We start from the raw sequence: 132,977 nt of genomic DNA, 5'->3' as shown, positions 1-132,977 counted from the left end.
TACAACATGTCAACCCTTAGATGAGACGGCCAAACTTCAACTCGATTATCCAGATCGATTGCATCAGGCACTCTATAGCCACATGAGCTTATCCGTCCCATACCCTTGACCTGCTGTGTACCGTACCCTGCACCGGCCTGCTATCAGTGTTGTTCTTCGAGCCAGACATGCACTTTGCATGCCTTTATCGGCATCCCATGGCCGTTGCAACTGCTTACTTTGTCGGTAAGATAGGGTTGGGTGACTGCCGTGAAACCTTTGAAAGCTATGCAAAATGCATTGCCTATGTGCATGGATACGAACATTAAATTCACAGCGATGTGTAGGATGTCGATTTTATACAGCATTCATTTGTCATTTATGTGCATGAAGCACCTGCACTCAAAAGTCCATACCCTATACGGGTGAATAAGATGTATCTCGGGAGTTTGTCCGTTATTGAGACAAATTCATTCGCCTAGACCCGTATGGTGGCCTTTGAATGCATGACATACCCTTTATCGAAATGAGCCGGTTATATCTTTACCCGTCAAGCAAACGATGACCAAGTTCTTTGACCGTTTCATTTAGAATGAAAGAGTGTCGGGGAATTAGTGACGTACTTACCTTTCTCAGCAGAAGACCTCCCTCAGTGAAGTCCTCCTATCTTCTCTCCGCTTGCACCCTCCGTAGCTCTGTAGTATCTCAGCCCGTCCACCCTGCACTCTCCCCACACGCGTCGCGACTGCCGGCCGGCCGTATATTGGACCGCTCGGCACCTCCTGGTCCCTCCGGCTGTGGCCGGCCCCCGCCGCCAGTCGATTTCTCTAACGCCGCCCCCGGCCGGCTCCACACAGCGGCCTAGTATTGGCAGGAGGCTGAGACGACCGGCCTGCGCTCTAGCGGCGAGATAAAGAAGCTTTAGTTTGGGCGGTATGATTGCAGATGACGCAGTGGGGAAGACGGAGCTAAGATTTGCCTCATTAGCAAATTCTTATTTATATTCGAGACGAACAGTAATCGCCACACGCCAGGCATGTGGATCGCTCTTAAATATACAATACAATACAATACAGTACAATACAATACAATGCAATGCAATGCAATACAATACGATAGTCTCTAGTGAGGATTGAGGAATGGAATGCAATGCATATCACCATCCATATAACCTGCATGAAGTAAACGTAACCACCCCCCCCCCTTCCCTCCCCCAGGTGGCCCGTCAGCTATCCGCCGAGTTCGGCGGTCTCTACAACACCAACAACATCCTGCTGTCGGCCACACACACCCACAGCGGACCGGCCGGCTTCCTCGAGTACGTCCTCTTCCAGATCAGCAACCTCGGCTGGGTGCAGGAGTCGTTTGACGCGCATGTGGCCGGAATTGTACAGGTGAGTGAGAGGGGAGGGGGAAAAGGTGGCCGAGGAGGGAATTTTGAACGGCCGTGAGGCAGGCATTGTGAGAGAGGGAGACGGCTACTGAGACAGGTGGATGACAGCTTTAATCAGCGCGCGTCCCAGCGCTGTTTGGCAGTCGCATAGGTTCGGAAGTTTTTTATATCTTCTCTGAAGTGTTAACTGTTAAGTTAGTGTACACGGAAAAAAGCTGAGAGGCGACGGCGAGTGCGTATGTGGATGCGGGAACCATGTCAAGAGGACTCAAGAGGAAGCGGTGTGCAATGTGCAAGTGCCGGAGATTTGTTTTTGGGTGTAATCAAGCTCTAACAAACAAGTGATGCCTGACAGCTTGTCCAGACGCGTGAAAAGCACTGCCACAACGTCGCAGTGTGGTATCGTCGATGATTTACGCCGTAAATCATCGCTATATGTACTTTTGAACTACGCTATAGACCGTGACCCCGACCCTGCACCCTGACCTTGACCCCAGCCCGAATCCCCGACCGTGGCCTTGACCCCCACCTTGACCCTGACCTGTTCTCTGTACCTCCCAGAGTATCCGCCGCGCACATGCCGACCTCTCCGTGGGCTACATGAGCTGGAGCAGCGGAGAGCTCCTTGACGCCAACATCAATCGGTCACCGACCGCCTATCTGAGGAACCCGCAGCAGGAGAGAGACAGGTGAGAGAGAGAGAGAGAGAGAGAGAGAGAGAGAGAGAGAGAGAGAGAGAGAGGGAGAGAGAGAGAGAGAGGGAGAGAGAGAGAGAGAGGTAGAGAGGGAGAGAGAGAGAGAGGGAGGGAGAGAGAGATAGAAAGAGAGAGGGAGAGAGAGAGGGGGGGAGGGAGGGACGGAGAGAGAGAGGGAGGGAGGTGGGCATGGAGGGAGAGAGAGAGGGAGGAAGGGAGAGAGATAGAAAGAGAGAGGGAGAGAGAGAGAGAGGGGGAGGGAGGGACGGAGAGAGAGAGAGGGAGGGAGGGAGGGAGGAAGGGAGGGAAGGGAGGGAGAGAGAGAAGGAGAGTTAGAGGGAGAGGAGGAGGAGAGAGATTCAACACAAGCTCCCGGATGGCAATGCTCATTTACTGGTTCACGTGTAATGTATATGCCGTATTGCGGTAATTATCAGTAAGTCAGATTCCTTCTAAACCAACGAATACAAAGAACCTGTTAACTTATTTCCAGCATTGAGTTACAAGCTTTTTCAGTTTGTTAACCAATGTCGGACTAGGGGAGAGTGGGGTAATTTGGCCGCTTTTTTTAGAAAACGATATAACTTAAAATTGACGACACATTTCTGCATTTTCTCAACGCTGGCAGGTGTCGCATTCATTTTACTTTACTGGACAGTGAGCTTGAAATGATAGAGTAATTACTTATATTGAAATTGTGACGTATTACAAAGGTCTGCAAGGCGGCCAAATTGCCCCACTAGCAGGGTTATTTGGCCGGGGGTGTGGGGCAATTTGGCCGGTGTTAGTTTGCGGTCGGGATTTTCTGTTATATTGCGAGTCAGCTTCAGATTCAGCAATGACGTGTGTCCTATGACGCATTTGCCGCATTTTGGAGATTGGCTCAGGGGTCACAGGGGTCAAAATAGCCAAATTAGCGGCTCTAGATGCGATCACAGTTTTTTTACGAATAACTTTTGAAGTAATCAAGCTAGGCCAAAACTTTGAGTACCATCGTAATTCTCTCGTCAGTCCGCATCGAAAGATATATGTGTTGACCTTGAGAAGTCAAGGTCAAAAGTTGACCTCAGGTCACGTTGCATCAGGTCGCTTAACCTCAAGGTCACGTGATTTCAAGGTCATCATGCATATCATTCGATGCGCCTTGGCGAGCTGAACAGAATGAGACCATTTGTGCGGCTGTACCATTTTTATGTAAGGATTTATTAGCAAAAAAACGTTTGGTAACCTTTGATGACGTCACATGCTCTTACAGTTGACCAATCGGAAGTAAGGCATCAAAGTAGTCAAAGTTGGTCATGAATCATGTCATTTATGGTACAATTGACCATGAAAACTCGGCCGTCCCAGCATAGTGACCATGAGCGCACCGGCCAAGTTGCCCCGCTAGTCCCGGCCAAATTACCCCATATTGCCATTCTGAAAATTTATGTCTATAAAGTCATCACGGCTTTACGGAATTAGATAAAATTGCTCTTGGAACCGCTGAACACTCCCAAGAATGGCGCTATAATGTCTGAATTCGTTTTTAGCCCAAATACTATATGTTATACAACTTTGTAAACAGAAGTAAAAGTTACCATTTTCTAATGAAATTAACGTTTTATTAATTTTGAATAAAATTACGAGGGGCAAAGTTTTGACATTTGTCCTCCAGTTATTTCTACCCATGACAAATGAATAGAGACTAGAGTTATTTCACTCACTTTTATAAGACATCGTACAGGTGGGGGCGGCCAATTTACACCACCGGCCAAATTACCCCACTCTCCCCTATTTCAGGTACCAATATGACACCGACAAGGAGATGGTTATGCTCAAGTTCTTCAACGAAGATACCTCACCGAAAGGTATTTTATGATCGTTCCATTGGTGCTGTTTGAATGGCATCGATGCTCTGTGTGCTATATGGTTCCCTGGATCTTGTGTCGCATTTTGCTTATACCCTAATCGTAAAGGACGGACGACTTCTGTTCGGAATGATGCCATTCAACGTCAACGGTGGCATTTTGATATTTTCACCATCGTCAGATCCCTATAGCTACATCATTCGATAATTGTTATTGCAACACATATTTTTATGGCAGTGCTTCTCCAAAGCAAAGTACGACGGCAACTCCATTTTCTGACAGTAACTCTTGAAATTGCACCTTTCAATTATCCACCGTTCACCAATGCTGCAACTGGCACAGCTCTGCAGTACTGTCGTTCTCGATATTCGTCAACAGGTATTAAATTGAACCACTTTGAACAATGTTTCGATTATTTTCTGCCGCAGGAATGGTGAACTGGTTCGCTGTGCACGGCACCAGCATGAACAACACCAACCAGTACATCTCCGGCGACAACAAGGGATACGCCGAACAGGTACGTATTTCAATTCAGCTCGGCTGTGACGTTTGTTTGTTTGTCTGCTTGTTTTCTAGGGTTAGGCCCTTTCGATTTACTGATACCTTTTCGGAGTCGGAAGGGTAAAGTATGTATGTGCAATATTTACGCTGCATGTACTTTTTCTGTAGATGTTTGAGTCGCCGCTAATTATTATTGTTACCCTGTCTGAAATTATACGAGCATGATGCTAATACCATGATGCCATGATGCTAATGGTAGGTACTGCGACTCTCCCGTTTTTACAGACGTTCAAGTCACTGATAACCATTGCTATAATCCGTGTTCATGCTTATGTTTTATGTTAATGCTTCTGCCGGTTCGCAGATGTTCGAGTCTCTGCTGAACGGCGGCTCGCTGCCCGGCTCCGGCCCGTTTGTGGCTGCGTTCGCCTCCACCAACCTGGGAGACGTGTCCCCCAACACTCGCGGACCCAAGTGTATCGACACAGGTAAAACTGAGAGGGAGCAATCGACTCATGGCCTTTGAGGCTGCTTGTTTTGACATGCAATTTCACAAGTAGTGTTTGTGTTCATGGACGTTGTTTGTGTTCATCGACTGTCGTTGTCTTCCCGGACACTCTTTGTGTTTATGGACTGTGAACTGATTGCGGACACGGAGACGGACCTTTTTTGTGTTTACGGACCTTTTCGTGTTCATGGACACTATTTGTGTTCATGGACGCGGGACCGTGTTCACGTTCACGACAATGCCCATGCAATGTTTGTGTTCACGGACTGTGTTCACAAACGATGCCTTTTTTAACGGACGATGTTCTTTATTCACGAACCCATTGAGCACTTCAGCAGTAAAGTGATAAAACACTACGCTTTGGGCAGTGATAGCCATAAGACAGTGATAACTGACAATGTAGGCGTCCGCGTGGCACGTCGTTTACGGTATGACGCCGTTCTAAGTGTGACTCATGTATGTAATTAGCTAAAAGGTTGGTGTTCACGGCGCTAGTTACATTGGAGTAGCCCGACAGGCGACAGACATCGCATTGATTTTAGACGGGTCAACTAAGACATCTGGTAATCACCAGGCACCGGGCTGCTGATAAAAAACTTCGTAGCTGAACAAAAATGTTCAGCCAATACACTTCGGCCCGTAGAATGGTTTGTCTGTCTTCAATGAATAATTAAATACTCCTTTCTGACCGCCCCAGCTTCCGTCGATTCTTCCCTTTCCGTTCAGACCGGACTGTGTCCCCTCCACCTCCTGACAGGTCTAAAATGTTACCCGATTTCACAGGTGTGGTCTGTGACGCTATCCCTCCCACAGGTCTGGACTGTGATGTGGACACGAGTACCTGTGACGCCCCCCTCTGTCAGGTCTGTGACTCCCTCTCTCCTCCCACAGGTTTGGACTGTGACGTGTACCTGTGACACCCAGGCCTGTGACGCCCTCCTCCCCACAGGTCTGGACTGTGACTCCCTCTCCCTCCCCACAGGTTTGGACTGTGACGTGGACACGGATAGGTACCTGCGACGCTCCCCTCTCTCCCCACAGGTTTGGACTGTGACGTGGACACGAGTACCTGTGACACCCAGGCCTGTGACGCCCTCCTCCCCACAGGTCTGGACTGTGACTCCCTCTCTCCTCCCACAGGTTTGGACTGTGACGTGGACACGAGTACCTGTGACGGCCGTGTGGAGACGTGTATCGCCTCGGGCCCCGGCCGGGACATGGTCGAGAGCACTCAGATCATCGGTCACAAGCAGTTCGCCAAAGCGCAGGTAAGGAAAAGAGAGAACCGGGGTTGTTTGGGTTGTCATGGCAACGGTGGTTGTTCTGTTTTCTAAAGGCGGCACGTTTTCGTTGACTTGTAATGAACATTGAACAATAACATTACTGACCAATGTATGTATATGTATGTGTGTATGTAGGTATTGACATCAGAAGCCTTACACATGCAGCGTGGCGATTGTGGCTTATATACTATAGTCTGGCAGGCAAACCTAAGAAAGAACGGAGTTAAAGCGCCTGAATCACTTTGCACGTGTTTTGATCACTTGAAATGTATCCTTCGGAGAAATTTGTGTGAAAAGTTGTGAGAGAAAATATGCTCTCACGGTATAAATGCACATGCATCAATGGCCGGTGCACTTTAAATCCATTCTTTCTTAGGTTTGCCAGACTATAGTATGTGATCCAACAGATATTGTAAAACGCTAACGCGTTACGTAATCTACCTTTGCGTTAAATACAATTTCCGAGAAAGCCCTAATTCGTCAGCCATTAGGTATGTTGGCTAATCTTATTCAAGACTGGTGATAAAAACACAATGTTTGCCGTATTTTAATGCGATGAAGTTCATTAGCTAAAACGCTGCTCTGTGTTGCCTTTAACGTTTCGTGAATATTAGATTAAGGCTCGCACACAAATCGTTCTCGGTAGATTGTTTCGTTCTTATGAACATTGCGATCACTGTGCAAAGGAAATAAAGCAAGAGCTAATAACCAGCCAACACGCGCCTCCTGAAATACTTCCTGGACGAGGTGTTATCTTAGGAGGAGTTCGACATTTGAACCTTCACGTGAATTCGTGGATAAGAACGTGACAATAACGAATGTGAAAAGGAAAGCAAACAAGCTATATGCTATAATCATCAGTATGTAAATGATCCGATGTGGTAGGTCGCATCAAGGATGCATGCCGATATTAGGGCCGTAGAGGGTTTTGCTGTGATATGGGTATTTGATAACGATTGAAAACTGTGGCCCTCAGCTTCATGCGAAATGGACGTTATAGCTTTTAAAAATATTGAATAACATTTATGAAACATGTTTTTCCTCTTACCTCTTACCAACTCTCACAAAATGTTCGGACACCAATCGTATGACGAATTCATTTTAATGTCAAAAGGGAACACGTGGACGAGCTTATGTACGATGTTATGCTCGTGCTCACATATTCACTATTTAACGATTACCGATGGGTAAATGCATGTTGGATTGGAACTAGGGCCCGTGCCAAACGGGAATACATCCATTGCCACGAGTGTGAATGGAAACATGAATGAAATTGCACAATGGCGTCACGAATGTCTTTTTACCGTCTCCGCCTTGTCAGCATGGCTATGTCCGTGGGACCAAAAGATACGTGACCACTAATTGTCAGGTCCGATGTAAATAGCTTCGCATGCAGGGGCTTGGGAACTTGGTGTCACAGTTTTGACGTTGTGCTGTCTGTAATGGCTGTTATGCTGTTATACAATTGGGCTGTCGAGCATGAACATTGAACAATGAACATTGAACATGCCATTTTTTCATGACATCACATGTACCTACATGAGACAAGGTTTGGTACGCATTTTATGAACAGACGCTTGGAAATATTTGATTCTAACATGATCAGTGGCATAGCCACTGTTGACATCCGACTGAAATATCACAAATAAGAATTTTCTTTCTTCCCCAGGATGTATTGAATTCCTTCATTTTTTCCGATCTCAATGATTTTATTTTACGTTCCGATGAACGTGCCGTTGTCGTGTTTCAGAGCCTGTTCTTTGAGGACGCGGGCCGGCCGGTGTCTGGACCGGTGGACTTTATTCACCAGCACTGGCGGATCCAGGGTGTCAGCGCGGGGGGGGCATACCAGGTCACGGAGCCAAACCTAGGGTACCCCCAAATCCTGTTTTCTCATCGGATTTAGGCCACTTATTTTTCGTCATAGCCCTGACACGAGTTTTTTTTTTCTAAAAAAAAAAAACAGAAATGGTAGGACACCTGACCCCCATTGGCAGATCCAGGAGGAGGAGGCTTTTGGGACAAACACCCGGGCAGCGCCAGAAATCGACGAAAATTGGTGGGGCCGGTGGGGCCCTCAGAATGACTGGTGTAGGTAAAGAGCCGACCCAGGGTCGCCGGTGTGGAACCTTAAGAGGTACTGGCGTGGGACCATCAAAGGTATCGGTGTGGGTTCCCCAGAGGCAGTGGTGTGGGGCCCTCAGAGGCACTGGTGCAGGAACCACAAAGGAGCCGGTGTGGGCCCTCTAAGGTGCTGGTGTGAGGCCCTCACATGGACGCCGTTGTGGTGCCTCAGACACTGGTGTGGCGCTAAGCCCACACCATTCACAGATGGCTGTGTGTGGGGCCCTTGGAGTGGTTGGTGCGAAATGCGAATGCTTAATAACCCAGTAGGACCTCTCAGAGACCGACAAAGGGCCCTCAGAGGCCGGTAACGGGCCGTATGATGCCAACAATGGGCCTTCACAGGCCGGCAAGTGAGGGCCGGCAGTATCTTCAGGAGCCCTGTGGAGTCCTTAGAGATCGGCATGGTACTCTCAGACGCCGGTGGGGCCCTCAGAGTCACCGGTGTTACCGGTGGCTGACTGCCAGAGGCATTGGTGTGGGGCCCCAGAGGCGCCAGTGTGGGACCCTCAGAGTCGCCTATGTGGGACCTCAGGAGACACTGGTGTGTCAGAGGTGGCGGTGTAGGGCCCTCAGACGTGTCTGTGTGGTGCCCTCTCAGTCGCCGGTGAAGACTTTCAAAGGCATCGTTGTGGGAGTCCTCACTCCTCAGAGACACATGCATGGGGGCAAGGGGTCTTCAAGAGACCAGCAAGGGCCAGCAGAGGCCTTCAGGAGCCCTGTGGGATCCAGGAGACCGGCGTGGTACTCTCAGGCGTGGGAGCCCTCAGAGTCACCAGTGTGGGGCCCACAGAGTTGCAGGTAGGTAGCCGTCAGATGCGCCTGTGTAAGACCTTCAGAGGCGCCAGTGTGGGGCCCTCAGAGCGGCCGCCGATGTAGGGCCTTAAGAAATATTGGTGTTAGTCCCTCAGATTGGCGGTGTTGGGCCCTCAAAGGCGCCAGTGTGAGACCCTCACAGGCGCCGTTATGGGCCCTCAGAGGCACTGGTGTGGAGCCGTTCCATGCGGGTATGGGTCAGGACCCTAATTAAAGCTGAGCTGACGCTTAATGGGTCAGCAAGGTCACTCAGAGGTCAGCACAGGGCCCTCAGAAGCCGGAGTGGGGCCCTTATGGAGATGTGTGATGTGTGGCGACTCAGGAGGCCGTGACTCCGTGAGGTGCTCTCACGAGTCCTGCGGGTCTTATCTCAGTCGAAATAAGGCATGCTTGGACCCTGAGCGGCCAATTGGCACTGCAGGGCCTCTCGGGCCCATAGGGCACCATGCATCTAATGAGGCGGCACGCGCCCCTTGTGCCCCCCCCCCCCCCGGTTACGCTGCACTGGCTGCGGCCATACTGATAAAGGTAAATCATATTCTAACCGTCCCTATTCTCAAGCATAGGCGGCGGCCGATACCTGGTTTGCGCAATATGAGTGCCATCGTTAGACAATACGGTCAAAAGTGTTGAAGCGGCATGACTCCCCTGTGGTAAGAACTAAGAAGCAACATACTTACAAAATAAAGCAATGACAACTAAATTGAGGCTACTAAAACGACTCTGATCACAAAAGTAGTTACTAGGAAGGATTTCTAATCCATTTTTATTTAGTTCCTCGTTATAGGCGTAAGAAGTGTAAGTCTGAACGGGGGGGGCATACTTGTACTGAATGCCCTCCCCAGGCTCCTGTCGGGGGGGGCATATGCCCCTAATGCCCCCCCCTGGATCCGCCAGTGTTCACCAGTACATCGACATGTCCAACCAGACAGTGGTGATCCAACAGCCCGACGGCAGCTGGGCTGAGGTAAGACGGCATAAAAACCAACTACAGCTGGGCGGAGGTAAAACGTCATGAAAACCTACTACAGCTGAGCCGAGGTAAGACGTCATGAAAACCTACTACAGCTGGGCCGAGGTAAGACGTCATAAAAACCAACTACTACAGCTGGGCTGAGAAAAGACGTTATTAACCCTCGCCCATGTAGGGGGGGGTTGGTGCAACCCCCCCCCCCCTGAGGCTTTTCGGAAATAGTGCAAAAACGGCGGCGCGCAGCGCCGCCAAATTTTGGGTACCTTATGGGGCAAACCTTGCGCATCTTTTGATAAAAAAATTTGACCGGGTCATGTCAGGTCACGGAGTTATGACGTCACAAAGGGAACAGCCTCCGGCCGGATTTTCACAAACTGAGTGCCAACGCCCGAGGTTTCCTGCCGGTGGTACGGACATCGGTTGATGGATCGTGATGAAACTTCCCATGCATGTTGGGACAAGTATTGGCTATCATATGGTATAAGAAACTTGACCGGGTCAGGTCAGGTCACGGAGCTATGACGTCACAAGGGGAACAGCGTCCGGTACTATTTTTGAAAAGCGCCCGAACCACTATTTTGCTAATTCTTGTCACCTCAATGGGAATATGCAGCAATATTAGCTTCTACAGGGAGCAAATGGACCTCCCAAATCCAAAAATACAATCAGATTTCAAAAATTTAAATTTTGATTTTTCGAATTTCTGCCGCCGACTGTGACCTTGCCGACTTCCGGCGCTCCCAACGCGCCATTTTTAGAGCTAGGGAAACGAAATACATACCAAACGATAGAGAATTGATCAAGGAACACGATAGTGAAGGTTTCAAGTCGATATCTCCCACCGTTTTGCCGCAATCGCCGCCGAAAGTTGAAAAAAGTCTATTTTTCCGAAAATTTGACCTTTGACCGGTCAAAAGTAGGTCAAATGTTGACCTAGGACCAAAAAATATACCACCAATCGCGAGATCTCGGCGAGAGCAATCCGTTGGTTTTTTCCGCTAAGCTCTACGACGCTCCGTTTTCAAACGCCAAGGGGGGTCGCACCAACCCCCCCCCCCTGCATGGGCGAAGGTGGCAGATCGCCGTTTACGGGCGAGGGTTAAAACCAACTACAGCTGGGCTTAGGTGAGACGGGCAGGCCAGTGACGTCACAAATATACAGGAAGGCAGCTGGACATAGGTGGTGACGTAATAAAACGTAACGGACGGGCAAAGGTGAGTCTGGACGGTGAAGTTAAAAATGGAAATAACTAGGCGACAGAGGACCTGAAGTGGGTCTATAAGGTCATAAAAAACGACACCGGGTGCCATCGTTAACGTACCGGACGGCAGCTTTGCACAGATGAGATGATTCATATAGAAATATGTCCTCTGGAAGAGTATTTGTTCGTTGAAATGATTCAATCAGCGAAAAAAAGTAGATCGTGTGACGATGCCTGTCAGTCTTGTGAAACAATGTGCAGCTTAGAAAACTGTGTAACCGTAATAAAAAAATATGCATATCGCCTGCCCATTCTGCCAGTCAATATGCTAAATGCTCACGCTGTTCGTCCATTCCTTCCGTTCCAACGCACAGTCACCCTCCCTTCATGTACTCGGGTCATTGTTCACATCCATGACATTTATCGCTGGCCAGTCAGCCTTTTCGCGCCGGTAATTACCCAGCCGACAAAGCATTCGGCATTACAATAAGACGGTGCACCGAATATGACTTATTCACACGTGACGTAACGGCAGGTGACATGGAGGAGGGGTCTAGAGAGACATGGGGAGGTGTGGCTGTGTCTATTGTCCATTCTATTTGTCCATCTTTATGACTGTAACTGTGTTTATGAGTTATGACTTATGAGGGTGTGGGTAGGTGCGATGCACTGGTGTGGTACCGTGGGTTGTTTTGTTTAGGTCATTTCTCGTGGGGAGTATCACGAGCACGACGGCAATGCATTAAGTGGGCGCTCAGTTGGCGCTGACAAGCAGACAGGCATGAGAAGTAAAACGTCTACAATCGTGTTCGAGTTATGAATAATGGTAACACCTTGCAGAAACTAACATTATTAATCAGGATTTAAACAGAAATGGCAGAACGATTCGTCTTTTTTGACGTCTTGTTATGAAAAATATATCGACTTTAAGCCTACGCAAAGGAACAGTGCTATAGCATCGCCGGACTGAAAGTCTGAAAAACGCGAAAAAGAAAAATTAGTGAACGAAAAAAACGCATCACGCGCCCGTCAATCTTCCGTTTTCAATTGCTACGAGCATGAAAAGCTCATCCTGGCTCAATGATGTGCACCAACACGTAATTTTCCCGTGGGGTTCTCATCAAACGACGCCAACCATGTTTTGCTCACAAAAGCCCATCGATTTCACATTTGCTCAGTCCAATTTGAATAGTGAACTTTGCGCGTGATCATTAAGTGTGTTTGTGTGAAAAGGCATTGTATGCTAAACGCAGTTTAGACACGCAGCCTAAACGATTGCACGGTATACTGGTAAAATAAATGAGCTAGCGTTTGGGGAAATTTAGGACAGCCCTCAAACAAGTTGGGCTACCGAGTCCTCAAATAAGGGGTCTGTCGATTGTTTGGATTAGTATTAGTATGTTCACATTACGGTAATTAGGACGTGATTTTTTTTTTACTGATTTACGAAGCTAGAGCAGGAGAAAATCTAAAATGTCCCTTTCTTTTGTTTCGTCTAATATTGCTGTAATAATTTGATAAAAATCCCATATTTTAGTGTCAATTATCGCACACTAAATTCATGACATATCACATACGTGAGAAAACAACTACCTAAGATATGATCTTCATTAAACGTCACCTATCCCAACACACTCATTGTATGTTATCTATGCGATACCTTCCGCGTTCACGCAAAGGAAATACAGAGTCTGTATTGCTAATCTGATATTTACCGGCATCACAGATGTTTCTACAATGCGTTTCGTAATAGCTAACATTGACAACCTTGGTACTTAGATCATGTTATATGTGGCCTTCTATACAAGCTGGTCTTGATGTGGCGATGTGCTCTTCTACGCATACCTACATGTATCTTCTACGCATACCTACATGTACATACCTACAGCAACATGATAATGAAATAAGCATGGTATGGGACATACAAAAGCAAGAGGAATATAAAAAACAACTTGCTGAAGAAAACACCAGCTATCCAATACACTTAAGAGAACAATTGGACATGGAAAGAGTCATTGAGCAAGAAATAAGTCCAATGGAAAAACCAGATGTGACAGGAGAGGAAGTTAAGACTCAGATTTTAAAAATGAAACCTAAAAAGGCAGCTGGATCTGATGGATTAAAAGCAGAACTATATAAGGCTCTGGTGAAAACACAAAGAGGTCTCGATACAATAACAAACTGCCTAAAAAATGAGCTGAATGCGAAAGAAAAGCCAGACAGTTGGAGAATATCAAACACTAGGATGATCCCAAAAAACACGAAACCAAGTGCTAAAGAACTAAGGCCACTAGCTCTTACCAACTGTTCATATAAGTTGTTCATGAGCATAATTAAGGAAAACATTGAAGAACACTTGAAAGAAAATGGACAGGTCCTAGAAAATCAAGCTGGTTTTACTAAAGGTGGAAAGATAGAAGACAATATTTTTCTTTTGAACTACTGCATAGAAGACAGCTTTAAAAAGAAAAAGCCACTGTATGTAACATCAATAGATTTACCACATGCCGAGATATCCCTTTAACATTAGCACGTGCATTTGGGAAATGACTTCGGCCCGCCTCGGCTAATGTTGAAGGTATTTGGGAAACGATTCGGCCCTAGGGCTTTTTGATTTTCCCAGACAAAATTTTACTGTATATTCTGAGCGGAAGAACCAAATCCAAAGAAGATATTTACCGATTGTGTGTTCACTAACAGCAACAGCAACAGTGGCTGCGTGTTTACTTACTTTTGCTGTCAACGTAATTCAACTAAACAGGGTTATCGTTTCAATGCTAATGTATTTATTGCTGCAGAACATGGTCAGAATAGTCATTATTACTACACAATGCACGCAAAAAAAAACGAACAACTTATATAAATGCGCGAAGCATCTTAACGTGCCGCAATGAACCATTTGATATTGTTCCAGCTGGGATCCAAGACGTGTTTGATTCAGAGTTTCACCCAATTTTCAGTTTTCCTCACGGTTTTCTCAATCCTTCTGGACTCCATATCCTTATTCTAACTTCTGGCTCTTCACTATCTTCATCCTCAGCTTTTTCAAACCCTAAATAAGGGGGAAGTAGGGAATTTCATCTTTCATACTAAACGCAGCCCAAAAATCAAAAACAAAAAATAATCACGGTGACAATTAATATGAACATAGTATTAATATAATATTAACACAATTTTAAGAATATAATATATGATATGATATCAAATGAATATGATATTAACTGTTGCGCCGGTACGGCATGTGGTAAATCTCTTCCCAACCTTGGGCTGTGAAAATGCAGTTTTATTCACCTCGGTTTTTGGCTACGGACCTCGTGCCTACCGGCACTCGGTCCTCCGCACAAAAACCTCGGTGAATAAAACGCATTTTCCCAGCCCCGGTCGGGAATATATATTCTCAAAGGCATTTGACTCGGTGAAAAGAATGGCACTAATCGAAGCCATGAAAAACTACAAGATACATCCAGATGTGATAAACAGTGTGGCAAATGTATACAAAGATGATGTAACATACATACGACTAAATAGCCAAACCGAACAGCGGATACCAGTCACAAGTGGCATTAGGCAGGGGTGTACTGGTTCCACCGTTCTTTTCAAAATTGTCACATATATAATCATACAAGAACTTTTGGAAACCAAACTGGGTTTTCGGAACAGGAAGATATACCTCCCATTGCTGTTCTTCGCAGATGATGGGCTAGTATTGACACAATCAAAAAATGAAATGGAAGAACTGATAAAAAAGTTGATAACAACAAGTAGCAAATATGGGCTGAAATTAAACAAGGACAAATCAAGAATACTAATATACAACATGCGAGAAGAACCAATGGAAAACAATATTCAAGGCATAAAGATAGAAAAAGAAATGAAGTACCTAGGTGTGAAAATTTGCAACGAAAGAGATATTTTCAAAGAACAAAGAAAAAACGCCATTTACAAGGCACAAAGACTTGCAAACATGACATTTAGCGTAATAAAGAAGAGCTGCAACAAGCTGCTAATAGGAAAAACTTTTTGGAAGTCGGTTGCGCTACCATCCATTTTGTATGCAGCAAAGGTAACAACAACACCCAAAAATGATGTACAAAAGTTGCAAAAAATTGAAAATTCAGTCTATAGACAGATTCTAGGGGCTCCTCTATATGCTCCGACATGTACATTACGGGGTGATGTTGGATCATCCCTCATGGAGACTAGTATAATTGAGGGACACTTACAATATATACGGAAATCATTACAAGGAAACAACAACTTGCTGAAAGAAATCATCAGACTGCAACTTGAAGAAAAAGTGACAAGATGGGCAAAGATAACAACGAAATATCTACAAGAAGCAGACTTGAATATAGCAAGACTTGAAGGAATGACGAAACAAGAACTGAAGGATAAACTAAAAAAATATGATAAAAAGAAGTGGGAGGACGAGAAAGAACAAAAGACAAGCATTTCATTATATCGAAAGTGTAAAACTGAGATAAGGGAAGAAAAAGTATATGATAACACAGCAGCCTCTGTATGCCTGTACAGGGCAAGATCGAACACATTACAAATAAAAAGCAGACAATTCCAATCAATCAACCAATCAAACAGCCTATGCGATCTCTGCAGACGAGAATCAGAAGATTTGGAACATTTTTTCTTAAGATGCGAAGCGCTCAATGATGTGAGATCTGTAATTGAGCCGTTGCAACGACCACATGTGGAAGATAGCACAGAAATATTGGCAAACCTTTTATTTAGTAATGATGAAAAGCAAATGGAGAAAAATAAACATAGTGTTTACAAGATGTGGGAAGCAAGAAGAAAAAGGATGAGGCAGTGAAGTGTCAGCAAATCAGTGCAACTATGAAAATTTAAAACTATGAAAATGATGACAAAGAATGAAAAGAAAAAGATTACGAAAACAATATTTTCAATTAAAGCCAACTAAATGGAAATAACATGAAACAAACCGAGAAAAACATCACTGAAAATGTCATATAGGTACTTGATACCTACTTTGTAGTATGTGTTCGTGTTCGTGTTGGTCGGGTTGGTCGTGTCATGTAAAACTGTTGTGTTTGTGGGGGCCGTTGCAAAGGCATTACCCAAATAAACGTCATGTCATGTCATGTATACTCAAGCAAGCTGCACTATTTTCACGCATAGCTCAGTACCTACCTTGGAAACAGCAATGTTAAGCACGCATTGTAGTAACTAGTAGCACAAATTGTGAAATCACTTGATGTACGAACCAATAATCGTACATTCTTCAGGTAAACTATACAATGCATACAGGGATTTTTTTTAGAGCATCAATACAACTTCTCAAGGTAGCTGAGGCATATAGTTAGCATGAGTGTATGCTTTATGAGATATACAAATATACACGTAATTCCCTAACAACAACATCCCCCGAATTGTTTCACCGGGATTCAATTTTACTGTCCTTAGTAACCGCATTCTTTTCAGACACTTTCTTTCCATTTCTTGGTGCATGAAAGCACTTTTGCAATGTCCTCGGCACTCTTTTAACCCATTGCCTTAGCTTACTTCCCAACCTTTGAAATCCTTTTAGCTGAAGCTCCAAAATAAACACGGCAATCGCTAGAAGATGTCCAAACACGAGGATTATCATCGGTCCTTGCAGGTGCTGCATGTTGATCGACTGTCTTTCTTCACCGTCATTTCGACAATCTTTGCGATTTCTTCGGCACGCCGCCACATTTGCTCGAAACGCCCGCAGATTGAGACTGAAGAGTGCATCGGCTAGCCATTTTTTGACGAGACCCGTGTCGATTAAACGAAGAATTACGTGATCCATGTGCCGTCGATACGGGGCGTTTTTCTGCACAGGAATTGCCAGCGGCGACGGCATGAAGGTATCCTTACTCACTACGATATCCCGTGGCCAGAGAGTACCATTTGAGTGAATCACCGTGTTACTCAGCGCGTACTCGAAGTATGCATCCTCAAAGACGTGCGCGAGCGAGTGATCCTTGGCATGCTGCTGGAAAGAAGTCGTGAGTTTGGGAACGGTGACCAGCTTTCGCCTCAGCGCCGCAAAAGTGGATCCTTGTCGTTCATCCAGCCACTCGAGGAACATCTTGTTGCTCTGAGACGCGACCAGTTGGAGGTTACTCTCCGCCAGCTGATCCATCGTTTCAATCGGTACTCCTGGAGCGCCGTTGATGAGGAATGAAGTCAGGTTGCTGGTGTACATGGTGGCAATAACAAAGGCCATGAGAAACCACACTCCAGTTAGAAGTCGGTCAGCCAGCGCCGTGATATCCCGTGATAAACTCTGCTCGACAATCACCGTGTATGCCTCCATCATGGCGAGATCCAGTCGACATCCACGCTGGAGAGCCGATACTGCACCAACCAGCACCACTGCCGTGATCACCACTGCCCAGCTGCGGGGAGACAGTGGTGCGATCACCGTCAAATAAGCAGCGAGTGGTGAGGGTCGGTGCGTGACAAAAACCGACGTCACCACCGTGAACTCTCGTAAAAAGTCGACGACGTTTGCACGTGAGTATGTTACAGACATGCCTCCCACGGCGAGGTCCGCTTTATCGTATACCACACTCGAGAGAAGACCATGCCAGCTTCCGTTCTGTAGCTGGCTTCCCCAAACGCGTTTAGGATGCTCCTGAAGCGTGGTGGTGAAATTGAGATGATCGGCAAGGACGGAGATGATGCTGGTTTCCGGTCGAAGAAGAGGGTCGACGCAGGTCCTGTTTGAGAGGACGTTCGGACAGAAGACGTAGGGATAGTAGTTGATGAACTCCACACGAAGATTTACACCGTTGAGGTTGTGGGACGCCGCCAACCCTGCAGCGGTGACGTCTAGCCGTCCGTCCTCGAATCGTGCTATCCTCCGGACCTCGATTCCTTCGGTAGAGAAAGTAATACGACGCCAAACTTCATATACATCTCCTCTTTTCTTTAAGCACAGTGGGAACGGAGCCTTAGTGAAGATCGCCTGAGACAGTGCTTCAACACAGGAGAGACCCTCGGGAGGAACTAGCACTACAGCAGAGCCAGCCCAGTAAGGAGGGACCAGACTCTCTGGCACTTGCAGACACTCTGAAGACCCAGCCCAGAGTAGCAGCGCCTCACCTGGTGGCTTGTAGAGGCTCTCCAGGAGTTGATGCTGACACGGATCACATCGCTCGGACACCGAGCAGCCCTTTTGGCAGGAGGTCTCTCGCAGGAGGGATGTCAGGGCGGTGTCTGAAATATTACCGCACGGTAGAACGTGTAGAGGAGATGATGGAAACTCGCCTGAAGTTGTCAGCTCAGTCAGAACGGCAGCGAGAGAGTTCATGTCTTGGGCTTCAAGAGAGCTTGTTAGATGTGCGGCTAGGATGAAAGTGATGAAGAATAGCAGATGAACTAGGTAGCTAGCTGCTCTTCCCGCTCTTGCTTTAGAATGTCTTGGAAGATTGGCGCCTTTCATTTCAAAGGAATAAGTAATAACTGTCTTTACACAAAACGCTTCCTTTTCTATCCAATAATCTTCCAGAGAGGGCTCTCTCCTCTTTCCACTCTATTCAACCTCCTTCCACAGCACGCTCCTTCTCTCTACCCGCTCTCTTTTCCCTCCTTCCACAACACTCTCCCCTCTATCCGTGCTCCCCCGCGCGTACCACGCAACTGAGCGTCCCCACGCTACCCCGCTCCGACCTGTACTTACAAACCGAGCTCACTGCGACGAAACCTCCTAACAAGGGCGGGGGAGGGGGAGGGGGGCAGGGAATTGATTCTGCTTACTATGTTGTTTTGGAGGGGCGAGGTAAGAGGATTTGCACCAGTGATAAACTGTTCACAGTCTGTGGCCGGTTGCACATTAGTGTATGTATTGGGGACATATATAACTCAGAAGCTGGCAGTCGATTGTATAGTGGTGGTCTAAAGTGATTGCTTTCCAATCAAAATTTCTCCTAATATGTCACCCGTAAGCTTAGTTCAGTTCATTTCAGTTTATCTTATGCGTGTGACAAACAAAACTGAAAATGCATTCAACAGTTGACCTTGGCGAGAAAGTTTAAATAACAACTCTCGAAATAATCTAAAAAGTTTTCGGGTGATTGGGTTTCAACCGAAAACGTGATGCATTTTATTGACGTATTTGTGTCTATCTGCTCTCAGGTAAAGACGTGTAAGGCAGCGATGGGTTTCAGTTTCGCTGCGGGCACCACGGACGGACCGGGAGCCTTCGACTTCACCCAGTCCGATACTACAGGTCAGTCGGACGGGTCAGAGTGGCAGGGCAGAGCTCTCTGCCGCTGGCTCAACTGAGTTTTACCGGTTTTACCAATGTTTTCAGATGTCTCGGGCTGTTTTTTTTTCTTTTAGTTTGCTTCCACCATGGCACTCCCCCATAAAAAGCTTTCGTACGTTTTCTCTACTGTGATCACAAGTGCTCTATAAGTATATGAATGCACTATCTATTACAATCTATCAGTCATGCCTTATGGATCATGTGAGGAAAGGAAAGCCACAACCGCAGTGCTTCAAAGGTAAAGCTGCCAAGTGATAAGAACCTCGCAAAATAGCTGAATGCGATTCATGATGCATATGCTTTTTAGAAGCATGCTTGCTATCCCTAGTAGCACACAACATTGATACAACATTGAGATATGTTGAAATCAGGTTGATTGTCAATATTGGTGCTTCAACACGAATTCAACATTGATTCAACGTTGATATCACGTTGATATTTGGTTGTGCTTTGTCGAATCTTGGTTGAAGTTCAACATTGTAGTTCAACATCGATACAACATTGTCCCAATGTTGAGTTCACAATATCGACAGAGGTAGAATTTCAACGTTCTGATTCAACATTGATACAACATTGTCACGATGTTGATTTCACAATATTGATAAAAGCAGAGTTCCAACATTGTGATTTAATTACTATATTGCCCCGCAGTTGTGTTGACACTTGACAGCATTAAAGGGGGCAAATGCCCCCTCGGGTGTAAGGGGTCCCATGGGCTGGCTCGACAGGTCCTAAGGCGTCAATCGGACTTTAAGGGTGGGATCACTGAGGTTCCAAATAGACGAATATGGTCGTATAGAAATAGTACCTATTGGTATCTTATATAGGCATATACGTCTTGAATATGATATATAGAGAGTTATAAAGTGAATCGATCCTTAAATAAAGATAGCTCCACTTCATAAAATCCTTTTATAACATCCTCAACCTACGTTGAATTAAGCAGCATTATTGTATCGGAATTATATTTTATTCGGGTGCCACCGGTGCCATTCAAGTATCACGGTAGTTAGTGCCTGCCTTGGTCCCCTCCCAACAGTCGTGCGCTGTGCTCTTTCAGAGACCGTACCGACTGGAATCTAGCGACCGCTGACCGTTTTGAATACTGTACGCGGCCGGCAGCGGGCGGTCCCATCCTCGCCTCCGGCTAAAGAAGGGGAGACCGCGACAGGGGATCGCGCGTCCCCCGTCCCGTTGTGCCGGCTCGCAGAGTGCGGACGGGTGTGTTGAGTGTGTTGTGTCCAGTGTCGTCTGGCGTCTCCTCTTTCGATCCGACCATGTAGGTTTCCGCCAGTTTCTGCTGTGTGACAATCAGTGCATTTATCCTAGTTATTGCAGTGATAAGTTAAAAAAAAAACTGGCGCTGAAACGTTCTCTTCAAAATGGTGGCGTTCACCGTCGTCACTCACTTGCCTGCGGCAAAGAGAAAAAGTGCTGCCGGTAGCGTCATGTAGCGTCATGACTTGAAACAGGGCCCGGTAAGTATAAAAGAATAGATTCATGGTAGTAGGACGTATTGGTACATGCGTGATGCTAAATGCACTTACATAAATATCTATTATCTGAGCTGAAAATGACTGAACTGAATTTACTCAAAGGCCCAATTTATTACCGTTGTTACATAGGAATCTCCGCTTTGTTACAGGAGTGCGAGGCTCGACAGGCGACTCAACCCCCACGGCCCTGACTCAACCGCTCAAGATGTGAAGATGGCGGAGACTGAGCGGCGGCCGAGGTTGTGTGACGTGATATGTGAAGTGTAACTGACTCGAAAAAAGTGAAGAGCTGTGCATATAGTTATCATAGAAATACATTTTTCCCCGAATATTGACTGTGACGGTGACGCTGGAATACTTTAGGTAATTACGGGATACGGGATTTCGTACACGTATAGGTCTGTCCACAACAACATCGAGACAATGTTGCATCAACATCGAGACAATGTTGAATCAACCAAGAATCAGCATCGAGACAATGTTGAATCAACCAAAAATCAACATCGAGACAATGTTGTATCAACATCGAAACAATGTTGTACAATGTTGTCCTGTCAATATTGATACGATGTCGAAATTCAACATCGTATCAATGTCGAAAGTGGCTAACAGAATTACATCGATACAACATTGTTGTCAATATTGATACAACATCGATACAATATTGATGTGCTACTAGGGATGGCGTTCTGTCAAGGTCAAAGAATGTTTTGTTGATATTTCCCAATGATAAATCGAATACCGATGCTTCAAGGTACACACACATTGACAAGCTTGCGTTACGCTTCCAGCGTATCAGCTGTACTTTTGTGCCACGTACCAAACTGTACTGGTAGCGGAAAAAACAGCATCATTGAAAGGAATACTGGGCCTTCGCTCATGCTCGAAAACATATGAGCCTCATATGCTCTCGTGCCATTATTCATTTCATCTTTTTTAACAGCAATCGTTCATTTTTACCTATACCAATGCAATATGACATTTGACTCGAATAGCGGCACTCTGTCTTTTAAAGGAAGACTGCCACCTTCAAAAAGTTTTCTCAGATCGGCCTATGATTTATTCCCTGGACAAAACAAAATTTTAGAATTCACCTGACAAAGTATCATCACGTGAATCGCGAAAAAACTATCGATTATCATACAATTATCAATCGGTTAATGTCTAGCGACAATGTTTACACATCACTAGACTTCAAGGTCATAAGATTATTACATTTTATTTGAAAAAGTAAGGTATTTTATGATTTACTAATATATGATTTCATAAGAAATTGGCCATGTTTAATTTATTTTGCATTTAACTTCGTAAAACATTTAAAAATCATGGCTTTATTTGGAATGGGTCTGGCCCATGTTAAACCCCATTTCCCACACTTTTTTGAAAAAAAATGAACTACTGAATATATAAGTTTAACTTTTATTTTGACACTCCAAAATTCTTCTCTGATCTCGAAACAATCAAAGTTTTGACATATATTTGCCAAAAGATAAGAAAATTCATGTTTCAAAGTTATCGATAAACAGTAGAGATGTCGGTTTTCTTGGACTAAAAAAATGGCATCAAACTGAACTTTGGTCTCCGATTTCTCGCAAACGGGTTCGAATTTCGGAAAACCGACTTCAGTCTGGGACATAGGTGGCTCAGCTCTAGTGAAAACCGTTTTGTGAAAAAAAGGTGGCAGTCTACCTTTAACACGCGCACCGAGGGGGGTCTGCGCCAACTTCGCACCGACGGGGGGGGGGGCGGATGACCGCCCCCCCCCCCTGAGATCTCGAGAACGAAGCAAGATAACGACAAGCGGTAAACTGCATCGGATACGCACGGACAAGGTCTACAATTTTTACCAAGGTCATTTTCAGGTCAGGTCAAAAATGACGTCACAGGGGTCGAAAAAGTCAAAATGGCGGCGCTAGATATGGAGAGAGTCTTTCTCGAATAACTTTCGAATTAGTCAAGATAGGAACAAACTAAGGGCATCATCGTGATCCTCTCGTCAATCCGCATCGAATGATATATATGTTGACCTCGAAAGGTCAAGGTCAAAGGTTGACCTCAGGTCACGTGACCTCGAGGTCATCATGTATATCATTCGATGCGTCTTGACGAGCTGAACGCAATGAGACCATCCGCGCGGCTGTATCTTGTTCCTGTACGGAGTTATTGGCAAAACACCTTTGGTGACCTTTGATGACGTCACATGACCTTACAGCTGCCCAACAGCAAAACAGACCTCAAGGTAGTGAAGGTTGATCATATATGAAGTCATGTATGGTATATGGGGCCATTCCGACCCGTTTTAGTGGTAAAAACAAGGAGTTGATTTTTCCCCCGTTGACTTATAATGGGGAGGTCGCGAAATTGACCTGACCTTAGGTCACCGATATCAAAATTCCGAGATAAACAAATTGTAGCTACTAATGACCTAATAACATCCTGCGACTTTCAAAGGCCTCCGACATCTATTGTAGCTCTGGCACGGTGACAAAGTTGCAAAAAAGTGACTTGAGGTTGGGTCATTCAAAGTGACCTGGTGACCTGACCTTAAAAGTTAGGAGGTTCAAACTTGCACACCATGTGTAAAATTGATGAGAGAATAGTCGTACCAAATTTCGCGGCGCTACGCGCCGCGGTTTTCCCGCTCTCCGCGAAAACCCTCAGGGGGGGGGGGGGGGGGCGGATATCCGCCCCCCGTCGGTGCGCGGGTTAAGGACATCTTTTTTGTTTTTTTTTGTCGTAGTTTCGGGCATTTCGGCCAAGCTCGACAATTTCCTACTGAAATCACTGACTGAAATATCTCATCATTGACAGGCAACGAGTTCTGGGACACGATCCGAGACATGATCAAGAAGCCCTCTCCGGAACTGGAGGCGTGCCACAAGCCCAAGCCGATTCTGCTGGCTACCGGAGAGGTAACAGAGACTGAGAGAGAAGAGAGACTGTAAGAGAGACTGGGTGCTTCTCTGAGGTGTAATCCAACGGTGTTCTATTTTTATATATGTAGATTAGTGTAGCTCATGTAGGGACAGAGTTCATAGTTTGTTGGCTCTTGGCAAGCCGGTTATGATCAGATGCCAAGATAAAGGCGAGATGAGTTTCCATGAAGCTGAAGTTGATAGTTCACTTCATAGATGGCGCTAGTGGTAACGCCTGCAGGTATGCTGTACCGCAAGGTTTCAGCCAACAATTCGGAACAAGCGTAGTTCGCATGCAAATTAAACGGATTTGCGGACATCGAGTTTCTTTTGGTGTGTATCTTTTTGATAACCAAATGGCAAAAGTATGGAATTGTTTTTTTTTGCGCTTGTCTCTCATAGTGTCCGGTACATTGCGACACATCGACGTGCTGAGGGCATATGCACGTATAGTAGGGCTCATGAATCTAATCAATACTAAACGCAGTCACTCACCCTTGCTGAAAAGCTTTCATCACCTTCAGTGAATACCGTCCTTACATTTTCCCCCGGCGTCTCATAAGCAATTGTGGTCGACTCTGCATAGGCTTCCGAGCGGCCACATTTAGCTAGGTAAAACAGTAATCAGTTATTAACTTCAAGTGCATGTCAGGTGCAGGCGAACTCTTCACTGATTCAGGCTTTTGCCTTCGGTCTTTTCGAGACGATATACCTATGCATTTACAAGGAAACTGCCGTGTTCTGTTGGGGAAGGAGGAAGAGGGTGGCACAATTGCTCATTTTCCACGGACTGATTGTCCAATGTCCATTGTTCAGATATAAGCGTCATGTTTGAAATGCTGGAAAAAAGTCTGTAGTGGATTCCCGCTTTTCTTCTCGTTTTTCTTCCCGCGTGGCTTCTATAGTGTATTGTAGTGTAGTGTGGCGTAATGTATATAGTGTAGTGTAGTATGTATAGTCAACTACAGAATGATGTTCCACTTTTCACAGGCAATTATTTGCCTCTAGTGGTAGGCTGTGCCGCATCACACGGGCTGAGTTTACAAATTATAGCTTTGTCCCAATGCTCACAATCGACACGCTTAATTGCGTGGTAAACGGCACAACTTAGCGCTCCGGTCATCTGATAGCTTCTGAGGAGTGGAACATCATTCTGTAGTCGACTATAGTGCGATGCCTGTAGTGGCTTACGTCGATCTGAGCAGTCTGTATCGGAAGTGTTGCCGTTTTCACAAAGAGGCCGGTAGCAATTACCTTCAATTACAGACACAAATAACGTGCAATGTGTGACAAGCGCCTGGACAGGAACCATTTCGCAGCCGGCTACCAGTCTGTTCAAAAGCTGCGGAAGATGTTAGCTGTAGATTTATGTGCACATTGCGCATTTCACATTGCATGTGCACAATGCACAATGCACAATGCATTTATTGCATAATGCACATTACACACGCTTCTGTATACTGTATAGGGTAACGACGTCTGGAGATAATATTGCGTGAAGTTAAGGTCGTTCCACAAATGCACTTGACTTCCGTATTAGGTCCATGTTTCATAGCTATGATTCATTTATTTATTTATTTATTTATTTATTTATTTATTTATCAGATCGCCAACAGGCCATGTATCCATTTACAGATGAAGTCAAAGAATTATGTGCATTACATATTTGGTATTTACATTTTATGTCTTATAAATTTGTATATTTTTCTTACACGTCGCTGCTGAACTTACAGTTTTCGATCAAATACATCATATAATAGATATTGACCCGACTGTTTATTATTTTTCTTTCCGGGCAGATCGAGTACCCGTACGCATGGCAGCCCCAAATCGTGCCCGTTCAGCTGTTGCGACTGGGTGACGTCATCATTATCGGCATGCCCGGCGAACTGACCACCATGGCCGGACGGCGGATCAGAGAGGCGGTAAATATGACGTCACTGGGTATCATAAGATCTAAGAGGCGGTAAATATGATTTACTGGTTACGACAGGATCTAAAAGGTGGTATTGTCGTCACTCGGTACAGTTAATCTGGATGACGATAATTATGACTAAATTGGCTACTGTAGGTTCACGAGACGGCTAATTTTGCATCACTGGGTACCCGCGATACATTGAGTTTAGGGTGTTTAGAGAGGCTGTAAATGTAAATTAGATCAATTTGCTATTTCACAATAACGGTGTAATGTCTCTCCTCACCGTCTTGGTCATTCCCCTCTTACCCACCCTGTCAGGTGACCTCTCATCTACCGTCTGCATGCTTATACACCCCACCCCTGAAATGGACTTTCCCCTTCCGCCGTACGTCTGCTGATTGGATCCCTCAACTGACCTTTTTCCCTGTCCATTTCACGAAGGTTCATGATTTTAAAGAATGCTTTGACGGAAAGTGTTCTCTAATAGTAAGCAACATTCGGTTACCATCTAATTATCATCCTCTCCCGGCAGGTGACGGCTAGGTACGCTGAGGCCGGTGAGACGGTGAAGGTGGTGATCTCGGGTCTGTCCAACACCTACTCCGACTACATCACTACCTACGAGGAGTACCAGGTGAGTAAATCCGACTATATCACTACCTACGAGGAGTACCAGGTGAGTAAATCCGACTACATCACTACCTACGAGGAGTACCAGGTGAGTAAATCCGACTACATCACTACCTACGAGGAGTACCAGGTGAGTAAATCCGACTACATCACTACCTACGAGGAGTACCAGGTGAGTAAATCCGACTACATCACTACCTACGAGGAGTACCAGGTGAGTAAATCCGACTACATCACTACCTACGAGGAGTACCAGGTGAGTAAATCCGACTACATCACTACCTACGAGGAGTACCAGGTGAGTAAATCCGACTATACCACAACCTGTAGGAGTACCAGGTGAGTAAATCCGACTACATCACTACCTACGAGGAGTACCAGGTGAGTAAATCCGACTATACCACAACCTGTAGGAGTACCAGGTGAGTAAATCCGACTACATCACTACCTACGAGGAGTACCAGGTGAGTAAATCCGACTATACCACAACCTGTAGGAGTACCAGGTGAGTAAATCCGACTACATCACTACCTACGAGGAGTACCAGGTGAGTAAATCCGACTACATCACTACCTACGAGGAGTACCAGGTGAGTAAATCCGACTACATCACTACCTACGAGGAGTATCAGGTGAGTAACTCCGACTATACCACAACCTGTAGGAGTACCAGGTGAGCCCTACTACAAAATACTACTACATCATAACATTCGAATAGTGTCAGGTAAATTCGACAAAACACTTCAAAATTTAATACAGAATTGAAACCAAACTGGAATAGTTTCAAGTCAGGTATTAAAATGACAATAAGAAGTGTCTTGTCGCTAACGGCGTGATCCCGTATCTTGAAAAGGCATTCTACGATGCAACAGTAGGCTCCCGTTTTTCACACTCATGTGTGTGGTGTTTTATATATCTAAAGAAGACACTCATTCTCTTTTAGAAACAATGCCCAGCTGCTATGTTACGGTTCAAAACGTTGATATATGTTTGGTGTTTTTGCGTCCACAGAAGCAGCGTTACGAGGGCGCTTCCACCGTGTACGGTCCCCACACCCACCAGGCGTATCTGCAGAAATTCCAGGAACTCGCCACCGCGATGATCCAGGTGGGGGACGTTTACCATCATTGCTCATACAACAGTTAAACCCTCGCCGGCACAGGCCATTTTGAGTCCTTCGACGGCACAAGGGGGGTTGGTAGTGGTACGATCCCCCTCGCGTTTGGCCCCTGATGGAGCAAGAGCTTCGCGGTAAAAACGATCGTGCTGCCTGTCACGAGAGGAAGCCAATGATACCTAACTTTAAGGTCCTAGGTCATCGGTTGACCTTCCAGGTCAGGTCAATGACCCAAAAATCGGGAATATCGGAACTTGTTAGAAAGTCGTAAAGTGTGGCTGCTAAGGGGTTTTCCGGAGTGCTGATCACGAATATCGTGTTTGTTTTGATCACAGATGATGTCGTTAAGCGTTTAGACCAGGTCGGGTCAGGTCAGGTCAGGTCAACCGGTAGGGGTCGTTACGGGTATTCGTAGTACCTGTCATCCGCCTCTGACAGCTTCGTAACAGGTTACGAAGGCACCAAAACTACTTCGTAAATGTTCAAATGGTTGCTAAATTCGAATTCAGCTCCAAAAACTAGCCTAGAAACATGTAAAACTCGAAAAAGTGAACCGAGGTCACCAAAGGTCAATGGCCTGACCTGACCTTCAGGTGACCTTGACACCCACCCTAATGCATGGGAGCAACATCATATCACATGTTTGAACGTTTGAAACCACGAAAAGCTTGCAAACGCGCGGCTAATGCGAGCCGACATGCGCCGAATCGCGATTCCGGCCAAACATGGTCTCGGAAAAGAGGTCACAGGTCAAAGGTAATTTGGGTCAGGGTCATGCAATTTTCAGGTAGGTGTAAAATTGATCAATGCGAAATTATATCTTAATGCGTCTTAGCACTATGAATGAATGACACTCATTGCCGTTTTTTATGAGCCCGTCTTTAGCTGCTCGTTCATAAAACGTCAACTACTGTTCTGAAATGAACAATCAAGTAGCTTCTAGCCTTCTACCATTTCTACCTAAATCTTCGCTGGACAATTCGATCCTATCTTCCTTTCTTCTCTGGACACTTACGAAGCTCTTATCACTAACAGAATCCCCAGCTAATTCCGTTCGTTAGGCGGCACGGGCGGACATCGATAGCAGCGCCTCTATCGGTCACTAGGGAAAGCTGGGCTCATAGGCGACGAAATACCGGCTGAGTTGTCACAAGTTAAATAGGTTTATAGACATCCGTCTTGTGAAAAAGTTGAATTTTTGCCTTCAATATTTCTACAGGCAATTTTAGAAGTGCCCTCACATAGATTACAAAACCGTTTAAATTATTTTATTCACTTCAAGCCTTCCCTATTGTTCTTGATGATGCGGGAACTATTTCTAATTAGTGTTTCTAGCTTAGTAAAAGAACATATTGTGCAAAAGATGAAAAAAGCATAAATGGAAGATTTTAAATGCAATTTTCTGTAAAAAAATTATGGTAAATTCTCTACACATCAAGGAAAAGGTGCATGCTAACTGATAATTTAAAGTTCTTGGGGCCAGTTGGTTTCTTCTTTTCTTACGTCGCCCCAATGGCCGCGAATACACTTGTGATAACGCCTATCGTTGTTTTTATTTGAACATCACTCTTAACACCCTATCGACTTTAATTTATGATCCCAATCGCTGACAGAGCCCCCTCCCCCCCCCCAGGGTACCCCGGTGGTGGACGAGGCCCAGCCCCCTAACCTGCTGGACGTTCAGATGAGCTTCGTTCCCGGTGTGTTGTTTGACGCCGCCCCGCTGGGACACCACTTCGGGGACGTCACGCAGCAGCCGACCGCCGGCGCCTTCTATCCCGGAGAGACGGTGGTCGTGAAATTCGTGAGTCGAAGGGGGGGGGGGGCTTGTGTGGTGGCTGTGGGGCTGGGTTTTAATGGCTTCTTGATTTATGTACCGCTAAGTTGCGTCAGGTTTTTTCCATGATACCTTTCAATGCACTCAGTCCGGTGTCTTTTGAAATACGATGATTGATTAACGGTGCCTTGAATCATTTATTTAACTTATTTTGGAGCTTACAATCCCTTACCTTCGTTGTCAGGTTATAACACTGAACGAAATAATGAAAGTACGATACCTCGGGCAATTTATAAAACCTCTCAAGAAAACTCAATTAACCCTATTCCTGGCGGGCTCCGCCGGGACAAGAAACTGGCGGGGGGGGGGGGGGCGATTCGGCCCCCCCCTGAGATCTCGAGAACGAAGCAAGATAGCGACAAGCGGTAAACGGCATCGGATACGCACGGCCAAGATCTACAATTTTTACTAAGGTCATTTTCAGGTCAGGTCAAAGATGACGTCACAGGGGTCGAAAAAGTCAAAATGGCGGCACTAGAAATGGAGAGAGTTTTTCTCGAATAACTTTCGAATTAGTCGAGATAGGAACAAACTAAGGGCATCATCGTGATCCTCTCGTCAATCCGCATCGAATGATATATATGTTGACCTCGAAAGGTCAAGGTCAAAGGTTGACCTCAGGTCACGTGACCTCGAGGTCATCATGTATATCATTCGATGCGTCTTGACGAGCTGAACACAATGAGACCATCCACGCGTCTGTATCTTGTTCCTGTACGGAGTTATTGGCCAAAAACCTTTGGTGACCTTTGATGACGTCACATGACCTCACAGCTGCCCAACAGCAAAACAGACCTCAAGGTAGTGAAGGTTGATCGTATATGAAGTCATGTATGGTATATGGGGCCATTCCGACCCGTTTTAGTGGTAAAAACAGGGAGTTGATTTTTCCCCCATTGACTTATAATGGGGAGGTCGCGAAATTGACCTGACCTTAGGTCACCGATATCAAAATTCCGAGATATACAAATTGCACATACTGGTACCCTAACTAAACCCTGAAGAGAAGAAATTGATCGGTCAAAAACTCTAGCTCTGGCGTGATTGCAAACTTTTCTGAGGTAGCGTCACCAAACCGCCTCTGGTGACCTGACCTGAGGTCAGATCAACTCAAAATTTTCAGACATGTTGCGTAGAAGCCTTTTAGGAAAAGTCAGAAAATTTGAGCTTCCTAGCTCAACGCGTTTGGGAGATATAACCAAAAAACCTCAGGGGGGGCTCCTGAGGCCCCCCCCCCCGCCAGGAATAGGGTTAAGTTCGATGAAAATAAGGACTAGCATTCCCGTTTGCTACGGTAATTTACACTAGCAAGTTTACTTACGTATTTTTCACCGTTTTCCGCAGGTCTCCGGCCATCCGCGCAATAATCCGATGACTGACAGGTCCTTCCTGGAGGTTCTCAAACTTCAGGAGGACGGCAGTTGGGCCGTGGTGGCCACAGACGCCTCCTGGGAAACATTGTGAGACACGGACGGGACTTGGCTAGTTACGTTGACTTATCAGTGTAGCAAATGACATCTATACCGAGGCCTAGGGCACAGCTTAACTCATCCGTAGTTTGGCGAATGTTATGGCAGAGGAACCCCAACTGTCGTTTAAGAAAAGTACCGTGTCTAATAGAGTTTATGCTTTGGAGTATCTTGCAAAGCTTTGTGTGTTTTGCAACAAATTTATTTCAACTTTGTTTGACGAGAATTCAGGCGCAACACATCTATTACAGTGGTCGTTTGTAACGTTTTATTTTTACTTAACCCTCGCGGGCCCGGGGGGGGGGGGGGCGTTTTTCGCCCTCCCTGGCGAATATTTGCGATAGCTCCCGAACGCTTAGGGATAGGAAAGCGAAACTTTCAGTACCTTTTCTCCCATCAATTTGAATTCTAAAGTAAAAAATTTGGACCTAGCCCCCTTGATGACGTCACAAGGTCCATTTTTTCTAGACCCCTGCACGGCAAACTTCGGCGTCACAGACGCAAACTTCAAATAGCTGCTAAAAATAGAGTTTTAGAGATAAAGACAAATTACGAGCACGGTTGTGTAGCGTTTGACATAGAGAAAAACAGAAAAATAGTTTTGGTGACCTGAGGTCAGAGGTCAGGTCAACGACCCCGAAATGTGGTTTTAGTTTTTCGCAAATAACTTCGACAACATGGTGTGTCAAAAGTGGAAATAGCCGGTGCGCCGTCTGGCAACCCGGCAGCCCGCCGCCATAGGGAAATTCATGCTTTTTGTCGCTTTTTCGCTCCTTATGAGTCACTTGATCTAATTAGAGCTTAACTAGGAACGAGGCGGGTCACTTGGACGTATTCCGGAGCCGAATACGGTGTTTTGGAGCCAATACCTGGGAAACCCTACCCGCCCAATGCGAGTATTTAAGAGTCTGCATGCCCAAATTAACGTTGAGCGCGGCCGTTTTCGGTCGGTTTTCCGCGACCTTGTGGCGAAATCGCCTTATTTATTCAACAAGGGTGGGCTAATTCGCTTAACTAGGAATGAGGCGTTGAAGAGAATTATTCAAGGAATAGAGCTGTGCAAAAATATTATTTGTATTGTTAAAACTGTATCCGCCCTCGAACGATAAATATTGTTGACCCATCAGAAACACAGCCCCTGGTATGCGTTTGGACTTGGCTGGATCTAATATTAGCGAGTATCTGCTAATGCAGTTTCTTGGCTTACACAGTACGCACACAAGCATACATACTTCCTGCCCTTGGTTATTCCTCACTTGAATGAAAATTTTGCTATAATAACTATTCCAAGCAGTTAACAGGTTTTAGTGCAGTGCCAAGTCGGAACCGTTCAGCGCCGCCAGTCTCCCAGGCGGCGCGTAGCGGCCGCCGCCGGCCGCCGCGCCGCCGCTCTGGCAGGGTGTTTGACTTCATATCTCTGTTGCTAGAAAAGTTGTGGACCGATTTACTTGATTCTTGCATGAAAAGATCCGCCATTCAATTCTTAGCAGATAACGAAAATTTGACGTCAATTGCACGATCCGCTGCCCATATTGTGGTACTGCCATCTATTGACAAGGCTGGCGAACTAAAGCCGGGCGGCTATTTCCACTTTTGACACACCATGAAATGGTCCTAGAGCTACGGCAGTGGTACCATCGCATTCGCCTTGTCAAGCCGCGTCGAATGATATATATTTTGTTCGGAAAAGGTCAAGTTTTATGTTGACCTTATGTGACCTCGAATGACCTCTGGTTGACCTTGACACATGAAAGGTCGTTTATGATGGATTTGTACCCGCTGATCACGAATCTGGCATTTATTTTCCTCTAAGCCTTCATTTAGAGCTTCCGGATGGCAAAATTGTCTTATTTATTATTAGGTACCTACTAACTTGAATTAGTGAAATAGCCTCTAGCAGGGATACTCTTCAGTGACCTTGACCTTTGAGCAGCCTTGTATCGTAAGATGAACCACAAATAGGGAACTGATAAGCCTCAAAACATTTCAAAACATCTTGGAAGTTAGCACGCAAGATGTGCGAAAAAATGCCAAGTTTGAGGTCAATTTTGAGCGTGACCTTGACCTTGACCTTTCACTCTGAGCACATTTTCAGAATCCTCAGATTCTCTTCTTTCGTTTGACACCCAATTTTCCGGTTTGATGCCGCCTGCCGTCTTCTAGAAGGCTTACTTTCAGATCACTACACATGTGCCGGTTTTTGCCTTTGACCTTGACCTCTGACCTTGAAAATTGACCTGAGGTCAAAAATTTTAGGTGCTTTAGAATCGTCTCGTAAGGACCTTTCGTTTGGTATCGCTTTTGTTTCCGTAGCTCCCTTATTTACGGAGTTAGACAGGGGGGGGGGGCGAAAAACGCCCCCCCCCCCGGGCTGCGGTGGTTGGGATTACCCCCCGGGCCCGGCCGGGTTAAGTTATTTCAGCGTTTCGGAGCTTGTCTGTTATTCTGGCACACCATGCCATCCATTTCACGTCCGATCGTTTTCTCCGTTCTGTTTCAGCTTCAAGTGGAGCCGCACGGACGTGCTGCTGGGACACTCGGAGGTCACCATCACCTGGAACATTCCTGTGGACGCCGCGGCGGGCACCTACAAAATCAGGGTACGGAACAGCCGGCGGTGTTTCACGGCACGCTACATCTCTTTCAATTGAATTCAATTCAACGGGCTACATCTCTTTCAACTGATGCATCGTGTTCCTACTTTACTTACCCACGGTTTATACCCTTCATGGGACGAATTATCCCTCCGGCCTGACTTTTGCCTCCATTTTCTTCAGCACATGGGCTACCACAAGCCGGCGGTGGGGATGTTCAGAAGAGCCGTCTACTACATGAGGAGCCTCTTCACCGGCCTGTTTGGTAGGATGCTGGGTCGCGCCGGCGCCCCGCCTCAGTCCACCTTCTACTACGAGGGGGAAACGGATACGTTCCAGGTGGGTGCCGGTGGAGGAATTTTGGTTTGGTTTATTCGCAAATCAATATAGTTTGATTTACCCAATGATAGATGAAGTCAGATTAAACAGACATATTGCACACTCGCCCAGCACGTAACAAATCGTATAAAGTTCTTCTTTCGAAATGCTAGCTTTTGTTTTGTGTTTTTTTTTATGTGGACGTTTTTGTCAATTAGAAATAGTAGCAGGTTTCGGAAGTACTAAACCATTGATTGAAACGTTTACCGCGTTTCACGTTCCATGCTTCCTGCCATATTTCTCTAGCTGTATGTTTGGATTTACATGCATCTCTCTAGTCAAAATTGTAACTGGCGATTTTTCCTTTTGTCACAGATTGCCCAGCCCTGGCTAACTCTTCGTTCGTTCGGCAAATAACATCCTTCAGGTAACTTCCGTACCGCAAACTAAGGGCATCTCTTCAGTGTCTCTTTGAACCAGGAAGGCACGGGCATTATGAATTGTTTGTGATGGTGTGTTGGGAGATTTTATGATGTAATTTAAGTTGTTTTAGGCGGTGGGATCGAGTGGTTTGGCCGATTTTACCCGTTTTAACACGCGCAGTGGAAGGGGGGGGGGGCGGATTTCGCCCACCCCTCCTGTTTTTCGCCAATAACTCGCGCCGCAAACATAATATTAATGTGAAATTTCGGCTACCTGTCCAGAATTGAATTGCGGATCTTCTCGTGCAAGAAATAAGAAAATCGGTTCACAACTTTTCTAGTAATAGCGGTGTAAAGTCAAACATCCTGCCGCCGCGGCGGCGCGGCGGCGCGGCGGCCGGCGTTAGCCGTTACGCGCCGCCTGAATTGTAGACTGTGCCGTAGGGTTGTTCAAAAAAACCGAATTTTGGAAAAGTATATGGGCTCATGGCTCATGTGGTGCGATATTCTTTTCTGAGACCAATGATGCCCTTTTTACTGAAAAGTATTAACTGTTAGGGGCTCCTCAAACGGCTTAAAGAGGACCATGTTACGCCCGCCGACCGGCCGGTGTCAATAAGGGCGAGAGTTCGACGCCGCACGGCGGCGGCAGCGCCTTATCGGCACCGCGCGCCACGACATCTGCCGGGCGGCCGGCCGGGCGGTGGGAAGTTATAAGTGCGTGGTCTTATTGCACACGATCGGGGTGAGCTATCCCATGTTTTCGGGGCGGAAAGTTTCAGTGCAGCATCGGTGCGTCTGCCACGGTGGTCTGTGTCGATGGTATAGAAAATAACTCAAGCAGAGCTCAGAAAAGAATGAATGATTCCGGGTAGTTGCCTCGAAATAATCCGTTTCAAGAATACGCTGCCTTCTTAACGTACCGTATCACTTGTTAATTCTTCAAAAAGCAAACTCTGAGCAATTACACACCTCTTTGCATTGCTGTTGACAATTTACGTTAGTTTTTGACGGTGGCTCGCACCCCCAATATGCTGCCGCGCAACTTTATTCCAACGGCGAAACGGCAACTTCGCGAGAATCGAAAATTCACGATATACGTACAGCAGGGGCTGGCAATGCAGTATGCACAAGGACAGAATATGGAGGAGACCCGACAGTCATCGGCCCAAGTTTGGGGGTGGCTTTGACGAGCATATGCGTCACCAATGTCATTATTCAGATACGTTGATGTCAGATGCTGGGGCAACAGAATCGACGCCAGGTGTAACTTAGATTAGCGGGTCGAAAGAAAACATAACATGTTTGGGGATGACAGAGTGGCCACCCTGACAGTGTGACGAAGTGAGACATGAGTAGAGACATTAGCCGGAGTACCTACTCATATAAATCAAGCGCCGTTTATCCAATCCTTCGAGCATAAGCGACGCCGGCAGTCCGGCCAGGGCGGCCGTGCCCACCGATGCCGATCAAGACCCGAATCCAGACCCGGCATAGAACACAGCTCTGCCCTGACGTGACACATTACCCCGGTGTGTCACTCATGACGGATAGACCAATGCAGGAGCCTTGCCAGCTCCTGTTGTACCTACTTCGTTAAATTTTCGATTCTCGCTAAGTTGCCGTTTCGTCGTTGGAATAGAGTTACGCGGCAGCATATTGGGGCTGCGAGCCACCGTCCAAAAGCAACTTAAATGGTCAACAGCAATGCAAAGAGGTCTGTTATTGCTCAGAGCTTGCTTTTTGAAGAATCAACAAGTGATACAGTACGTTAAGAGGGCAGCTGTATTCTTGAAACGGGTTATTTCGAGGCAACTACCCGGAATCATTCATTCTTTTCTGAGTTCTGCTTGAGTTATTTTCTATACCATCGACACAGACCACCGTAGCAGACGCACCGATGCTGCACTGAAACTTTCCGCCCCGAAAACATGGGATAGCTCACCCCGATCGTGTGCAATAAGACCACGCACTTATAACTTCCCACCGCCCAGCCGGCCGCCCGGCAGATGTCGTGGCGCGCGGTGCCGATAAGGCGCTGCCGCCGCCGTGCGGCGTCGAATTCTCGCCCTTATTGACACCGGCCGGTCGGCGGGCGTAACATGGTCCTCTTTAAGCCGTTTGAGCAGCGCCTAGCAGTAATACTTTTCGGAAAAAAGGGTATCATTGGACTCAGAAAAGAATACCGCACCACATGAGCCATGAGCCCATATACTTTTCCGAAATTCGGTTTTTTTGAACAACCCTACTGTGCCGGGGCGGGACGGCTCCGTCTTTACATCGCGCTCCTTACCGGTGATTATATTAGATTCGCGTCAAATTCGGTGAGAAGACTGAGAAATGTACAGGCAATCATATGGTCAAAGAATTTTGAAAATCGGCCGGTAACAATTTGAGTTATGAGTGTGTAAACACAAAATTGTGATTGCCGCGTTTCCCGCGTCGGCCGATGCCGCTTCAGCCGGCGACATCTTACCCTTAGCAGGCTTCTAACTGCCACATTTATTGTTGGATTATCTAGAAATTCACCATACATACTCACAAATGTTTGTTCTTTCGTATAGTGAAAGAAAAAAGAAAATCGGCCAGTAACTTTTTGAGTTATCGGCGTGTAAACGCAAAAAAGTCGCTCATATGGCAGATTTGACCACATTTGACCTCATTTGACCTTGAAGATATTGACCTAGGGTCATGAAATTCACACACAACAGAGTTCTCCATGGCCCCCACCTACCCTCCAAATTTCGTCTTTCTAGCTCCAGCGGGAGCTGAGATCTTAGGGGGGGGGGGCGACATCCGCCCCCCTTCCACTGGGCGTAGTACTCGCAACCCTTCCACTGCGCGTGTTAAGGCTTGAGAAAGATACGAACGAGTATCTTTATCAAGCATCTCGTAAACTTTTTCACAGGGCGATACATCGATAAAGTGCTGACTGAAAATATCTTTGCTATTTTTTTTGTGGCTGATAAAAGCGATACGACATTTAGGCCAACGCCTATTTGTTGTGACTATTACATTGTTCGTGTGTGAAGCTGAGTCACCTTTCTGTAAATGTGAAAAATAAATGGCAGCTATTGCAGTGATAATTTGTTTTTAGAATCGATTATGTGATGCTTAATAATATGCCCGAGGCGTGTGCAGAAAAACGAACTCACTGGAAGAGGCTCCTTGGGAACACGGGAAGTTTGCTTACGGACTTTTATCAAACTGACAGGTTTTTTAGTGCACTGTAGTTTTTGTTTCCTCTACATCTCATATTGAAAGATGGGTACTTTATATGTATATTTCATAATCTGTTATATTTACCGAATTTTCTATCACATATAGCATCGGTAACACTGACAACATTTTTCTTTGGTAGATGTTTGTTACGAATCATTAGGAACGATAAACGGCACTTATAGAATCTGCAGTCAGAAAAGCACGCTTATTATGCAGAGATTGTTTAGAAATTCTGATCAATATTTACGCTGCTAGTGCAGCTGCACTCTATACAGCCGTAGTTCTACAGTGCATTGGGACATCCCAGCTGCCAACAGACACCATAGTTTAGACGGGAGCAGCCCTAAATTTCAGTGCGATTAACATATTACGCAGTAACGATACTCTCCAGCGTAAATCCCCAGCATTCGGTGCCGTTTAGACTCACTCTCAGTCATGGCGTTCGACGAATAGGTTATCCCGGAGCTCGCCCAATGGCATGCCGCTCTGCAGCCATGCTGGTCTTGCTGCAAGGGACAGGGGCGGTTACAGGATGTCAACAAAGGGCTAGCATCATAAATTGAGTCAGTTAATTTGTAGGATAAAATATCTCATTAATATTTTAAGTATTTATTCATGGGCGGTGAGAACACGATTTTTATGAGAAACCGTCTAATTGATTTATTTTTACACAAGCACTTTTAATGAGCATCGTTGATCTGTGATTTGGCACTAACAGCATGTCATATCCACGCAGCTTATTGTCACCTGCCACCACCCCCTCTCGTCACCCCCTCCCCCCATTCCCGCTGACCTGAGTGCGCCTCTGTCCGGCCCGTACGGCATGGAAAACCGGCGCGGTGGCTGTAGTGACGCGCTCGGAACACCCCTAGAGTCCTGTTTACGTTACCGTCACCCGCCCCGCCGCGCCGGCCCGCGGGTGGACAGTCTAGTCTCACAACAGACGTGAGCAGGTGCGGCCGCGTGTGAGAACTCCACAGGTGTGAGATGTGGGTGAGAACGGTGCTGCTGCTCACCTCATCCTGGCTGGTATGGGCGTCACAAGGTGAGAGTATGGGGAGGTCAGGGGCTTTGTTGGGTTGCTGGGACGGTTTGTTTGTGAGTTCCGTGTTGTGGAATTACGGCGCAGTTGCATGGTGTGTTGAGTGTTGACGTTGGCTTTGTTGATGTGTTCAGTGCATGCATTGCACATAACGTAGTAATCACTAATCAGTATAGCCCACATGATCATGCAATATGCACTCATCCATAGCTTCACATTAAAACATTTTAAGTTTAAGGTCAATGCCTGACGCTGCGTGCGGTGACGTATACATTGCCGACTTGGACTACGGTCTACGACTGTAAAGCCGCGGATCACTTGTTTTACATCGAAACTAATAATTGAAAATGGTTTAACCCTCGCCGGCACAGGCCATTTTGAGTCCTTCGACGGCACAAGGGGGGGGGGTTGGTACGACCCCCCCCCTCGCGTTTGGCCCCTGATCGAGCTAGAGCTTCGCGGAAAAAACGAGCGTGTTGCCCGTCACGAGACGAAGCCGATGATACCCAATTTTAAGGTCCTAGGTCATCGGGTGACCTTCCAGGTCAGGTCAATGACCCGAAAACCGGGAAAATCGGGACCTGTTAGAAAGTCGTAAAGTGTGGCTGCTATGTGGTTTTCCGGGGTGTTGATCACGAATATCGTGTTAGTTTTGATCAGAGATGATGTCTTTAAGCATTTAGACCAGGTCGGGTCAGGTCAGGTCAGGTCAACCGGTAGGGGTTGTGACGGGTATTCGTAATACGTGTTAACCGCCTCGGACAGCTTCGTAACATGTTACAAAGGCACCAAAACTTCTTCGTAAATGTTCAATGGTTGCTAAATTCGAATTCAGCTCCAAAAACTAGCCTAGAAACATGTAAAACTCGAAAAAGTGAACCGAGGTCACCCAAGGTCACCAAAGGTCAATGACCTGACCTGACCCTCAGGTGACCTTGACCCCCACCCTAATGCATGGGAGCAACATCAAATCACATGTTTGAACGTTTGAAACCACGAAAAGCTTGCAAACGCGCGGCTAATGCGAGCCGACATGCGCCGAACCGCGATTTCGGCCAAACATGGTCACAGAAAAGAGGTCACAGGTCAAAGGACATTGGGGTCAGGGTCATGAAATTTTCAGGGTAGGTGTAAAATTGATCAATGCGAAGGTACTGAAAGTTTCGTCGCGATCGGCCGCTTTTTACGCGAGTTATTCGCGAAAAACCTTAGGGGGGTTGCATCAACCCCCCCCCCCCCCTGTGCCGGCGAGGGTTAAGGATTAATCGGTGTACGAAAATAGAAAGCAAACGCCGTGATTTACTGACTGCTGACTTCCCGAGATTATGGATGGATAAGTAATGCCTGCAAGGTATTTTATGCGAATGATGACCGTTTCAAGACGACATAATTGTACTCACCTACGTAGGGTACATAGTATGAAAGTATATGTGCAAGCCAAGCGCCACATGCGCATAACAAACAATAGCCATGCATGACCTTATACAAAATACACGATACGCAATTCACATTGTACTCAATATGCCGATTTAATCGCACATCAAAGACTAGCGGCTTACACCGATAATTCCTGACCCGCATCGATACCTTCACAGTGCTCATAATCTTCGCTGAGTCACTCATTGTAACTCGTCTGATATCGAAATAAACAATGACTCATAAATACCCATAGTCACGGGATATACGTGTTATGGACTAGACATGCGAGCAAATCATTCGACAGCTCTCTGCTCCACGATCCAAACAGAAGCTCAAGTTAGGTACTGGTGTGGGAAATCCCTCGATCCCCTCCCCCTCCCCCCACATACGCACATAACACAGTCACACATACAACAGACACAGAGCATGAGACGTACCCCGGAACAACTGTGTCTGTTTTTACCACTTGTTTCTAATTATAGATGCACCGGCATACGCTAAGCAGCAGCGACAAGATCTGACCTCGCATGCATATCAGGTTGGTAAGCAAGTCTTTGACCGTCGCCGAAACCGTTATGAATGTGTCTGGGGTCGTGGTAAGGGGTTGTATTTCATGGCGTCTACTTTATGCTGTATAGTGACGGCACAGTCGCGGTAACGTAACGGTCGGACTGAGGGTTAATCGGACCTAACTATATTTATATTTGGTGACCTCCTTTATGTTCGCAAGGCTTCGGTAAATAACTCGAGTAATCTAAGAATAAATGAATGTTCTGGTCACTTTTCGTTCAAGATTCCTCTCTAAATTTGTTTTGTTTGTGACTTGTTTGTAGTTTTTTTTAGATACAGCGACCCGTTAAAGTACTTGTGCAGGTACCAAGTAAAACGTGAATAAATCTTACGTTCAAAATAAATGGGCATTTATTTTGGCTTAAACGTATCCTGTCACGTAAAGTCTAACCATCCTTCAATATTGCCACTCCCCACGTGAGTCAACCACTTTTTTGCATCATTATTCCCATCAGAAGACCTTCGCACCTTCACGAACTGCCTTTTTCCTCAGAGAACTGTGCGGTCTCCCGAAGAGCGATGGGCCAGGTTTACGACCGGGATCAACACGAGGGAAGGTCAGCTGCTGTTACGAACTAAGCGAGGCATCAAGGATGGCGATGGGTGAGCTTAATGTTGAAAGCGTGCTGTATGTAAGATAAAAAGTAAATATGCTAGGATAATAATTCACTAAAGATACTTGATCAAGTAAATTATTACACATGAATTTTCTATTGCGTTCGGCGCGCGCAGTGTTCTAAAATTGGATTTTGGTTGGGTGTGCCGATGAAGAAACAAAAATCCTTGGATGAGAAAAAGGGAAGTAAATAACTGGAGTATTGCAAAATGGTGTGATGCCAATTTTTATGCCAACTGATAAACCAGGATTTCATGTTAGGATCTTGACATGGTGTGAAACAAAAGGATGAGGGTGCATCAACTCAAGTGATATGTAAACTGGCTGTTGGGAATACACGAAACATTTTTCAGAGATGAAGTAAGGTCGGTCATTCATATTTTAGGGATGAAAGTATTTTCCCCATTAGGTGTGACTTGCCACCAAAAAGTCTGAAAAATGGAACACTGGCTCGGCGTGTTAAAGGGACCCTCCCACCTTCAAAAAAGTTAATGAATTGGCATGAAAGTGATGTCGCTCGGTTCAGAAAGAGCAAAAACGAATATCTACCAAATTTCATCGAAAAATATTCACCGGTTTTCAAGATATTAGACTTTTACTTTTGTTTACTTTTTGGGATCTCCCCTGTTCCTAGCGACTTTATTTGAAAGTGCGGCATTTGTTGCGCGCAAAGCAGCATATACCACCGCGTGCTACAAAACGTTTTAGTCAAACATTTAAAAATCGTTAGATATCTGCGATGACGTCACACATTCAGAGGGGTATTCCTATGCATTAGCCCCTCTGAATCAAAATGCTGCAATTTTGAAATTCAATATTTCCGATTTAGGGCATTTCTCGATGTTGTGAGTGCCGAAACCGGTAATTGTGAGCCAGGGACCCCATTTTGGCTATCTCAACTCAAATCTAATGTTAAGGTGGGAGGGTCCCTTTAATTTGTAATCCGTTTGCACCTCACATTTACGCTGTTCATGTATATTCCCGATAATTTATTTCTGATGAAATTTATCACGATGCCTAATGAGTAATGCACTTGCGTAAATGGAACGATATTTCATATTGTAACTGCTTTATTTTGTCGTGTCTCGTTCACAATTTATAGTTACGAATCTTCGTTTTTATCGGCATTTTTTGATAAGTTTTGAATAGAAGCTCACGCCTCACTGTGCTGTTCCAAGCAGGCATATGTGCAAAATATCCATGAGGTCACGTGTGTTTCTTTTACGCCATTTAACTCGACTGCTGGTTTTCTCGTTGGCAGTCACGTGATCACATCGTTCCGGCATATTTCTGGAAAGGCGCTCAACGTGGCCACCAGGCTGGTCACTGACATTAGTATGAGGGTGAGTATAGTTACTGGAGGTGGCGGAGAAAGACAGAGCTGCCGTTTACTGTAAAATGATTCGGTAATATGATTGACGTTGCTATAGCGATCGTAAGACGGGACGATTTAAAGTTAGATCTGCTTATTCGCTACTGTTACTATACATGCTTGCCTTATTCATTCTTTAGTTTGTGAAGCTTTCGATTGAACTACTATATTCACCCCTGTATTGTTTCCATTGCAGGACTGCGCCGTGCATTGCATTCATGCCCAGTGTAAAGCCTGGAGCCACAATAATGCAACAAATGAGTGCCGCTTTCTCAAGGCTAAATCTGACTACGTGGCAGGTGTGTGATGACTATGATGATGATGATGATGATGATGATGATTGATGATGATGATGATGATGATGATGATGATGATGATGATGATGATGATGATGATGATGATGATGATGATGATGATGATGATGATGATGATGATGATTGATGATGATGATGTCCCTGAAAGTTGACCTGATCTTGACTTGACTTTGATCTGATTTTGACCTGACTTTTACCTGACCCAGACAGACACTGCCTGAACACTGTTGCGACGGCTGACCTGACCCCTATTTGACCTGGACTTAACTGGACTAACCATGTCTTTGCACTGACCTAACCCGACCCTGACTGTGAGCTTGATCTGAATAACATCTTCCAAGTAATATCTTCCCTGTTTCACATCTTCCCCACAGTGCCTGTTGTCCAGCCTCATTCGGACTTTTTCGAGATATCTCTGAAGAACCTGGGAGCGACCATCATCACCTTCCTGTTCCAGGGCGCCACTTCTCATAACATTGATGTTCGCCCGGAACAGATTCGGCTCATCAGCGGTGAGTTGATAGGGGTGCAGTTCGGCGGAATACTGGTGGGATTGAGGGGGATTTGAGGGTGGATTTCACGGAGATTGAAGGTGGATTTAGGGAGAGAGTAGGGCAAGGCCGAGTGGGGTTTGAAGGGTTCGTTTACCCGACTTTGTCTGAGCTGAAGCGGGACTTTGTGGTGGATTAGGCTGAACGGTTGATAAATGTAGATGTAAATAATGATCGTTATTCAGGGACAGGTTGTCGACGAAACGAAGTGTGCACACATTTTTATCTCAGTGGTTTTATCCACGATCTTGCCTGGGAGGCTGGGAGTGGGAGCTATGAGATTTCGCTAGTTGGCTTTCGCAGTTGTTCAGCGCCTACGCCCTACACACCCATTTGTTCGCCTACTGCAGCCTTCCACTGGCACCGCTCGTTCGTTCTGTGTTTTCAGATCCGCTGGCGCCGGAAAATGTCCTCACCGATCACCTAGAGCCCCTGCCTCCCCCTCCACCCACCACCCCCACCCCGGTCACCCAGCCCCCCTCCCACCCCGAACCCCCTGTGGAGGTCACCACCCCCGCGCCTCCCGACGCGCCCACCCCCGTACCCGACCTGTCATACCATTTCAACTTTCCGACACAATGTGGTGTGAGGCCCACGTTCGGTCTTAGCGACTTTGAGCGACTACTAGAGCCCTCTGGAAACCGGGAGAGAACTAGAGTTGTAGGGGGCACTCCGGTCGCTACTGGCACCTATCCCTGGCAGGTAAGTCTATCCGTGGCAGATATGTGGAGCGGCGATTGAACTGCGTTTTGTGTAAGGGATCTTACCCAACGGCCAATTTCCATCGATAATGAAACTACCTTGAATGAAGCTCACATAGCATATCTACCTTATTACTTTGTCAAATATTCAAATAAGATGGTCTCAGTTGGTGTTTACAATACTTGTTTGATATGCTTTCCGAATCCTGATAACCGATGTTAAAATGGAATATTTCAGCCATCGTACATTGTTTTCCTTCTTCTCTCAGGCGCAGATAGAGATATCCAACGAGCGCGGTTCCGGCTACGAGCACAGCTGTGGCGGTATAGTGATCTCGGACGACCTGATTCTCACGGCGGCGCACTGCCACACAAAGCACGAGAACAACTACCAGGTATTGCGGAATGCGGATAGGGGGAGACTTGGGCCACGGGCTGTTGGGACGAGCTCAGGGTTGTTCAAGTCCTAAGGCTTGGCTTGGGGAGTGTTTGGTGAAATAAATACCATGTCGGATGTATGGCACGCACTTGATGGGTCTTGCAGATGATCCTTGTCTGACCCTTTTCATCCGCTTATATTGCTAATTGCTCTCGCCTCTTTAGTTAACTTGAATTCTGAATAAGCGTTATTAATAATTCTAGCATCGTAAAATAGAAAGGATTTTAATACAGGCATTTATTAATACAGGCATTTTTAATTTCGGCACTACAGGCCATTTTTTCCTACGAAAAAGAACCCACGGGCAATTATGCCGTAAATGTTGCGTCTATCGAGTATCACTCATGTTTGTTTTCTTATAGTAGCCCGCCGTTGCCTGTACATTTTCCAGTACATTTTGTTTAACAACAACCAAAAGATCACCACAAAAATCATAACTTGTCGGCAGGTACGAGTGGCTCAGAATGACCTGCAGAACCCGGACGATCCCGATGAGCGTGTACTGGCGGTGGAGAGCGTGTACCGGAACCCCGGTCACCGCCCAGGTCAGTGACGGGGAGCGGTGGACGTGTGTTCGAATCCCAACCGATGCGAGAGCGATTTATCGCTCTAAAAATAGTTCCGCGTCGTTTAGAGATTAGTAGCCTCCTCAGAGAGTCCATGGCATTGCGCAGGTACTGAGCATATCACCCAGTAAAGAGGATCGATGTCGGAGTTTCATAGGCTGTATTCATGTATTGGTTTCAATAGTATGAATATTTATTAACTAGACTTTACATTCGCACTCGTGACTAAAAATTTTCAATGAAAAAGAAACTTGAATAAATGTCACGGAATGGCTGTAGCCTCGTACGGTCGTACCAGCCTTGTACCTTGCTTTCTACCATACATTCTATTCTGCAAGCTTTGCTAAGTGATGGTGTCCTTTGCAGGATTACCTCGTGTACCACTTCCCCCCCCCTATCTAACACCACATTCCCCTCCTCCCGGCAGACCTCCAGCAGGGGCAGCGGAACGACATCGCCATGATGCGTCTCAAGTTCCGCCGCGGGGAGCCCCACGGTCTGAGGTTTAGTGACTACATTCAACCTCTCTGCCTGCCCGCCCAGAACACCACGCTGGTGATAGGACAGCAGTGCCAGATCTCCGGCTGGGGTGAGCTGCTCGGATTGATGTACTAAACGTATTGCTTTGTTTGCTTTGTTTTGTGTGCTTTGTTGTGTTGTTTGTTGTGCTGTTTGTTGTTTGGACCTTTGTTACCCAGTACCCATGGTGTATTGAATATGGTTTGTTACCTTTGTTGTTTACGAATCGATAAAGTAAATCAGCCGGTGTTCGGTTAAAAAGGATATTTCATCATTTGTTTCGTCCACCCATTCATTGGATTGCTGTCGTTACCACTTCGCCTGTCAGTTACGTTTGTTGAAAAATATGTATTAATGCTTATCGATGTATCTTATTTTATAACTTGTCATCTGCTTGTTATCTGTCAACTGTCAACACTTAACCAGCTTGCAGGGCAGGCCTCAAAAAGCCGAAATCATGCGTTGAATGTTCCAAGCCCACCGCGCCATGCTCAGCCGACTGTTCTACTTTTGAACGACGCTGTAGCCTACATCCCTTGTCGTTCCGTTTGCCGGCAGGTCTTGTGGACGCCAACCATCCCAAGTCTGCCGACTACGCGTCTCGCTTCCTCAGAGGCGCTTTGATCGAGATTCTGGACCCTGCCATCTGCCGCAGGGCCTATGGAAACAGGTGGGCCAGGTCTTAGTTACCTCATTGTTACGCTACGTTATATAGCTACGATGATTACGTTATGTTATGTAATCACTAGTGTGGTTACGTGGCGTTATAGTTAGGTACTATGGTCATTGGTCAGCTACGTTTGTTATAGTTATTGTAGTTTCATTAGCTTATAGTTGCGTTATGTTACGTTATAGTTACGTTACAACTGTTACGCAACGTTGTAGTTATGCCACCTTATAGCTACGTTACGTTATAGCTGTAAGCTACGTTACGATAGAGCTCTAGTTGGGCCTGGGTCTGTCGAATAACTTTTTTGGAACTCCGTGTAGCCTGAACGAAAAAATACAACTCAATCATTTGACGTGAGAAGCGTAAACGATGACTCTTCTTCAACTGCGGCTATGGCTATGCTAATTGACGAATGGTCACTATCGTTGTCAGATTTGACGAGCGTCTGATGATCTGCGCCGGGAAAGAGGGAGGAGGAGTGGACACCTGCTCAGGAGACAGCGGTGGACCGCTCAGCTGCCGGGATAGCTTCGGTAAGAGAGAGGGGAGAGAGAAAGAGAGAGAGGGAGAGAGGGGAGACTGGAGAGAGAGGGAGAGAGAGAGTGAGAGAGAGAAAAAGGGAGAGAGCGGGAGAGAGAGAGAGGAGAGAGGAGGGGTGGGTATGCAGGGTGGGAAAGAGGGAGAGGAGAGCGACCAGGCAGAGGGATAGAGAAAGGGAGGGTGAGAGAAAGAGAATGAGAATGAGAGGAAAAACTCTTGGAACAATCATGAGGGCGCTGAACTGATAAGAGATATACCATCCCTCACAGTGACTACCAATCAACGCTCCGCTCCTGAACCGTGGACCAATCACCTCTTGTCCTGCCCTATCCCTGTCCTGCCCCTACCCTGACCTGACCTATCCTGCCCCGACCTACCCTGGCCTGACCTGACCCTCTGTCCCGTCTGACAGGTCTCTGGCTCCCTCGCCTTCCCCTGCCCTGTCCCGACCTGACCTGCCCCCCCCCCCACCTGCCCCGCCCCGCCCTGACCCTCTGCTCCCCCCTCCCCCCTCAGGTCGGTGGTTCGCCGCCGGTATCGTGTCGTTCGGCTGGGAGTGCGGTGCGGCCGGACACCCGGGAGTCTACACCCGAGTCAGCGCCTATCTGGAGTTTGTCCACCGCACGGCCGCCTTCCTCACCGACGTAGAGGTCGTGGTGTGACCTGGGTCAGGTCGCACGACCGTGCAGGTCATTGAGTCATGAGTCTCTGAGAGATTTGGCGCGGGGTTTTTATGGCATAATGGCGTCAAGTTTTTGAATGTGCTCAAACTATTGAAATGTATTCTTTTATGCGAACTTGACTTGTTTTTTTTTTCAATCGTAGCCTGTTATATGAAATGTGACGAAACACCTTGTTAGGCTGTGGGACGTTTGTACTTATTTCTTCTGGTCCTTTTAAGGAGATATTTAAATACACCTAACGAATTTGGACGAATTGGACCTAACGAATCACTCACCTAATTCACTTGGAATTGGCGAATATGAAAAAAGACGAACACTTTATCTACTCTCAATGGTAAAGGCTATGATGGTAAAGATATGACGCAACAGATGTATTTTGATTTGTTTTGTTTGCATTTTTATGAGGGCTTCCAACGAAACGCGACAGTGACTGCTGTATGCTCTGAGATTTGAGAGAGAAAAATGCATGCGAAATGTTTTAGCATATAAACGCATTGCGCGAAGCATAATGTTGTTTTAATAAATCGGACGGACGTGCTGAGATAACTTATTTCTTTACAAATCAGGAGAAGCCGGAACCACGGAGGGAACTTATTGACGACCTGCATTGTCGAAGAAACGGGCGACAGCACATCAGGTTTTGTTTCTTTGAATACCTAGAACCGAGGGCCAGGACCATTCGTCACCGCACTAGTTTTGGAGATTGATTGTAGATCTTATCACGAGAAGTACTCGTACACTGTTACCGAAAGGACACGGGTTCGGTCCTAGCCGGTTGCCAAACTTTCGATCGTTATAGGTAACTGCTGCCCGCGGATAATCGCCATATCGGGTCGTCCCCTGACAAAACGGGCCTCCGGCATTTCCACCTGACTCATGGCGGCGGTCGAAGAGGCGCGGTGAGGTCGAAATATGAATAGAAATAGATGTTAAACGGGAAAGTTTCGATGAAAAGCGTCCAATTTCATTACCTCGATTAACTTGTTACACGTTTCAATTAACAATTAACACGATTAACACGATAACACGATAACACGATAACGATTACACGATTAACAACTAACTACAAATTTCAACTAACATACCCAATTATACCTTACCCATTAAAAATAATCCTCGCAAAAAAATAAATTATCCCGTATAGCGTATTTGGAATATGTTCAGCACCTAGGAAAAACGCATCACAAAACACAAAGCAATGCTGAAGGAAAATGGTTGAGAGATATAGATCACTTTCAAAAAGGCACTGTAGCAGATGTCCGCAGTGCTACTAGGAATACCTACTTACAAATTTTTCATTTTCGGTTAGTTCATAGGATTATAGCATCAAATAGTTTTCTGTACAAAATAGGTAAATATGAGAACGATAAATGTTCATTCTGCTGTCGCGAACCGGAAACATTATATCATCTATTCTGGGATTGCGCTTTAGTTAAGGAGTATATAAGTGAAATTTGCAATGTTCTTAGAACACGTTTTGGAATTGATTATAAATTCAACAAGAAGCAATGGTTCTTTCCAAATCTCAATGACTGCGAAAGCACTGAAGTTATTGTTTATGTTTTAGCGAAAGTGGCCATTTACTCGGCAAAAAAGCAAGATACAAAACCCTCAGTGCAACACTTTTTTAATTAATTGAAATTAAAGTTCGAGAAAGAACGTCTTCTTGCGGGAAGACGTAATAAGTTGACTGAATTTGGAGAAAAGTGGGAAAGGCTCAGAATACTACCAACACTTGATAGTGGTCACCTTATCTCGATATAAATTAACGACTCCTTACATTCATGCTCGGTACAGACACACATATACATATAAGGGACACAGATACATATACGCAAAACACACACACACACACACACCGTTCAAACGGGCCGAACATTAGCCCCTCATCCTCGTCCCACCTTGTCCCTCTTTTTCTTCGCCCTCCGCTGCTACCGCGGCTGCTGCCTCTGCTGCTGCTGCCGCCGCTGCTGCTGCTGCTGCTGCTGCCGCCGCTGCTGCTGCTGCTGCTGCTGCTGCTGCTGCTGCTGCTGCTGCTGCTGCTGCTGCCGGTGCTTGGTCCGTCCGCTGCTGCGGCTGCGATGGCGATGTTGTGCCTTTTTGTGTGTTTTTTTTTTTTTTTACAATCTTTAGCTGCGTTGGCTCGTGCGAGATTGGCCGTTCTTTGTGTGTGGGGTTGAGAGGGTGAGGCGCATCCTGTGGCGACACGACGGGTGTGGTGGATGTGGAGAAGTTGATGACTTGACGTCAGCTGTGTCCGATGTGTTTGTGATTTGTGTTGTGGGTTAAATAAATTAAAAAAAAACTTGTTACACGTCTAAGCACACACAAGTTGACAAGATATCGGAATATCCATCCACTGTCATAATTGACTTTCAAATATATGAATCGATCTTATATTGAACGCTCACCCAGCCAGATTACGGGGGGGGGGGGGGGTGATGGGAGGGGCAGCTCCACCGGAACCGTCCTCTCGGGGTGACCGATCAGTGACTGGGTGGCCTGTCCCCCGGCCGGCCCCGGTGGCACTTCCGTCCTTACGGAACGGTCTCCGCCTTTGAGGCGGAGACCGTTCGAATTAGCAAGACGATCGAATTAGCCCATGTTTTATGCGGCTCAATATTATATCATCTAACAACCTGGAACCTGTCGCAATATTGCGACCGGTCATTTAGACCGGAAGGTCCAGCCCCACCCCCTCCCCAAAAAGACCGGGCTTTCTTGATTTAATCAGCATCCATAACAATGCTCATGCCTTCCGTAGAGGTACAATCGGTCCGTGAAGTGATGGAAAGATGGGCCACCGGCCAAGGATAGATCGTGACCTCAGATCGTGACAAGCCATTCGTGGTCGCCCGGAGCTCACTTGGCGCGCCCACCGCTATTCGCGCCACCCGCAATATTGGCGGGGTTTAAAACCCTCGCCGCCCCAGCTCGTCATAGGGACGCTTTGATTTATAAGGCAGTCAAATTGAACAAACTTTCCACTGAACACTGCAGCGACATGAAATTGCTATGTTGAGATGCTAAGGTGAAAGTTTAGCCCAATATTTGCCTCAAATACATTGTTGTTCTAGTCGCCAAATTAAGAGCTCGCCAAGTCATTCGCCGGCCGGTGTGAACCCGCGCGACGGCGGCCAGCAGAAGGAAACGGGGCGCGGTGCGCGGTGTCCGGTGTGCGTGAATTTTGTGTACATCCGTGTTCTTGCGAGCTGGAGCCCAAAGGATTTGGATTCACAATAGGTAAGTCCGTATTTTGTTTATCATCCAGCAGGATTCATATGTAGCTGCTTGGGCGTGGTGAACTACGGCTGGGTGCATGCCAATTCGCACCCTGGCCTTCGCCTTCGCCCGCTGCCAAGGCAAGCCAAACAAACTGAAAAGGCAAGGAGAAACGCGACTTGGGGAATAAACCGTGGATGTGGAGGTTTTTGTCGATTGTGCTACCTGCCTCTCACGCTTAGAAAGACGTATCTTGCTCTGCTTCTCATTTTTATAGCGCCAAATGGCTTTTGTTTCCTTCGCTGTCAATTTTCCCCACGAGTGGGCGGCGAAGGTCATATCGACACAGCTGCTAAGGTTGACTTTCCAATGTGCGTAGGCGAGCGAATAGCCCTTACGGTCGATATTCGCTCGGACTATCGGCGCTAGTTCAGTTGGGCAAACTAGACCTTTGGAATCAAAATATGGAGGCATCAAAAGATTGATTCCTTATGACCATATTTGGGCATAAATGCAGACCATTTCTAACTTACCAATCACATAAAAATAAGAGAGTGTTTCAAGAAGGAGCATGCCTGATCTTGAACAGAAATGCTGGAACTATCTCCTAAGCAAAATAATATTGCTCCTATCATAACAATTTGAATTCTATAGGTAGTGAAAGGCAATCAAGGAATTGATTCACTTTAAACAGATAATCATAATATTGATTCCCCATCAGCTGGCTAATCATTATTTTGATTCACAGGTAATGTAAAGAGATAGGCAACAATGACTTGCAGGAATACATCATTTATCTTGCTACTATTCTCATTTAGTGGTATCCTCAGCACCACAACAGATACCTATAGCAATGTTGTAGATAACCTTCACTACATTTGGTAACAATTCACAATTTTTAAATGTCAAGAATACAAAAACTGAAGCAACAGGTAAAAACCATATAATAAATATAAAAGCACTACAACAATGACAATAAGGGGTTTGAAAATTTCATTTTGCCATTTTACACAAATACTGATTGTTTAGTATGCGATTCATGATACAAAAATAACATACAGTGTGATTTCCTCAAAACAGCTTTTACGTGATGGACAGTGGCTCTGTCTTTTTCCCATTCACAAGGCCAAAGGGACAATTTCTTAGTTTTGAGGTAGCACTTTTTGGAAAGCTACCACATTTTTCTACCTTTTTAAAGAAAAATCTCACCGTCATGGGCCTTTTTTCAACCGTAACGATACATTTGAAGCCAAAAGTGTACCCAAATGAATCAAAAAATTGATTCCATGCCCATATTTGGTCATGGCTCCTCCCACCAGAATCAAATTATTGATGCCTCCATATTTTGATTCCAAAAGTCCAACTGAGTTTTGGATAAAGATGTGTATTTTGGGACCAGGTGCTAACCGGAACTCTCATGCCAACGCTGTTCCAAGCCAGAGTAGGTACTTGTTCCAAGTCACAAGGGGAACGGAACACATATGGCTGATTTATTGGGAAATGAATCTATCCCGGACCCAACTCTGCGAACCTTTCAAATAGCGGTCTTTCACTTGTCCGCCCAGGGCGCATTCATGCCTCTTCAGGTCAAGGTCACGGGAACATTTTGTGCTGGGGAGCGAGCGGTGGAGCGGTGGAGCATGGGCTTCGCATCATTGAAGACTTGCAGAAGCTGGTAGAAATGTTAACCAGAGAGCTCCGCCAGTACGGTTTCTTCGAATGTGGTTGATTTTCGTTTTGAATGAGTACATGCTGTGTGTTGAAAGTGAAGCATTGGTCAGTCTGTCAAATCGTATCTGCATGTGCAAGGAAATCTTACAATCCTACACTACACATCACATGCTACCGCATAGCCTTGGCTACCGCTTTAAATGTTCGGACTCTCCCTGGTAGATCTTGTTTACGATCTCGGCTGGGAATTTTACGACACTTTCTCTTCTGGCAGTTGGCACCTGTACTCTATGCGCGTTTTCAGGCAATAAACAAAGTGTGTGAACTTTCTCTCGAGGCGTCAGGTCTTACAAAGGACATTGGGAAGGACATTCGATTAATTGGCATGCTTGCCTGAAGCGATTAGCGAAACGTCCTCCATTTATCAGTCCCTATTTATTTTAGTAAGACATTTAGCTGTGGGCCATGCGTCTTCGAAATCATGCGCCCAATGGCCTATGTCCTATGCCTCCCTTGAATATCGAACTTGCGCGCGAGCTTATTTTGAAGATGCTGACCGATAGATTGTCAGTTTTGCCGTAATATTTGTTTTGTTATTTCCTATTACCAGTAACCAGGGGATCGAAGGTATGTAACTGTTGTGGTTGATAAGCTGTGTTCCTCACATATCGCAATGCTCGAGATCACATGGATTGTGTTCCACCCGGATTTGAGATATCCCGAATGGTTTTACGGCCCATTCCGGTTTGGTAACCTCTGAACGATCAGCTGGTGATCAGCTGATCTGACGTCATCACCGCGGGGGTGACGTCATACACCAGTGATGTCATGGTTCTGAGGCTGGACGGGAAAGGCAGGGGGGTGACTGGATAACATTTCCGCCCTGTGCCCCTTCTGTCACCGCCCGCAGCCCGTCGGGCGGGCGTCGTCTGCATCGTCCACCGTCCACCGTCCACCGTCCACCGTCCCACCGTCCCACCGTCCACCGTCCACTGTCCACCGTCCGTTTTTAGTTTTTACCGCCATGTGACGGTGGTGAGACGGATACACTTGCACTATATTCGTACTCTACAGTCTACATAGTTCATAATTCATTGGGTGAGGTCTTGCCATTCTGTAGCCTGGATTTGCCCTCGACACCCATGATACCTGCCACGCCAGCACAGTCAGAGACCTGTCCGGCCGCCGCCGCCGCCGCCGCCGCCCCGCCCGCCCCGCCCCCGCCGCCGCCGCCGCCGCCGCCCTCGCCGCCGCCTTCGCGCACATTCCCAAGTGGGCCGTGGGGGCGGCGCCCGGCGGTGCTGTCTGGGCCCAACCGTGGCACGCCTCTGACATTGTATGTCTAACGGTCTCCTTAGACCGGGCCTGTGAGCTTTGTGTTAAAAACCTGCGGGGCTGCACACACTGCAGTGTGGGCACTGCCGGGAAGGGTGTTAGTCTATCTAATGTGGGCAGACGATCGCCCTATTGCAGGCACTGAGATTCTGTTTTTCTTTGTCGCAAGTCCTTCCTTTGAGGATCTTACTGTGTCGACTCGGACACACTCGATGCCCAGAAACTGTATTAGGGCGTTTTGATCTTAGTTCCAAAGGCAGTTGCTATTTCGCATTATGCACTGGTGTCCTTGATACTTGATTCACAGTGATAACAAATATTTTTCATTTCATTTCGTTTTGATACCAATTGCCGTACATGGAACCGATTGCGAATCTTCCGCATAAGCGTTTTTTAGAGCATCTGTACCGCGAAGATTAACGACTTTGACGGTGAAAATTCTGAAGCTCTGGCATGCTTTGAAGCCTGCCCAGAAAACTGATAGTGGGATAAATGAGGAATTCAGTTATCTATCCGAACGCAAACACCATGATATGGCATGAGTATACCAGTAATCTGGGCTTGCTTGGCTAACTGGACTACAGTGTAGTTTTCTGCGAACACCCATTCCAACAGCCGTATTTTCAAGCACCAATATTCTCATTTTCGTATTTCCTATCCATAATCGGAATCGGCGGGTGCATTTTCTCCGCCTCACAGCTCCAACAATGAAGTTGAACAAGACTTGCATGCCGCCCGCGCTTTCCGAATCCACACCCGATTCCAAACATTTTGCTTTTGCGTCAAATATTTGCTTCCTGTTCACATATCCGGAGTAGCTCCGTGGAAGGCAGCTCAGTTCTGGAGGGTGTCGACTGACTCGCAGTCGCATGCCTAACCTTCTTATTGGTCTTCGTTGTGAAACAGTTGCATCCCATGCACTTAACTTGCTGGATCGAATGCCTCTTAATTCATAGAGGGTTCATGAGTGACGTTTTTTAGTCGGCTCGGCTCGGATTTATGCTCGGATAACATGCTTTTCCGTGCCGGACATTTTTCTCCCGGTATCCGGATATCTGTTTATCCGGATGACATGTATTTTATTTTCTGAATGCACGTGAATTATTTTCTGTAATACCACCACTGAAATGTCAATCGATCCTGCTCGCTTACTTTCTATGTTGATGCACTTGCTTGCATCGCTGAAGGCACTTGTCCATGGCAATATCTTATCTTCGCTATGCAATCAATGCAATCACTTCTTGAATTGATGTATCACCGTTACCTTAATCGGTTAATCCGGTCACTTCACACATTGTCACCACTTGTGAAGGAAATGTACGGTCAAGGAGACTTTTACAACCGCTCCAGCTATTCGCACAATTTTCCTGCAATTATTCGGAGTGGACATTTGAGTCGCTATGCGTGCTATTGTCCCTGAGGCCCAACACATGGGCCATGGTAACATATTCCAAGACTATGTGTAAAGCAGGGCTGCGGAGTCGATGAATTTTCGGCGACTCCGACTCCGACTCCGACTCCGGCTTTCAAAAACCAGCTCCGGCTCCGACTCCGACTCCGGGCAGAATTGTCGACTCCGACCGACTCCAACTCCCGACTCCGACTCCGCAGACCTAGCAGGGCTGCGGAGTCGACAGATTTTCGGTGATTCCGACTCCGACTCCGTCTCGGGTTTCTAAAATCGACTCCGACTCCGACTCCGACTCCGGTCACAACTGTCGACTCCGACCGACTCCGACTCCGACTCCGACTCCGCAGCCCTGGTGTAAAGCTTCGCTTAGCGGTGGCTCTGTCCTTGTGAATCCTTCCCATCAAAAGTTTCGGACTAAATTTATAAAAAAATATAAATATTTTTGTTTCGCCTTTTCTTAGTTTAGGTGTATGCTAGTACGACAACAGAACAGCGCGTATAAAAACACAATAAAAAATGATTAGAAATAAATCGTCACATGCTAAAGATGGCTGACTGCATGATCATCGACACAATGAAACAATCAAAGTAGAATCCAACAGTCACCTGTAACATAACCTTCCATCATGAAGTCGTATAATGTTATCATGAATCCATGGTCTAGTGCAGAAAACAGCTCACAAAGTCGCTATCTTCTCCCGTGAGCAAATACCATGTATGTTATCTACAGCTACTGTTCCGTTAACGTCTGGTCTAAATCTCCGCCAGGATATGGTGTAGATTTTTCTGTGATATCGGGCACTGTCTGAAGCTGTCTGGGTCATGCCACGGGAACTGATAAGCAGGCAGTGCAGGTGAACCATGAGATTCGTGGATTTGTTGGTCCGTTCTGGTGGGTATGGTGTTCACTGTTCAATAGGTGAAATTTCATAACGTTTCAATGTGTTACATGATCGCAGTTGACTAGGTATGCTCCATTTTGTTAGCTGGATGATGTTTTGATAATCCTTAAAATTGGCCTGCTTTGCTTACATATTTGGCTTGGGCGTGTGACCTGTGGCAGTAATTTCTAATGTGTCAAGATTCAGGTTCTGTTGTGCTGAATATACTGACCGCTTGGCAACGACCTGTTGCCAGATCCAACACGTGGCGTGGGCGTGGCAACACTGGTAGTTGTCAAACCTCTACCCTCTTCCTCTCCCCTCTCTCCCTCTTCTCTCCCCCTCTCTCCTTCTCTCCCTCTTCCTCTCCCGTCGCTCTTTCTTCCCCTCTCATCAGCTCCCTTCCCTTCACCCGACCCGTGCCTTGATCGATTTATCTGTTTGTACAAGTTGTGTGTATGTTTTAGACCTCACTTATATTAAAAGAAAAACGTTGCTCACCAATTTCTAGGCTTTGTTTGCGAAACCACCTCACCTTTAGCGCATTTGCTTCATATAATCCGTGCTCTATCTACTGTCCCGACGAATAATAGTCTGCAAAACTCTGTACCACTCGTCCGGTTCTCCACTCCCGCGGGTGACCTCTCGACCTTGACCCCTGGATAACTCCCACGACCCCGGCGGCTGCAGACCGCGCCGTCTGGACAGGTGGAGGGGGGGGGGGAGGAGGTGAACCGGCAGTCAGCTGGCTAAATCAGCTGAGCGCTGGCACTCGTCCAGCGCTCGGCGGAACTGGCCGGAGGGAGGGGTCGGGGTGGAGGCGGTACCGGTGTCGTATTGTTGGTTCAAAGATTCTACGGTCTACAACTGATCGTACGGCTTCAACTGATCGTACGGCTCTTTGATTCCACTGCACTAAATTAGGTGCTCAACTCCCTATTTGAAACGTGCGCAACATTCATAATAACCATTTTAATTTTGTTTACCCTCATTTAGCACCGCTTCGACCAATGCCACTCTCGCCTTAGCTATATCTAGACTCTGTAGTCTGAACGCAGCTCCAGGGTCTCGTCATGCCCTTTCGGTGACCTCGGGACATGGGGCTGCATCCGATGATTCACACGACCCGCCTACCTTATTTGCACGGCCACGGCCTTAGAACCATTGCGAGACAGGCTATTGTTTCAAAATGTTGCACCCGTTGCCTTGGTCATGTTTCGAGGCATCATAATACAAAGACGATGCTGAAATGCTGATATGCATTATGCAAGGTGTAGGCACAGACAGTCGATTTATAAGTTTGGTAAGGAAATGTCTTGAACCTGCAGAAAGTCTACGACAAAAACTTCAAAGGTCTTAAATGGCCATCTCTCTGCCATACGACATAGGCTGTTGAGCTGTTAGCACCAATGAGCTGATTGCGTGTCTCGGCTGCTGCGCATGCAGACACAAATACTCGTACACAAACACCCACACACACAGCATAAAGCAGTCAGCCTCATCAGTCACATATCAGTCAAAGGCACGTGACCGTGTGTCTGCGATGCTGTCAGCCGCCACAGATCGGAAATGACTCGCGCTGCCGAGAGGAGGGCGGTGGAGGGGGGTGGGGGGTATGAAATGACTGGGCGATGAATCAGGCTCTCCTGATAGTTTTGGGAGGATAATCCGGATGAATGTAATATGTGACTTCAAAAATATCACAGAAACCTGTCTAGATGACACTAATGCGATCACCATATGATGCGTCTGCTTTTGTAACACGCTTGATAGGTGAGGCTATCTTCTGAGGTAAATGGCTTTTCGTTGTATTTATCTTTGTTTACTCCCATTTAATCTCCGTTGCTCCCACTGCTCTCTCACTCACTCGCGCTCTCTCTCTCCCTCTCTCTCTCTCTCTCTCTCTCTCTCTCTCTCTCTCTCTCTCTCTCTCTCTCTCACTCACCTTCCTCTCCTTCCTCTCTTCCCACCTTCAATGTGGAGAAAGTAGCCCATGGTTTGCTCAGTAGACGCTCTGTTGGGCAGAGTATGAGAGCTCGCCGGGAAGAGTAGGGAGGAATGGGCGGACCGCCTTTACCGAGCTCTGTTCAGAGCACTTCCCATCGGTCTTTGAGACGGCTTCACATCGAGGGCCCAGCGGGGGACCTTCAGCGAAAGTTTGACGGTGGCACGGAATATAGCATCGCTGGCTTAAGCATATGGCGAGATTGTTTGCTGTCTTCCTAGAGATGCAAGGCTGGTTAAGGGGCTTTTTCGGATGTCAAGTGGATATTGGAACAATAAATGAAGACTGCAGCGATGATTTAGTCAGTGATATCTGAAAAATGCTTCCATCAGCACATCATAGTAAAACAAATGCGATCGGCTAAAAACGAGTACGTATTTTTGACGAAGAGTCAACCGATGAAAAAAGATGAAATGTTTGCTATGGATGTGCTCGATGCTCACTGCTTTGAGTATGCTTCATAGTTCACACCTTTGGTTTTTGATCTATTGATCTATAGCGCTGCTATAGCGTGCTGCAAAGCGCTGCAAGGTTTCTAAATTTTCTGTCGCCTTTTCGGCTGTACTGACTTTCCCACCTCTCAGTTTCTCTGCTCTGTCCACCTCTATAGCTGTGTTCTCAGTTATCACTTTCGGTACAGCCCTAGCGTGCGTTTATTTCGCCTCTATTGTTACATTCCTACAGACCAGTCGGTCTCCTATTTCCGCGAGGGTGACGTCATGCCTCAGACCAGTTTGTGGAATGACGTCATACATCCGCTCCGTGGACCGGTTCGTGACGCATGACGTCATACTTCCGTTTGTCCTGTAGCACGGAATGAATCAACACGTGATGAGGGGGGGGGGGTAGTTTGGTTAAGCTAGCGCTAGGGATCTGCTTTGGTTAGACGTGTGTTAAGTGTACCGGGATTTGGCTACCGCAGCATGCCAAACTTTCGCACGTGGTTTCTGTTGTTTGTCTGGGATTTTCCGGCAGATTTATACGTGACTTATGCTGTTTACCTGGAGTTTTCCGACTCTGTATGGTTTGGATTGGAACTTGTGTTCAGCGAAGGCTACCCGATATCGTTTTCAATTGTCAGAATCGCATATTGCCTGAGAAGCTTACTGGTGCAAATCCCTTTACAAATGCCTTCATAATTGCATGAAATAAACGGTTAGAGATAAAAGCTATACACGAAGCAGCATTTTTGATCCATTCACTATTGATGATCACTTATTTACTGAATGGAACGACTGGTTTGATCAGGTTTTTATTTCAGGCACGCTACCTGAATAGCAAGCAGCTCCATGGAACGAACGACACCCTAATCTTTTACATCACTATGTAATACCGAGTTGGGATGTCATATTAGTGTCATAACTGTTCTGTCGTGGACTGCCACAAATCCTGAACATTTCCGTTGTATCCCATCTTTCACGCTTTGCGTGGCAGCATTGGATGCATCTATTTGAATATGTTCACAAAAGTTTCTTACATTAATCGTTTGATATATTGAAAAATGTTGTTACACTGATAACTCTTAGGTGTGTATTTTTACTTTGCGTTTGTTCCATGCCTATTTCCATGGCATTTGACTGCCTAATAAGGCTGGTGGCTTGCTCAGCGGTGCTGAGGCGTATGTGATAAGCTTACGTCATAATTTGCACGCCTGGCCGTGCTTAGACATCATTTATAAATATGGTAGGTACTTGGCCATGCGCTCCCGCTTATTTTTCTTTTTCTGTAGCGCTAAATTCCAGCACTGAGTAAGTGGGCTGGCTGCTTGTTTTTATTGCAGTGTGCTTATTGCGTCCGGCCCTTGATAATAATTTGCATGCTCCATAATTCGTTGATTTTTCATATTTGCTAGTCACGATAGGATAAATTTTGCTGTTTAGTTAGTTTTTGCATTGATTAAGAACCCCGAGAAAGCAGTCGCACGGCTACAAATTTGCCGTCCATATTTGCCCATGTATTTTACATTTTATGCCTCCCTCACCATCTGACAGGATGTCTGGCTCAAACATCCTGGTCCATGCGAGGTCACGTCCCTCCCCTCCCACCAGCCCCAACCCAACCTCTCCCCCCCCCCAGCTTGACCTCCGTTCTATGCAGAAGTCGGAAGGGGGCGGGGTGGCTCGAGACGGAAGGGGGCGGGGAGGGAACAGCTCTAGATAGGTCCTTTTGGTCACACTGTGTAAATTTGATGCCCGGAGAGGTCCTGAGAGATTGGTGGCGATATCTGCAGTCGTTTAGGAGATATCTACGGAAAAGGAAAGGGGGCGGGGGCGTTTCGCCCCCCACCCTCCTACGGGGCGCGGGTTAACCCTCGCATGTGTAGGGGGGGGGGGGTCGGATGGACCCCCCCATGGTTTTTCGCGAATAACTCGCGTAAAAAGCGGCCGATCGCGACGAAACTTTCAGTACCCTCGCATTGATCAATTTTACACCTACCCTGAAAATTTCATGACCCTGACCCAAATGACCTTTGACCTGTGACCTCTTTTCCGAGACCATGTTTGGCCGGAATCGCGATTTCGCGTATGTCGGCTTGCATTAGCCGCGCGTTTGCAAGCTTTTTGTGGTTTCAAACGTTCAAACATGTGATTTGATATTGCTCCCATACATTAGGGTGGGTGTCAAGGTCACCTGAAGGTCAGGTCAGGTCATTGACCTTTGGTGACCTCGGGTGACCTCGGTTCACTTTTTCGAGTTTTACATGTTTCTAGGCTAGTTTTTGGAGCTGAATTCGAATTTAGCAACCATTTGAACATTTACGAAGTAGTTTTGGTGCCTTCGTAACATGTTACGAAGCTTTCAGAGGCGGTTGACACGTACTACGAATACCCGTCACGACGCCTACTGGTTGACCTGACCTGACCTGACCCGACCTGGTCTAAATGCTTAAAGACATCATCTGTGATCAAAACTAACACGATATTCGTGATCAGCACCCCGAAAAACCCCTTAGCAGCCACACTTTACGACTTCCTAACAGGTCCCGATTTTCCCGACTTTGGGTCATTGACCTGACCTGGAAGGTCAACCAATGACCTAGGACCTTAAAATTGGGTATCATCGGCTTCCTCTCGTCACGGGCAACACGCTCGTTTTTTCCGCGAAGCTCTAGCTCAATCAGGGGCCAAACGGCAAGGGGGGGGGGTCCAACCGACCCCCCCCCCCCTACACATTAGAAGCTGGCAAACGCCGCACACATGCGAGGGTTAAGATTCAGAGGGGCTAATGCATTTGAATGCCCCCTCTGAACTTTTGACGTCAGCCTAGCTCTAGCTATACCACCTTCGCTAAGCAGTGGTGGTTTATGTTACTTTGCGCGCAACATCTGCCGCACTTCTTTGATACCAAATTATTCTTTTCCAAATGACGTCGTAGGAACAGCGATGGCTCCGAAAAATAAACAAAAGTAAATGTCTTGTATCCCAAGACCGGTCAATATGTTTAAATGAAATTTGATGGATAAATATTTTGGTCATTCTGAACTATGTTACAGCACTGAAGTGCCAATTCATTAACTTTTTTTTGGAAGGTGGGAGCCGGGAGGTTCCCTTTAAAATAATCGAAAGTCTTCTAATGTATGAGTCTACTAATGTACTAATGTAACATTTTCACTTTGTGCTCCCTAGTGTGAAACTTCATGCCGAAGAGCAGCGCCTACTGCCAGCCCTCCTTGCCAAAATATGCCAGAATCATGAACCTCTTCAGGCAGTGGACACTGCCAGAATCAAAGTGAATCAGATTTGAAAGGCTTAGGACTTAGAGCGCTTAGGATGCAATTCACATACTTTCCTTTGGTAACAGCCCATTTCAGGACGCTAGCAACCCTTTTATCTTAATTGGTCACGTGTTTGGGCCAGTGTTCGCCATGGGCCGGGCCAGCCCAATGGGCCATGGGCTGGGCTGGGCTACGGGCTGGGCTGGGCCCTTAAATATGACGGATCGATGGGCTGTGGATGGGCTGGGCCAAGAACTGTAAAGTGGGGCCAGAAGTTTGCAACTGAGAGAAAACACACTTCACTAGCTTATTAGTGATTATTCTGCAAAGCTTAAAAATGAGTTAATACCTAAAGCATATATGTGCATTTTGCAATGTGCATTGAGAAGATTGATGTTCTCAAAAGATTTGTTTCTTGGGTAGCTTTGGATGACATAATACCTGTGTGGTGTCATGATATTCAATCCATTCATTTTTGACGGGCTGGACCGGGCTGGGCTTTGACATTTTTACCATGAATGGGCTCGGGCTGGGCCGGGCTGTGAACCCATGGGCCTGGGCTGGGCTGGACTGGGATTTTGCGGCCCGTGACGAACACTGGTTTGGGCCCCCTTAAACTGTGCCCCAGCTCTCAGTAAAAGGCTACGACTGCTTATTGAACTTTAAACGAAACATTGCATTCCTGTATCATGCAGGCCAAACATACGTGGTCGCACAGGCCTCCGTGCTACCGCATACATAAACCGGCACCGGCAACTGGCGGCACCATTGGTGTCGGGCGGGGCCGGGCGCGATGTTGCCGCCGCTGGTGCTGGTGTTGGTGCTGACGGTATTGACGACACCAGCAGCACCACGCTCTCTCTCTGCCTCCTCTCTGTGTGTGACCGGCGATGGCGGCGTACCGGACGGCTGCGGCGGCGGAGCTGTGCAGCAGAGCCGCCGCGGTCGTCTGCCGGACCTCAGCGGTCGTCTCACCGACTTCGGCGCCGTTCTGCTGGACAGCGAGGAAGAAGAAGATGATGAGCTGGGCCTGATGACGCTGGTGAGATTGAAACGCGCTCCAGAGCCGCATCGCAGGCACTCCCGCGAAAAGAAAGGCAAAAAGAAGAAGAGGAAGAAGAAGAAGAAGCCCTCTAGCAGAGGTCGATCTCGGGAACTATGTGAGGATGATGACGAGGAACCAGTGGACTCCAGAGAGAGACGCCACCGCGGCAGGGGACGCAAAAAGAAGAAGAAGAAGAAGCACTCGAAGGAGAAGGGCCGAAGATCTGGTGGCCGCTCGAGACGTCGCCACTGTCCGCCGACCGACGCAGAAATTACCACCGAATCGGGAACAACCGAATCGGGTACCACCGAACCGGGTACGACCGAACCGGGTACCACCGAAGCGGGAACAACCGAATCGGGTACCACCGAATCGGGTACCACCGAACCGGGTACCACTGAACCGGGAACCACTGAACCGGGAACCACCGAATCGGGTACCACCGAACCGGGTACCACCGAACCGGGTACCACTGAACCGGGAACCACTGAACCGGGAACCACCGAATCGGGTACCACCGAACCGGGTACCACTGTACCGGGAACGACCGAATCGGGGACTGCTGAATCGGGAGTCACTGAATCGGGAACTACCGAATCAGGAACCACGGAAGCAGGAACTAACGAACCGGGAACCTCAGAAGCAGCAACCACTGAATCGGAAACTACTGAAGGAGGAACCACCGAATCGGATACCACTGAATCGGGAACTACCGAATCAGGAACCACTGAATCGGGAGCTACCGAAGCTGGAACCACTGACTCGGGAACTACTGAACCGGAAACTACCGAACCAACCACAGCTGTAGCAAGTACTGCGGATGATATCCCAACTGAGCCCGGCACGACAGAGGCGATTGGCTCGACTGCCGACTCGCTGACGGGCCTGGCTGACGTCGAGGCCGTATAATTGCACGAAACACCATGCTGTGGTGTCGTGCGTTGGCTATATTTTGTTTAGTAGCGTGCGGTAAGGGCTACAAGATGTCATTAGCTGTAGTAAGAATTATAATGTCGCTATTCGTTGAATGAATTACTGAGGTAAATGTTTGTGACTTAAAGCGGCCATCCCACCTTAACATTAGTTTTGAGTTGAGATGCCATGTTGGGGTCCTTGGCTTGCAATTACCGACACTTAAAAAATCGAGAAGTGCTTTAAATCGAAATTGTTGAAGTTCAAAATTGCAGCACTTTGGATTCAGAGGGCCTTTCTTACACCTTTGTTACACGAATCATTTGTTTTCTGAATGGGACGACCGGTCTGACCATTGTTTTGATCATGGATGATACGCTTTCTGAATACCGAACAGGTTCAGTGAAGTAACGACACCGGCATCTTGTCCATCGCTTTGTGTCAACGATTCAAACTGTCACATTAGTGGTGTAGCTGTTCTGTCATTTTTTACGAGCCCTAAATATAGGTACGGTGTGCTCCATATCAAGCTTCGATTGGAGTTCATTCTGCATTTGACCTCAGCCCAGGCATCGCGCTTCGTGTAGCATTGGTCGAAGTTATTGGGGTTGTATTAGCAGAGGTTTATTTTGTTAACCATGGGCTTCATTTTCGTGGGAAATGCCAGTGGTCATTTGGTAGAAAATAAATGAGTCGGAAATGAGTTATGTTTTGTACGTGCTTATTTTCTGCCTCCTATATGCGTTTTTGAACATTACAAACCTAGTTGACCTTTGACAAGTATGATCAAGTTTGGAGGCTGCTGGGGTTTATAGAAAAGTTAATGTCATATAAAGGATGACCTGGCAATGGGTTGGCGTCCTTTTAAACACAGCAGTGCTTGCGTTTTTTGCGACTTGTTTCTTTCCTATTTACACGCCTATTCTGCACTACGTTATGAATAGCATTTCCATATTTTGCAGGCTTTGGTGACGAGAGAGAGAGAGAGAGAGAGAGAGAGAGAGAGAGAGAGAGAGAGAGAGAGAGGGAGAGAGGGAGAGAGAGAGAGAGAGAGAGAGAGGGAGAGAGAGAGAGAGAGAGAGAGAGCGAGAGAGAGCGAGAGAGAGCGAGAGAGAGCGAGAGAGAGCGAGAGAGAGCGAGAGAGAGCGAGAGAGAGCGAGAGAGAGCGAGAGAGAGCGAGAGAGCGAGAGAGAGCGAGAGAGAGCGAGAGAGAGCGAGAGAGAGCGAGAGAGAGCGAGAGAGAGCGAGAGAGAGCGAGAGAGAGAGAGAGGGAGAGGGAGAGGGAGAGGGAGAGGGAGAGGGAGAGGGAGAGAGGGAGAGAGGAGTCCCTGAATCATAAATTATATACCCGTAAATTCTACATTTCGCAGCCTCACCATACCATCTGGCAGGATGCCTGACTCAAACATCCTGGTCCATGCGAGGTCACGCCTCCTCTCCTCCCCTCCCTCCACCACGGCCTGACCTCCATTCCGTGCAGAACCTCTAGGGAGGGGCGGGGCGGCGGGCTGAGGGGGCGGGGCGGCTCGAGACGGGGGGAGTGGGAGGGAACAGCTGATTGTCTGGCCCGCCTCGGCTGCTGCCCCGTGCCAGTAGACGGACGGTGGCGCTTGGTGGGGAGTGTCGGGGCTGTGAGGGCTTCCCACAGAGGTCCGAACTGTGAGGATTCTTGTGTGGTGGCAGTGCTAGCTCTGTGAGAGTGTTGACTGTGATAAATACTGTGGCGCTCATTCTAATCCGCAGTAACACTGCACATTTGGGAGGTGAGAAAAGGATTTTTTTTTTTGTTACAATACATCCTGCCTGGTTTTCTCTGCCTGGTCTTCAAGCACAATGACTATTGACAGTCTCCATGACTTGCCGATGACCATTGACCACATAATGCAAAATACCTACATAAGACAGTGCCGATAGTGATTTTATTTTAACATTTTACCATCGCCGTCCGTAAAACACCTTGCCTCGCGCTGGCCGCTGGGCTGTAAGGAAGCAGGTCCAGTTCCGCGTGTCTCACGGCCACGATCAGCCAGGCATGCAGTCTTTTCCGCCACCCCATTAGCACAAAACATCGCTGCTATGCTTGGCTGCACAACAGCTCTGTAAATGTATCTGGGCTGGATAGGTAAATGTCTTGACGGCCATGCCTTGTAATGGCATCAGCGACCCTGAGTTATCACTGAACATTGGGTGTAACGGTGGGGCTGACACTGGGGCATTTGATCTCATTGCATAGTATTCGACTTGATGTCAAAATACATATTACATATTCAGCAGCGTTGTGTTGAGATTCATGTATTGTTGACAGAAAACAGGTACATATTCAAAGAAGTTTTTGCACCGTCCACAACAGTTAAAAAGTCTTATCCGTAGGACGGTCGATGTACAACTTTTTCTTCATGTTCACATAACACACCACCTTTTTCCATCATAGCTAATCGAGTCGCTTCCTATGTACAGAACCACTCCCGTTTTCTGCTCTAGCTCCTATGTGCAGTGTGAACAATGTGAATCTATTCAGAAATCGCACCGGTGCCACGAAGTACCCTCCCACATGGCACACACACACACACACTTAACTTCGGACTCTGTCGCTATCGTATCCCGGTATTTGCTGTCGACCCCTCCCCTCTCCTCTCCCCCCCCCCCCCCCCACCAACGCCGCCAACCGCCGCTGCCGCCGCCGGCGCCAGATCCGCGCCCGCTGAGATCACCGTGATGACGTCATCTGATGGTGACGTCATCTGAGGGTAGCTGGTGGGTGGTGGGGTCAGCAAGTGCGGACCGAGTGGGATGTGCAGTGTGGGTTGCTATGGAAGGGGAGGGGCGGTTAGTATAACTATTCTATTTGTGATAGCTATTCGAATCGTAGGTGGAACTTCGTGACCTGTCTTATACCTATATTTCAACCCGATTCACGGGACATATTTTGTCTGCGATACCTTCTAAGATTTCCTCATCGGCTAGCCCAAATCTTAGAGCTCTTCACTGGGGATGATCTCATCTTATCTGGCGATGAATATACAATTGTTTATGCTTATGTTGAGTGTGTGGGCAGGTGTTGAAGTGGACTCCTGGCATGCATGCGACATTAGATCTGTGTCTTGCAGAGCGCCAGGCGTTCTCTGGCACCATACTCGTGAGCGCTTTATTGGTTTTAATTTACATCCTGTCTTAGGCTAAGAAATACGGCTCATCCCATCCGGAGGGACGGGCCATGCCGAGTCGCGTTTGGAATAATGGGCCGAGATAAGGGTCACAGGCTTACCCATTTCCGGGGATTTCATTAGCATGAAACTCGGTAAGGAAGTGCTAAAAGTAGGGCCTGGCTGCGAATCATGAGAGTAAAAAAGACGTGTAGTATTTTAATATTAATTGACATGCATCCTTATTCATATGACACTTCCTGCTCACTAAAGACACTACCCGTTTGTTTTTCACTTTAGTCAGCGGAATTAATCAGACTCTCAGCAATGATCCGCTCAGTGACTAAGGACCATGACCTTGACATTCGTTCTCTATTCGTTACAGGAAATCCCGGGCACGGCTCTCAGGGCGTGACGTCACGGATCACGTGATCAACCTCGACCTTTGATGGCCTCGGGCGTCTGAATTATTCTCCGAGAGACTGCCCTTCCAGGTAAAGTCACATGATTGGAGTGCATTGCAATGGGTTTTAACGTCTTGCAGCAAGCATGAATGATCAGATGTCTGCTTCGAATAAACACGCTCTTTTTCACAATATACATACATTGCTATCAATGCATAGTTGTACTGCATGTTGTGGTGCAGCTGTTCATTTTATTCCTTTTGATGCCAACGTTACACGTCGCACCCTCTTGATACACATAGTGACACTGTTGTAGCTTGTAGGATATCAATGAATCGATAGCTTATCGGTTGGTTAAATCAACAAGAGTGTCGCCTCTTGATTAGTTCTTGTGTCAAGGGGTTTATCATTGAGCCCTTTGATAAACATGTTACATCGCTGTTCCTGTGATGCTTTTACGCAACCAGCTTTGGTGCATTCGACCTTCATGAGAAATGCAAGTACTATCGTAGATTAACACCTAACGGCTCCAAGCGACATCAGTTGATAGACATCTTCGTGCATTTCGAGAACGGTGTCGATCTTTTTCGAACACTTGCCTCGCAAACGGTTTCTTCAGTACAGTCAATTGTCCTTGATTAGCCGGGTAAAATCGTTTTGTTTAGCCTCAATTCTCAAACACCTTATGCTATGCTAAGTCACGTTAAAAAACGTGAAAGGCCACACCCCAACCCTTTTTTATTTTGCAAGCAATGAATATGAAGTTATTTGCCTTTGTTTTGATCCGATGGGATATTTGTATTTTATTTATCTCGATTTATTTGTATGATCTAAATAAATCGAGCCCGATGGGAACTCAGCGATCGCTTGGGTCGCAGCTCTCTCGTCCACAAAGTTGACCGCCAGAAACCATTTTCCCTGTCAAGTTTCCACAACCTTCAACCCTAACAAGATCAGCGCCCGTTTCTGTCTTCCTGTCCTCTGTCACTGCACATTTCTGTCGTAACCTTCAAAACCATACCTCACCTAACTTGGCTGCGGCTAGGTTTTCCTTCCAACTTTGCTATCTAAACTGAGCACATTTCCTGACATTGAGTGTTTTTTTTTTTTATCTGTGAGTGTCACGCGACGCCCATATCTGTGACATGGAGGTCACGAAGGCACTTTTGAACAGTGGCGGCGGAACACCTTCAATTAAGGGGAGGGGGGCACTGCCGACTTTTGGTCCCACTCCCATTCTTTCCATGCAACGCCCATAGGGCTAATGTTAAAATGCCAAAATGAAAGGGGAGCACGGTGCCCCGGTGCCCCCCCCCCCCTGTTCCGCCGCCTATGCTTGTAAATGTGAGATGAATGCCGGCCACGTTTGTTCACCGTGGCGTGTGTAAGGAGAACTATCTAATGATTTCGTCTTGCCGGTTGTGCTTCCTATATTGGCACGGAATCCGCATTGCTGCTGAACCCCTACTATACTTAGACATTATCTTGGCTTATCATTCATCTTGCGCCTGCATTTAGGACGTTTTGCCAGCATACAATTTTGACAAACAATCCTTTGCTGCTGAGTTGCGGCGTGGGATGTCTGGTGCAAAGTGTGCTTATACATGTTATTGCCGTTTCGTGGCCTTGGCTGGTGCTATGTGTATAGCACACATGTATATTTTGTTTGCCGTAAATCACCTTGAATGTGAGGCAACAGCGTGGGTCTGGAAGACGGTTGTAAGGTCTTTAAGGCGTCATCCACCCGCCCTAAATGCTCCCGTCGGTCTTGAATATGGTCACTCCATTCAGTCTTGTCATGTTATGCCAGTTTTGGCAGTGCACATATGCGATATGTTTTTTTTATGGAAGTCGTGTATTCACTTTCAACCAGGAATGCAGTCAGTCATGGAGCTTTTATGTGGGTTCGAACACGTGCCATTGTCACAGTTTTAGTTCGTGCAGGGTGCCGCTCCCAGATCTCGAGAACGGCTGGGCCGATTGTGCTCAAATGGCAAATAGTGCCATTGTCACTATTTGCTCAGTTCGGGCGCGGGTATTTGCTTGCTGAAATGCAAAACCTGTCTGTGAATCGCAAACCTGTAACGCCTATGAATCATGCTGCCACATTGCTGGAACGAATGCTATTATGTGACGGTATTTGCTTTTTTACAGGGCAAAGTGTAAGCCTTCAACATGTTGAGGGCCCATATCGTCAACGCTTCCAACCTACCCAACATCGAGAGTCTGGGCAAGAGTGACCCCTATGTTACCACAGTATTTCAAGGTGAGAGAATAACAGCAAGGTTGTTACAAATGCAAACGAGTGTCCGTATCCCACCACAGTTTTCCAAGGTGAGAGGATATCAATGAGCGTCAGCAGGGGCGGATCCAGAAAATCTCCAAGGGAGGGGCCATTAGAAACCAGGAGGCCCCCATAATCCCACCTGTTGGAGGCCCCATCTTCCCACTTGTTGGCCCCCCCCCCCAAAAAAAAACTGCGTCTATTGAGCTTATCTAGCTGTTCAGGCAACATCTCAACATGAATAAACGAATTATGAAATAAATGAACGAACGAGAAATAACTAAGTGGGTAGGTTATAAAAAAACTCATCGGATTTCGGCCACTTTATTTTCAGGAGGCCCCCTTTTCAGCTTTTTAACTTTTTATTTTATTTTTGAAAAAAATAAAAAAATCGGCCAAGGGGGGGCCATGGCCCCCATGGCCCCCCCCCCTTGTATCCGCGCCTGAGCGTCAGAAATGCAAATGAATGTCCATATGTCTAGCTATAATAGGTTAACGATATCGAAATAGAAAAATATCGTACCCAAGTGACTTCCTTATGATTCCTTATGATCACTGCGTTCCAGTTCATCTCAGGAGTCTTATGCTGATCTGCAATATTTAACAATGCCCTGGCCCCTGACCCTTCCTTTTGCAAAGCCGTCCTCAATCTGGCATATCACTTCTTACACTTCATTACCTCTTCAATTAACAGGTGTCAAGCAGAAGACCTCTGTGAAGAAGGGCGACCTCAACCCGGAGTGGGACGAGAAACTCGAATGGGAGCTCACCGGCAAACCGCCTTCACCGGACGAGAAACTCGAGCTGCTCGTCAAAGACCATGACACCGTCGGAAGGAACAGGTACGTAAAAAAGAACACGAACTGATGGGATGAATCAGGATTATAGTAGCAGTCAGAGGACGATAATGAAGCTTTAGGAGAGGCGTAAGAGATAGATGAAAGCAGACTTAGACGATAAATGCGTAGTTTAACAAGACATGCTGAATGGATGTATGCATTGTGTTTGCTCCTAGCTCTTGTGACGGTGTTCCATGCATAGCGCTAACCTTGCCGATAGATCAACTCCATCCATCACTTCAGCGTTACCACTCTTCTTTCTCTTATTTAACCCTCTACAACGCCCCTTCTACCCCCCCCCCCCGTTCCATTTCAGACTTCTCGGCAAGACCACCATCCTGCTCCGTAACCTGATGAGCAGCGGTCAGAACTCCCAGGAGCTGGAACTGCCTCTGGTGGACGGCAGTGATCAGCCCACCACGGGAGTTTTGCGCGTCAGGATGGAGTACACCGCGCCGCGAACGCCGCAGCCCGCGCCGGCCGGCAGCAAATCGGCCGCTAATGTGGCCGGGGGAGGCGGAACCAAAGGTGGGACGGGACGGGACGGGACGGGACGGGACGGGACGGGACGGGAGGAGGGGAGGGAGAGGGCTAGAAAGGCCAGGAGAGGAAAGGGAACCAGAGGGAGAAGGAAGAGTGTACCATAAGGCGGAGTGATAAAGGATAACGGGAAAAGGAAGGGAGACTAGGAAGGGGTCACGAAATTGCGGCAGAAGTGAAAGGAATATGATTTAAGAACTCGTAAGCTACAGCAATGTCTGAGTACAGAAACCGCGAGACCTAAATTCAGGTCGGGGCCTAGAAGGAATTTTGAGCTGGAGACGAAGTTTGTATATCATCGTGACCACCGTTATTATCATGTTTTTTTTTTTTTATTTGATGGGCAGCAGTGCGGGTCCCCTTACAGGCATAGTCCATGTATATGGCCTCAGCTATATTTTGGCCCTCCAATGACCTCCCCTCCCTCCCCGCAGCTCTCAACAGTTACGAGGCCGTTCAGACGACCTCCAGCGGTGACATTCTGCTTGGCCAGGGTGCTGAGTACAGCGCCGCCCTGGAGGGACTCGGGGTCGGGCCCCGCAGCCGGGACCTGCTGCCCAATAAGGAGACCAAGTTCCAGGTGAGACGGTAGAGGGGGCGGGAGATGACGTCACAGGGGGGCCAGGAAATTACGTCAAAAAGGGGACCTGGTTGACAACGAACAGGACCATTGAAATGTGAGGCAGAGTGGACTTTTAACAAAATTCACGCTGTGGTAATCATTCTGAGGGCTTTGTCATCCTATCACAGTTGTGTAATTACGCACAGCTGTATTCTTTTTCTTGCTATATTCATTTACCATGACTTCGTTGATGGTCCAAAACTTTAGCGCTTTGGTATGCATTCAATTTTAACTTGTGAAGTACCTGTATTTGATAAGCTCGTCTTATTTTAAGCGCCGTACATGTATAATTCTGTATCGCGTATTAAAATATCACGTTAATTTATTTTTCGTTATTATCTCGTCTAACAATGACGAGCTCGCATTTTGCTGTGCGGATTGTCCGCTTTCTCCAACCCCTCTTTCCGCCCTCTCATCTCATCTCTCTCCTCCCCCCCCCCCCAGATTCGCGTCAAGGTGGTGGAGGCTCGTGGTCTGATCGGGGGCGACCTGAACCCCACCTGTCGCGTCTCCCTGGGTAATGACGGCAAGTCGACCCGGGTACAGAAGGCCACCAGTAACCCGTGGTTCGACGAGATATTCTTCTACTACCTGAAGAAGCTGCCCAGTGAAGTGTGGGACACGACGCTGGAGTTCAGGGTGAGAGGGGGGGGGGGAGATGGATAGGGAGTGAACGGGAAAAGTTGAGATATGAGCGGAATAGGGATCAACTGCTGGAAAAGGTTATCAATTATCAGACCTGGGTACGTGATGTCATCGTATGATAAGTGTTTGTGATCATATGACTAAGTTTGGGGTAACAAGTACAGGAAATAAGGAGAACCGAACAGCATTAGGGCTGATGGCTTGAAACAAAGGGGGGGGGGGGGTGAAATGAGAGGAATTAATTGCAATTAATGTATCATGGGGGCGGGCTCTATGCATAGAAAGACTAGACTAGAGAGTTTCGTATTATAAACAGGCATTCAACTTTTCTGCATTTTCTACCTCGAACGTTATACGTCTATGTACGTTTTACTTTCATTCATTGAAAAAAATCTAGCCTCCAACTTCCCTCCCCCTCACTTCCCCCTCACAGCTATGACTTCTTCTTCTCACACTATCCCCCCATCCTTTCACAGGTATGCAACTCTCGGATGCTACGCTCCAAGGTGGTCCTCGGAGTGTTTAAACTGGATCTGGGAGCCGTGTACGATCAGCCGCTGCACGCCTTCGTCAACAAGTGGCTGGCACTGACCGCACTGGATGAGGACTCTAGTGGAGTCATGGGTGAGTTGAGAGGAGTTTGGTCACTCGGGGCGTGAGGTAATGGGGTATGGTAATTCAGGGGTTGTGTTAGTGAGTTTGGTAACTCATGGTAGTGAGATAGGTGAGTTAGTGAGGAGTGTGGTAACTCGGCTAACTCGACCTAGGTGGTGTTGTGGTGTGGTTTGTAACTTAGACTGGCGATATGGGTGAGATTGGTTACTCGGTTTTGTAGTCATGTCGCAATTCATCGCTCGTGGCTGTCAACATGTTCGATTGGTAATTTCTGTTAGTTTTGTTCTTATTCCCGCAAAATTTCACGAGCAAACGTCTGTCTACGGTCTACAAAAAATGATGTCAGCGTTCCTCTAATCCACAGCCAGATAACCCTTCACTCTTATTTCTCCTACACACCTGATAACCTACACACTGTTAACCTACCCCTCTCACTTCTCCCGGCAGGTTTTCTAAAGGTCAGCATCGCCATCATGGGCCCAAACGACGAGTGTCCGGACCTCAAGGTGACGGGCAACACTGGCGAAGAGGATGTGGAGAGTAACCTGCTGTTCCCGGCCGGTCTACGGCTCTCTCCGGCTGCCTTCGAGCTCAACGTCTTCCAGGCAGAGGACCTGCCGCGGAGTGAGTGATAGGGGTGGGGGAGTGAGTGAGTGAGTGAGTGAGTGAGTGAGTGAGTGAGTGAGTGAGTGAGTGAGTGAGTGAGTGAGTGAGTGAGTGAGTGAGTGAGTGAGTGAGTGAGTGAGTGAGTGAGTGAGTAAGTGAGTGAGTGAGTGAGTGAGTGAGTGAGTGAGGGAGTGAGGGAGGGAGGGAGGGAGGGAGGAGGAAGAGAAGAAAGAGGGAGGGAGCTGAAGAGAGGAGGGAAAGAGCCAAGAGAGGTGGCGATATATTTGTGTTCAGCTTTGCTTAGGCTTAGTTGCTTATTTAGTAACAATGCATTTGTATTTTTTCATTTTCGTTGAGTTTTTGCCGAACATCAGGGTTTCATCCCTTTTAGGATGAATGATAATCAATTATCGTAACAATTGATGAATGTTATGACCCTTTTGCCAAAATCCTGGCCAACAGTAGGTATCTTGAATATGTTAGGTTGACTGTTTCGTCCGTATAATTCTCGTTTCTGCCTTCCCCAGTGGACACGGGCGCCATGAGCACGGTGAAGCGGGTTCTCGGTTTCGGAGAGACCTCCAGCAAACAGCTGGTCGATCCGTTCCTCATCTTCAGTTTCGCCGGGAAGGAAGTCCAGACCACGGTGAGATTATAGTGCACGGATCTCGGAGTCGCCGCAATCATAAATTTTAGGTTTCCGGCGAGTTGGATTATTCTTTTTTCGATCCTGTACGGCTTTTCACACGTGTTTTCAGTAGTGGGATCTCTGTTACCTATTGCATTCGCTTCAGCTTTCGGACGTGTATGATACCGTTTGACTAAAGAACGCTGCAGCGATGACAGCGGCAATGTTGCGTTTTTCATATTTTACTTGACAAGATTACGCGGGAAGTTGCATCGAGATGATGCCTCCTTTTCAGAATCTTTGCCCTACAAAATTGCTCCCTCTAAAAATATTTCCCGTGTGCCGTGCCATTTTTGTAGAATAATTAAAAGTACAATAGTTTTTGTAGCAATTTTCTCCTGTACTTGTGTCGCTGCATATTTTTTCATCTGAAAATAAAGACACGGTAAGTGTTTAATTATCACTGAAACCTGACACCACCGGTGGGTGCGCTGTGTTTTATTTTGCCAGGTGGTGTACAAGTCGGACCACCCCGAGTTCAAGCAGCGACTCTACCTCGGCTTCCAGTTCCCCGCCTTCGCCAACCAGCTCAAACTGGTGCTCAAGGACTGGTGAGACATTTAGTGAGATATCACATGATCCATTGATGCTATATTCTTCTTAGATTATGTCATTGCCTTACTGCATCTGGGAAAGTCGCTGTAAATCGTCTCATCCATAGGCGGCGGAACGGGGAGGGCACCGGGGCACCGTGCCCCCTTTGATTTTGGCATTTTAACATTAGCCATATGGGCGTTGCATGGAAAGAATGGGATCAAAAGTCGTCAGCCCCCCCCCCCCTAAATTGAAAGTGTTCCGCCGCTACTGGTGTCATCCCATCCCCTCTCCTCCTCTGTTAGAGATGAGGCGCTGGATTTTAATGCCCCATATTCTCACAACGCTCATAGTGAATTCATTTCTGATGTCTCGTATAATAATGAATAAATGCCTCCATTATAACCAGGAGAACATAGGTAGCTCAGGTAAGTGACTCGCGCTGCCTCAATACTCCCTCTTTTCCGCTGGGACTCGCTCTAACCCCTCTTCCCTCAAGTGGGTGACTCGGACTCCCTCTAACCTCCCCCACTCTCTCCTCACAGGGACAGAGTGGGTGACTCGGACTCCATCGGCACGGCGTACCTCCCCCTCGCCTCCATCAGCGCGGCAGGGGAGGACGGATTTCTGCCCACCTTCGGCCCGTGCTTCGTCAACTTCTACGGCAGCACCCGAGAGTTCAGCGTGTTCGGGAAGGATGATCAGGACATGCTGGATGAAGGTAGGATACGGTGCTGCCGCACGTGGGGAAGTGTGTGTTGTATGTGTGGATGGGGGGGGGGGGGGGTAACGCAGTGAAGTGATCTCATTGGTTCGCTGGGGCCTGGGGGATGTGAAAGAGGAATATTTTTGCTACCATAATTTATGTGAGCTTAGATCTACAGTGTCATGACACCGGATCTGTTGTCATAGCCCCTTGGCCCTTTCATTAAAATCAATATTACTATTTGAGGACGATGCGGGTCATGCCCCACATGTCTCTTCCCTTACTATCAGCCAGTGAGTGCTACACCCCCCCCCCCACGATCCCCCACTGACCCGCTCCACCCCTCCTCCCCAGGCGAGGGCGAGGGGTGTGCGTACCGCGGCCGGTGCCTGGTGGCCCTGAGAACCTCGGTCGGCGAGTATCCCAACGTGGCCTCCGAGCCGCTCGACTTTGAGGAGGGACTCAAAATCGACGTACGTATTTCCGTGGTGTTTTTATATGATTGTCTATGTCTATAAAATCGCAGCTCCATATGGTTAATGCGACATGAAATCGACATCTGTATGTTCTGGGTTTGCGCTGTCTTAGCTGTGTTTCATGACTGCTGTTTGGCTGGTGAAGGGCGATGTCTGACGAATGTTTTCGTGTTTTTATTTCAGTCGTATCTCCGGCGAAGGAAGTACCTGGTGCACTGCGCATTCGAGGACGCCACCATGGTCTCAGAGGTAAGAACGAAGCAAAAATGTATCTGATGGCTTGAAGCTCAGCTTATTTAGTTCATCGTTTTCGTCTCACCGTCACTATATGATTTCAAACACGAGTCTGTTTTATTTTTCGTTGCTGAATCTTTCCCACGCGACTTGTTAGCACAGCTGAATTCGCTCTTGATTCACACATGACTCGACGAACGAAAGTTTAAGTGTTTCTGACGCACCTCACGTCATCTACGACGTCACATTTCATCACTCACATAACGGCACAATTTTCCTCTCCTGCCCTCAGGTGGACAAGCCGGTAGAGTTCGAGGTGTCGATGGGCAACTTCGGTAACAAGTTCGAGGACTCTGTGATGCCCAGTCCTTCCTTCACCCAGCCAACCAACGCTGTGTTCGACGGATGCCAGTGAGGACGGCGGCGACGGCGCTTAAACGGACGAAATTGAATAACGATAAAGAATAATCATTATACTCCTTAGCACGATGCTTGAATAACGTATATGTATTTAAAATTTATAGCGCTCTTTGCGTGGTCAATTCGTTAAACATGTTTATTAATGTATTTTCTATTTTTTTAATGTATTTTCTACCAAACCGGGCTGTAAAAAGTGGGGATTATCTTTTGATTGTGGACAAACAAGCTCGGCTTTATCATCAAATTTGTTTGTTTGTTTTGTTGGGTTAGGCTCTTTTGGTCCAATGAGACCATTTCAGAGCCGAGAGGATGATAGGATATAGGGGGAGACATTGGTCTGGGCAGGCACCCTAGTGAGTCGCCGGGGCTGAGCCCGTCCAGAGGACAGGCCACCCAGCCCCAAGGTAGGCACTCTTTGCACCCGGCTACGGGGTGCGCTCCCTCGGGAGCAGCGGTGCCGTTCCAAGAGAGTAGCTCTCATGAGATAAAGATGCCTGTCCGGCCCGGAATGGGGGTTGTGGCGTGGAGGAGCAGGATTTCAGTATCCTGAGGATAGAGGCACGGAACGGTGTATCATCAAATCGTTTTTTTTTTTCAGTTAAAGTTGAACCTTGGATGCTCCCAATGTTTACGAGCGAGCGAGCGCAGCGAGCGAAGCGAGTCTTTTCAATATAAGGGAAAAATCTCAGTATGAGCGGCCCGGCCCGGCCCGGCCCGGCCGCGTATTCGCCAATAGCATTACACGAATCGGCCCGACCAATAGCGTGCCTCTTGAGTGACGTCAGCGTGGCGTCATACGTTCGGTCTTCGCCCTTGGAGGAGTCTATTGAAGCTAAGTTTTAAGTTAAGGACATTTAAACTCCCGCATACGTGTTGCCGCCGTGGCGCAGTGGTTAGAGTATGGGAATGGTGATATAAAGGTAAGTGGTTCGAATCCACTCGGCGACATCAGTTTTCGTGTTATCTGTCATTGTGCGTTTTTTTTTTTTTGGATACATTTGCAACGGCGTGCACCTAAGAAATCAGAGGTAAGCATTCTTCAAATGAATATGTTGCATACCTAAGAGAAATATTTGCAGTCCAACCGATTGGTTCGGTTTCGGTATTTTCCAATGGTTTTTGTTTGAATTTGGTTTGGTATCGGTGTTCTGATTTTCTGTGATTGACAATTGACATCACTAATGCATAGTGCATACTATGCGAACGTAGCCAATGGAAAGACAAATGGTGCTGGGCGATGACCATTGATCAATATTTCTCACTGCCAATGGGTGATAGCACCGAGCACGCAGCTCCTGCTGGATATGACAGGGGTGGCGCTGACCTTTTGAAAGTAGGTGGCACTTGGCAAGGTAAAGTACCTAAAAGTAGCGAAAACTAAGCTAAAAATCGCACGCTGGTTAGCATGCAATTAGATAGTTTTCATGTAAGAATCACCATGCACAAAAAAGTTGGGCATAGCTGCTAGCGTAATCAGGGGACGAGATTATCAGCTTCCAGCCGTCAAAGGCGTCATCTATAGGAGCTATGCCCTAACTATAACTTTAACATTTCTGCCACCAGGGGATCGACAGTATCGACATTCGACAGTACCGTCAACACAATTGGTATTTCAGGTACAGACTGCAACTGCAGTTCTTTTGCAACTTATTCCTTAATCAGATGAATACTTGTCATAGATTTATTGGGCGTACGATATTGGCGTACGAACTTAGGGCCTAGGGGCCGAAAATGCGTGTCTAAAACCGACTTCTTAGAAAAGAACCGCTAAAGCAGGAATCGATCCATCGATCTTTCGCACTTCACACCGAGACTCTAACCACTCGGCTACGACGACACACTGTCAATTGAATTGCCATATACAATTAAAAAAAGTCTCAACTCAAATCTGGCCTCAATGCATGATTGTCACGTCGGATGGCTATGACGTCGCACTAGAGATGTCGCTAGTTGGTGGGCCGATTCGTGTAATACTATTGGCGAATACGCGGCCCGGCCCGGCCTGTAACGCTTTTGAGAGGCTTATATCTCAGCAACCGCTGGACCGATTGGCATGCGGTCTTTTTTGCTGGGTAGCCCCATCCCTTCTACCCCGTAATTGACTAGTTTTGATACACCTCAGTGACCGTCGTGGCACGTGCCACGTGAAAAGTCAAGGGTGTTCAAGCTGTCCTGCAAAAGTAGTGATTTTGAGAGGCTCATATCTCAGCAGCCGCTTGGGCGATTGACTTGCGGTGATTTTTGTAGGGTAGCAGCATCCCTTCTACCAAAAATAAGATACTCTCGATGCATGTGGGTCACCCCCAGCGCACGTGCAAAATACAACAATAAGAGGTGTCAAATTTGTTCCCATTTTAATAACTCGGTAATTACTGGGGCGATTTCGCTGAAACTTGGCATACAGGTAGGCACCCACCAGGCAATGCATTCCCACGTGTTGCGGTTAGGGTGCTACTGCACGTGCGCACGTGCAGGGGGCGCTTCCAGATCTCGAGAACGGCTGGGCCGATTGCACTCAAATTTGGTACACGGTTGGGGACCAGTTAGTAGGGTGCCGTGCAAAAGTCAGTTTGGACCCCGTTTGCACGTGCGCACGTGCAGAATGCCGCTTCCAGATCTCAGGAACGGCCGGGCTGATTGCGTTCAAATTCGGCACACCGCTAGCGACCGGTTAGAAAGGTGCTTTGCACAAGCCCGTTGGAAGTACCCTCTCGCCTTTCCGCACGTGCAGGGCTCACTATCTCGCTCGCTCGTTCTTCGCCCTAAAGGCGTTTTACTGGTTAGTACTTATGAGCCGCAGGTGTACGGTTTTATGTTGTATTGTTCGTTCCAAGCATTCGGATTACGTACTTCCATAATCGCAAATTTCATTTACCGCTCATCTCCCGGCTCTGCACACCTCTTTTTTGACTCGTCGTGTGTGATGCTCCATAACCGCTTTGAAGATTTCGCCCATGACCATTGGCTGACTAGTCTGTAGCTTTAACTCGCCGTGTGCGCCCCTCAGGTACTATTTCCTGCCGTGGAAGGGCGCCAAGCCGTGTGTGACGGTTCACTGCCAGTGGGAGGATATCTCTCACCGGCTGCATACGCTCAACATGCTGCTCATGGTTAGATAGGGACACGGGGAGGACTGTTGGATCGGGGGAGATGGACCTGAGGGAGGGGATATGGAATCTGTGAGCAAGAGCTCATCGTTACATCCAGCAGAGTTTGTTACCTGTTAACTAAGTACGTAACGTAAGCTGGCATTTACGTTTTGTGTGTCATAGCGCGAAGTATTATCTAACTCTCAGGTTTTACGCGCGATGTCAGTCCAGTAATCACCCGTTTGCCATCTACCTTTCTCCTTTTCTCGATCTTTCCAGACTGCCCGCACGCTGGAGAAGAGCCTCTCCTTCCTGAGAACCAGCATCCAGGCGGGAAAAACCCAGGAGCAGCTGGCCATCGAGTTTGTCGGAGTGTGCGACCAACTCCTCCGCAACTGCCGGTGAGTTAGAGTGGCAAACTCTCGTTCGCAGATTCTGCGACGCAGAATGGCTCAAAATGGGGATGAATCTCAGGATATGACCTCCATTCGTGCGGTTTTCCGTAGATTTCTAACTTGGTGGATTCTGCAGGAAATACGATTGCTCAATGCTCACCGAATGTTTTGTTGTGTTTTGTTTTGTTTCAAGAGCGAGGTCACGGAACAGTATTTACTAGAGCTCAGAGGGCTATAAGAAATACAACTTTTGGTACGTAGTTTTTTTTTTCGTGCGTTGTTAGAACAAGATCTTGGCTATTTGTTCATTTTACAGGAAACTTGCCTGTATCGATTCGGCTCTTGTCTTACCGAGACCCCCTCACCACCACTCGTCACCTCCCTCTCTCTCCACCCCCAGGATCCCTCTACCCACACCGGAGCTGCACGTGCAGTCGACAAACCTGCTGGATAACCTGCTGTTCGGCCAGCGGCGCGCGCGGCTGGACAGCATCATCAAGGGCGTGCTGGAGCTGAAGGAGACGGCCACTGATCTGGAGGAGGCCGCCGAACAACTGGACATGTACGCCGCCACGCTGAGGGACCTGGCCGTCGAGGTGAGTTGTTTTTTGCGGAGGGGCAAATTGCAACAGCTTTTTATTCGGATTTCTCTCTAACGGGCTCCCTTTTTATTATTTCTACATGCTCGTTAAGGTATCCTATTATTAGGTGGTAGACAGGTATTTTCAGCTTTGGGGGATGCGTAGATTTAACTAGTGATCCGGAATGGTAAACTGACATTTCTTGGTATTTGTGTTGCAAAGGTTAGACACCTTCGATCGTTTTGAAAATGACACCCCGTCCCTTTAGTCGACTAACTTTGTGGGCTCGTATTTATTAACTTTAAAATTCCGATTACGTTTAAATTGCTCCCCAGTAAGTTCCCTCATCCACAGTTTTATCCGTCACTAAATACCAATAATTAAAATGGCAGTTTCATTTATTCCTGGACCCTTCAGTCAAATATTTGCTTCTGGTCGTTTTATTACACTTGAATCTCAGATCTCAGATGAAACATCATTGGCCTGACCTTACGAACATCGTATGACTATATGACCCTCCTCCTATCCTCAGCCCCAAAACTCTATGCCGGACATCATCATCTGGATGCTCAGCGGCAAGAAGCGGCTGGCCTACTGCCGTATCCCGGCGCACACGATTCTGTTCGCTGGCGACGAGCGGCAGAGTGGCGCCGACTGCGGCCGCCTGCAGACCATACAGCTCAAATTCCCAGGTATGGCGGGCGGGGAGTGGACCTTATCGATGGGCGTGAGTCGTAAGGGCGATTTTTGCTTGCTTAGGTTACGAACGACACCAGTAGTAAGTAACTCGTAAAGGCACTGCTCGCAAAATTGCATTGCGATACATGCCATCATCTTTCCAGGAAGGGAAAAAGAACGCTAAAAAGACAATAAATTTACGTCAAGTTTCCATCAATAATTCAAGTTTTTCCCCGTAGTTTTTGATTCCTCTAAGCCCAACGAAACCAATTATGTATTTCTTTCCGAGACCTAGTGTATAATATGCCAGTGAATTTTTCATGCAGCCCCTTTATTGAGCCTCCTTTAATCAGTGTCATATCAGTCGCTGACACCCTTGCCCATCTATGATTTCCAGGCACCAAGAACAAGAGCTGCCGCATCCCGGCGCTGCTGCGCGTGCGGCTCTGGCTTGGCAAGGAGCAGGAGTCCAAAGCGTGGATCGAGGGCCACCGCGACGCCGAGACGGTCGTCTACGCCGAGACCTACGAAAATCAGGTACGGATATCGCCATGCGTGCGATTGTGCGAAGATCGTAAGACAAGTTACGGTAACGATAGTGGGGATCTGTTATTTGGAAATGCTGTTTCTACGGAAATAGCATTTTATCGAAAGGCGACATTTTATCGAAGCAATATTTTGCGAAAACGGTATTACACCAAATCGGTATTGTACAAAATAAATATACAGAGACACGTGCGCTGGCTGGGAATACGGGGAAAATATTACTACACTGATACGAATATGAAACACCTTAGGGCACGCGTTTTTGGAATCTTGCACGTCGTGCTTTCGGTAACGATAGATAAGATTTATCCTCTGGTGGCCTCCTCTGATCGCTAGCGACGCCTCGCATCTCTGGTGACCTTCTCTGACCTCTGCTGACCCCCAGGCGAGCGTGGCCGGCCACTGGGTCACCAAGGGTCCCACGATGACCCGACCCAAGTGGTCGGACGCGGGAGGAGACATGCTACTGCCGCGCGAGAATTTTGGCGCGCCCGACGGCTGGCGCTTCGCAGGGGACTGGTTCGTCGACCCCGAGCCAAGGTCAGTGACCTCTTGACGGGGGGAGGGGGCGGGCTGCTTTGATGTCTTTGAGATCAGTGTCTATATTCAGCTATCGGTAATCGATATCGACTGTCTAGTGTCTAGTGTCTGATGATTCGTTCGTAATGCGTATTTTGCTCTGCGTTGATCTCCGTTGATGTATTCCGAAATGTAAAATCGTTATACTTAGTGTCGGTGTCAGTCTTTCACAGTGTGTCGGGTAGCACGACACACCATCGGTGTTCACATCTCAATTTATGACAGATCCACAGACAATTTTTCAGAATAAGATGAAACGGTGTTTTGAAACTTTTTTTGCGCTCATAATCATAAGCAACGAAAAAACCAACGAATAAAACTGCTCTATGATGACCGCAGAAAGTGAACAGGCGACGTAAATGGGCGTATGTATTCATCATTCATTTCTGTTATCAGTTAATCACCACAGACAGCAATTATTCCTCCAATCCAATCTTTCAATTGCGCGCCGGCGTGCCCACATATCTCTATTCCGTCCGTGACTCGTTCTTCCAGCGCATGACCCGTCCATGACCCGTCCGCGACTCTCCCGTGACTCCCCACCTTCGTGACTCGCGCCGTTCCCCATCCGTTCGTGTTCTCACGCGCGGTCGCCGCCCGCCCCTGATTGATGTCGAGCACGCTGTCATTGGGCCGCCTTTCAGTAGACTCACATAACACACGCCCGCGACAGTGCTGCCCCTGGCGGCTGGACCGCGAACTACCACCGCGGTATGGGCAGCTAGTGGCAGCACCCGTTCTTATGAAGGCGAACGCCGCGCCGGGCCGGCCCGGTTCACACTGTCAATGGTCCGCCAATCAGTAGCTGCACATAACCCTGCAGTAGAGGCTACAGTGGCATTCAGTACCGATAGTCGACACTTTGCACCAGGCACCTTCATATCATTGGACCGATATTCCTCTAATGGAACTCGGACTTGCCGACCCCTTGGGTGGCTATGTTCTTTCTGGATAAAGCGCACATATCTATGCGAACAAACGGATAGAAACTGCGCACCATACTTTCCAGAATCTGTAAATCCGTATGCCCCTGCTACGACGCCATTGAATCCATGAGCTCTGTGCGATTTAGCGATCAAATTTCTGCAGCAAAATGGTCAAAAGTATTTAATACTTACTGATGTGTCATTAAAAAGGTGAGATTTCAACTACAATGACTAATACGCAAGGAAAATTATGAAATTCGACCGATGAGTCCTTTTTCGTAACATCAACCGTGCGCTCCATTCCAATAAATCCGGCAGCTCTATTCACCACACCTCCGACTAGTGCTGCCCCTGGCGGCCGGCGCGCGAAGCTCACGCCGAGTTATGTGCGTCTACTGCCGCAGCCTGTTTTACGAAGCGGACGCCGGCCGGTCGACGTTCCTGGAGGACGTGTTCGAAAACGAGAACCGCCTGCCGGCCGGAGGGTGGATGCCGGCCCTGACCCAGTGGAGTGACGTCAGAGGTGACCCCAGCCAGCCGAGGGACGAGATCGCGGCCCCGCGAGGATGGGAGTGGAACGACGCCTGGACGGTGAGAGGAGGAGAATGCAGAAAAATAAACATGAATGGAAATCAAGGAAAAATGAGCCTCTTTTTCTTTTTCTCCGTCTCTTTCCCTCCCGGCTCCTTGCCTCCTCTCTCCCTCCCTTTCGTCCAGTTTGTCAATTTTTGTCCGTTTTTATTTGTATGCAGTTTTTATGCGCTAGTTTTATTTCATCGCCTCTTGTCGGTGCTCCAAGTCTAACAAATACACAATACAAAAAGAAGGCATGCATGTTGCATTCTAATCTAACATAAAACTTTTTTTTACCCTCTCGCCTGTCAACTGACCTCGTTTCCTTCTTACCTCTCAAACCTCTGACCCCTCTGTGACCTCAGGTTGACCTGAACCGCGCCATGGACGAGGAGGGCTGGGAGTACTGCGTAGAGGCTACTGACCCCTCTGTGACCCCAGGTTGACCTGAACCGCGCCGTGGACGAGGAGGGGGTACTGCGTAGAGGCTACTGACCCCTGTGTTATCCCCAGGTTGACCTGAACCGCGCCGTGGACGAGGAGGGCTGGTAGTACTGCGTAGAGGCTACTGATCACTGTCTTATTTATCCCCAGGTGGACCTGAACCGCGCCGTGGACGAGGAGGGCTGGGAGTACTGCGTCGAGGCTACTCTGGGCGGGTACGGACCGGTGGACAAGCTGTACCACCTGTGCCGCCGCCGGCGCTGGGTCCGGCCCCGCACTCTCGTCCACAAGGTGGCCGCCGAGGTACGTAAATTGAGGATCGTAGGGGGGATGGGTGATTAAATGGTTGCTATTTTCGTTTGTTTTATCAGTGGTGATTTTACCTTGCAACGCTATTTTTAACAATTAAATCTTGTAATAACCGCGGCGCGCATCAACATTTTTATATGCTGTTTGTATAACAGAACGCTCGAAAATTTTGTTTGCAATTTGAAAAGAAGGAATGAAGAGGGAATATATAGACGTTATTGATTCTCCCATCAGGCTGATACGTGTCAGTGTGTGTATGCTGTGTTTCTAACGGATCTTTTCTCTTGGTTTTAGGACAACGTGGCGGACAAGGAGGGCTGGGAGTACGCTCCGCTGTTCGGCATGAAGTTCCACGCTAGGGAACGGAAGGTGAGGGGAGCAGTGTTCGCCACGGGCCCCAAAATCCCCAGCCCAGCCCGGCCCGGGCCCATGGGTTCAGAGCCCGGCCCAGCCCGTAGCCCGCTCTTGGCAAATATTCCAAGCCCAGCCCGGCCCGGCCCGTCAAAAATAGCAATCTAGTTATTGTCTTAGTCTATTGCTATAATAAGCATGATTGATTACACTATTTTGAGAACAATTCAAATTGCATGAATATTAACATGGCAATCATGACTCCCTTCTTTTCAATGAATATAATCATTTCAAGCACCTATGGCACAAATTTTAACAGTAACAGCAAGCACCTCAGTCAATTAGGTCATGATTACACACCTATAAAAAGTTTACATGATTATATTAACTACATTCTATGAGTAAAGTTATCTTGCAAGCTGATGTGTGTGAACATTATCATTAATAATTGGTGACTCTAATGCATACTTGAAGGAAGTATTTGCAACATACTCTATACTTCCCAGCACTTACCAGCAGAAAAAAAGCTTGACTTATGGGAATTGATGAATCTGTCTGGGATTGACCTTGCTGTTAAATTCACTCCATAGATGCTGCAATATCAAAAGCCTGAGAAAGCATACAAAATAGGTGACACTAACTTTAGCACTGTCTTCCAAAAAAAAGAGAAAATCCATCCATTTATCAGCAAAACTGATTTAATCTATTTTCAATTCATGCCCACGTGTCAACCGAATCTCTGTGGACAACTATCTGCTACTTTCCTTGCTATTTTATGTTAGGCTCTTTTCAAGATATGGATATCGCTAGCAGCGTAAGCAGAAAACATGGTAAGCTTGAAATGTCATTGGGTACTTTTGCGACTTGTACGCATCATCATCATCAATCGAAAATGAGCGAACACTTCTTAATTGTCGCAGCTGCGGCAGGTAGCGATTCTGACGAATTGTATAATAAAACATATATGATCAAGTTTTTGTTTTGTTTTTCGTTCGAGTTTTCAGACTTCGTGATTTTGGTTTTATTTTTTATTTGTTTAATTTTGTTTTCACCTTGATACACACTTAAAAAACGTATTTATTTGATATACTGTTGTGTATACTACCTAGATGCCGCCACATAAACATAGCGCCGCCGCCATGATTGCACATTTTGTTGAGAAGGGGCTGGTTTGTTGTGATTTATTTTGACAAATTTATGGACATTTAAAGAAGCTTTCATCGCGAAATACTCTGTAGAGTTCCTCGTTACTTACAGTGTGTTTTGTGAGTATCCTTTTAAGGTTCTGATCGTTAAAAAGCCGTCGGTGAAGGAAAAAAGACTGTGTTGGAATTGTCTCACTATCGCCATATATAAGTGTTAACTTAATGTAGCCCTGTAGCCCATCATTGTTGAGTGGCTTCTTAGTTTTTGGAGTTGTAGTGCTAAGTAAGTTATTCTGATGACTACATTTTAACTTTTATTAACAAACTAATGATGCTAGAGATTCTCTGATCTTTTTGGTTGCGGAATTTTTATGAAAACCCTCCTATGTGTGACATGATGTGATATTGGATAATTCTCAAGACTCCCAAAATTCAATATCAAGTAGGTTTTTTTTCACATTGCTTAAATTTGGTTTAGTTTTTGTATTTTCCCAGTGGGTTTTGTTTGCATCAGTTTCCAAATTTTCTTAAATTGACATTAGTCGCAAAACCCATAGTGCACAAAGCTCTTGGCCCGGCCCGTCCATAGCCCATTAACTAATGATATTTGGGGGCCCGGCCCAGCCCGTAGCCCAGCCCGGCCCGTGGCCCGTTGGGCTGGCCCGGCCCGTGGCGAACACTGGAGGGGAGACTGGCCAATTTGTCTGAGTGAGCTTAGGTTTAAAGCCCGCTTCACTCGGAAAAAATCTTCCGCTATCCCTTCTTGGTGCAATTATGGCAGGATTTTATACGGTAGCGCTTCAACTTGCGCACGCTGTGAGTAGCGTGAAACTTGAGATGCAACACTCGTTCCAAGACGAGCTCATTTTTATAAATATATGGATTTTTGTTATTTATCGACCTAATGCCACGTTTCAGGAGACTTTACGACAAACTACAACTCTTGAAAATGTGGGCTGATCTGATCGACACCTCGCTACATACTCCTGGATTTAAACCCACCTTCTTCCGGTCGCTCAACTCTCACTGACAGCTGACTGCGCCTCCCCGCCAGGTGGACATGGTGCGGCGGCGCCGCTGGCACCGCAAGCTCGTGCTGGCCACTGAGGGTGTTCCCAAGCTGCCCATCTTCCACCTGAAGGATCCTGACTCGGAAGGTGGTAACGGTTACGTATCTCAGCATGGAGTCGGCTGAATTGGGACCGAATGGCTTCGCTTCAGCTCACGACCGCGCAAAGGCACAACATTTCATGAAAGGAAACGGGTTAAATTAAGGAGAAAAAAGGAAGAAAATCAAGGCTGCATCAGACTAGGCAGCCGCACTGCTCTAATATTGACGTAAATAATACAGTTTACAAAAGTACGACGTAAAGACTGGGTTTCATGAATTTGCAAGGCAACTATCCCTACCTATTTTTAGCGATGTTATGTGAAAATTAGTGCTACAAAATTGAAATGCCAACCAGCAGTTTTCATAGATGTTGTGCCTTTGCACGGTTTAAGTGGTGAGTACTAACGCATCCAACCCTTGCACGCTGCTGTAATGTTTTGTATGGTAAATAGACACAGACCGCAGTACAATACTGTTGCACAGTATTACCGTCACTTTGCACTTCTTTATTTTCGCTAATAGGTCGTACTCCACTTCGCTTTTCCTCAAGCATGTTTTTGAAGGCATAGTATTTACCAATCAGGTATTTTGCCGGATTTGAAATGCTCTTGCTGTTGGCTTATAACGCCACCGAGTAGATAAGGTTGATGAGATTCACCATACTAGGCCATAGACTGCATGATATGCTAGCACCCTAAACAGTTCATGTCTGAGTTTGCGATTGTTGCGATGGTGTCTGAACGCACTAAATGAATGCTGTTCAATAACAATTAACCATTGCATGCTTCTAGAAAATAATCAATTACTTCGTAAGGCATGCTATTTTTGGTGTTGGGACTCACTTTCTTTAACAGACTGGCCACTGAACATCAAACCGGTGTTAGCTTGATAATTTCACGGTATGTATATTAGCGATAGCGATATAAAGATGCATAAAGTAAGTAGGCCAAATTAGTCCACCGATATATTCTGTTCAGTGTTCACCTTTGACATTTGAGCTGACCGTTGATCTATAACTGGTTGTCGGTGTCCATCTTATCCTTGCCCATGAGTTGCTCCACTGACTGACATGACCTGTTACCTTCTTACGGTACAGCGGTACACCTGAGCTGTCCGAAGATGTACCTGGTACACACCATGGACCAGGAGTACCAGCTGAGAGCGTACATCTACCAGGCGCGAGACCTGCTCGCCGGAGACAAGACAGGGTTCTCAGGTGAGACAGGATAGGGTTCTTCGGTGAGACTGCATAGCGTTCTCACCTGAGACAAGACAGGGTTCTCAGGTGAGACAACACAGGATGCTCACGTGAGACGATATAGGGTTCTCAGTTGAGACACCTCAGGGTTTTCAGATGAGACAAGACATGGTTCTCAGGTGAGACAACACAGGGTTCTCACGTGAGACGATACGGGGTTCTCAGGTGAGACAGGGTAGGGTTCTTCGGTGAGATATGACAGAGTGTTCAGGTTATGCAACCATCCTCAGAGTTTTTAGGTGAGACAACATTTTTTAAGGATTTAACAAGATTCTCAGTTTGTGACGGGAATGGAGCTGCCCGGGATGAAAATAGCTGAAGATTTTCCTGTCCGAATAAACTGCTAAGGTTCTCATGTGTGACGGGGCAGCGGGGAATGTCAGCTGATACGGTTCTCAGGCGAGATAAAACCAGGGGCTTGATTATAGTTAAAGTTAACTCGGGCGCCGCTGATGGAATGAAAGATATGCCATACTTTTCTAACTTCGCCCTCCTTTCGACTTTTCTAACTTCGAGGCCCCCCCCCCCGCAGACCCGTACGCGTGCGTGTCGTTCCTGAACGTGTCGCAGCGCACGGAGCAGGCCAAGGCGACGCTGTGCCCCACGTGGGACCAGACACTGCTGTACGACGACCTCACCATCCACGGAGACCCCATGTTCATCCTGGAGCAGCCGCCCCAGGTGGTCATCGAGGTGTTCGACCATGACGCCTATGTGAGTAGTGAGATGGGGGAGGGGAGAGAGAAGGAGAGGAAGGATGGGAGAAAGGACTCCTCTTTCCTCTCTGGAGAGTAGTCAGCTGATGAGACAAGTCATCATTCCAGTAAGGATGGAATAATGGTAATGGTTGAGGGATGGTAAAGATAGGGAGGGAAGAAAGAGATGGAGATGATGCAAAAAAGAAGAGGGGGGAAGGACAGTCAGTTGATTTGGAGAGAAAGCGTGAAAGATGATAGGTGTAGATAGTAAGGTATAAAGTAAGGATGAAGAGGAGAGAATGAATAATTGAATGGTTGAATGAATGAATGCTGAAGTTAAAAAGGAAGGTATTAATTAGTGAAAAAGGTCGAGGTGAAACAGATTCTGCGTTCATTTTTACTCCCCATCTCCCAACTACGACTAACCCTTCTCTCTCCCCTCTCTTTCTCCTCTGCAGGGCGAGCCGGAGTTCCTGGGCCGTGCCGTGGCCACGCCCACTGTACACCTGGACCCTAGCAAAGCCAAGCCGCCACCACTCAAATGGTACCCCTTCACCAAAGGAGACAGGGCGGACGCAGGTGGGTAGAGTATGGGGAGAGGGGGGAGGATACGGGGTGGGACGATTGAAGCGGGGACTTTGTTACGGAGCGAGCGAAGCGAGCGTAGTCTTTCCTTAATTAACGGAAATTTCTGAGTATGAGCGGCCGGGCCGGCCGTGGTCACGATTCTGCGACGCTTATATCTCAGCAACCACTTGACCGATTTACACGCGGTAATTTTTGTAGGGTAGCTTCATTCCTTCTACCAAGTATTGGACTATTCCCGATGCATGTGGGTGACCCCTTATGCACGTGCCACGTGCAAAACGAAGAGGTGTCACTTTTGTAATTGTTGCAATATTTCGGTAACTACTTGGCCGATTGCGCTGAAAGTTGGCATGTAGGTAGGCACCCACTAGGCAATGCATATCCATGTGCCAGAATTGGGGTGCTGCTGCACGTGCGCACGTGCAGGGGTCGATTCCAGATCTCGAGAACGGCTGGACCGATGGCGCTCAAATTTGGCACATGGTTAGGGACCGGTTAGTAGGGTGCCGTGCAAAAGTCAGTTGGAACCCATTTTGCACGTGCGCACGTGCAGGGTGCCGCTTCCAGATCTCGAGAACGGCTGGGCCGATTGTGCTCAAATTTGGCACATCGCTAGAGACCGGTTAGTAGGGTGCCGTGCACAAGTCAGCTGGAGGTACCCCGTCGAAATTTCGCACGTGCAAGGCTCACCCTCTCGCTCGCTCCGTTAGTCGCCCCAAAAGGCGTTATACTGGTATTTTATCGTCAGTGAAGGAGATACATGGAGTGATTACGGAGCGAGCGAAGCGAGCGTAGTCTTTCCTTAGATTAACGGAAATTTCTGAGTATGAGCGGCCGGCCGGCCGGCCGGCCGTGCGGACGCTTTTGCGAGGCTTATATCTCAGCAACCACTTTGTAGAGATCATCTATGCGATTTGTCATCTATGCGATTTGTCATCTATGCGATTTGTCATTTCATGTTGTCATTTTTATTTATATTGTCACCGCCTTATTAATCAATCTGTTACCTGTTGTCAATTGCGCGTCAAGTTTGTTTGTTATTTGTAAACCGGCCTGCCGCTGGCCTCAACCTTCCTAGTAACCGCTGTGCCATACGCTATAGAACGTGTCGTGCAAAGGTCACGGCGGCACCCCTGAGGCGGCCGCTGCCCGTACGTTTAGGAGCCCATTGTCGTGACGTCATGACTGTGGACAAAGGTCGCGGTAGGGGCTCTCCCGGCAGCCGGACGGTGACTCATACGTTGAGCTTGTCTCTCGCCGCGCCTGCGGGCATATTGGTAGTACTAGGGACGGCCAGCATATGACCGCGGTTTTCGGCGACATTGTCAATTCGTTTCTCGACTCTGCTGTTCGCTACAAGACAAATACACATAGAAAACGGCTCGGGCATTTGGAGAAGAGCGGCTACTCTGAGGCGAGGGAAGAACACGGAGATTCACACAAACGACCTGACTAGGTTGCACCGGCCACAGTCGACCGAGGTGGGCTTCCGCGCCCTTAAAGACGCCTCTGACTGGCCATTGCGCTGACACCCTGGTCGGACCACGGTCATTGATCGGACCCTGCCACTGGTTCGTGCTCAGGCTGCCTTAGCGGGTAGACCTGCTCGACCAGACGCCCCACTGGTGGGCGAGTGCTCGGTTCCGACTTTCACCGCCGGTCCAACAGCGTTCTGCTGGTTCCCGCCGATCCGGTTACGACACCGCAAGTGCCGTACCGACTCGGGCGTCCCAGGTGGGCGTAACGGTTACCACACCAGTTCGCGACCCCCAGGCTCTGTCAGCCGTCGTACGGCTCTCGGACGGACACTCTAATAGATCAGCCACAGATCAATAGGTTGTCACAGACCGTCCGTCCAGCCACGCGCTACCCACAGCGCAGTACGACAATTGGTGACCCCGACGTGATCTCCGTTGTTCGACCTTAGCCTCTCGTCATGCCCGCGGACAGCGCACAGTCCGGCGCCGCAGCTCAAGACTCGGCCAGCGTTCCAGCTTCAGCCTCCGAGTCAACTCATCGGCCCATGGCTAGCTTCCGGCTACCACCATACTCTCCGGAAGAGCCCGACCTGTGGCTACTGCAGGTGCAGTGCGCTTTCGACGTCAGCGGGGTCGACTCCGACGAGCTGAGGTTTAAGCTCCTCGTCGCAAACCTCCCCGCCAACATCGCCGTCCAGGTCAAGGACGTCATCCGGTCATCCCGGTCTTTTGACGTGCTGTGTGCAGCGCTCCAAGCCCGCCTGGCACAGTCACGCGCCGACCGACTACAAGCCCTGCTCGGCCGCCAGCAGCTCGGCGATCAGAAGCCGACGGCGCTGTTGCGCTCAATGCGCAACGAGCTAGCCGCAGCCGGGGACGCACCGGTTGATACGGAGCTCTTCCGTACCCTATTTCAACAACGGCTACCGCAGCCCGTCCGTGCTGCCCTCGCCCTCCTGCCAGCCGACAGCACGCTTGACGCACTGGCAGAAGCGGCCGACCGGTACCTGGAAGCTAGCGGACCCGACCCACGGCTATCAGCGATCGCGGCACAGCCGTACACACAGCCGGCACCGCCCATCGCTGCTGCAGTGACAGCCCCGGCGCCAGCTGCAACCCCTGCGCTGGACACCGTCATCGCCTCCCTGGTCGCTAAGATGGAGCGCCTGGAGGCCAGCAACCGACGACTCGAGGACGCCGTGCGGCGCGACCGCAGCCGTTCCCGGCCGCGCCAGGCGTCTCGCCAGTCACGCCGCCCGTCACCGGCTCGTCCTTCAACGCCGCCGCACGACGACACGCTGTGTTGGTACCACCAGCGATTCGGCGCCCAAGCGCGCCGATGCAAGTTGCCGTGCTCCTGGATCGCCTCGGAAAACTGAGGCGCCCCGTGCTGATGGCGCAAAGCACGGGCGCCCCTCCTGCCGCGCCACTCCTCTTCGTGAGGGACACGGAGACGGACCGGCAATTTCTAGTCGACACCGGGGCGCAGGTCAGCGTGCTGCCTCGCCGCTGCCTGCCCAACGGGTCCACACTGACCCCTGCTCCTGTCGGCCAGCAGCTCGTCGCGGCAAACGGCTCACCGATCGCGGTGCACGGCACCTGCCTGCTGGACGTCACCTTGAGTCAGCAGCACCGCCTGAAACATCGATTCTTCGTCACTGACGTCACCACACCCATCTTGGGCACCGACTTCCTGGCCGCACATCACCTCGTCGTGGACGTTGCCAACCAGCGTCTCCTGCGGGACGGCACCGTCTGCGCCAGCGCCGAGCGGTCACGGCTGTGCTCCATCGGAGTGCGTCTCGTCCGGGAGCAGGCTGCTGCTCGCTTCGCAGCTGTCCTCGCACGGTACCCGGATGTGACCTCACCAAAACCTGGACCAACACCGGTGAAGCACAACGTGACGCACCACATCGTCACCAAGGGTCCACCGGTGTACCAGCGGCCACGACGCCTCCCGCCGGAGCGCCTTCAAATCGCACGTGCCGAGTTCAACAAGATGCTCCAGCAAGGCATCATTCGACCGTCGAGCAGCAGCTGGACAACTCCACTCCACATGGTGCCAAAGAAGAGACCCGGCGAGTGGCGTCCTTGCGGCGACTACAGAGCGCTGAACGCCCGCACGGTACCAGACCGCTACCCACTGCCGTACCTGCGGGACTTTTCAGCCGACCTGCATGGGTGCACCGTCTTCAGCACCATCGACTTGGTGAAGGCGTACCACCAGATCCCGGTGGAACCTGCCGACGTCCCCAAGACAGCCATCACGACACCGTTCGGCCTCTACGAATGCGTTCGGATGCCGTTCGGCCTCAGAAACGCCGGACAGACCTTCCAGCGTTTCATGGATGAGGTCCTCCGCGGCATACCGGGCTGCTTCGTCTACCTGGACGACATTCTGCTGGCCAGCCCGACTGCCGAACACCACCTGCAGCTCCTGGACCAAGTGCTTCAGCGCCTCAACACCTACGGCGTCGTCGTCAACAGGCACAAGTGCGTCCTGGGACAGGAGCAGGTGGTGTTCCTCGGCCACTCGGTAGACGCCGACGGCGTCCGCCCGCTGCCTGGACGAGTCGAGGCCATCAAAGACTTCCCGGAACCGACCACTCAGTCCCAGCTACGGAGGTTCCTGGGGATGGTAGCCTACTACCACCGCTTCATCCCCCAGGCAGCCGAGCTCCTGCAGCCTCTGCACGCCTTAATCACCCACAAGGCAAAACGCTCGAGAGCGCCTGTCACGTGGACAGACTCGGCGCGGCAGCATTTCAAGAACGTCAAGGACGCCCTGGCCACGGCGACACATCTCGCACACCAAGTCCCGGACGCGCCGCTCGCCCTCTTCGTCGACGCCTCGGACTGCGGAGTGGGCGCCGTCCTCCAGCAGCACGTCGCCGGCGAGTGGCAGCCCCTCGCTTTCTTCTCAAAAACGCTCCAACCTGCGGAGAAGAAATACAGCACGTTCGGGCGCGAGCTGCTCGCTATCTACCTGGCCGTCCGGCACTTCAAGCACGCCATCGAAGGACGGTCAGCAATCATTTTCACAGACCACCGACCACTGGTAACGGCCATCGGCTCCTCGTCCGACCGCTACTCGCCACGAGAGGTCCGCCACCTGGACTACATCGGCCAGTTCGTGTCTGACATCCGCCATGTGCCTGGCAAGGACAACGTGGTCGCCGACACGCTGTCACGCACGGTCTCGATGGTGGCCCAGCCGCGACCCCCGCTCGCCGACTTCACTGCCATCGCCAAGGCCCAGTCCGAAGACAGCTCGCTGGAAGACCTCGAGGCCTCAGACACCTCACTGCGCCTGCGCCACATCCCGGTCGGCGATGGACTCTGTCTGCTCTGCGACGAGTCCACCGGATCGCCTCGGCCGGTCCTCCCGGAGGCGCTGCGCCGGCCCTTCGCCAAGGCTCTGCACGACCTGTCGCACCCTGGCGTCGAGGCCACCGTCAAGCTCGTCTCTAAGCGGTTCGTCTGGCCCGGTATGGATCGCGACGTGCGCCGCTGGACCCGAACCTGCCTCGCCTGTCAGCGCTGCAAAATCGGCCGGCACACCAAGTCTGACGTCGGCACCTTCCAGCCACCTCAGCAACGCTTCGACCACGTCCACGTGGACCTCGTCGGCCCGATGCCTCCGTCAAGAGGGCACTCGTACCTCCTGACGTGCGTCGACCGGTTCACTCGGTGGCCAGAAGCCATCCCTCTGCCGGACAGCCGCACCACCACGGTCGCCCGCGCCTTCCTCGAGCACTGGGTCGCCCGATTCGGCGTTCCGTCCATCATCACGACGGACCGAGGTGCCCAGTTCGAGTCGGCCCTCTGGTCGGAGCTACAGCGATTCCTGGGCTGCCAGCGAACTCGGACGACGTCCTACCACCCGGCCTGCAACGGTATGGTGGAACGCCTGCATCGCCAGCTGAAGGCCAGCCTCCGTGCACACCAGGCTACGTCATGGACGGACGTGCTGCCGCTGGTGCTCCTGGGCATACGCTCCACCATCAAGGCGGACCTGCAGGCGACGTCAGCCGAGCTGGTGTACGGCTCCTCACTGCGGCTTCCCGGCGAGTTCTTCATCAGCAGCCAAGCCTCAGCAGCATCACCAGCCGGCTTCGTACAGGACCTGAAGCGCGCCATGTCTCAGGTGCGGCCGACACTCCCACGTCCGGTCCAGCGCGCCACGTACGTCCCGACGGCACTCCAGACGGCGACACACGTCTTCGTGCGCAGGGACTGTCACCGCTACCCGCTGGACGCTCCATACGACGGACCGTTCCCGGTTACCGAAAGGACCACCAAAACCATCACCATCGACCGTCGACAGAAAAAGGAGGTCATCAGCATCGACCGGTGTAAGGCCGCCTTCCTGGAGACGCCAGACGAATCCGGTCATCGACAGTCTGACCTGCCGACTGTGCAGCCGCACGGTACTCAGTCCAGCGGCCCGCCGGCCGCGCCACCGCTCAGCAATGAGCCCAGCGGCCCGGAGCTTCTGATCTACGGTGACGCACCTAATCGCCCTGCAGCCGTCGCTCGGGCTGACGCTGCACCATTGCAGCCTCGGCCGATACTACGGACGACCCGCTCCGGCCGCGTCATACGACCTCCGGTAAGATATCGCCATGTCACTTTTGTCCGCGACATGTCTGGCGAGGGGGTACTGTAGAGATCATCTATGCGATTTGTCATCTATGCGATTTGTCATCTATGCGATTTGTCATTTCATGTTGTCATTTTTATTTATATTGTCACCGCCTTATTAATCAATCTGTTACCTGTTGTCAATTGCGCGTCAAGTTTGTTTGTTATTTGTAAACCGGCCTGCCGCTGGCCTCAACCTTCCTAGTAACCGCTGTGCCATACGCTATAGAACGTGTCGTGCAAAGGTCACGGCGGCACCCCTGAGGCGGCCGCTGCCCGTACGTTTAGGAGCCCATTGTCGTGACGTCATGACTGTGGACAAAGGTCGCGGTAGGGGCTCTCCCGGCAGCCGGACGGTGACTCATACGTTGAGCTTGTCTCTCGCCGCGCCTGCGGGCATATTGGTAGTACTAGGGACGGCCAGCATATGACCGCGGTTTTCGGCGACATTGTCAATTCGTTTCTCGACTCTGCTGTTCGCTACAAGACAAATACACATAGAAAACGGCTCGGGCATTTGGAGAAGAGCGGCTACTCTGAGGCGAGGGAAGAACACGGAGATTCACACAAACGACCTGACTAGGTTGCACCGGCCACAGTCGACCGAGGTGGGCTTCCGCGCCCTTAAAGACGCCTCTGACTGGCCATTGCGCTGACACCCTGGTCGGACCACGGTCATTGATCGGACCCTGCCACTGGTTCGTGCTCAGGCTGCCTTAGCGGGTAGACCTGCTCGACCAGACGCCCCACTGGTGGGCGAGTGCTCGGTTCCGACTTTCACCGCCGGTCCAACAGCGTTCTGCTGGTTCCCGTCGATCCGGTTACGACACCGCAAGTGCCGTACCGACTCGGGCGTCCCAGGTGGGCGTAACGGTTACCACACCAGTTCGCGACCCCCAGGCTCTGTCAGCCGTCGTACGGCTCTCGGACGGACACTCTAATAGATCAGCCACAGATCAATAGGTTGTCACAGACCGTCCGTCCAGCCACGCGCTACCCACAGCGCAGTACGACAACTTGACCGATTTACACGCGGTAATTTTTGTAGGGTAGCTTCATTCCTTCTACCAAGTATTGGACTATTCCCGATGCATGTGGGTGACCCCTTATGCACGTGCCACGTGCAAAACGAAGAGGTGTCAGTTTTGTAATTGTTGCAATATCTCGGTAACTACTTGGCCGATTGCGCTGAAAGTTGGCATGAAGGTAGGCACCCACTAGGCACTGCATATCCATGTGCCAGAGTTGGGGTGCTGCTGCACGTGCGCACGTGCAGGGGTCGTTTCCAGATCTCGAGAACGGCTGGACCGATTGTGCTCAAATTTGGCTTATCGCTAGAAACCGGTCAGTAGGGTGCCGTGCACAAGTCAGTTGGAGGTACCCCCTCGAAATTTCGCACGTGCAAGACTCACCCCTTCGCTCGCTCCGTTAGTCGCCCCAAAAGGCGCTATACTGGTTTTAGGAAACCATATAAAGTGTAGTCAAAATGTATATAGCGAACCAACTCCTCTAAATCGAAGACGTGCATTATATATAATTTCTATCCAGCAATTTCGTGACTAACCGGTGCCCTGCCGCCTGTGACCACCGGCCGGTGTAGGCTGGTCCCGCAGTCGCAGCGGTCTAAAACCCTCCGAGAGGGGTACTCAGCCCGCCGGCCCGTTCCGCGGTCAGTCAGCTGGTGATGACGTCAATATGACGTCACGGGAGTCCCGCGTCGCCGGTCGGTGGGCTGTCCGCCTCTGGGTGCTGTGACGTCAAATGACGTACTGTGTGGTGTGACGTTTGGGTGTTTGTTGTCCTCGGTATGTCTTCGTTTATAACTCCTTAGTAATTCCTTTGCCTAACCGTCTTCAGGAACTAATTGATTGTAGTTCCCTAATATGATCCGCATTCACCTCTTTCTTTCGGTACCTAATTCTGAAATATATCATAAACCAAATGTTACAAACATGCCAACATCATCAGAGAAGTATAATTCTAGCGGCGCCGGACGTGGTGCAAGCTGTTGCTGACTCAGTTATCCCGCATTCGGAACTTTTCGCTGATAGACCGTTCCCAGCATGTCGTAAGCTTTTCACCTTTGACGTTCTCATTTACAGCTTGCTGTGGTCGTTCTGGGTGCTTTTCTTGTGGCAGATAATTGACCAACTGCGATTTATGTGTTGCACGAATGTTTTGTGCCGTCCGTTTTTCATTTGTTTTAATCCTAACAAATTAAATAGGTAGAATAACTATAATTTTGGTGACCTAACACTCGATGTTAATTTAAAAAATCTGCACACGGCATGCGTTTAATATTTTGCTGTTCTCTGAACTACATTTAATGCATTTTTTTCAATTCACATTCAATTTATTTCTAGTTGTTTTGCAATACGGTACCCTGCCGTCTCTTATTTCTATGCTAGATAGCATCGTCGAACATTAGAATTTCCTCACACTTTCGCCCTTAAGTTTCGCCACATATCCGCACCACCTCGTCCCGCAAGATAAATCAATCACAACTACTGACTAGTTACCCCGTCAGTAAACCTCCTCCCACCTAACGATGGCTCATATCCCCCCCCCTTCTGCCCCCCTCAGGCGAGCTGCTGGCCTCGTTCGAGCTGTACTGCAAGACCACGGAGCTGCCGTTCCTCCCGCCCACCAAGAAGGGCGGCACGCTGTACTACGTGCCCAGCGGGATCCGACCCGTACTGCAGAGGACCGCCGTGGAGGTGGGAGGGCGCGGGAGGGAGGGGGTGAAAGGGGTCGGTTAGTTCTGGTAGAAAGTCTAACGCAACGGCGCTTTGGGCTGCAGCTGTTTGTTGATTAGCCCTTGTCCGACCGATAAACTAAGTCTGCTTTTGTCATGAGTCAATTCATGTGTAATGAACTCATGAGAATATAGAAAGGAATGCATGATAACTTATTATATAGACAGTTGAATTACCGTTGCTGTTTGCTTTAATCGTGTTTTTTATGTAATTGCGATTCTATACGACCTGGCTCAGCTTCACGGATAGTTATGCTCGCATTCTGTGCTTCTTCCTATTGTGTAATTCAATGCGTTTCCCGCGTCTCAGATCCTGTGCTGGGGAGTGCGCAACATGAAGAGTTTCGAGCTACGCTCGGTGCGTAACCCTGCCATCGAGTTTGAGTGTGCCGGGAAGATTGTTACCTCCGAGGTCATGAAGGACGTCAAGCAGCACCCCAACTTCGCCGAACCGTTCCTCTTTATGGAGATCGTAAGTGAAGGAATGTTTGTTCGATCGATTCGGTGATGCGGGTGAAGAAAACGGTGATGGTAATGATTGTATGAATTTGAACGGCAGCAGTTTGAACGCTGGCTTTGGAGGTTTTGTTTCGGATGACAGTTGGACTAACGGAAACTGGATTGTCAATAGGGCTGCGAATATATTTCACTAATTGCTGTAAAGATCTACAGTTTTTAGTTATTAGCTTCTGTATTTTTAGTTTACGTCATAAACATCGTTTCGACCTGTAAATTGCGTATCAAAATGTAGAAGTTCAGTTGTTGCTTAAAATATTGCTGACGTCGCTCTTTTTATCCCTTCACTCTACTCGCACAGTCTCGCAATTTCATCAAGTTAACAAATCGCCATTGAGTTTCTTTTTCTAACCACTTCTTTCCTTTGACCTCCAAGTGCCGCCAACTGTCTAACATAATCACCAACATCATCCTCACCCTGATCACCCTGTCGTTGCCGCAGATGCTGCCCAAGGAGCCGCTCTACATGCCCCCCCTGAACATCAAGGTGCGGGACCACCGCAGCTTCGGTTCCCGGCCTGTGGTCGGAACTCACGTGGTCAAATCGCTGCACGAGTACAGCATCGAGCCACTGATGGATGTCAAGTGAGGGAGAGAGAGAGGGAGGAGGGGAGGGAGGGAGGGAGGGAGGGAGGAGGAGGTAGGATGAAGCGATAGAAATAGTGATAGAGCTGGCCATAAATTAATTGTCTCTGCTTCATACTAAAGTCGGGTGAATTTAGGTCATGTCCAATGTGTCACATAATGTGTGAATTTCGTAACTCGCCATCAACAAGGCAATCGTCACGTGTAAAATTCTGCCGAATCTTTGGTGTTATTTGGTCACGAATATAACCCATCCAATGATCTAGATAATATTTCAATGGTGCTGAAATCAAAATACCTGCTCCAGCTCAGCATAGCGCACAAATTAACTACCAGCATCACAACCGCAATCTCACCCAACTCTGACAAGTCTTAAGCTAACTCACTCAGCTCTCACCCAACTGACCTCTAACTCCCCTCCCCCCTCCCTTCAGGTCAAAGCCGGTGCGTCGCCAGTCCACGGTCCACCGTCAGTCCACCGTACCGCGACAATCAACTGTGATCGACATGGAGCCTGCTGTACCCGAGGAACCGGCTGCAGCCGCCGCCGGAGACGCGCCCAACGCGCAGGTACTGTTACCGCTGGCGCCTGATAGTTTCGAGCTGGTACGGCCTGGCTTGATCTATCCTAGCCTAGCCTGTCAACTTGGCCTTTTTGTCCTTTTCCTGCCCAGTTCCAGCCTGTCCGTCCCAAACTGTGGCTCAGCAGCCTTGGCCAGCCTGTCTGAGCTAGCCTAGTTTCTGACCTGACATGTCAGGTCCGTTTTTGACCTGACTGATGACCTGACACGACCAAACCCAATCCCGGACACTTCAGTCCGATGCCCAATTCCAGTCCCATCCACTCCCGTCCCATCCAGTCCCCTTCCCATCCCAGCCAACGCCGATGACCACAGTCCGGGCGCCCAAAAAACCACATCCCAGCCAAGCCTATCCCTTACTCGGGTCGGGAACTGACCATGTATGTATGTGCCCCCGTTTGCTGTGTACTGACGTAGAAGCCAGTAACATAGAGCGTCCCTGTGAGTAATTTTCACGTGTCGTACGAGCCAGCACATACTACCATCTAATGTTTCACCAGTAATGACTCCTGCCAGGCGGTGGCACAGAGGAAAGATCACGTGACGCCCTGCTGGGATGTGACGACATCACATGGTGCTGTTTTAGCTAGGTCACGTGGACAGTTCTGCGGTGTAACGTGACTTATGCAACTGGTCTGGTTGGGGTTTTGTGGTATGAATATTCGGGAGGATATTTCTGTAAGCTGTATCAGCTTTTGAATGATACAGAGATGTGTGGCTCATGATATAAGCACAACATTTAATAGAGAAGATATTTAGGAAATTAGATAGCACACGGATAAATTCAGGGTCTTCAACCACGATCCCAAGAATTCTTCCCAGTTTCTAGCTCATCCGAGTTTTTTATTTTTGCGGAGCGTTTGCGGTGTCTGCGTCTTGCTTGTTTCGCTTGCGTGCCAGTTTGTATGCTTGTGTGCGTTTGATAGAGTACCTACCCCGCTTTCCCCGCCTGCTAGACGCTAGAGCTTATTTGCCAGTATCCTATCCGCCTTGCCAGTTTGCCTGTTGCCATTCGTTCATGCCAAATATATTTCCACATTGGTTTGTATCCCATACGCCTCATCCTGGAAAGAAATCATCCGACATTTCTGAAAGAAGCCTCGGTTAACTCTGAATTGAAAAAAATATTGACACGTTTGATCGACTTTTCTTCCATTCCCTTCCTCCGTAACCCAGATTGCCTCGAATGGCCATTACAGGGAAACATTCTAAAAATCGTAATAAATCCGATATTAGTTCGATCTTACAAGCCTCCCTAGCTTTAGGCATCGTTAGATTCTCCACTTCCCTCTAACCCCAGCGCTCGTTTACCTCCCCTCGAGCATCCTAACCTTCGAGCCTGGATCTGGACTCCCCTTATAACCTCTACTACGTCTCCTAGCTGGTCGCCCTCGCCGAGCCTGGCGACACCGAACTGGTGGCAGTCGCCGTCGAGTCTTCATCCGTCTCCGCCGGCGTCTCGGCCCCCGGCTCCAATGCGCGTCGAGGTCGATTCGCCGACCGCCGCTCGAAAAACTTCGACTACCAGCCGCTTTCCGACTTGGAGTCGCAGGTGACTGTCTCCCCCACGGCACCCCCGCGCCGCGGATCACCGCTGAGAAAAGGCCGAGCGCTGACATCAACTGAGCCGGAACCCCCGGTGGAGGCTGTATCGATACGTGGAAACTTCAGTGGAAGGGAAGGATTTGCACATAAGAAGGTGGAGAAGCGACTGCTGGCTGCTGAACCGAGTTTGGCGGCGCAGGAGAGGACTGAGTTTGCACAGAAGCTGGAGCGCCATGACCCTGAGGTAATCCTGAGGATGTTCAGGAGTGGCGCGGTGGAGGGATGGAGAGGACTGGAGCTGGGAGGAATGGCACGGTGCATCCGGAGGCTCTGACTTTGCTAGCGCACGAGCTTTGGTGGAATAACGCAAAAGCTGCAGGCTGTATATCTGTACAAACTTTGGATGGCTTATGCACATACGCTTTGTGCACTTATTTGAAAGAGTGCATAGCTACATTAGCTTTTTATTTTGGTGTGAATATCAAACCCTTTGTAAATTTGCATTTCTGTACATACGCTGATTTGCGCTATTTTACTGCAATAACGTCCAACTCTTTCCTTCTAGTTAATTTTCATTTTTCATTTCACAGGCGGTAAACGCCCAACATTTTTATGATTTTAATGTTCCTCATCCAACGATGAAGTACAGCTACAAATTTGACGACAGTCAGCTCTTTTGATGAATATTATTTGCGTGTTTACCAAGTCATGTTCGCTCCAAATTGCTTATTTTGACTATACACTAAGCTCATGTTTAGGAAATAGGATCGAGCCATGGTGCTAATGCTTTGCGGTTTCTGCTTTGTGGTTTAAAGGTGCTAAGTGCTAACTCCTGCATTTCGTCTTTAATCGGTCGTGACTTCTAAGTTTATAATCCAGCGGGTTTTGCTCACTCTTGATCAGGCTTGCTTCCTCTTCGGTCTTGAAACTTCGGTCAGTTCGCTTGCTTTCAGCATATCTGACTACTTCGCTCTCTTCAGAAGCTGAAGAGATCAGGGAGGCGGATGCTGAACTCATTGATGCATCTTGACAAACTGGTTTTCTTGGTTTTCGGTTCCATCGATCTGTTTTAATGACTCTGCCACGGATGTTTTTCTTTTTTTTGGCCGTGGCTGCATTCTATCACTATTGACTTTTTCCGCTCTGTGTCTTTGAATAACTCTTTCCATCGGTGTTTGCGTTTCATTCCAAGAAACTCTACTGAAACGGCATTTGCGTGCTGGACATTTGTTGTGCTTGTCAAGTCTTCCAGTTGAGTTCCCGTCAGGCCTTCGGGAAACGGATATCAAGTCAAATGCGTCGCAAAGACAATATCTGCGGCCTTCAAGACATATATGTAACTTCACAAATTGTAGCACGTTAGCGGGGTTATGTTTTTAGTTACCCCATTCCTACTAAAGCTTCAACGCGGCAAAGCCAAAGCGGCTCTATATGTTTGTTGCGCTCTTCCGTTTCCCGAAGGGGCGTTATCCCTGTCTTTGTGTCTGATGTGAGTCATTATTGCGCTGCTATTCTTGGTTGTATTTAGCTTTTGCCGTGCTGGAGCGTTTTGTCGGTACTGATATGCAATCCCGCAGTGTTCTTGAAAACACGGTATTGATAATACTGGGTTTGTTAAAAGCTTGTCATCGATGGTATAAACTTTTCACCTGTGATCTTGTATGCCGATTATATATTATGGGAGTTTACCGATTTATGCCTGCGTGTTTGTGGCTTGCTGTTGCCCGAATGATATCGAGCTTCTGGCTTTTTGTCGTCGCTGTGTCAGTTATGTGTTCTGTCTGCAGTAGCTATGTGTCTTTAATTCGAATTTGCATAATGGTATGTCTGTAGAAGTGTTTTGATCTTTCCTTTTCCTGAACTCAAAACCAAATACCACAGTGGAAAAGCAGACAAAGGAAGCCTGCAATGTAAGCCCTACATCCTTCTCAACTCATTAAGCGGTGTACTTTTCCCAGCCTTTTCTGGCAATAACTTACTGTCGCATCGGCAGGTTTTAAGAATTACATCTGAGACCACTCAATGTGCGTTTTCTATAGCAAACATCCTGTTCGGCGCTGTTCAAGAGCGACGTCAATTGCACTTATACCAAACTTTGACATCAAAAGCGTTCGTATATCTTGTGAACATCGAGACCGTAGTAATGAATGATCAATGTACTAGCCTACATACAATATAGCTGCCATATAGTCTCGTTGCTGTTGCGCCCAAAAATACCAAATCATCATCATCATCGCATACAATATAGCTGATAAATGCTCATCATTCGTTCGTAAGACTTAGCAGAAGGAAGGGGCTATGTGATCTTATCATAGAGATTTGTTGAAGTGGATTTCCAACTGTCTGGTCTCGGCTGTGAGGTTAACCATACATCACTGCTCTGTAGGAACCCGAGCAGGACGTAGACGGGACACGCGTAAGTATGAGCTTTGTTGGGCTGTCGGTGACGGAATATGCTATATTTATGACGTCATATGTTTCCGATTTTGTGTCATGTTGTATTTCGTTTGCTGCTTGTATGTATGTATAAAGGCGTTTTTAGGATTGAGTAATGACAATTGTATGTACTGCCTTCCAGTCACAAAACCTATTATCGATGTGTGTGCAACTTGAAGGCAGCATTGTTGATGTGGTGTCGATTCGATATGAAATGTTTCACCGTCTTTTGAAGGAGAAGTTATGCACCTGCACAGCACACTACGTACATGTACATATATCACAACTATCATGCTCATGCTCACACTACCCTCTCTATACACACTTAACATCCCATACTGAGCCCATGACGTCATTTGACGCGCTGCAGCGGGTGACGTCACGCGTAGCCCGACCCCGGCAGGGCTGGCGCACATTCCGTATGCTCTCTCGTGCTTTCCGCCGCTCCGAGCGAACCCGACGGAGCGGCTCCGCCACCGGGCAGGCCACGTCACCGGCCGGTGCTGACGTCACTGATGACGTCACTGGTGTGACGAGGGAGAGGAGACGCACGGTCACCCCGAGAGATGAGGAAGAAGAACAGGTGACCGATTTTGAGGGCTTTTACAACACGCAGAAATGCTCCACACACATGCAAGGATATTGAAAATGCTTGTGAGAATGCCAAAGCCTTTATGGACACGCGAACATATTTGGACCCATGGATTGAAGTTTCTGCTCGAGTGGAGCTTACACACTATCTATCTGAGTTATCGATATACGCACAGACATGAAAAGTCAGATGTGAGTCGGTTACACGCTTCCGCACGCACTACATTGGCATCACATTTTGTATCGCTTACAGTAGTCTGCATATTGTAACGCCATATCACTCCGGGTATTTCTTCAAAAGAAACGATGTGTGCCGTAGGGCTTAGCGTATTTCGCAGTCATGGGACACTGTTCGTATGGCAAGCTTGAAGCGCTTACAGAAACATGAAAAGATTACTTCACATGGTCAAATGCTCATTTCACACAACATATCACATGGTTGGCCGAGTCGTCGCTTCGTGTCATTGTTTTGTTCCGTCTAATGCTGGGAATTTCGATCTGCCATTTCATGCATCGGTCGGTTGATGTCGCATTTAGAAGCTATCTTGTCTCGGTAAGAAGCTCTTGTATTTGCGGGTATGTCTGCTTCTGCGCTTTGCGTGTTTTTGGAATTGTGCAATCGTGCCGTCAAAATGTTTTTTTATGTTTTGTCTGATCCGTGCAGCTTTTAGCACTCGAATGATTGTTCTGGCAAACACAAATGCTTCAGAACTCGGCAAATATGAAAGACTGCACACACACACACGTGGGACTCCGAAAGCATGCGATGACTTTTATATGCATATGTTGTGACTGTGGGAAAAATGTTTTGAAGTATGTGAATTCACGAGGCTTACATTAGAGCAAAGGTGAACATCTACGCTTGAACAACATCGTCAAAATAAGTGCTTATTTATTGGCTTTTTGGGTGACGAGTCATATGCCCATGACGATGAAAGCTTATTGACGTGTTCGTTAGACAAACAAGCCGCGTATGCTGCTTGCCTGTTATTTGCGGTTTGTTGTGTGCTCTGCTTACGTTGGCGAGTACGGTTTATATTGCTTGTTTATGCATCGGTTGACGGGAAAACCGCTTCAGCGTGGGTCGACTACTTGTCATCGCTCGAGGCTACATAGCAGTGGGATTGTTTTGGCATTTACATTCATGGACTTGAACGTTTTGGTGAACATGACAGTGTGTGCAACATTGTGTGGGGTTGTCGTTATGCTGGGAAACTCGTCATTTACTGAACATGGGGCTTGAGTGTCGTGCGTTCTTGTTCTGGCATGGCATGGGAAACGTTATGGATTGAGGCAATGATGTTATTGATGTTTTGTTTGTGCAAGAATTAAGCAAGATACATTTATGCTGGAAAATAATACGGTAATTTGCTCTGAAGTTGCAGCATAAAATTCGTTACTTTGTTTCTATCCAGTCTCAAAACTTGTTTGTTTTGTTTGATGTTGATGTTTTTGTTGCTAATCATCTCACATACAATCTTTAATTATAATCTAATCAACAATTAACACCATGTAAATACTCACTTCTCCCGCTGTACAATGCATTTCGCCATTAATTCGCTCGACTCTTTTCACTCACTTCGCTCTCCGCGCATGGCCAGCGGCGTCGTACCGCCTCTGCTAACACCCCCCCCCTGCCTGCCCCCCCCGCCACTGGTCAGCTGACTGCAGCAGGCCCAGACGCTGCGTCTGACCCCGACTCTGACCTCACCGAGGTCACTGACCCCGAGCTGTGGCGCGAAATGGTGAGTGCCAGGGGCGTATCCAGGAACTCTGTTTTAGGAGGTAGTGCTTTCATCCTACATCAATTCTGATTTTTCTCTCAAAAGAATGCTCATGAAAGGAAAAAGTTGAACTTTATCACTACAAGGCCTGTTACCCAAGAAAGTAAAAAGACATAGAGCCAGCGGAGTCATACTTAGAGACATCATGGTAACACAAGATGCTAAAAAGAGGGAGATAAGAGTCCTGGATACGCCCCTGCTTTTGCCTTGGTTTGTTATTGCGTGTCTTTTTTAACGTAACGCTGGCGAGTAGTCATCCCTTTTTGAAAGCAACACGCTTGGTCTTTACTTTCTTACCGAAGCTTCCAAAGTAAACCAATGCTATCTATTGCCATTTCATAGATTATTAATGTATTCTTTCGAGAACAGTCCCCATCTTTTTATGTGTAATTTTATTTTGTTTCTTTTGTCTGGTGTTTCACTTTCGCTGTTTATGACGTACGTTATATTTATTACATATTTTGTTGGGGTTTTCACTCGAACTTTATCTCACACGACCCCGATCCCTGACTTCAAACATCTGTGTGTGCGCATGTGCACGTGCGTTTTTTATACAGGCCAGCGACCGCGCCAAAAACATGGATTGGTGGAGCAAGTACTACGCGTCAGCGGGAGAGGTCAGAAAGTGCGGCGACTACCTCACGAAAGGGTGAGACGCTGGAGGTAGCATGCATAGACCGTAGTTTCCCTTAGCCAGATTTGTCTGGTGTCCCTGTGAGCAACTTTGTAGTGAAACAAAAATATGGACTGAGGTGCGTTGGACACCTCTCAACCAAATTTTTGTTGTCAACCAACTTGGTTGTATGCACGGTAAGCGCATGGCGCCGTTGGTAACGTTCAGGCGCATTGCGGCGCATAATCGTTTCAGGCGTTGACTGGTGCTGCCATCTAGCGGGCTGCATGTCGTCCCCGTGTAATGCGGTACAGTATAGGCTCAGGCGTTGACTCGTGCTGCCATCTAGCGACAGGAATATCGTCTTCGTGTAATGCGGTGCAGTATAGGCTCAGGCGTTGACTCGTGCTGCCATCTAGCGACAGGAATGTCGTCCCCGTGTGATGCGGTGTAGCATAGCGGTATAGGCGGGCGCTATGCCGCGCATTTTGTACGGTGTTGCTGTTCCTATAAACGATAGAGGCTGATGGTTTGCGATCTTGCTGGTGTGTGTTCTTTTGTTGAATCCATTCAACTACTAAATCTCATTTGCTATCGTTTTTATTGAATGCAATCGGTTGTTTAAACTTGAAGATACGCCTATAAATCACGTCTTTGAAGTTGTGATTACATGTTTCTGTTCTATGCTATTTGGAATTTACATGTATTTTCCTGTTTCTGATCATGTTTGCCATTGATTGAACTCACACGTACCTGCCAATTTTACTCTAGCTATTTTCAGCTCCTCGTTTTTTTTTCCATTTTTGCCGTCATTCTGCTATATGACACCAATTTCCCCCATTCTCTCCCTATTTCAGGTACGAGAAGCTGGAGATCTACCCGGTGGAGCTGGAGCGCGTGGCCTGCTTTGGCCATTTCCGGGACATTCTGAACACCCTGCCCATTCTTCGCGGAAAGTCGTCAGAGGATGAGGAGTCGGCGACTGTTGGAGAGTTCAAAGGCACCATGCGCGTACGTAACCGGGGGGGGGGGGGGGGGGAGGGAGGGGTACGTAATCGGGGATGAGGTCAAGCTGATGTCAATCGGATACCAACTTTATGCCGGTATACTGATACCAAACCGATACCAACTTGGTATTGGCGAACGCATTTGGTGTTTTGTTGGTATGATTAATTCTCTCTTATGCAAAAGGAGCGGAGAATTTGGTAAAAAGTTGGCATTTCCTTCATATTTTCAAGTCGGTTCGGTTTCGGTATTTTTCCATGGGTATTGTTGTATTTGGTTTGGTATCGGTATCACGATTTTCCGTAATTGACATCACTAGTTAGAAGAAACAACCATGGAACTGATATCAAGAGGGAAGAGAACCAGGGACGAGCAAATCGTTACTACGCGGATGTGTAACCAGGGACGTAATAAAGGGCCGAATAATAAGGCTCAGAACTAGAGCTGGAGCCAGGAAGTTGGGAATAAGGTGCGTGTCTATGGGGGTACGTATGTAATCTAGAGGCAGAGAACATTGAGGCTATATCTAACGTGATGCTACGCCCTTAATCGCTGTACGTCTGATTTTGTTGTACCTCTGTGCCGCTAACCTCCCTACCTCTGCTGTACGCCAGGTGTACAGTTACACTGCCGGACGACCCCTTCGTACCGCTGACCTATGTGTGACCTCTGTGTACCTCCTCTGTACCCCAGGTGTACACCCTGCCGGACGACCTGTCTGTACCGCTGACCTATGTGTGACCTCTGTGTACCTCTGCTGTACCCCAGGTGTACACCCTGCCGGACGACCTGTCTGTACCGCTGACCTATGTGTGACCTCTGTGTACCTCCTCTGTACCCCAGGTGTACACCCTGCCGGACGACCTGTCCGTACCGCTGACCTATGTGTGACCTCTGTGTACCTCCTCTGTACCCCAGGTGTACACCCTGCCAGACGACCTGTCTGTACCGCTGACCTATGTGTGTACCTCTGGTGCACCCCAGGTGTACCCTGACTGACTCCATGTACCTCCTCTGTACCCCAGGTGTACACCCTGCCGGACGACCTGTCTGTACCGCTGACCTATGTGTGACCTCTGTGTACCTCTGCTGTACCCCAGGTATACACCCTGCCAGACGACCCGTCGGTACCGCTGACCTATGTGTGACCTCTGTGTACCTCCTCTGTACCCCAGGTGTACACCCTGCCAGACGACCTGTCTGTACCGCTGACCTATGTGTGACCTCTGTGTACCTCCTCTGTACCCCAGGTGTACACCCTGCCAGACGACCTGTCTGTACCGCTGACCTATGTGTGTACCTCTGGTGCACCCCAGGTGTACCCTGACTGACTCCATGTACCTCCTCTGTACCCCAGGTGTACACCCTGCCGGACGACCTGTCTGTACCGCTGACCTATGTGTGACCTCTGTGTACCTCTGCTGTACCCCAGGTATACACCCTGCCAGACGACCCGTCGGTACCGCTGACCTATGTGTGACCTCTGTGTACCTCCTCTGTACCCCAGGTGTACACCCTGCCAGACGACCTGTCTGTACCGCTGACCTATGTGTGACCTCTGTGTACCTCCTCTGTACCCCAGGTGTACACCCTGCCGGACGACCTGTCTGTACCGCTGATCTATGTGTGACCTCTGTGTACCTCTGCTGTACCCCAGGTGTACACCCTGCCGGACGACCCGTCGGTACCGCTGACCTATGTGTGACCTCTGTGTACCTCTGCTGTACCCCAGGTGTACACCCTGCCGGACGACCCGTCGGTACCGCTGACCTATGTGTGACCTCTGTGTGACCTCTGCTGTACCCCAGGTGTACACCCTGCCGGACGACCCGTCGGTGCCGCTGCCGCCGCGTCAGATCCGCGGCATCCCGCCCTCGGCCTCCGAGGAGGTCATTGTGCGAGTCTACGTCATCAGGTGAGGGGGCGGGAAGGGGGGGGGGTCTGAAAATGAGGGGAAGGGATGCGTATTGGGTAGCAAAGGTTGTAGCTGGTGATCCAATCGGATAGGATTTGAATAGATAGATGATATATTCCGTTACTACCTCCTCGTCTGTTGTGTGCACTTTCCTCCCCATTTCACGACGTTAGTTATTTTGCTGATCTGCTAGCACTGTCCTTATGTCGTGACGCCACTGATGTTATACCGGGCTTCTCAAAAAAGTTGGACGATTTTATAACTAACGTATTGAAAAGCGTATCAGTGTAACAAAACATAATTGGGTATCACCTGAAAGCCTCATCAAATACATTTCGTTTGAGGGGATTTCGATCCTCGGCAGTCGCCTTTCTGAGCCGCGCCGAGATCATGTTCGAGATGATTCCATTTTTGCTCGATGCACAGTTTAGCCCGGCGCAGCGCGACCTCTGCTGCAGCACGACCCACGGAAAGCTGCAGACGGCACACCGCTGACTTCACTGCATCCTTATGATCTTCGGAACTTTTTGGGTGGTCTCGGTACACCTGGGACTTGAGGTGGTCCTATAGGAAAAAGTCCGGTGGGGTTACGTTCGGAGAATTCGCCGACCACGGGCGTGTCTCGAACCTCGAGATCACGCGCTGCCCGAAGCGCTCCCACAGCCCCTCCCGGTTTTCTTTAGCGGTATTGGCGTGGAACCGTCTTGCTGGTACCATTGGATCTTAAGCGTTTCCGGATCTCTGCTCATCCTGATATTGCAGAACCCTCCAAAACGTCGCCAGAGCCACCCGATATCGCTGACCATTGACAGTCTGATTAGCGCATCTCTCACACGAGTGGTGTTCGCCGTGAGCCTTTGATTGGGTTTATGGCCGCCGCTGTGTTCCTTGAATTGCGTGAACCTATTGTTGACACTTCCTCGAGCCAGAAACTTGTCAATAATGTGGAAATTTTTGTTTCAAGATGTTGCTCTCTTTGCCCTAAAGTGTTTGCGGATCTTCCGTGGTGTCGAACCGACCGACTTAGTCTGGGAAAGCATAATTTCACGATTTTTGCTTTTACTTCCTAAGAAGACGGCTTCATTTTTTAAGCTCAAACCATGGTGTCATATAATTGTACGAAAAATTCTCCGTTTTTCCACGTGCATTGATTTTGCTTAAATGTTGTAAGGGGTCCTCTAATCGCAAAAGAAATCCGTCTAACTTTTTTTAGAAGCCCGGTAGCAGTGTCCGTAGTGTCGGGGATGGGAGCATTACCTCGTTATTTTATGGTGTCCCTAATAAGTCATTGGTCTTGGCAGGACCCGCAGGACGAAGTGTTTCTTTGTTCCCCGTTTTATGAAATCTCCAAATTTTCCGCGGTGTCTGCAGGGCCTGGACAACCTTACATCTCTATTTTATGACGTCACTAACTTTGTTCTCCCGCAGGGCGTGGGACCTGTCTCCGCAGGACTCGAGCGGTTTCTCCGACCCGTACCTCCAGGTACAGCTGGGAAAACAGCGGCAGACCACCAAAGACAACTACCGGCCGGCCACCCTGAACCCCATCTTCGGCAGGTGAGAATGGTGTGCTCTAAGAACTCATTGTCCGCTGAGAACCCATGGGCCACTGAACCACGTCATTGAAAGGTGAGAACGATATTCACTGTGAACCTTTGGCAGGTGAGAACAGTGTCCACTGAGTACTTTTGACAGGTGAGAGCCGTCTCCACTGAGAACCCGTGGAGTCTAGTGAGAACCCAAGGTCCACTGAATTCCATCTTTGGAAGGTGAGAACGATATTCAGTGAGTACCCATGGTCCACTGATAACGCAATCTTGGAAGGTGAGAACCGTCTCCATTGAGAACTCATTGTCCGCTGATAACGGGTTACCCACGAATATCCACTAATCCCCATAATTTGCACTCAGAAACAGAAAAGCCCATTAGGTTGTCTCTGAGGCACCTGGCACGACTTTGCAAAGAGCCACCCTTTTTTAGACAATTTTGTTTTTTATTTGGGCTTCAGTGAAACCACCAACATTTTTATATCTTGGAGATAATGCGTTGGAGACCATACGCTGGTGTACATTGGTCTCTTTGGAGACCATGCGTTGGTGTACACGGGAAAAGTCGCGGCGCGCCCGGAATCGAACCGGCAATCTTTCCATTGATTAACCGCAACTCTATCCATTGAGCCTTGTCGTAGAGGCCACAAACGGCATTCTGTACCAGCGGCGGCGGCGGCTGACAGGCTGTCGTAACGACTTCGGTCGTGTTTTTTTTTTGTTTTTTTTTTTAGAGATTGGCAGCGTTTGTGGTGATGTTGGCCAAGTGTGGATGATGTGCAGCGATAGAGTGGATGTTTGTTCACCTTTGATAGCATTTTGCCGTTCAAATGCGTTCAAATGCGCAGTTGTTGGGAAATCTCCTGGACGGGGGATCGCTAGCAAGAATTTCTTTTGATGTGCAGCGCGCGGATCGAATCCGCGGACCGTCAAGACATTCGTTCTTGGAGACACCTGGGGGGTCTTCTGGACAACGGCACGGTCTTAAAAACTTCCAATGTTATCTCAAAGAAGGTCGCTGTATCGATGTTGATTGATTGAGATAGTCGGCGTACTAAACCTTGGCTTTCTGAAAGTTTCGGCATCTAATGTCTCCGTGTCAAGAGCATTTACCGGAAATTGAGACTGGCCGGATACCTCGGAGTAAACCAATCATCGAATGTTCTAAAAACTGTTTCTGAGTGTGGAAGGTGAGAACAATATTCGCTGAGAACCTTTGGCAGATGAGAATGGTGTCCACTGAGAACCCATGGTCCACGAGTATTTGTCGTGAGTCCTCTGAAAATACGTAGTCAACTAAAACCCAATCTTCGAAGGTGATAAAATGAAGCCATTTGAGAACTCGCCCATTGAAAACTGGTGGTCTTCTGTGGTAAACCTCTCCCAAGCATCCTCCCTTTGCTTTAACCCTCGCCCGCACATGGGGGGGGGGGGTGGTTGCCACCCCCCAGGTAGTCTTTCTGCTCTGCACTCAACATTTTTAGAGCTAGAAGGCTGATTTTTCGTATAGCTGCTCCTCTATCCTTTCTTGATGTCCACTGAAAATTTCAAGTTTCTGTGACCTTTGGTTTCGGAGATATGACCTTATTTTTCAGGTCATGTCATGACCCAAATGGCCAATTCTCGACATCTTGCGTTGGCTATGGGCCTTGTGAGCTTTTGACACCTTGATTTCGGCCTTTTTTACCAGTCTTACCTCCCACCCATCATGGAACATGTTGTTCGACGATGTACAGATGTCAAGGTCAAGGTCAAGGTCAACCTAGGTCATCTAAGATAATTGCGTTTTAGGCAAGCGGAATTTACTTTTTGTGAAGTTTTTTGACTGCATTTTTGGTAAAAGCTTCTCAGATCATGATTTCATGTAATATGGACACATAAACAATCGGTGCACACATTAGTATACACACAGACACACACAGACATACAAACACATATAACTGACCTTGACCTAACTTGACCTGAAATGACCTCAGCAGCAAAAACCTGGTCGGGTAGTGTGAGAAAGAGGTTCTAGCTGGCTTGGCACCAGAAAACAGCATCGTTATCGGTATATGATAAGCAGCGCACTTGATATCCAACGGTGACCCAAAACAGCAACATTTTTTAGTTTGACCTGACCTGGAAGGTCAATGACTGACCTGAGAAGGTAAAACTGGGTATCATTGGATTCGTCTCTTCCCAAAGAATCTTTTTGGTCTTTACCGCTAAGCTCTATCTCCAACAGGAACGAAATGGCGCGGGGGGGGGCAACCACCCCCCCCCCCCCATGTGCGTTCTAGGATGGGAAAATGGCATGTGCGGGCGAGGGTTAAATGTTTGGTGAAAAGGAAAGAATCACTGCTTAGAAGTTTAGCAGTGCCGGTCTAAATTCAATGCTATCATCAGAACACCTTATGAATTCAGGTAAAGCCGTCGCATTTTCACAGTAATTTATGTCGATGAAACCTGATGCGATAGCCTGTCCCGTCAGAAGTAAGGACCACTGAGCCCACGCCCTAGTTTGTTAAGGCGGTGTCTGACGAGATACACGCGTGGGCTTGGGTTGTGCGCTGTAACCACGGTCGGTCCTCCCCAGTGTCGGGTTTCCGCCGCTGTTCAGGCCAATTTGGGTTCGGTGACACGGGTTATTGGCTCGTAATGAGATAGCGCACAGTGGGCAGTTTAATATAATACCCGGCTCAAATGAAATGTATTTGTGAGCGGGAATATGGGGGCGGATTGTCGCGATGTTTTTGAGATTGGTTGCTACGGCATTTATCCTCCGATGCTTTGTGGATGCTGATAGATCATCTAAAAACCAGAATAATCTAGTTTCCGACTGAATGCTGATCGTGGATCAATTTCGTCGCCATAATTACAGTTATATAACGCAATTAAGGTGTCCCGGAAGAAAGGTCAAACTTAAAGAAAAAAAAAACTCATGCCGTTTATCGGATATATCGCAACATAGGAGCACTGACATGCGTAGCTCATCGTGATAAAAATAATTAAGCGGATTCTGTTCACCTACGACCGTTCAGCTAGTAGGAAACAGCTTATGGTTTTTGCCAGTTATTCGATGGGTGTTATCACAAGTGTATTTGCGGCCATTGGGGCGACGTAAGAAAAGAAGAAAACAACTGGCCCCAAGAACTTTAAAGGGAGATAATGACCTTTTTCCACAAAATCTGAGTTAGGATCATTTTCTGACAAAACACAACAAGTTATAATGTAAATTAAAACCATTTTGCTCAATGCGGTACCTTGCCGCAAATATCTCAACTTGAAGTCACGTTAGCGGGGAGCGCTGAAAATGACCGTTGAATAAGTACTTACATCACTTTTTGGTACTTGCATGTAATTTTGTAAAATGAGCGTATTCCTTACATTTGATCTTCATCACATCTAGTTAGTTAATGGTCGTCTATAGTGCCTTCAAAAGATATTCATGGTTTGGGGGTGGTTTATGTCTAAATTTACGCAACTATTTTTCCTGTTCATCATCTGAGGCCATATGCTGCTATTTTAGTAGCAACGACTCAATTTTGAATCGGTCCCGCCGACTGCACAATAAAAGAAGATAGATACAACCAGACTTGTGATCAGCTCAGTTGAGCCGGCTCAAAAATCAGCTCAGCTCATGAGCCGGCTCAACATTTTGCCAAATTGTTGAGCTGTGAGCTGAGCCGGCTCAGTAATGCATTGAGCTGAGCTGCTGTCTGAGCTGAGCTGAATGAGCTTGAGCTGAGCTGAGCTGAATGAGCTTGAGCTGAGCTGAGCTGAGCTGAGCTGAGCGAGCTGAGCTGAGCTGATTGAGCTGAGCGAGCTGAGCTGAGCTGAGCTGAGCTGAGCTGATTGAGCTGAGCTGAGCTGATTGAGCTGAGCTGAGCTGAGCTGATTGAGCTGAGCTGAGCTGAGCTGAGCTGAGCTGAGCTGAGCTGATTGAGCTGAGCTGATTTAGCTGAGCTGAGCTGATCCAGTTCTAATTCTTTTCAGTTCATGCTTGGAAATTAACTCAGGATTTGATGCTTCAGCTATGAGCTAGCTATGGAGTGAGCAATTACACTGCCTTCGTGATCGCACTTAAAAATATCAAAACTCTAAAGAAATCAATATTAATCACTAATCAAGCTTAATTTATTTCATCCATGTTGCATGGAAATTGGAAGACCAGGGTCTTGGCCAATTTACAGGCTAATACAGCCAGTCTCAAGTTTCAAGTCTGACTGCAAGATGAATACCTACTGTCAGGCTTTGATGCTTCGCCTTGACACTCTGCTCCGCAATGTACAATTCAGCATTCTTCACTTTGTTATTTAAGCAGTTATTTAAATTAATTTTATCGATAAGGGTTCTTACCTCTGCATAAAATATTTACAATTAGGAATTAGCAAATGTTCCTCTTCGTTGGTTGAATGTGGGCTAAGCAACCATATCCTATTGAAAGTGGGGTGGGGCAGAGGCGCTAACTGGAACTCTCACCTTCTGATGTCCATAATATGGGAAAAGCTCCCTTATTCACACGCCGACTATGAATTCTAATTGTGTTGACATTGCCTTGGTTGAGATCAGGGTGGTGTTTGGTTTCACTCAAGGTTTCACTGATAACAGCACGCTGCTATCACACGTGTCAAATGGGGTTTCCATGGAGATATAAACAAACTCTTATCTCCAAGTTCCAACACTACCCCAAAATGTAACGTCAGCTCCTGGCAGGGTGCCAAGAGCGGATGGCGGCGTGGGCGTGCTGCTCTCGGCCGTGAAACACCGCCTAGTTGAGATGATTCCATGGCGTTTTTTTCGTCTAGCAGATTTTCGTCCGACTTTTCTTCGTCTGGCATTTTTTCGTCTGTACATTTTTTTCGTCTGTAAACTTTTTCGTCCAGACTTTTTTCGTTCGTATATTTTGAACTTATATGTTATGTTAACATCGCGGGTGCACACTCTGATAACATGTGATAACACTGCCAAGAACAGTCCATTTCATGTAACTATAGTCTGAGTCCAAGTAAACGCACGACTCGCAAAGTCTCAAGGTCTTAATGAGCTTATCTCTTTTGCCCATTGTGTAAGTTGCCTCGCTCCTTGTTAGAGGAGACTTACTTATGCGCCAAGAGTTGGTCTGTTTTATAACCCTCGCCCGTATTGGTGTTTTTCCAGCCGCGAACGTATAAGGGGGCGGGGGTCCGTTGGACCCCCCCTTGCCGTTTCGTCCCTGATCGAGCTAGAGCTTCGCGGAAAAAACGAGCGTGCTGCCCGCGACGAGAGGAAGCCGATGATACCCAATTTTAAGGTCCTAGGTTATCGGTTGACCTTCCAGGTCAGGTCAATGACCCAAAAGTCGGGAAAATCGGGACCTGTTAGAACGTCGTAAAACGTGGCTGCTATGGGGTTTTTCGGGGTGCTGATCACGAATATCATGTTAGTTATGATCACTAATGATGTCTTTATGCATTGAGGCCAGGTCGGGTCAGGTCAGGTCAACCAGTAAGGATTTTGCCGGGTATTCGTAGTAGCCTCTGACAGCTTCGTAACATGTTACGAAGGCACCAAAACTGCTTCGTAAATGTTCAAATGGTTGCTAAATTCGAATTCAGCTCCAAAAACTAGCCTAGAAACATGTAAAACTCGAAAAAGTGAACCGAGGTCACCAAAGGTCAATGACCTGACCTGACCTTCCGGTGACCTTGACACCCACCCTAATGCATGGGAGCAACATCATATGCCATGTTTGAACACTTGAAACCACAAAAAGACTGCTAACGCGCGGCTAATGCGAGCCGACATACGCCGAATCGCGATTCCGGCCAAACATGGTCTCGAAAAGTAGGTCACAGGTCAAAGGTCATTAGGGTCAGGGTCATGAAATTTTCAGGATAGGTGTAAAATTGATTATCGCGAGGGTACTGAAAGTTTCGTCGCGATCGGCCGCTTTTTACGCGAGTTATTCGCGAAAAACAGGGGGGTCCGTTCGACCCCCCCCCCCCCCTATACGGGCGAGGGTTAAGCATGTCCGATTTAAAAAGAACGACTGAGCGATCTAAGCGTGAATTTAACTGAGCGGAAACTGAGCTAAGCTGAATTGAGCGGAAACTGAGCTGAGCTGAACGGGAACTGAGCTGAGCTGAGCTGAGCGGAAACTGAGCTGAGCTGAGCGGAAACTGAGCTGAGCTGAGCGGAAACTGAGCTGAGCGGAAACTGAGCTGAGCTGAGCTGAGCGGAAACTGAGCTGAGCTGAGCTGAGTGGAAGCTGAGCTGAGCTGAGCTGAGCGGAAACTGAGCTGAGCTGAGCTGAGCGGAAACTGAGCTGAGCTGAGCTGAGCGGAAACTGAGCTGAGCTGAGCTGAGCGTGAGCGGAGCACAGCCGGTTTGAGCGGAGCGTGAGCTGAGCTGAGCCGTGTTAAACTGAGCGGGAGCTGAGCGGGAGCGGATAAAACGGAGTTGAGCTGAGCGAGCTCACTTTTTTCTTGAGCTGTCACAAGTCTGGATACAACACTTTTGCGGCATCACTGAAAAACTTATGCAGTACTGTTATCAAAATTCTCATAACACCGTTCGACAAACCTGAATTCTTTTTGAAATAAATATGCTTGTATTTTTCGCTTCAGGCTCTGAGGCCAAAATAATGAATTTCGTAGTCGCAATCGCAAGCTTTGGCTGCGTTTCTGGCGCATGCCGTTCATTTGTGGCGCAAAATAATACTTGGAAACAAAGAAGAGTAGGCACTATGTACGAATCTAATTAATTCTAAACCGAATTAACTCTAATTCAAATTAGAATCCTTACAACCAAGCAACGACAAGGCGATAACATAAACAAAAACCCAAGCGTCGCTGTTTGAAACAAAAGCGCCATATACTGCGACTTTTTTATAGAGAAGGACAAGAAGGACAACGCATTTCGGTGGGTGTTACAAGTACTGCAAGTACTGCTTCTTTTTTGCAAAAATAAAAACCTTTTTCACATACGAAAATGTGCTAGGAAATTTTCATATTTTATAGAAACTACAGTAGAAATAGTATAGATGTCGAGTAATTTTTATTAAAGAAAAAAGAAAGCTCATTATCTCCCTTTAAATTATCAGTTAGCATGCACCTTTTCCTTGATGTGTAGAGAATTTACCATTAATTGTTAGAGAAAATTGCGTTTAAAATCTTCCATTTATGCTTTTATCATCGTTTGCACAATATGTTCTTTTACTAAGCTAGAAACACTCATTAGAAATAGTTCCCGCATCATCAAGAACAATAGGGAAGGCTTGAAGTTAATACAATAATCTAAACGGTTTTGTAATCAATGTGAAGACACTTCTAAAATTGCCTGTAGAAATATTGAAGGCAAAAGTTCAACTTTTTCACAAGACTGATGTCTATAAACCTATTCAACGTGTGACAACTCATCCGGTATTTCGTCGCCTACAGCCCAGCTTTCCCTAGTGACCGATAGAGGCGCTGCTATCGATGTCCGCCCGTGCCGCCTAACGTTACGTTCTAGACATTTGTGACGTGCCGACCGTCTCAGACTCGAACTTATGTGATCTTGTCCAGCAATCTGCTGTGGCCTTTATGTCGTTCGTCTCAATATTGAACTCAATTTAACGCGATTTCGTCCCAAGTCCATAGCTCATGACCTACGCTGTTGTACCGATTTGCTGTTTTATTTTTCGTTTACTTTTGTATTTTTCCACTGATTATCCCAGTTCTGTAAATATTGGACTCCATTTGACTCAATTTCTCGCACATAAACTTTTACCGACCAAGCTTTCTGTGAATGTATAACTTTATGATCCGTTTTCTTCCATCCCATCTTATTTCTCAGTTTTATGGTACTGAGAACAGTTGAGCTGAGCTAAGCTATTTCATTGATTCTTTTTGCCTAATCTATTTCACTATTTCATCCTAGTTTCTTTGTCACTGAATATACAACATTTTAACCCATTTTCTCTTCTTCTCCCTCAGTTTTATGGAGTTCACCTGCACCCTTCCCAAGGAGAAGGACCTCACCATCAGTGTCCTCGACTATGACGTCATCAGCAAGGACGACCTGATTGGTGAGACGGAGATCGACCTGGAGAATCGCTACATGACTAAATACCGGGCCACGTGCGGTATTCCGCGAGAGTACCACCTGTGAGTAACGGAGCGGGGGGGGGGGCTGAGCAGCGTATGAGTTAGCTTAGCGAGAGTTGGGGTAGATAGAAGAAGGGGGGGGGGGGTGACTAAATGCCCTGCATGGTTTTTAATAGGGCTACCGCATACGATTCGATGAATGCAGATGAAAAAACGTTGCTCAGTATCTGACTTCTGCTGTAATGTATTAGATGCGTGCCAGACTATTGGCATGGGAAAACATTGGCGACATGGAAGGGAAGATGTTTGACGGGCATCACATTTCACGGTGCATCAGCTCCCTGATCAATGTTTCTACCAGGAACGATTGCTTGACAAATCGCCCTCTACCGCTCCAATTACTGTTGACCTTTTCTGACCCCTGTCCCCTTCCGATAACCGCTTGCAGGTCTGGCCCCAACCAGTGGCGTGACTCCCAGACTCCGCGCGAGATCCTGGAGAACGTCTGTGAGACCAACAACCGCTCCCAGCCGCTGTGGCTCTCCAAGACGGAGGTGGTGATCGGCAACAAACACTACCGTCTCAGCGAGCTCGAGGGTAGGGAAGGGGGGGGGGGGCAGTCATAGAAGGGATCAGCCAGTTAGAGGGAAGCCGTGGGAGGGAGAACCATCTATTGAAGGGATACTGCAGGAAATGATGTTCTTTTTCTGCAGGGAATGACTGGAATCTCTCTGTTTCACTCGGTCGCTCATTTGATCTGTAAATCAGATCAAAGCCCATTTGGGTTGTTCTCTACTTTGATATCTCTCAAGTGATTTTCTCTCTGTCATGCTTATACTATACAGTCACACAGTGATCCGCAATACTACAGATGAAAAGAATTGGGTTACAGAGCTAGCCTTCCGCCTGCCTTTGATGTAATGAAATGTATCCCTGACATTCTACCCCTGACCCCTAACTGATCTAACCTATGACCCTCTGAGCCTGACCTCTGACCCCACAGACCGTTCGGCGGCCCGTCCGTCCTCGCTGGGTCCCGACGACGAGCGCCTGGCCCTGCTGGTGCTACACACCTTCGACCTGGTGCCGGAACACGTGGAAACACGCCGGCTCTTCAACCCGGCCATGCCCGACCTCGAGCAGGGAAAGGTGGGTCTCATGCGATTACTCTGATCTATCCTGAGGACGTATAAATCCTTTAATTATAAATGCATCAAACCTGCCTGATCATCCAGCTGTGGTTTTTACCATGCCATGAAGTACGTTTTTTCCTAATTGCGTCGTTGGAGATAAAATACAATTTTATGATGACAGATGACAGCAATGCATTTGTATCTTATTGTCCTACACAAGGTTCACATCGCTGACGTCATGACTCACTAGATGACATGACCTTAGTGAGGTCACATCACAAGTTCGATGACATTTTATGATTTGTGACTTCTGGACTCTGGTCATCGCTGTCAGGTATGCCGTCCTATGATAAAATAACTGACGTTTCATCACTGATGGCGCTCACATCACTGCCGTTGTGTTTTTTTTCAGCTGGAGATGATGGTGGACATTTTCCCCAAGACGGCAGGTCCGCCGGGGCCGCCCTTCGACGTCACTCCCAGGGAGCCCAGCAAGTAAGTCATCAGCTGCGGCTCCTGTCTGCTGTCTGTCTCCTCCTAGTCTGTGCTTATGTCCTGTCTGTCTCTGTGTCTGTCCCTATCATTCACTCCTAGGGAGCCCAGCAAGTAAGTCATCTGCTGCGGCTCCTGTCTGCTGTCTCCTCCTCTTATGTCCTGTCTGAGACAGACAGAGACAGGCAGTCTGTCTGACTGTCTGTCTCTGTGTCAGTCTGTTCCTGTCGTTCACACCCAGGGAGCCCAGCAAGTGGGTTATCACCTCCTTACTATCCGAGTGAATCACGTCTCATCGTAAAAGTTGTGTGTTCGAATCCCACCTTCGTCCTACTTTTGACTTTCTCCGCCTCTCAGGTACCAGCTGCGTGTGGTGCTGTACAACGTGATGGACGTGGTGATGCAGGAATACTCTGCCGTCTCCCAGAGCAACATGTCTGACGTCTACGTCAAGTGCTGGATCCAGGGGGATAAGAACGTGCAGAAGACCGATGTGCACTACAGGTACGGAGGTTGTTAGAAGCCTAGGGTCGAAGGGAAGGGGGGAGGAGCTTGACGGATGTGTGTTTGTTGATTGGTCATGAGTTGTGAACATGCACGTCGTTTATGGGAAGAGGCATCACGCCTGAAATTTTGACGTGTCTCCCCTTGGGCGTTTCATTTGAGGTTTTAAGGTGAGAAATGAATGAGTGTGTTTATAACGTGCAAAGTCGACTTTTTCATTTTCAAATCACTCTTTGTCGTCTTTCATATCACTTTTTTTCTGCGAGGCTGTCGGAGATGAAATAGGGTCCGACATAGCTGAGTCACATTGTTAAATTGGCCAAAACTGTTTGATGACAACTTTGCTAAAATATTTTGACGACGGCGTTCTTCCATCAAGCATTCAAAATTTTGCTAATATACCCAAAGAAAAATGTTGCTTTACTTGATCATTAACGTAAGCTGTAGTTCTTGCGTGCTGAAATAAAGAAGAAAATGGTAACATTTATTCCAATGAAAGATATATGACATATTCTCGCTATTACAAAATAATATCATCGCTGGCACTGCAGTACACTACAGTATGTAATCATATTCTCCACTCTTGTTACGCGATTTCATAGAACACTGAGCAATTTGCGCTACTTACATCATGGTACTTCGCGAGTACCGCCCAGCGTCCGTCTCATTAATGTTACTTGATAGTTCACTGACGCACATGAACATTAACTACGCCGTAAAAAACCCGCTTTATTCCCGTTGGCCCCTGAATGACATGAAGCGAGGTGTAAGCAGATACGATGTGATGAAAAAAGAAGCTAGGTCCGTGGCGTCATGAGTTTTGTGAATTAAAACGCATAATGGACGTAGAAATAATTCAAAAGACGTGGCATCGAGCTAAAATGGGTTTATACGGATTTATAAGACATGTACACAATGGCTCCCTGTCTAGCACATATTGATCATCTTACAACTTTATATGCTGTTTCACGCCGTCATGATTTGATGACGTCACGAGTTCCCATTGTCAGGTGTATGGACGGCGAAGCCATTTTTAACTGGTGGTTCGTATTGGATATTTGTTTTTATGACGTCACGAGTTCCCATTGTCAGGTGTATGGACGGTGAGGCCATGTTCAACTGGCGATTCGTGTTCGACATCAACTACCTGGAGGCAGAGAGGATGATCGTCATCAAGTCCAAGGTCAGTTCAAGGTCATTATTCGGTATCATGCGGTCATGTGTGGACATGTGACCTAGGCAGGGTTGTGCTTGACTCAAGAGTCGAGTCAGAAATTTGACTCAACTCTGACTCAAATGAGTCAGATTTGAGTCGAGTCGGATAAAATGTTGAGCTGTTGAGTTGAGTCAGAGTTGAGTCGGACAAAAATATTAAGGTGTTGAGTTGAGTCGGAGTTGAGTCATTAAAATAACTTTTGACATTGAGTTGAGTCAAGAACATTTAGGAACATGAGTCAGCTGACTCAACTTTTTAGAAACAATATATAGTATAAGTTTTTCATTTTCCCCCCGCTTAACAACTTAGGCCTGGCCCTGCTGCCGGATTTTTTCACCCCCCCCCCCGCTCAACAACTTTTTTATCTGAGTCAATTTTGAGTCAACACACTTGACTCAACAAAAAAATTTGAGTCAAGTTTGAGTCAACCCATATTTTCATTGATCCGCTTGAGTCATGAATCGAGTCAAGGGAAAAAATCAGCTCCTTGTTTGAGTCAGAGTTGAGTCAGGGCATTCTGAAGTTAAATGATGAGTCGAGTCGGCAATTTTTTTGAGTCGAGCACAACCCTGGACCTAGGAGGTGTAATGCTGCTGTTTAGAAGGGTCACTGAATATATAACAAAAGGTGAGGGACTCTGCCGGTTTTGTACCGAAGTCATGCCTTATTTTCCTCCCTTGTCAGTCTTAAAATGTGTTTTATCTGCCGATATGATTGATTTAGCATTTTGTGACATCTAGCGTTTAGCTGCTCCTGTTGCAAGTCAAAGTCGAACGCCTAGATTATGTTTCTCCCCTTACCTTTCCTGACCCTTGACCTGCCCTCCCCTCCCCCCCCCTCCCCTCGACAGGACCACTTCTGGAGTCTGGCGGAGCGGGAGGAGCACCGTCCTCCCAAACTGATGTTCCAGATCTGGGACAACGACCTCATCAGCAAGGACGACTACATCGGTATGGAGTTGACATAGACAGTCTCCACATTTTACAGTGACTTAAAAAAGGCACATAATGTCATGTATCGCATGAGTGCAGACATAATAGCCGTTTTCACGACGGGCTATCTGGCGAATGCACCTGATTTGACCAAATCTGCACCTAATTTCTTTTACAGCAAATATCTTCATTTTATGAATTTATTTCAGTGTTTCAATCGATGGTACTCTGATAATATGACAAAGCAGGCATATAAGCAATTAGTGCAGCCCTAGATGATAGCTGCTAAGAGACACCTGAACCTGATTTGACCAGATCTGCACCTAATCTGTACCAGATGTGCACCAAATGTGTACCAGATGGCTGTCGTGAAAACGGCTATTGTGCACTGTGCAGATTATGTCGTCTTAATCTGATATGCAGTAATTCATTTAATCGAGTGCTAAACTTTTTTTTTTTAATTGGCACTGCTAGTCTAGTTCATTTCGTTTTACGGTTTCACATGGTAACTTTTTCATTTATTTGATTTTTAGTGATATTTTTATCACTTGTCTTTTGCACATTGCTAATTATGTAACACTTTATTCTGAACAAAGATTTCGTTTCGCCTGTGTCACGAGCCTGAAAATATACGCCGTGGCCGTGGGGCTGTATCCACGTGGTTACCGAAATGTGGCGTAGGTACCTAATATTTTACGAGGAATCAAATAACCTCGGCAAATAGAGTGGCAGGTTTTTATCCTGTGTAGGTGGCGGATAGAGTTGCAGGTTTTGTGCATATGTGCAATATGATTACTGGAAGCTAGCCAGCGCAGTTACAGAGCCTCTTTGTCGCTGACCAATCTGAAACCTGCGAATATGATATCTATGTGAGCGTGGTATCACTGTGCTCAATGATGGTATGATATTGGATATGCTTCATGCTGTTTTTTTTACACAGGTCGTTGAAGCGCCGTCATAGCATAGTGCAGCATGGAATAATGAGCTCGTGGATAAATTTTGTCTCGCGAAATTTGATAGATTAATATCATGCGAATTGGGCAAATCAAATTCCAAATGGCAGATAAACTAAGGTCTTTGACCCCTCCCCCTCTCTCTCTCTCCTCTCTCTCTCTCTCTCTCTCCCTCTCTCTCTCTCCCTCTCTCTCTCTCTCTCTCTCTCTCTCTCTCTCTCTCTCTCTCTCTCTCCCCCGTCTCTCTCTCTCCCCCAGGTGAGATCGAGCTCGACCTGAACCGGCTGCTCTGCCCGGCGCGCACGGCGGCCGACTGCTCCCTCTCCCAGCTGGACGGAACTCAGCCGGACGATACGGCTAACAACAACAACGGAGCACTCACGGCACTCACCGACAGTCTGCGCAGGCGCAAAAAGGAGGAGTGAGTCGGCTGAGCGGTGGTGGGAAGGGTTGGGGGTTCGAAGCGGACTGGTGACTCTGGTGACCTTTTGACCTGTTGAATCGCCTTAGGGTATGGTACGATGACCTTGTGAGCTGTTTGATTGTTCCATGAGCCTCCATCAGATGCTAAGGTTAACCAGTGACCTTTTTAACCGCGTCAGTGCATGTAAGGAATATCAATTGAGCTTTTGACCTGTGTTGGACCTGTTATTACCTCACTGGATACCACGGTCACCAGTTGTGACTTTATTGATCCCCACAGAAAACTTGACATTTTTTACCCTCACAGGAAATGTCAAGCCGACCCACTGACCTTGTGACCTTTAGCTGTCTGATCCAAGGTCAGAGTTATGATCCACTGATCTTGTGACCTGTGTGATTGCCTCAGGGATACCAGGGTGACCCACTGACCTCGTGACCTGTGTTTGCCTCAGGGGCTGCCAGGATGAACCACTGACCTCGTGACCTTTCTAATTGCCTCAGGGGGTGTCAGGGCCCGGTGGACATCTGGACCAAGAAGCGGGTGATGGGTTTCTGGCCAACGGCCGGAGAGGTGGATGGAGAGCGTGTCTGTACGGTGAGGAGGGGGGAGGGGGGAGGAAAAGAGAGAGAGGGAGGGGAGAGAGAGGGAGGGAGAGAGAGAGAGGGAGAGAGAGAGAGAGAGGGGGGGGGCACGGAATAATGTTAGAGGATAGACTAGAATCTTAGCTTTATAACGTCCTTTTACAATTTTACGATCAGTATCGTGTCATGTTCTGTCCTAACCGTATAGTTGATTGCCACGTTCGATCCGACTAGTTTCATCGGCCACCGTGTTTCATCTGACACAAAACTCTTCATTGTCCCGTAGTCACTCTCGTATGACCCTGTATTCCCCATATAATCCCTTTGACCCCTCACTATGTTTCATCTGACCCGTGTGACCGGTCATCCGTTCCGCAGGGTAAGCTGGAGATGGAGATTGAGGTGCTGACCGCAGAGGAAGCCGAGCAGAGACCGGCCGGGGTGGCCCGAGAAGAGCCCAACACCAACCCCACACTGCCAGAGCCAAAGTAAGGAGACGTTTTAATAGACAGGGGCGGCCCGAGAAGAGCCCAACACCAACCCCACACTGCCAGAGCCAAAGTAAGGAGACGCGTTATAATAGCCAAACACCGACCCGACACTGCTTGATCCAAAGTAAGAAGCAAAACACTAACCCCGCACTGCCAGAGCCAAAGTAAGAAAACAGCGTAAATTGCGTACTTCAGCGCAATTTTGCGGCGTAGCTGCACTGGCGTAATTTGATGCGTTGTTCCCAATGACATTAGTCGACGTATCGTACCAACCCACACTGATGTAATTTGACGCGGCTCTAGTCTAGGCTCTACTCTTCAGGGCTCTAGTCATGTACCGCTCCCACCCCAATGACGTCATTTGTCGCGCTACTACCCAATGCCACAGTGCACCACTCTGCTCCAATGACGTCATTTGACGCGTCTCTCCCTTAGCCGGCCCGCCACATCGTTCCTGTGGTTCAGCTCTCCATGGAAATCGTTCAAGCACATCATCTGGAAGAAGTACAAGTGGTACATGATCACGCTGATTCTGATTCTGCTGTTGGCGCTCTTCCTGATACTGTTCCTCTACAATGTGCCGGTGGGTAGAGGGGGGAGGAGAAAGAGAGAGAGAGAGAGAGAGAGAGAGGGGGGAGGGAGGGCGTGGGAGGGGGGAAAGGGATGGAAGTGCAGAGCTTGGCAGCTGCTGAACTGAGCCAAGAGTGTGAAAAGTTGACAGGGTTATATGGATTCCTAATTGTGTTCTTGATGGAAAGGTATTTTACCACGCAAAGTAGTTGATTACAGTCACAATATCCTAACCTTGCTTAGTATTGGCCTTTCCATGATCCTACGGCCTACATTGATCCTCACCCTGACCTTGTCCCTGACCTGACCCTGAACTTCTCCTGACCCGCAGGAGGCGGTCGTGGACCAGACCGTGCGGAATTTGTTCGGCTAAAAACCTCACCTGTCCTGTGCTTCCTTCATCGGTGCGTCCTTAGCCCAACAATCATTGGCCATGTCCACTCCTTACGAGTCATAAGGTTGGGCTGCATGTAAGCTTCATAACCGAAGGTTTGTTGTCAATAGTTAAAACACTATTCTTTAGAATTGTGTTTTTCTATTGAAAAACAAATCTGAGTTCCCTGACAATTTGGCAAAAGCTGCCTGAGATCTAAGCCCTGTTGTGTGATGAAGTGTGAATGCTTGTTTTGCTTCGTTAAAAATAATATGGTCGTCGGTGAGACGAGCGCAGTATGTCGTTGTGTGCTAACTATTTTCACGTTAGATGGTGGCATGGTGTTATTCCGAAAATCAAAACCGTCCTTTTTCATCGCTAATATGAATGTAAAATATCATTCCTTTTCAAGTGTATAGACGTGTGTATGTTCATGGAACCTCATCTCACATAATTGTGTTTGTTTTTCGCCTAACAGGAGGCCACGATCGACAAGATATTCGGCCTGTGAGCTGGCACAACTGTCAGAAGGAGCCGAACAGACCATCAAGCTAAGATCAGCCACTGTAAACACAAGCTTCGAACAGGCCGGCAGTTGACGGGGACAGTGTCGATGAACAGACCGTCAACCTACATCAGCAGCTGCCAACGCGGCCTTCCAACAGACTATGTACTTACAATAGCAACTGTTGACACGGACATCGAACAATCTACTAACACCAGCAGCAGTTGAACTTTGAACAGACTTTCAACTTATAGCAGCAACTGTCTGACACAGGAAGATGCGAGTTGAACTGTGGATCCTATATGTGAAATGAATGTGTTTTTATGAACACCTTTCTACCACGGAGCGGGAGCGAAAAACGTGCGCCGCGATCCGCACGTGAGCAGAAAACAGCGCCTGCCTTCAGCGCGCAAAACTGGGAAAGTTTGCCATCGTTAGGTTGTTTGAACTGAAGCTGGTATATTTACCAGTAAAAGTCGGACTAGACTAGTCAAACTTTTCGTGGTGGTGGTACCGTATTTTCTAGATTGAATGCTGCCTTGGCCTTTCGCTTGAGAGGCGTCTTTTAGGGTTGCCAGGTGCTGAAAACTGTTGCGACCAGGGCCATGAAATTATTTATCAGTGTCTGTGACGAAGATTGGTTGTTGGAGAAGGGGAAGACCACAATATCTAGTGATTGTCCGGAAAATGTTCGTGATTTCGAGTTGCCTTCAAAGTGGATACGTATGAATGTTCCTCTGATAAATTGCGGTCTTTATGGGTCTAGGGAGCTTGCAGTTGCAACCATTATTCTCGCATTTTGTCAGTCGTGCTGAATGACCCATATTACTAGCAGCTGAAGCGATTTCTGTTTGGCAGCCAAACGCACTGACTCGTGTAGCCTGCTTCTGTTGTATTTTCTTCGAATCCTCCGATGTAACAATAGAATCACACTGTTTTTCTTCTCGGTAATGTGCTTGGTTATGCAGAAGATTTACGCAGAGAATTGTGGTGAGTGGCGTCTCCCATATATGTAGAGCTTTTGTGATCCATATTTCTGCTTCGCTCTTTTTGCGAAGTGTTTTACTGTGCCTTCCGCGTGTGAATGCCTTTGTCTGTACTCCTTTGTTTTCCCCTTCCACACACCTATTGATTTCGAAATAATTTCGAAGACGTCTTCATAACGAGGTTGTGGCCGTAGAAATGTGAACTATTGTTAGAAAATGCGTGTCCTATGCGCCACACCTACATGACTAATTATTTATTAGGCAATACTGAGCTTTGCTTACGCTTTGTGATTTACGTGTACCCGGACTTGACAATATACGATCGCAGTATCTTAACGAAACAATAGGAAGTGCTTGAGGCTATCAGCAATAATGTTTTGTCGGTGCCCTAGGCGCGTCTCCTCGCGTCTGTTGTTACATGTACCGCTAGTGTCCGAGATTACTGAACCGTTTTCACAATTTTTGTATGCTTGAATTCGTTAATAAAATACTTATACCTAGTGGTTGCCAAGTGCTTTTTTTCGAACGAACGTAGCGAGAGAGGTTATTTGTGGATTGAAGAAACAAAAAGTCAGTACGAGCGGCCAGACCCGGCCTCGCGACAGTACGCCGTGTGATACGAGCATGTAATAGCCGTTTGTTCTGACGGAATTGCTCACAATGTAGAAATATATAAATAAATTTTATTTCGGTAACCGCTCGACCGATCGAATATTGGTCTTCTGCGTCTGAAATAAGTTCATCCGGCGTCCCTCCAATCACGAATTCAACTGTTTTTGATGCTTATTGCTTATCAATATAAGTGTCTGACTGATACGCCACGTGCCACCTGTCAAATTAGGGGTGCAAAAATTGTTCAGATAACTCCGCATTTGACTAGACGGATGACGTTGAAACTTGGCGAAATGCTGGATATCGACCGGATGATGCACCCCCACATATCACGATTGGATTGGTACTGGACATGCCCACACAAAGACCACATGCAGGGAACGCTTCTACATCCCACAAGCAGCGAGGCCGATTGCGCTCAAATTTGGCACAGCGCTATAGATAGGCTAGAGCGGACGGGCGGCCCGTGCACCCGCACAAGCCTTTTTGTTTGTTGGGTTAGGCCTTTTCGGTCTGACAAGGCCTTTTCAGAGTCGGAAGGATGATACGGGAACAAGGGGGAGACATTAGCCTGGGCAGACACCCTAGTAAGTCACCGGGGCTGAGCCCGTCCCAAAAGACAGGCCGACGCACAAGTCGGTCTCTCGTCGCACTTACGTGTATGCGCGTGTCACTACTGCACTCCCTCGCTTGTCGCTGCCATAGGTCTAATAGTCAGATAATGGAATCGGTTGAATATCTCGTGGCATCTGTTCACTACAAAGTGATTTAATTACTGATCACGTCTGCATCATATCAGAAGCATAGTAGCCAACCCGGACAGAAAGACGAATAATAATAATGGTCTTGTAGTCTACTCTCATCTCCCGGATTGGTATTCTGAGCTGACCTAATAGTCATCGCATCGATTCCGGTAGTTACGGGGACGCCAATATTGCGCCGGCAGTGTTTTTGTGAAGATTGCATCACGAAGTCGCGCGAATAGTGATAGCCGATATGCTCGATCAGAGGCGTCTCCATGGAATTTTGAGAGCCGAGCGGGGGTACGGTACGGACCCCAGTGCCAAGATGGAATGGCAAGCGGACCAAACCAAGCTATCCATACCGGCCCGTCGACCACCGGTCATCCTCTGCAACCGGACCGAATGATATGTACGGGGACCCGCAGTTGCTACTGTACACGAACCCCAAGTCTAACCGTCTGTCCTGTCCAGTAACAACTGATAACATTGATATCGACTGCTGGTCCCTGTACAAGAGCAGCTGAGGTTTCCTGTGAGTACCTACCCTCTGACAGCTTATCGTTGTTCCCTGTGAGGGTGCTGGGACAATTTACTCAGGGTCGCTGTACAGTAGCAACTGCGGGTCCCTGTACCTAACCCTGTTGTTATCAGCTTATCAACTTATTATGTTCATAATCAATACCTATTTTAATGTCAATCTAAAGCAACCAACTTCACCCAGTGTATTCTTGGACTCTGGTTCAAAATGCCATTTATTTCTTGAGCACGCCCATAAATCCGAAATTACTTATCAGGGTTATCTTGAAGGTCAGATTTTTGTTTACCGTGCGTTCATGCGCTCGCTTCAGGGCGTCGCCGCGGCACCGGCCGAACCATCGCCTCGGGGTAAATCACGCGACCGTCTCTCGACCAATCAGAAGCCGGGAGACGACCCAGAGGGCAACAGATGGCCGCAAGGCATTCTGGGTAGAGTAGGGTGCCGCGGCCCGCGAGAGGGCGGGCGGCGGGTTGTTCCATTGCGCAGTTTTGGGTTTTTAGCGTTTTTAGTTTGTATTGCGGCGTTGAGTGAGTCTGTCTGGTGTAACGTGGTGTCTTGTAATCTTTGGTGATAGATCAATGAGCGACAAGGGCAGTGTCACGAGTGATAAATCAGTGAAAATCATCGAGCCCAGGCGGTGTAACGAAAGCACAAGGAACGAGCGAAGATGGCGGAAAGGCATAGACATAGACATAGACGTGTATTGAAGCCATCCACGATACACTCGTGGCTATTACGGCCGCTCGTACAGGGCTAAAACTCTGCATGGGAGACATAACATAAAATAACGTGATAAATACGCTCAAAGCCCGTACACATAAACAAACATACACATGCACTCATACAGACTCATGGCCGCTGTCTAAGTCACCTCGCCTCCCCGTAGGTGGGATTGGAGGTGCCGACCAAATAGGTGGGCCGGTAGACGCGTCAGTTCTGACGGGAGCTGGTTGTAGGCGAGGGGCGCCCGGCAGCAGAACCGGCGCTGCCCCATCGCTGACCGCGATCGTGGGACTGACAGATTGCGGTCCTGTCTGGTGGATCGCTGCCGCGTCTGCGATACCTGCACCAGCTGGGCAGCCAGGGTTTCTGGCTCGCCTGATCTCCGCACCTTGTGCAGCAGGCACAGAGAGTGATACTGAGCAAGCTGCTCAGCGCCGAGCCAGCCCAAGTTATCCAGCAGGTCCGATACATGGTCGTACTTTTTGCGGCCGAAAATCACCTTTGCAGCATAGTTAATTATTTTTTGGAGCCGAGAGAGGTTTGTCTGCGTGCAGTTGCCGTATACTGAGATGCAGTATCGGACCTGCGAGAGAACGAGGGCTTGGACGATGACGGTGACAGCCGAAGGGACAGGTTGTCAACAAAATCGTCAGCCATCGGTCGACTGCCGACTGGCTGACCCGGGACATCGCTTCGAAATGGTGACGTACCGAATGTGCAACCGTGGGTTGTGATGTTCACCACAAAACGTTTCGCGTCAATTTAGTGCACTGTGCGCGATTTGACCTAACGTTGACCTTGGCCTTGACCTCGTATTCCTGCCCCGCTGAACTATTCATATGACAGCGTCTAACGACTCCCTGCTCTGTTTGACGTTGATTTCCACCATACATTGGTGACATTTTTTATTTTCCAACGCTGAACTCCAGTTCGGATCTTGCCGGCGGTGTGTGTGTGTGGGGGGGGGGGGGCCGGGGGGGGGGGGAGTGACCTAGCTGTCAGGGCTTGCCATCTTCTGGCGTTTTCTGGGTCTACCAAGTAAACTGACTGAGCCGGGACTGACAGGGTTAGCCGAGGGTGCACTCATCAAAGCGGTGTGAATGGCGGTGCATGGTGGTGCTGGGGGGGTGGGGGGGGGGCATGGCTTTACTAATGACACTGATGTGTCCTACTCCTAGATGTGGTAAATCGGAATGACCTCAAGCTGTAAACGGAGGATGATTAGCAACTCATTCTTTCTCAACGGTCTCTTACTGCATCTCTCTCTCTCTCTCTCTCTCTCTCTCTCTCTCTCTCTCTCTCTCTCTCTCTCTCTCTCTCTCTCTCTCTCTTCATCTCTTTCCCAAACTCTCTCTCTCTCTCTTCATCTCTTTCCCAAACTCTCTTCTCTCTT

General features: G+C 47.9%; 5 protein-coding genes across 15 annotated transcripts; 4 read left to right on the top strand and 1 right to left on the bottom strand.

Annotated features, from left to right (window-relative positions):
* Positions 1 to 1,196: 1,196 nt before the first annotated feature.
* Positions 1,197 to 34,483, top strand: LOC122393502 (neutral ceramidase-like; the record flags this gene model as incomplete). The annotated part of the gene is made up of 18 exons (XM_043389561.1): positions 1,197 to 1,373; positions 1,934 to 2,061; positions 3,850 to 3,917; positions 4,346 to 4,434; positions 4,783 to 4,906; positions 6,067 to 6,194; positions 7,960 to 8,011; positions 10,049 to 10,116; positions 19,467 to 19,560; positions 23,907 to 24,007; positions 25,810 to 25,935; positions 26,461 to 26,562; positions 27,569 to 27,664; positions 29,308 to 29,478; positions 30,856 to 30,971; positions 33,481 to 33,580; positions 33,758 to 33,913; positions 34,268 to 34,483. Coding segments are annotated over 18 exons (1,938 nt in total), but the record flags the coding sequence as incomplete, so codon positions are not given.
* LOC122393506 (glutamate receptor ionotropic, delta-1-like) lies at positions 16,437 to 18,705 on the bottom strand. The gene has a single exon (XM_043389577.1). It carries the CDS (start codon positions 18,640 to 18,642, stop codon positions 16,735 to 16,737), a length of 1,908 nt encoding a protein of 635 aa, XP_043245512.1. The 5' UTR covers positions 18,643 to 18,705; the 3' UTR covers positions 16,437 to 16,734.
* A 3,763-nt stretch (positions 34,484 to 38,246) lies between the features above and the next one.
* Positions 38,247 to 48,079, top strand: LOC122393503 (transmembrane protease serine 9-like). Its single transcript, XM_043389562.1, has 13 exons — positions 38,247 to 38,581; positions 40,480 to 40,535; positions 41,061 to 41,170; positions 42,445 to 42,526; positions 42,752 to 42,854; positions 43,244 to 43,381; positions 43,809 to 44,122; positions 44,391 to 44,516; positions 45,009 to 45,105; positions 45,554 to 45,715; positions 46,204 to 46,315; positions 46,748 to 46,848; positions 47,372 to 48,079. The coding sequence occupies exons 1-13, from the start codon at positions 38,524 to 38,526 to the stop codon at positions 47,515 to 47,517; spliced, it is 1,605 nt and encodes a 534-aa protein (XP_043245497.1). The 5' UTR covers positions 38,247 to 38,523; the 3' UTR covers positions 47,518 to 48,079.
* Positions 48,080 to 50,680: 2,601 nt separating this feature from the next.
* Positions 50,681 to 129,468, top strand: LOC122393496 (myoferlin-like). 11 transcript variants are annotated; one of them, XM_043389545.1, is made up of 50 exons: positions 50,681 to 50,781; positions 67,264 to 67,372; positions 69,437 to 69,548; positions 70,261 to 70,408; positions 70,722 to 70,933; positions 71,380 to 71,525; positions 72,012 to 72,206; positions 72,689 to 72,836; positions 73,275 to 73,451; positions 73,961 to 74,079; positions 74,572 to 74,672; positions 75,201 to 75,376; positions 75,716 to 75,834; positions 76,021 to 76,086; positions 76,364 to 76,482; positions 79,499 to 79,601; positions 79,860 to 79,981; positions 80,376 to 80,571; positions 81,089 to 81,248; positions 81,632 to 81,771; positions 82,166 to 82,320; positions 83,690 to 83,876; positions 84,453 to 84,605; positions 84,906 to 84,980; positions 87,162 to 87,273; positions 88,315 to 88,434; positions 89,009 to 89,190; positions 89,633 to 89,753; positions 98,468 to 98,601; positions 98,950 to 99,111; positions 99,598 to 99,740; positions 100,175 to 100,310; positions 101,703 to 102,110; positions 107,235 to 107,326; positions 108,148 to 108,301; positions 110,104 to 110,210; positions 111,639 to 111,767; positions 119,698 to 119,868; positions 120,257 to 120,405; positions 120,812 to 120,957; positions 121,354 to 121,436; positions 121,791 to 121,937; positions 123,030 to 123,120; positions 124,004 to 124,103; positions 125,297 to 125,459; positions 125,963 to 126,056; positions 126,422 to 126,531; positions 126,970 to 127,117; positions 127,436 to 127,508; positions 127,956 to 129,468. In XM_043389545.1, the coding sequence occupies exons 3-49, from the start codon at positions 69,458 to 69,460 to the stop codon at positions 127,475 to 127,477; spliced, it is 6,552 nt and encodes a 2,183-aa protein (XP_043245480.1). In that variant the 5' UTR covers positions 50,681 to 50,781; positions 67,264 to 67,372; positions 69,437 to 69,457; the 3' UTR covers positions 127,478 to 127,508; positions 127,956 to 129,468. The 11 variants fall into 11 exon arrangements, with proteins under 11 accessions (XP_043245480.1, XP_043245488.1, XP_043245482.1 ...); XM_043389547.1 differs by lacking the exon at positions 50,681 to 50,781 and adding an exon at positions 65,329 to 65,498 and having other exon boundaries at positions 87,162 to 87,264; XM_043389550.1 differs by lacking the exons at positions 50,681 to 50,781; positions 101,703 to 102,110 and adding exons at positions 65,329 to 65,498; positions 106,555 to 106,638.
* On the top strand, positions 62,510 to 64,439 carry LOC122393497 (mucin-13-like). The gene has a single exon (XM_043389556.1). It carries the CDS (start codon positions 62,572 to 62,574, stop codon positions 63,730 to 63,732), a length of 1,161 nt encoding a protein of 386 aa, XP_043245491.1. The 5' UTR covers positions 62,510 to 62,571; the 3' UTR covers positions 63,733 to 64,439.
* Positions 129,469 to 132,977: the final 3,509 nt, after the last annotated feature.

This window comes from Amphibalanus amphitrite, unplaced genomic scaffold, assembly GCF_019059575.1.
Source record: "Amphibalanus amphitrite isolate SeventyFive unplaced genomic scaffold, NRLGWU_Aamphi_draft 000538F_arrow, whole genome shotgun sequence".
Taxonomy (NCBI): Eukaryota; Metazoa; Arthropoda; class Thecostraca; order Balanomorpha; family Balanidae; genus Amphibalanus; species Amphibalanus amphitrite.
This window is presented reverse-complemented; position numbering and strand designations above follow the sequence as displayed.

What these genes read in the sequence shown, in the direction of transcription:
- LOC122393506 (XM_043389577.1), bottom strand. Translation starts at nt 18,642, where the DNA reads ATGAACTCTCTCGCTGCCGTTCTGACTGAGCTGACAACTTCAGGCGAG.
- LOC122393503 (XM_043389562.1), top strand. Translation starts at nt 38,524, where the DNA reads ATGTGGGTGAGAACGGTGCTGCTGCTCACCTCATCCTGGCTGGTATGG. An exon ending in CTGGCACCTATCCCTGGCAG is followed by an intron (nt 44,123 to 44,390) that starts GTAAGTCTATCC and finishes TTCTTCTCTCAG; the next exon opens with GCGCAGATAGAGATATCCAA. An exon ending in GAACCCCGGTCACCGCCCAG is followed by an intron (nt 45,106 to 45,553) that starts GTCAGTGACGGG and finishes TCCTCCCGGCAG; the next exon opens with ACCTCCAGCAGGGGCAGCGG.
- LOC122393497 (XM_043389556.1), top strand. Translation starts at nt 62,572, where the DNA reads ATGTTGCCGCCGCTGGTGCTGGTGTTGGTGCTGACGGTATTGACGACA.
- LOC122393496 (XM_043389545.1), top strand. Translation starts at nt 69,458, where the DNA reads ATGTTGAGGGCCCATATCGTCAACGCTTCCAACCTACCCAACATCGAG. An exon ending in CAACTCCTCCGCAACTGCCG is followed by an intron (nt 79,982 to 80,375) that starts GTGAGTTAGAGT and finishes CTCCACCCCCAG; the next exon opens with GATCCCTCTACCCACACCGG. An exon ending in TGACTCGGAAGGTGGTAACG is followed by an intron (nt 87,274 to 88,314) that starts GTTACGTATCTC and finishes CTTACGGTACAG; the next exon opens with CGGTACACCTGAGCTGTCCG.